Source organism: Orcinus orca, chromosome 9 (assembly GCF_937001465.1).
Source record: "Orcinus orca chromosome 9, mOrcOrc1.1, whole genome shotgun sequence".
In the NCBI taxonomy this organism is placed as follows: Eukaryota; Metazoa; Chordata; class Mammalia; order Artiodactyla; family Delphinidae; genus Orcinus; species Orcinus orca.
In genome coordinates, this window is record NC_064567.1 from 42458146 (window position 1) to 42602324 (window position 144179).

General features: G+C 39.7%; 1 protein-coding gene and 1 pseudogene across 1 annotated transcript; one reads left to right on the plus strand and one right to left on the minus strand.

The window, feature by feature from the left end:
• Window positions 1-18821: 18821 nt before the first annotated feature.
• Window positions 18822-44253, minus strand: LOC117201363 (neuropeptide S receptor-like). Its single transcript, XM_033428345.2, has 3 exons — window positions 44163-44253; window positions 40268-40452; window positions 18822-18962 (listed from the first exon to the last, which is right to left on the minus strand). Exons 1-3 carry the CDS (start codon window positions 44251-44253, stop codon window positions 18822-18824), a joined length of 417 nt encoding a protein of 138 aa, XP_033284236.1.
• A 49868-nt stretch (window positions 44254-94121) lies between these two features.
• On the plus strand, window positions 94122-95200 carry LOC101282815 (purine nucleoside phosphorylase-like; annotated as a pseudogene).
• The last annotated feature ends 48979 nt before the right edge of the window (window positions 95201-144179 follow it).

The window sequence follows — 144179 nt, forward strand, 5'->3', positions numbered from 1 at the left end:
TCCTGTTATTCACACCCTTGTGTGGTCTCGTCTTGAATCCTGGCTGGTGTGTGGCTCGTGCCTGGTCAATGAAATCTGGCAGAAGTGACACGTCATGACTTCTAAGCCTGGTCCATAGGTATCCTTTCAGCTTCTACCCCGTGTTCTTGGAACCCAGCTGCCACCCTCCAAGGAAGCTCTGGAGACACCCATGTGAAGAGGAGCTGAGGAAACTGTCTTACAGTCCTTGCTAAGCTCCCGTGGTCAGTGAGCGTCACCATGCCAGCCACGCCATTCAAGCTATTCCTAGACAAGTCCCAGACATCATGGAGTCCACGTCATGGACCTTGCTGTGTCCTGCTTGATTTCCTGACCCTCAGAAACATGAGGGGCAGTAAACTGATATTTTAAGCCACTATCTTTTGGGATTATTTGTCACATAGCAATCAATGACCAGAACAGGGGACCCTTGTTTATGTGAAAGCTGTCCTCCAGAGGTGTCCAGTGGACTTGGTGCCTGGTGTGTGGTGCACAGTGGGTTTGAGATCCTATTTCCTGAGGCTCTCATATCTGGAGGGTCCTGAAACAAGGCCTAGGACAAATGGTTGGCTTCCCAGCCAGTGAGGAGATTTTCCATTTCTCAGTTACAGATGATGCAGTTTCCCCAATTCCAGGTTTCATTCAGGCAGTCCAGTTCCGTGCTCGAGTCCTGAAGCCTTGACCGTCTCAGAGATGTGACAGCATGGCACCTAAAATATCACATCTTGATTCCCACTATATTCTGCAGAGGTTCAGCTCCCATAGCCTTCCAGCCTAAGGATTTGCTCTTTATTTCTGGCACGTGAAGATTTCACCTTCTGCCTTTATGATAAGTTATTAATTTTTAAAAATATATGTTTTTTTCTTCTGGAAGTTTTAATTTGGGGTGGGGGTGAAGGTGGGCTGCAAAGGAGGAGTTCCAGAGGCTGCTCCATCTGATATTTTAACCTAATTACCTTATCTTCTTTCTAGAATATTTTTGGTTATTTGCCCCCTACATCACAAGACTGTGCTAGCAAAACCATGAATGTGCTAACTCTTTTAAAAGATGCAAATTCTTTCAGAGAAATGAAACTATGTCGTTGGTTTCTAGATGATTAAATTCATAGTTGTAGTCTATTGTTCCAGGATGGCTCTGACAATTGAAATTCTATTAGCTGTGGGGACCAGCAATGGCAGTTACAGATCAGGGAGGCACCGCCTCTGCCCAGTCTGGTCTTCTTTTTAACAAAGAGCTGTGTCCTTAGGATCATGACCGCTCATAACCCATATCTACTCTAGACAACAGCTAGTGGAGCCAGGCTGCTCACATGGGTCTCCTAGATAATGTAGAGGGTTTTTTCCCCATTTATATTTTAATAAAACTAGCAGATGGGAATTCATCTGTAACATTCAGCAAGGGAATTAATATACTGAAATGTGGCCCTTTGACTGTTGTTCAAATGAGTATAAGGCTATCAGGGCAAGTGAATGGAGGAAAAAATAATTATAGAAGGAAGGAAATTGGAAACAGAACTGAGATGATTATGTAAGTCCTTTGAGAAATGAATAAAGGACCCTCTCAGAAGTAATTAAGTCTCTCTTATATCCACATGCTGCATTCTGGCTTATACACTTAAACACGTCTCCGGTTCCACTGCATCTCTGCTCAAAGACATCAGTGATGACCCAGTGCCCGCATTTATTACACTCCAACTCCTAGAGTTGGTCTTGGGTCTCAGGTGCTTCTGCAATCTGGCCTCAGTCTACCCCTAGAATAGTGATTCTTAACCTTGGGTGCATTTTTGAATCACTGGGGACATTTGTAAATTGTGGGTGCCTTCTCACATACACAAAAATAGACCAAATATTATAACTCACATGCATGCTAATTATATCATTGTCTATATACTATCATACCCACCAACAGACTTCAATGATAGAGTTGAATTTTGAAAAGATCATTTTGGCTACAGTGTGAGAAAAGATATTATAAAACAGCAACAGAAGAAAGTACAGCTGGGAATGTAAGTGAAAAAGTAGATTGGAGAAGTGGGAGAGCTTCAGATGGGTATCTGCAGCATTAGACAATTAATTAAATTAATATTACTTAAATATATACAAAATGTTAGAACTCTGGTGGGTTCTGAGCGTAAGGGGAAAGAGAATGTATAAAAACAATACGAAACAAAACATCCACCTTGACATCAGGTGGTTCACAGTACAGTGAGAGAGAGGATATAAACAAGCAGCTGTAACTGAAGTGGCATAAAGAGCTACAAATAAATTATAATGGGGGAATAGAGATCAGATCATGTGGCGATGTTTGTGGAATAATTAATAATAATACTGATGCATGGGTCCCACCCCAGTGGCGCTGATTTAATGGGTCAGGATTACCAGGCATCAGTACTTTTGCAAAGTCTCCATTGACTGGAATGTTCAGTCAGTGCCAAGGAGTGTGTTGTACGGTCTTATCCACGCTTCCGGGCTGCTGTGGGGAAATGGAAGGGACACTCCTCCAAGAAGCCTGGGCTCAAGTCTCAGATTTCCCAACAATGACAGCAGAGGATAGAGCTAACATTTCTTGAGCAGGATCTGTGCTGAGCATTTCATGGACATCTTCTTAGTGTTTCTCAACCCTGGCTGCATATTAAAATAATCTGAGAACTTTGAAAAACTACTAACGTCTTGGTTTGGCTCCAGATCAATTAAATCAAATCTTTGGTATGAGTCTGGACATATTTTTTTTTTTTTGTAACTGCTCTTGCAGTTGATTATCTGCAGGATGTTGAGAACCACCAGCTTTGGAGTCCCCTAGGTGATCATATTTTTATAAACCTACTGACTCCTTTATGGAGTCCCTGTTCCCTAGCCAAGCAAGCCTGTTTGCCATATCCTGAAAACATCACTAAGAAGACCCACAGGCCAAGGAGAGCTTCTCAATTATCCAATGTGAGGTCAGGTAAAAAGGTTTTTCTCTTATTGGCTAAAGGACTTCTTTTCAAGCTTCTGATTAGTCTGTGAGGCTCCAGTATAGGAAGCACAAAGAGCACATTAGTCACTAATCGTGGAATCTAGAAATAGGTAATTTACATTTCCTCCCTCTGTTTTCTCTTCTCTACCTGAAGGGAGGCCATTGTATATTTAGTTTAAGGATCTTGGGGAGAGGGCCAAAATAACTGGGGATAGTCCTTCCCATACAAACTTACTGAACTTTTCAAATTTGGTCAGAAAGTAGCCTTTCTAGGTATTCCAAGTAGGAAAGGTTTTAGATAAAGGGAATGAGACTTAAGAGGGCTTAGGGAAGCTTTGGCTTGAGTTCATAAAATCAGAAAGCACCTGAGTGGCTACAAAGCACCTGCAGATGACCTTAGTTTGCCCATGGCACCAAAGCAGGTGGTTTACAGGGGCTCACCAGGAGCCTGCAAACTTCAAGAATCTTCGGAAGCACCAGGAAATCAGGTAACTTCCAAGAACTTGCTTAGAAGTTGCTGCTGATAATCGCATGTTTGCCATCTGCTCGTGTTCTGGCAGAACTGCCACTGGAGAAAGTGGTTTCTCCTTCTCAACTATCTTCCAGATTTCATGTCTGTACCCCTCAGTGGCAGAATGTGACCTGGAAGTAAATGGGAAAAACAATTCTGGGAAATGCAGCCTCCTCCCCTGTGATGCAAAGCAAAACCTGGAGAGAGGCAGTGATGACATGGAATTAACAACAGACAATCTGACAAAATGAACTCAAGGTAAGTCAAGACAAGCTTATTTGGGGGAAGACTTAGAGGGGGGAAAAAAGAAGATGTGAGAAAAAATGTAAATGGGAAAAAGAAAGAAAGCTCAAGAAAAAATTTCTCTTGAAAGCAGAGTATGTAGCCAGCAGGAAGGTGCCCCCACGAGGCTCACAGAGTGACTTTCCTGTGGTGATTTGAAATCTATGGTTTAGTCCTCAGCACGGCAGATTCAGAAATTAGGTTTTCAATCTGTAGCCACCTCCCCCAAGCCTCACAGTTGCCTGAACAATCTATATGAGAGACTTAAGTAGTCATCAGAAGGTGTTTTCATGATCATATAATCAGAGAAAGAATTGGTGGCTGGTCTTGGAGACCCCTCCAGACTGTCCTAGACCAGTGTGTGTTTAATATCTGCACCCACACGAGACTTCTGTTCCTCAGGGCTTGGCACACTGTCTGTTTTGCTCACCACTCAATCCCTGGCACTTAGCATAAGCCTGGTGCATGGTAGACGCTCCATGAACTTTGATTAATTGAATGGATACATAATCGTCGTGAGGCCTGATGACGTATCCTTGATTCAAAGGACAGAACACTACACTAGTGACCTGACTTAGTACTTCTCTCTCTTGGTCGGTAGTAGATACTTAGTTCCATGGTTTCTCTCCTTTTATTAAAAAATTTCATATTGTCAGTCTTTTTGAATCTATAGATATATATGGATATATATGATATGTGATATATAGACATATAGGTATAATATATATCCATATATATGATATAATGTATCTGCATGTATTATAAACTGTATCTCTGTATATTATATATATTTCTCTATATATTATATATACAGTTATAGATATATATTATATAATGTATATATCTAATGTATATACATGTATTATTACATATTATATTATCATATTACTATTTGGAGGATTGCATATTACTGAATAATCTATAACAAAGTAACTATTTCAGTGGATCTAGAAGACTCTGCCTTTTCCCATCATGGATCGGTTTAATAAATTTAACTGTTAAATGGAAACCTTCTTTCCCTTTCTTTTACGTCCGGGGCTTGGAGCTTTGTGAATGTCCATCAGGATTTCCTACATGCAGATGCCAAGAAGCTCTACTAAAGGCATACCCTGCACTTGTGCTCTTCCAGCACTACCTGGCCAGGGGTCTTCCAGAGGGCTCCATGTTCCCTTCTATAGCCTGTTTTCTCTGTACTGACTCTCTAGGTGGATTAGACCAAGCTCCTCAATGTCCCATTGATTGATTGATTGATTGATTGATGATTGATGGAGGAAGATCAAAACTTCAACGCTGGATTGTTAAGCTAGGGCTGACTAATAATTTGCTGAGCAACAGGTGTGGTAAAGATTGTTCTTCCTCGCTTCCCTGGCTTCGCTTATGCTGTGCCCTTCATATGCAATACTGTGAGCTCCTCCTGCCACCCACTGTTTAACTGAGTTTAATTCTCTCTACTTTTCTGGGAGTGGTTCATGGTGTTTCAAGGAGCCTTCCCAAACAACTCTGTCCTACTTTGTTCTCTTTTATTCTAATCTACTCTGTACAGTTGCCTATACTAGTCATTTTAGTGCTAATTATATTCCATTATACTTTTCCTAAATTCCTTCAACTTTGTGTGTGATAATAAATTCTTGAGATAGAGGAACATGTCACATATTGGGGAGTGTGTGTGTGTGTGTGTGTGTGTGTTTGTGTGTGTGTGTGTGTATTCCCCCATAGTGCTTAGCAGAATGTTAGGACCTGTAAATATTTTATATTCATTTTTCATTTATTCATTTGTTCATTCATTTTCTCAACAAATATTTATTGAATGACTACTATGTGTCCAGGTCCTTTTCTAAGTTGTTATAGAACAAAAATCCCTGCCCTATATTTTAGGGAGTGTAGGCAAACAATAAACAATAAACTCAATGCATAAGTAAATTATAGCATAGTAGAATGTAACAATTGCTATGCAAAAAAAAGGAAAAATAGAACAGTGTGAAGAAAGTCTCAGGAATTCTGGGATCTAGGGCTGGTGGGTTGTATTAATTAGATACCCACAAGCAACTGATATTTGAGCAAAGATTTGAGGAACACGAGAGAGTGAGCCATGCAGACATCTGGGGAAAGAGCTCTCTAAGCTGAAGATACAGCATGTGCAAAGGTTCTGAGGTAAGATTGTACCTGGCATGTTGGGAGAACAGCAAGGGGTCCTTTGGGCTGGAGCAGAGTGAATGAGGGAGATAGCAGTAGAAGAAATCAGAGAGGTAATGGAAAAGCCAGATCATGTAACCTTAAAAGGTCTTTGTAAAGCTTTTTGGATTTTACTCATGGTAAACTGGGGAGTCATAGGAGGGATGTGAGCAGTGGCATCACCTGATCTGATTTTTATTTCAAAAGGACGTTTCAGATTGCCAAGTTGAGAGTATTCCAGGGACCTAAAGAGAAGAAAACCTTCTCTTTAAAGGGTCAGATAGTAAACATTTTAGGCTTTGTGGGCCATATGATCTCTGTCAAATCTGTTCATTTCTGTGCCATTGTAGCACATAAATAGCCATGGACAATATGTAGACAAATGGGCCTATTTGTGTTGTAATAAAACTTTATTTACAAAAACAGGCAGTTGACAGAGTTTGACTTATGGACTATAGTTTGCCACCCTTGGCATAGACTATAAAGAGGCAACTATAGAAACAGGAAGACCTATCAGGAGGCTATTGAAGTAATCCATGCAGGAGATGCTGAAAGCTCAGAACTGAGTGGAAGCAATAGAGATGGCAAGAAGTGGTTGAATTTTTTTTAAGGCAGATGATTTTCTGATGAATTGCATGTGTGGTGTGAGAGAAAGAGAGGAGTCTAGGATGACTTCTTGTTTGTTCTAAGCAACGATAAAGATGTGCTGGCAGCAGTTGAGGTGTGGAAAGCTGTGCATGAAGAAGGGCATTTTTAGACGTGTCAAGTAAGCGGTTGGCAACAAAAGTCAGAGCATCGTGAATTGGATTAGCCTAAAAAGTATGCTACAAGGACACGTTTTAAACTCAAGTGTTGATTGCTCGAATTTTGAGACAGTGACCCGATTGTACAAAAAGCTGGGGAATTCAGAAGCATGCAATGATATTACCATGGAGGAAGAAGTTGGTCATAGATCATGTCCAGCCTTTGTTTGTATAACAGTGATCACACTGTTACTGCCCAAGAAACAGTAAGCCAAAGAAAACTGAGTTAAAAGTCACTGAGAGTTGTAAAACTTCCATTAATTATTAAAATTAGAAACAGGCAACAATTCTTAATGTTAAAATTTTTGGCAGAGTTCATCTAGAATGGAGCCAATAATTGCTGAGCCAAGGACAGAGTTGCACAGGACAGAGTTGTGGTGCCTGTCTGTATACTAAGTTGCTCTACTCGGAGGATCCTCAAGGTGTGACCACAAGGACCCCTTGAACAGGTGCTGGTGGCTCTCAAACCCCTTTAGGGGAAAAGGACCACCTGCAACTCCAGGTTGCTCATTCTTGCGTCCTCACGCTGCAGAGGGGCTATGGGGCAGGGCAGAAGGCACTCGAAAACTTTTGCCAGGCCACTTACCCTCTCTGAGCCTTGTTGTCCTCATCTGGAAAACGGGAATATTTATCTCACAAGGCTGGTATAAAGTTGAAAGTGATGTTATTTGTAAACATCCTGAAGGGTTGTGCTCACCAATCACCCTTCTATCTGAATATCAGGGAGACAAACACAATTGCAGTTCATTTGATCTGTGTAAGTTCCCGAGTTGAATCGAATAAGCTAACTTTATAACTTCATAAATTTTACTTTTCTCAGGCAGAGTTTTAATGTTTTTAATCTTCAAAGATATTTGGAAGGCTCCCAACTCTTGGGTAGAGATATATTCTGTCCTGCTCTAGATTCCAGGCATTAACTGCCCAGCTGCCCCAGTCCTGAAGCCCTGAGAAAAATCTCCCCCCGACCCCTCCCCTGAATAGAAGCTCCTGAGGATTAAGCACTCTGTCTTTCCCCCCCTACCATTTGTAATGAGGTTATCTCTCCAACATCTACTTCTTCTTTTAATAAGAACCCAACTTTTAGTTCAAATATCTCATCCCAGCCAGTGTGCTCTGGGGAAAGCTGAATCCCTAGGAGTGGGGCATTTGACTTCAATGTGAGCTCATCAGTAATTGCATATCTTGTTCACACTGATTAGTTCATATATGAGCATATAGCTCAAGTTAGGTTGGTGAGGGTCATGTACGTGTTTGCTAAGCATTGCCGGGAAGGGTGCTTCCTACATTTCTAAGAAAATTTCTAAAAATCACAGTCTTTCTCTGTGCATGTGGACAAGAGTTCCCCAGGAGTCATTAGTAAGCATCCGTTATGGGTTCACTTGTGTCCCCCTACCCCCCCCCCCCGACAAAATGTATTTGTTGAAGTCCTAATTCCCAGTACTTCAGAACATGAAAGTATTTGGAGATAGGGCCTTTACAAAGGTAATTAAGGTAAAATGAGGTCATATGGGTTGGACTTAATCCACCTGACTAATGTCCTTATAAGAAGAGGAGACTAGGACACAGACATTCACACACTCGAAGAAAGACCATGTGAAGTGTCAAAATTGATAAACAGCAACCTCAATTAAAATAGTCAGGAAGCCAGAAGGGGGAGCTCTCCTGTCCTATGAAGACAGCAGAGCCCAACAGGAAGAAGAAAGACTTTCTCTTCTCTCCTGGCAAGAGCTCAGCCAATGAGAAAACGTCAGCACAACTCAGCCAATGAAAAGCCATTATCGTTTGAACTCTCAAGTCCTCCGGTGGACACTTTGTTTCCTATAGCCCTCCCAGCTTCCCTTTCCCCTCTTTAAAAGAGTTCTCCTCTCCTTCCTGTGAGAGGACTTGCACATGGCTTGCCATACTTGCACACCCTGAATGGCAGTTCTTTACTGATCCTGAATAAACCCTATTTTTTTTCTGGAGAAATAATTGGCAGTCTATTTGTTATAGGTCAACAGAAGACAAAAGAAGAAGATGGCCACCACTTCAAGGAGAGAGGCCTCAGAAGAAACCAAACTTGGCAACATCGTCATCCTGGACCTCTAGCCTCCAGATCTGTGAGAAAAAATTTCTGTTGTTTAAGCCACCCAGTCTGTGGTAATTGTTATGGCAGCCCTAGCAAATGAATACAGCATCCTACAACCAGGATGAGGAACAAGGCTGAGAGTGATGCCTTCTACCACGTCAGAGACAGGGTCCTTGGTGGCATTCCTGAATCGCTAAGCAAATCAAGCCCAGAGCTTATTCTGTCACTGAACTTTGCATGACAAAAGCAAAATTGTCCCCCTTTTTGCTTTATTGTTTCAACTGTAACTAATAACCAAGTATGCCACTGTGTCCTTAGTAACCTAGAACCAAGCCTCATCGTAGTAAATGCTTAATAGTATTTGTTAAATGACTAGAGGAAGGAATGAAAGAATAAGCCACAAAAGGAATTGTAGTGTGTTGATCTGGGAAGCCCAGTGAGGTAGCAAGCAGCAGAGGAGTGAGTCAATCTTATTATTACTATTATTACTACATTCCACTGGACACGTTCTATGTGGACCAGGAGACAGATATTACCATTTTTAGGCAACAGAGCTAATTCATAAAGGTGACCTGTACTCATTATAACAAAAGTTGTTTAATTGGCAGACATCTGAAAATGTAAAAATTCCCCTCAATTTCTACAACTGGAAATTTCTAATTAGAAGCACAGGACTACTAGAGCCAGATCATTTCTGGTCTCTTAATATCATCCAGATAACTCCTTCATTTTAGAGATGAGAAAACGAACACTTAGTGAGGTTAAGTGCCCTTTCCAGGTCACACAGTGTGATAATGGTGGAGCAAACGGAGGGAACAATAAAGAAACCCAATTTCTCTAAAGAAGAAAAAGTTTTCCTGGAATAAGAGTTCATTCCTTTTAGTTAAATTATTCCCATAGTGATAGGACAATACCTTCTTTTCCTGCTCAAGAGAAATTGATTTTCTTTACAAACATAGACCATCTCTTCTCAGAGTGGGAAACAATGATGGTATTGTATAGCCACTGTATGAGTAATCTAAATGAAAAGCATGCACATTTATTCAGATGTTAGCCAATCAAGCAACTTTTAGTGGAATGAGTGAGTCATATGGTAGAGAAATTTTGTAATATTAAGTAGAAAAGAATACACAAATGTCAGAAAAAAAAATCCTTTAAAACCCTTTTAGTTCAGGAAACATACTTAAATCTTAAGCAGTGTGTTTTGTGTTCTTTTTACACTTAAGAAAAACTTTGACATTGTGGCATAAAAGGTGAAAGATGAGATAATAAGACATTAGGTAAGTTGTGAAAAGAGAAATACTGAGAAGTTGACAGAAATAAAAAGGTACTGGATAATATAAGGAATGAATGTTTTGAAACTGCTCAAAGGAAAGGCAACTTTTAAGATACTTTAGAAACATTAAAAGGTAGGGTTAACACTGCTAATCAAAATCAAATCAATAATTAGAAAAAGTTTTAATAGTTAGAAGAATAGGACCAAGATATATAAATGGTGAGAGAGAAGGAGCATAGTTACTGACGTATGAATAGTTAGTGCTCCTGAACATAAGATAAGAATAAATGGAAGATAATCAATATTCAGACATAAATAAAATGAGCTAAGAAATCACTTTAATCTGCAGATCCAAAGAGCTTACTTGGCAAAAAGCAGAACTGATATAGTGGATCAATAAATAGATATAACCAGGTAAAAGTATGAATCCTCAAAAAAAACAAAAATTAGGGGACTTCCCTGGAGGTCCAGTGGTTAAGACTCTGAACTTCCATTGCAGCGGGTGCAGGTTTGTTCCCTGGTAAGGGAACTAAGATCCCATACCCAGCTCAGCGCAGCAAAAAAAGGAAAAGAAAATCTGGAAACAAAAGAAAAAATCTGGTAAGCTATAAAGGAAGAAATCCAGGCTGACTTTAGACTTCTCTGTAACGTGGGGTGCCAGAAGTCCGTGGAGCAACATCTATGGTGATCTGAGTTGTGAATTCAAGATTTCCTCATCTATACTGCCATTGTTTTGGAGGCAAGAAAAAGTCTTTTTCATTGATGCCGGGTGCTTGAGAATCCTATCCAGGCTGAATGAGGAAAAATATTAGCACTCAAAGTACTCCAGAAAATTGGAAGCTCTATCAAAATAAAGGAACCAAGAATGGGGAAGCCAACTATTGGTGAGCATTGAAACATTCAAATATAGAAATACTTGCTGATAATTATTGCAAGCATAGTCACAAAGCAGAAGACAAATGAGATAAATATATTTTTTAAATGAGATTTTATTAAAATGCTTGGTCCCGTGCTTGGAAAACAAATGCAATAAAAATTAAATAGATGCATTTAATATTAATATCACATAAATAAAATTTAAGCAAGCTAATAAATGAAACTAGAAGGATTGTGTGTGTGTGTGTGTGTGCGTGTGTGTGTGTGTTTGTAACATTAAGCACTCAGACCTATATTAAAGATATATTAGTCAGGAGCCTTTAGGAGCCAAATAACAAAATGTTAAAATTTATAAAATAAATATTGATAAAAAATACTGGGAGAAAATTAGACAAAATGTGAAACTTTTTAACAGCACTTTTAGTCACTCATGACATATCAAATAGGCAAGAAGTACATATATGGAAATAGAGAAAATCTGAAGACTGTAATTAATAAGGGCAAATTCAGAAAGATAAGCACAAAGAATACATTGAGAGACTGAATATACATATGGACAATGACCAGACTGTATATAAAAATGGAACTCTGAACTGCAACCTGAAGTAACCAGCTCAGGAAGCCAGCCTACTATCTGTAGCAACCAGTCCAGAAAGCCAAACAATAACTGCTCTAGTGATCTGCCCCAAATAGGAAGCACTTGATTAATAACTGACAGCTTCCCTTATTAATAACCGACTCTGCTTCCAACTTAGGACCAAACAGAGAAAGACAAATATGCAATGCTAACCAATCACATAGGATGCTGTGCTTCTGGTTAGTCTGCCTACTGCTTCCCATGCCAACAGTTTCCAATCAGGGCACACCTGCAGCCTTTCCTTTTTTTGTGTGTGTTACAAAGCTTTCCCACTCCTCTGCCTACCTTTGAGTCCTGCCAACCCAAATGATACTGACTGACTTCCTTGCTATAGTAAGCTCTAAAGTAAACAACCATTGCTTTTTTTCATTTAGGTGATTTTTTTTTTAATTTCCCCAATTTTAATTATTATGTCCTAATTTTTAGTAAACGTTAGATATTTTTCAAAATAAATAATTATGTGTTATACCTCAAAGGTACTTTTAGTAAATTCCAAAGAGCAGGAATCCTTCTAAAAATATTCTCTGACTGCAAGGCAATAAAATTAAATGTGAATTACAAAATGTTAAAGAAAAATAAAGTTGCCTAGAAATTAAAGATAAGAATAACCAAAAACTACTAAATAGTTATTTAGTAGTGAAAGAGGAAATTAAAAATTCAACACTAAAATATTTGGAAAATAAAAACAATAAGAATTATCTCATAAAATTTATGCATTTAGAAAAAAATCCTTAGTCTTAAGCATTTTCATTATGAAAGGGAAGAATTACAAGTAATGTCATCAAGATGGCAACATAGATCATTCCTGACTTCAGTCCCCCTCACAAGAAGACCAACTAGCAAGTGTCCATAGACAAGACATGATTGTGAAAACTCTAGAACACAGGGGTGATGTAAAACAACCCCCTGGACCACAGAGACCAAGAAGGACCACGTTAGAAGGGTAATTTGAAGAACTACACCCTGACAGCATCGTCCTTCCCCCAGGCACGCACAAGGCCACACTGAGAGGGCCCTACTGGGCCTACAATTTCTCCAGTGGGGAAAAATATCCCAAAGTGAGCATCCACTTCCCCCAGTGTTGCAGGATGCTTCCCAGGATGCCCTCTCTGGTCTCAACTCACAAGAATCACTGGGAAAATCTGCAGGGCTTGACCACTGTGGATCAGAAACAAGCAGAGAAGAAAGGTGGAGCTTATAACAACCAGTGCTCAGATCTTGGCAGATGATATTTCTCTTCACACATGTACCAGAGCAAAGATCACAGATGGTGACCCCATTTGGCTAGGGAGCTTAGTTGGTATTTTTGCCTGATTTGGGTTGCAGGATATAAAATCAACATACAAAAGTCAGCTGCATTTTGATGCACTAACAATTATCTGAAAAAGAAATAAAGGAAAAAATCCCATTTTCAATAGCATCCAAAACAATAAAATACTTATTAATAAATTTAATGAAGGAGGTGAAAGATCTGCACACAGAAAATTGTAAGATACTGATTAAAGAAATTGAAGAAGACACAAATAAATGGAAAGATACCCCCTGTTCATGGATTGGAAAATTTAATGTTAAAATGTCCATAATACCCAAAACAATCTATAGATTCAATGCAATCCCTGTCAAGATTTCAATGGCATTTTTCCACAGAAATAGAAAAAAATTCCTAAAATTCATATCAAACCACAAAAGACCTCAAATACCCAAAGAAATTCTGAGAAAGAAGAACAAAACTGGAGGCATTACACATTCTGATTTCAAAATATACTACAAAGCTGTAATAATCAAAACAGTATGGTACTGGCATAAATATAGACACATAGACCATTGAAACAGAATTGAGAGACCAGAAATAAACCCATGAATATAAAGTCAACTAATAGTTGACTGTAGGGAGCCAAGAATACTCAATGGATAAAAGATAATTTCTTCAATAAGTGTGCTGGGAAAACTGGATATTCACATGCAAAAAAATGAAACTGGACCCCGTATCTTACACTGCTCACAAAGATTAATTTGAAGTGGATTAAAGAAAAATGTAAGATCTTGAAGCCATCAAACTCCTAGAAGAATACATAGGGAAAAACTCCTCAATATTGTTCTTGGTGATGATTTTATGGATATGACACCCAAAGCATAGGTAACAAAAGCAAAATAACCAGGCAGGAATATGTCAAACTAAAATGCTTATACATAAAAAAAAGAAATGATCAACAAAATGAAAAGGCAACATATGGAATGGGAGAAAATATTTGCAAACAATATATCTGATAAGGGGTTAATATCCAAAATATATAAGAAACTCATACAACTCAATAGCCAAAATAGAAATAATCCATTTAAATTATGGGCACAGAACATAAATAGACATTTTTCCAAAGAAAATATTCAAATGGCCAACAGGTACAAGAAAAGATACTCAACATCACTAATCACCAGGGAAACACAAATCAAAACCACAAAGAGTTATCACCACAAACGTTAGAATGGCTATTATCAGAAAGACAAGAGGTAAGTATTGGTGAGGATGTGGAGAAAAGGGGACTTCTGTACATTTTTGGTGGGAATGTAAATTGGTGTAGCCACTATGGAAAACAGTATGGAGTTTCCTTAAGAAATTAAAAACTCCCATATGATCCAGCAATTTCACTCCTGTGTATATATATCCAAAGGAAATTAAATCTCTATCTTCAAAGTATCTGTACCTCCATGTTTATGGCAGCATTATATACAATAACCAAAACATGGAAACAACCTGAGTTTTCATCAGTGGATTAATGGATAAAGACTACATGGTATAGGGCTTCTCTGGTGGCGCAGTGGTTAAGAATCTGTCTGCCAGTTCAGGGAACACAGGTTTGAGCCCTGGTCCGGGAAGATCCCACATGCCGCGGAGCAACTAAACCCGAGCGCCACAGCTACTGAAGCCCGCGCGCCTAGAGACCACACTCCGCAACAAGAGAAGCCACCTCCATGAGAATCCTGCGCACTGCAATAAACAGTAGCCCCCGCTCGCCGCAACTGGAGAAAGCCCACACGCAGCAACGAAGACCCAATGCAGGCAAAAATAAATAAATAAAATAAATAAATTTATAAAAAAAAGAATACATGGTACACATACACAATGGAATATTATTCAACCATAAAAAGAAAGAGATCCTCCCATTTGTGACAACATAAATGAATCTTGAAGGCATTATGAAATGTCAAAGACAAATGCTATATGTGGAATCTGAAAAAAAAAAAAAAAAAAAAAAGAACTCATAGAAACAGAGGACAAATTGGTGGTTACCAGAGGTGGGGATTGGGGAAAAAGGGTGAAGATGGTCGAAGGGAACAAATTTCTGGTTATGAGAAGAATAAGTTCTGGGGATGTAATGTACAACATGGTGACCATCATTAACAATACTGTATTGTATATTTGAAAGTTGCTTAGAGAGTAGATTTTAAAAGTTCTTAACATACCTCCCTCCCCCGCCAAACACAGATTGTAACTATGTGAGGTGATGGATGGTAACTGAATTTACTGCAATAGGTACATACAGCATATCATTACTTTGTACATATTAAGCCTTTACATAGTCTATGTCAACTTTATCTCAATAAAGCTGAAAAAATATTTAAAAAACGAATGAGGAGAATTAAAATAAATAAATGAACTGAGTATGCAACTCAAAACCCCAGGGAAAAAGTGAGTGAAATTAGCATTGGAAGTGGTAGTGAACTCCATGGATGGCCTTGAATACCTCAGTCTTCCTGGTCTCACCTCCCTGCCTGAACCTCTCAATTTTCTCTGCTGTCAGATAATTAACAGGAAGGCTTTGAGGGTGGCACATACCTTCGTTTATTAGTAAATTGCTCTCCAGAAAGTGCTTTGAGGCAAAGCTAATTTCCACCAATGTGAGAAGATTTGGTCCTATCAGAAGAAGGACGTTATTTGAATATGTGCCAAAAAATATATATTTTCTGTCTTTCCTTGGTTGAACACTCAATGGGAGTTACTCTCATTAGCTCCCCTTCTTTATGGCATTTGAATAAAAGACAAGTCAGTCTTGAAGATGATAAATGACTAATAAATTTTAATTGGCACTTTAGCTCATAAAATATAAACAGTCATTAAATTCATCCAATAGAGTGTTAAAATGGAAGTGCTAAGAATGGCAGAATATGCCAAAATAGCAGCTTTAAGAACTTCTGGTTTCCTTCCGTTCTCAAGACTAAACCTACAGTCAAAATTCCTAATGGAAGATATAGAGAAGAATTAGGTAAGATTTTTTGAAGGGATAAGAAATATGGAGAAGAGGGAAGTGAATTAAAATATACAGATGCAAAATAAAAACAATTCTTCAAATGTCTTGTAAATGATGTGTTCTTTGTTTTCACAAATACGAGTGCTGCTATAATTACTGTGGGGGAAAGAAAGGCCAGATTAGGTGTGGCTTCTTCTCTGATACACCGGCTAGGGTGGAAGAAAATGCTCCTTTTTAAAATAAGCAAATTAGACTTGAGTAGGTACAGATAGAACATTTATAGGCGAACAAAGAGAATCCGTGTCCTCATAACTATTGCAAGCCAGTAGGGCTTTTGTTTTCAGGGTCCTTTTTAAACAAGACTCAGTGTGGATCTGTGTTGGTAGTTTCTAGAGCATTTGTCCCGTGACATTTTTCATCATCTTTTAATCTTGGGTGACCTAACAGGACATTGGCCAGTTTGAAGTGTCTTCTTTTGATGCAGTAAGTTCCTGTCTATAAATTTTCTTAAATAAATAATAAAGAATGCTCACAAGATTTAATTGTGAGAATATTCATTGCAGAATTGCTAATAATAGCCAAAAACTGGGTGGGGGGGGAGGTTATGTGAATAGTCAACAATAGGAGTTTATCTACTTACTGGGGCAGTCATCCAATGGGTCACTGCAGTGTTTGGACAACATGCGAAGTGCTGGCCTTCCAAGACATGAGTCTAAAGAAGAAAGCATGGCACTCTGGAGGAAGCACCTTCAAAGCAGTCAAATGGGTAGTCAAACAGAGATTCATTGTCTAAACTTCTCAGTTCTCAATGGAAACTGAAATATGGAAGACAAGCTATGCCAGAGACTGCTACTTATCTCTGTTCTCTCATTCTTCCTTAGGAAAAGAAGCTTGATTTTATTCTGGCCAATGGGTTAAAAATGAACAAACAAAAACATTTACCAGCTTTTCTTCAGTTAGAGATAACAAATGAGATGCAAGCAAAAATTAATGGGTGGGAGTCCTAGGAATGCCAGTTAAGAGGACACAGAGCTGGCATGAGCCCCTCTTGTCCTTCCTCCTCTCGTCCTTTTTGTTAGACTAGAATCTGGGGATTATGGCAGGAGTTCTAGCAGCCACCTTGAACCAGGAGCCATCCATACCATGAGGTGACCTTGAGTATGAAAATCCTTTAATAGAGTAAAAATATATATACAGGAGCCTGAGACCCCAGTGATAAGAAAATAAAATATGAGCCCTGGACCGTCTACCTCCAGAATTCTTTACATAGGTGAAAATAAATCCTTGTAAACTTAAGCCACCATTATCTGGATTTTATAGATGTGCAGATGAATCTGACTCCAATTGATTCACCTACTAAATGGAAATCAAAATGTTCCTTAAGGAATCACTCAAGGATACCGGCCTGTAAGTAGGAAGCTGCTCTTAGGAGGTGAGTCATGATGGAAAATATTATTTAATGAAGGGCATTAATATTGCCTTACCCAGTAATAACTGTTAACGCTTATTTTTCTCTATCAGAAGAGCCAAGAATTAATGTCTCTGAATTTAATTTTCCAAATATGTGTGTCACTGATGATGTCAATTGAATCTGATGATTCAAGAATATGTTTATGTGAAAAAATTTGGTTATCCTATAAAACAACATTGGAGAGTCAAAGACACAATTGGTTGTAGCTGAAAGTTTCAAAAATATATAATATTCAATTTTAATATATTTGCTTTGCTATAATGCAATCTCCCTCTGTTGCCAGAAACATTTGACAAAGTCTTTTAAACATAGAAAGTTATGTTTCTGTGGATGATTTTAAAGAATATAAAAGAAAGGGGAGCTGAGTGCCCTGTTAGGGTCAGTATGGCTTAAAAAGAAAAAAAAAAAGACTAGGGAAGGTGAGATGCCTGTAAAAGAGAGCAAAGGTTCAGCAGAGTTAGCAAGTAAGAACCAGAAGTGAAGACTAAAAATATAAAGTCCAGAAAATTTGAATAAATCTTGGGGAGGCCATTAGCATAGGATAGGGGACTCAAATCAAATTTATGTAAATCTGAAAGAATAGGATCCTTCAGCTGATACCAGAGTAACCTTTTTATACATACTAAAGACTCAGATATGTATTCTCAAATCCCTTACTACAGGATCTGAGATCATGGTGAAATGTGTATGAAGGAAATTTTAACACTTTAAATAAGAAGTTCGCCTAATCGCAGACTCTAGGCAAACTTTCTCTCTCCAAGAACTCTCCAGTTGAAATGCTCCTGATCTGACCCCTTGAGTTTTTCCAGAGGGAATTAACAAATTAATTTATCTAGACTATCTAGACTATCTAGAACATTCGTGAGAAATTAAGCCCAGGTTAACATAGCAGACTATGGATTTGACTAGAACATGCAACTCTTCTTTTTGACAATAGATGGTGAAATTTCAGTTCATTTATTATTATTCTTGACAGTACTTTAAATTCTAAGCTGATATCCTTACCACCTCTAAATTCTTACACTCTAGAAGAACACATAGTTTTGTAGAATGTGGGTTACAACACTGTAATTGAAAAAATATGGTGAAAGAAAGTTATTATACCCTCATCCAAGAATTTTGCATTTACTCGATAATCCTAATTACCCTTTATTCTATTTTCTGGGATATATTCTTTAAGCTCATAAGATGGTATGATATGGTAATATCACCTTAGTGAACCATGGAGGCTGCTGTGTATAGGGAAAGTAGAACTCTTTAGAATGCTTTGGTAGCACTGATAATGATATTTTCAAGTTTGTTGTATAAGGAGTTATTTTTATAATGGAATCTTATAAATATTTAAATATGTTAAATTTGCTGGAAGAAAAATTCAAATTTGAGTTTTATATCCCTATAGAAATTTCTCCCAAATTTGCGGTTGCATTTTGGACTGATAATACACCAATTCTATTGGTAAAATAATTGAAAGTGAGGAGCCATTGGAATTCTGCACACACTGCAGTTATGTACCTGTGACGGCCAGCTGAGCCACAAAGAAGGTCATTCTCGACTTCCTCTTCCTTCTCAGTGTAGAGAACAGCATGATGGCATTTCCAACAATGGTAAAAACAAAGAGGACCCACAGAGTTATCAACTGCTCAGTCTGTGAGAAACAAAGCAACACAAAACTGGTGTATCAGTGAGGATCAGGGTACTTTACAGAATGCAAGGCTCAGGCTTTGGTGTTGAAATGTCTTCCTCCTGGTCTCCTATCCCCACCTGTCAAAGCTCTACTCTCAAGAGAACAAAGACACAGTTGTCCTTATTTACACTGGCAGCAGTGTAAATTGATGCAACCTTTAAAAAGATCCATTTGGAAATATATGTCAAGAGACAAAAATGTATACACAGTATTCTTGCCAAACAATTTTAAGCCTATGTGAAAGAATTCTAAGTTTGAAAAAGAACACTACAATCACTACGCATATTTACTGTAAGAAGAAATTGGAAATTGTTGAAAGATAATAGGATAGTTAAGTAAATAAAGCACTTCAATTCAGTGAACTATTATGTAGCTATTAACAATGACAGACATGAAGATTATGTGGCAACATTAAAATGCTTATAATGTAATGGTAAATGGAAAAACATAATAAAATTGTATGTTGGGTGTGATTACAACTCTGCAAAATTATACATGCAGGGAAAAGACTGAAGTATACTAAACTGTTAAGCGTGGTTATTTTAGGGTAGTGTGATTATGGGTTATCTTACTATTTCTCCTTTGACAGAATTATATAATATAGTAATATTAAAGTTCCACTGAATAGTGTATAATTAGTAAAGATGAAAAAAGCCGGAATGCTACTCATTTAAAATGTCAAGTTCTTCATAAAACGTTTTCCACTCTTCCTTCAAATGGAACTTTCCATCTACCTGAAGTCCATAGCCCAGAATAAGCAGAAGCCCGGGGCAACAGGATGGGTTGGACATAAGGACGGGGTGGGCTGAGCTGTGGGTGAGGAACAGGGAGCCAAGGGGATCCAGAGGCAAGTCGGAAATCAGAAGCCAAGAGACTTCAGCCCAAAAGGTCTGGGCAGAGTCCTGGTAAGAATGCACACGTCTAAGACTGGGATGAGAAGTGCTTCTGTTTGGAGAAGATGGTAAGGAGAGCCTGAAGAAACCCCTTGTGATGGTAAAATTGTATGTGTCAACCTGGCCAGGCTAGAGGACCCAACTGTTTGGTCAAACCCTAGTGTAAGGTGGTCGTTGTGAAGGTGTTTTATAGATGTGATCAACATCTACAATCACTCGACTTTAAATAAAGGCAGATTACCCTCCCTAATATGGGTGGACTTCAACCAATGAGTTGAAAGCCTTGAGAGCAAAAGCCGAGGTTTCTCAGAGAAGAAGGAATGCTTCCTCAAGAATTCCTTGTGGGACATAGAAATCAAGCCTAAGTTTCCAGCCTGCTATTTCCTTTAAGGATTTCAGACTTGCCACTCTGAAACACTGCAAATCAAATTATCCCGGTTAGATGTATCAGTGACTTGGAGGTCAAGCCTCAGGAGGGCTGGAGCAGTCAGTGCTGGCTCGCCTGAGCCTTTTCTTAGGAGCTTGCAGTAACTGCTTTGGGCTGGGCATCCCAGGGTGCTCTGTGAACAGGTCAGGGTCTGTTCTCCTTGGGATTAGATGATGTGTACGGAGCAGGTTGAACAAATCCTGTGAAATCAGGTCCACTCCTTCTGCTTTGGAGTTTTCTATTGAAAGACAATCTCAACCTTAAGTCACTGGCTCCAGGAAATTTCCAGATGAGAGACGTTCCCTGCTGTTGCTTTCCAAGAGCCATGTTTATTTATTTGTTAATTCATTCAGTATCAGTGAATTGTCTCTAGTATAAAGTGTTGGCACTACAAAGGAGACTAAAACATGTAGATTGTATAAATTATACCCAGCCAAAATTAAGTCCTGTTTCATCAAGTTATGCAAAGGTCATTAAGTATGAAAACAATTACATAGTTGTAGGATCATTTATTCATAGTACACTTAAACCCATGCTTGCACATACACTTGAACACACATGCATCCCAGGGTAATACGAGGATTTGGAGAATTATGACAATAGGAATTGGGGAAACAAGTGTAGAGGCATTTGAGCATCACAGTCAAGTGAGCCATTTAGTAGAAAAGTGAGTAGGCATTCAAACCAGCCTGATTTGGAATCAGATTCTTTACTACTTGCTAGATGTGTGACACATCAGTAAATGATAACCTCTCTGAGCCTGTTTTCTCATTTATAAAATGAAGACAAAAATAAAATCTGTCTCAGGATACTTGTGATGGATAGATATGATGACAAAAATGGAGATTTCTAGCTCAGTGACTGATGCATAGTACATGCAAAAAAAACTTGGTTTATCTCCTTTCTTAGTTTCATGGACTACACTTAGGTTTGAGCAGTGATTTATAAATAACTCACTACTTTTTAAGAATGATGCTTGAATTTACCCTCTTTGTCCTATTTTCAGTTCCAGTCTGCTGAAATTTCACTTGAGCCTCACAGGCTTTCCACCTGCGCCTCTTCCCCACAGGTACGGACGGTATACCAACACCATTCTCAGAACCAGTGTTTAAGAATATAGTTGGGGATTAAATGCCCCCTAGTGGTCATGTGAGGCAAAAATTCAAGCCAGATGCTCAATAGTGAGTAGAGGGAATAGGTGAATTTGGAATTTTTCAGTGACTAGAGACTGTTTTAAGCTCAGTTAAATAGTTGTGGGATTATGACTAATTGGTTTTTAACCTCAAGTTACTGAGGTCACGCAGTGACCCCAGCTTCCTGCAGAGCAGAAAATTACAACCTTGGTTTGAGAGGGATGAATTGCAGTGTTCTCTTGACGATGCTGATGCTGCCATGGGGCTGATACCTGGGATTTGACTCCGTGCGATATGCTTCCAGAGCCAGAAAGATTTCCATGAGGCCAGGCATTAAGTCTGAGTCACCATTTTGGACTGAAATTTTGTCTTCCCCATAGAAAGTGATTAATAAATATCTGATGGATGAATATATGGTTGATGACAAGGACAAGGGTACTTATAAGTATCGTAAGAGGTTACTTGAAATGAAAATCATCTCAGGAAATACAGGACATTTAGCTGTATGACTTGTTGAAACTAGATATGTCAGATTTGTCTGGAGAGGAAGACATGATTTATTCAAATCCAAGGAATAATAATCCTCTTTTCCTTTGCAGTCCCGGAAACTGAAAACAAACAAAACCAAACAAAGACAAAAAAACTCTAAGGTATCTTTAACAATCACAGAGTGAATAGGAACTAACATTATTTGAGCGAATCACTTTTTAATCTAGCACCTGACTGACTTAGTTTGTAATGTATAATAGGTACTCAGTAAATAGGTACTCATTGGTCGGGCTGCCAATCGTCACAGCCTGACTGATGAGATGACACTGTCCTCATTCTTATAGGTGAGGAAGTAGGGCTCAGAGAAGTTTGATATCTAGGATACCTGGCTTATAAGCGATACAGATGGAGTTTGAACATGGCTTTGCTTGACTGAAAGTCCATGCCCTGCTTCCTGTAGTGGCTTTCTGCTCGAATATTAGGCCAGAGACGGTGAAGCTGCCTCATTTCTTTTCAATTTTCAAGTGGGAAACAGATCTTCATTTTCCTTCTGACCCACACTTGTCTGAAGCTGGGTTTTTGGAGCTGAATCGGTTTCATGACTGTCTTCCCCAGGACTGAGAGTAAGGTCAATGCTCAGTATGTGTTTGGATGGATGGACTCTGGAGTAACGTGTGGCTTCCACACAGCAGAAGTCGTAAATATCGCACAAGATGCAGCTGCATCGTCTGCCCCAGGGATCACAGGGCTTTCTCTACCCTTTACATTTTTATGTTTCATTTTATGGTTCCTGTTATTTCTGTGATGTTGAAGATGAATATCTCAAACACAGGAAGGAGAGAATACATCATACTTCCCAAGAGAGGAAATGAAGTCTCAGAAGGTTATGATTCAGCCAGCAGTCCAAGAAGCTCTGCTGTCCTGTCACTGAGACCAGTGTACCACCTGTCATTCACAGCATCAAGCTCTGAGGTCTGCTCCAAGCCTCAGTAATTTGCTTAGGTGGATTGGAAATATCAAAAGCAGAGCTCTGAAAGCATCTAATTCCATTGAGGCTGAATCACTATGTAACACAGGGAGCACACAACCTGAAGTGAGATAGGCAGGAGCAGACTGCAAAGCTTTGGATTCCCAAAGCTGCCTCATTAGACTTGGGGAATGAGATGCATTGAGGACCTGTAGACCCTTGGGCAGTGACCATTTCTGAACCATCGGAAACCTGTCATTCAGGAGTTTGTCCCAATTTTTCCCTGTGTCTCGCGCTACCTGCTGCTTCAGAAGCATTGCCAGGTGGTCAGCAATCACTAAGGAGGTCAAGCAGGAGGCACGGGGGTAGGACCAGGCTTGCTCATGGGAGCCTCTGCCTCGGCTACCTCCCCACGACCCCCTGCTCCTGCCGATGCCCCTTTGGAAAATCTGCGTTTTCACCACCCTCCCAGTAACCCAGCTTGGAGACATCCTTGCAAATACCATGGAATTATTGTCATCACAACCACCTATCTGCATTCACACTTTCTAGCTGTTTTACCTGGACCTCTGGGAATTCCGTCTTGGATTACTTTCAGGATAGCCTTCATTGCTAATACTCAATTATGAAAAAATATATAACGAGACTTTTTAATTAGTTACTTAAATTAATTTAAGTAATTAGTTTATTATTTATAAATAAACTATATATTTATAGTTTATTATTTAATTAGTTTAATTAAATTACAAAAAAATTAGAGAATTACATAAAGCTGCATGTAAGTGTGGATGTTAATTCCAGTCTTATATTTTTGTAAGGCTCCTAATATCATTTTAACAGGGGTCTTGAACAGAAATGTAGGTTGCACCCTCTGACTAGGGGCTGGTAGGACCAGCTGGCAGGAGGCCTCCTGCATGTAGAAGAGAGAACATGAATGGAATGGGAAGTATTGTCGCAGCCTGGGTCTGTTGAGGTGGACGGCAGGGCTGTGGACCAAGATGGTCCCAAATATCAATAGTTGGGCACTAAGTGTCATCCTGTGATCTCTCATGTAGTGTACCAGAGGGGGAAGGCATTTACCCTGAAGGGAGAGCCTTGGCATATACCTATACGATGGTGTAGAAATGATACTCAGGCCCGAAGTAGGAAGCTGTCCTTGAAGTCATGTTGCTGTGACAATGATTATACTGGTTTACAGTCTGTATAGTCAAGCTCAACAAACATTTATTGAGAATCTAGCAGCTAAGTTCAACATACGTTGGGAACTTTACCGTAGTTCCACAGAAGTTCCATAGTACCATAGAAGGAAGGCTAGGACAGGGAGCTTCTAGTCTGGTGGTAGAGGCATATATGTAAACAAAGATTTTCAGTGTGAACTACTGTAATGGAGATGCTGTAGGATCCCCAATAAGGGGCATGTAGTAGAACTTGAGGAGGGACTGGTCATGGTTGGTCAAAAGGTATATCCTGGAGAAATTAATATGTGAGTTGAGTCTGAGAAATGAGTAGAAGTAGCCAAACAAACAAGTAGGTTGCTTGGCAAGAGTATGCATGAAGGCAGACTGAAAACTTTCAGGTTAGTGATGACAGACAGGGACCATCCATGAATGTTAAGTGTGGTCACAGATCAGAGAGAGGCTTATAATGAGAAACTGGACTTGTGTCCTAAAAACTATTTCAAAAGTGGAGAAAGGTCCACACTGAGTCTTTGTCCTTAGTTAAAAGAACTTGCTACCAAGAGAAAAGATTCCTCCCCGTCTGGAATCTTCCCCAATTGTCTTCATTGCATGTACTACCTTTGCCCTACTTCTCAACACCATCATCATAGGTGACAGAATACAACTTTAGCTCCCGCAAACTGGGGCTGAACAAGAAAGCAATTCGCTGTCTAACATTTATTTCTTAGTTTAGCCTCCAGGACATATTGAATAACTGTATTATTCAATACAGCTCTTTCTACTCTGACCAGAAAGGGTTAGTTACTAGTCTGGAGTATTTGATCATTACTGCCATGGGTCATATTTCAAGTTTAATTAGCAGTGTTAACTTCCCACTGCCTAATTGTTCTCATTCATATCAGGCTTTGGTGCAAATCAGGGACTGCCTTTACATGACAGGCTGATTCAGCTTTCTGGTTACTAGTGAATCCTTGAATTTCACCAGAAACAGAAATGCACGTGTCCCACATTCATTTTAATGTGAGTCCCTTCTTGTGATTCGTTCTTGAATCACAAAATGACCTCCGGATTAATCACAAATAGGGTACACTGGAAGCTTTGAGGCAATTAAATTCTGGGATTCCATCTGAATTCCCATAGTATATCAGACCACAGATGCTAGAAATCATCTTAAAACCCACTGGGCTCCAGTCTAGGTAGAAATTAATATTGTTGAACAAATAAATGAAGTGTCTGCTGTGTACCAAGAACTGAGATTAACATTTAAATTGCTATTTGAACTCTAGATCCTTGAAACATAGAACACTAACATTTGGATAAATTAGGTCCAAATCTCTGCAATGTAGTAGAAACCAAAGTAATTCTATGTAATAAAAATACCAAGAAACTATTCTTCCTCATGATCCACATAATTTAAAAAATAACACTGTGGGAATTTGTTTTCTGTTTTGGAGGTGCTACTCAACAGGGAAAGTGTCCAAGGAAACCTCCCCCTGAGGGCTTATCTCAGCTCAGACCATGATACAATCAATCTGTCATTTCCAGTCCTTCCAGGAGGCTCAAAATCAGGTAGCTAGGAGAAATCTGGGGGAGCGAGCAAATGGAAGGACAGAAGCAAATTTGAGGCCAGGGCATGGAGCTGAACATGTTGGTAGATGAGAACAGGTGGGGGAATGGGGCGTGAGAAGGGCTCTGTATGATTCCAGGGAGATGGTTCTAGTCCTATATTGCTACTCTTGGCGGCTTCATTTTCTGTGCATCTAAATTGGGTGACTGGTCAACAGAGTTTAAAAAGCTAATGATTAGTGTACATCCAATGACCGCTGGTCATCTGCCTTGGTTTCCACTGTCCTCCCATTCTCTTGCCTGTGTTTCTAGTCCCCTACATGCTATCTGATCCCCTACATGCAAGCCTCCCCAGCCCAGGGTTGAACACTAATCCTTCCACCTCTCATTAGTCACTTCATAGGCTCCCTGGGAGCCTATCCAAAGTCGACACATGCAGGCACCTGCCTGACTCCGAGCATCACTCCCACTCCACCCGAGCCTCTTGGATTTCGATGGAGTTGGCCACATCACCTTGGGCCTATGCTTAGGAGCCCTGGTTCCTAGCAGAGGCTAGTGCCCTGGGCCAGGTTGAATCTCTAAGCTTGATGCCTGCCTCTGTCTAATCCACCTACCTACTATTCTCAACTTAACATGGAAGCCCAAGTGCACTTTATGGTTCAGCCCATCCCAATGATAATAGAAAAATGACACAATTGGAAAACGGAGTTTTAAAGGAATAGATAATTCACATGTTGCATGCTTAATCCATGCTTAAACTAAAATTCTTTTTATTTCCTTTGCCTGTTTTTTCTGTTAGAAATATCTTTTTTCTCCTAAGAGCTTTTATATATTAAGGACTTTAGTCATGTTATATTTGTAGTACAACTATTTCATATTATAATATGTAATATTATGTTTATGTACATATAAATATTATATATTTATTTTTATTGAAAATACTTTTCTTTGTTTCCCCTTACATTTTTATTGTTAGGCTTAGAAAGTTATTGCTCATCCCAAAATTACTCTGCTAATTATGCTTTTTGCTGTCTATTTTGTAAAAACTTAGTTACGAAATCCAACAGAAATTGATCTTACAACTTTACATGAGGTAAGAATCATCACTCATCCACTCACTACTCTTATTGCCAAAACATTCATTTCTTCTTACTAATTTTTGTAGTGTCTTTGTAGTAGTAAGTTCATATATGTACTAGGATTTTATTTTCAGGGCAAATTATTTATTATTAATCTTTCAATTACTGTGCTAATTCTAAAATGTTTTGCTTAATGCAGGTTTATATTTATTAATAACTCATAGAGAAAAATCCCTCTTCCTCATTAGCATCTGTTTTCAAATCTCTTAGCTTTTCTTACCTTTTTTAAAAGAGCTTTTAAGTTATTTTGTCAAATTAAAATAGTCACATTGAAGATTTGATTAAATTTTTTAACATTATTAAGAAATTTGCAGAGAATTGACATCTTCACAAAATTTAGTCTTCCTATCCTGAAGCACCACATACCTTTTCATTTATTCAAATATTCTATATACTTCAGTAATGCTCAGCATTGTGAGTTATTGCTATCTTAAATTTGACTAGTGCTTTCTAGTTTATAAAGTACCCTCTTATTTTCATGATCCTCTCAACAAGCCGACCAGGAGTTCTGACTTTTTTCTAGAGACTACGGTTCTTGTCCTGACTACCATTTAATCGCTGTGTGACCTTGGTAAGATCACTTTACCTCTCTGGGCCTCTCAACACGATGTTGCAGAGCCTTTTCTGAGGTACGTTCCAGGGGACATTGTCTTCATGGTGCGTATAATTAGAGGTAATACTGTAATGTTATGTGGTCAAATAAATTTAGGAAATTCAGGTTAAGCAGAATTAAACAGGTTTCTTTACTTTCCTGTGAATCATGTCAAGGTTATGCTTGCTTCTTATTTCTCTCCAACCACCTACTTCTATCTGTAGGAGAACTAGCAATGGAACTAAAAAGAGGAGGAGTCCGGGGACGTTTCTGCTCTGTGTACCTTTAAGAATGGGTAATAGTCTGGATGGGTGGAGAGTGTGGTAAGATGAAGAGTCTGTGAGGCTGGTCTTTGAGGAGAAGGGCATTAGCCCACCCTCACCCCTAACCCCTTCTGGGTTGGGGGGACCCTCCCAAGAGATTAGTGAGTAGAACTTCTCCATGATCATCCTCCTTCTTCTCTCCCCGCAAACTTCACCTTTCACATGAGATGTGGCTCCTTCCATTCTTCACCATCCTGCAGGGACATCATTATTGTTTTGCTTCCACAGCTGAGCTGCCTGGGTCCAGAGAAAGCGTGTGATGCGGTAAGGGTAGCACCATATAGGATTGGTTTCGGGTCCACAGCCCATTTCTCACACTTTTCTTGGTTGTTTTAAACTGTCAGGAAGGGTTGTGATTCCTTGTGCTTCAGGGAGGAGAATAAAAATCCTCTTATTGAGCCATCATGAAAAAATGAGCCATTGTTTTGGGTAGTTTTTTGAACTAGTGTGGGTTTTTTTTTGCGGTACCCGGGCCTCTCACTGTTGTGGCCTTTCCCGTTGCGGAGCACAGGCTCCGGACGTGCAGGCTCAGTGGCCATGGCGCACGGGCCCAGCCGCTCCGCAGCATGTGGGATCTTCCTGGACCGGCGCACGACCCCGTGTCCCCTGCATCGTCAGGCGGACTCTCAACCACTGCGCCACCAGGGAAGCCCCGAGCTAGTGTTTTTAAAAGTACTTTTAGTATTTTTTTTTCATAGCATTACCTAAGTGAATCACATGGTCATTATCTGAAATGTGAAGAATAATTCTGAAAAATTTAGGGCTCTTTTCTTTGGGAAGGGGGAGAAACTTTCTCTTCCTTGGTTACTCGGAAACATACAATCCATTCTGAATCACTGTTTATAAAACTCTGTTCAGTACCTTTGTAATCTAGAAAATAGCAGGATGAGAAACATGAGAAGAGCCAGGCCCTGCACCACCCAAAGGCAGAATATATGAAACGATCATTGCAATCAAGATGTAGAGTAGTTCGATAACCCAAAGACAGTCGCCTGTGCCCTTTTGTAGTCAGCCTCTTCCCAGCAACCACTGATTTGTTTTCTGTTCTTAGAGTTTTGTTTTCTCAGCAACATCATGTAAATGAAATCATTATAGCATTTTGAGTCTGGCTCCTTTCACTTAGCATAATGCATTTGAAATTCATCCACGTTGTTTTGTGTATCTGTAAGTTTATTCTTTTTATTGCCAAGTAATATTCCATTGTATAGATGTACTACAGTTTATCCATTCTCTAACTGCTGGACATTTGAGTTGTTTCCAGTTTCTGGCAATTTCAAATGAAGCCAGTATAAGTATTGACATACAGGCTTTTATGTAGATATAAGTTTTATTTTTCTTGGGCAAATACCCAGCAGTAGGATTTTGGGGTTGTATAATAAATTTATGTTTAACTTCTTAAGAAAATGGCAAAAAGTTTCCAAACTGTCTTTACCATTTTGCTTTGCCATCAGTAATGTATGATGGTTCTAGTTGCTTCACGCCCTGGCCAATTCTTGATATCATCAGTATATTTCTATTTCAGCCATTCTAATAAGTGTGTGGTGGTATTTCATTGAGGTTTTATTTTGCATTTCACCAGTGATCAAGGATGTTAAGCATTTTTTCATGTGCTTAGTCACCATTTGGTGATATATCTGTTTGAAAATTTCCTATTGTTTTAAGTTGGGATTTTTGTTTCTTTTTACTGAGCTTTAAGAATTATTTATATCTTCTGGATAAAAATTATTTATTAGATTTGTGGTTTATAGATATTTCCTCCTAGTATGTGGTTAGCTTTTTTATTCTCTTAATAGCATCTTTTAAATTATAGAAGTTCTTAATTTTAACAGAGTCCAATTTAATAAATTTTTCCTTTATGGATTGTGCCATTAGTGTTGTATGTAAGAAATTTTTGCCTAATCCAAGGTCACAAAGTTTATCTCCTATATTGTCTTTTTATTTTATTTTAGGGTTGTTTTATTTTAGCATTTACACTGAGGCATGTGATCCACTTGGGGTTAATTTTTATGGGGTGTAAGGTTTGGGCAGGGGTTCCCTTCTTACATATGGCTATCCATTTATTCCAGCAACAATTTAGCTTTTCTCCATTGAATTGCGTTTTTATTTTTGTCAAAAATTAAGTGACTGTATATGATTGAGTCTATTTCTGGACTCCCTATTTGTTCCATTTCTGGTTGTCTATCCTTTCCTCAATACCACACTGTAGCTTTATAGTAAGTCATAACAAGCTAGTGTGAGTTCCCCAACTTTATTCTTTTTGAGAATTGTTGTGGCTGTTCAATTTCCTTTGTCTTTCCACATACATTTTAGAATCATCTTATCAATTTGAGCCCCCATGTCATCGTCCTTCCCTGCCTCTGCCAATCTTCTCTAATTCCCCAAACCTGCATATGATTGGACAGGAAGTCCCACGGCTTCTTCCTGTCCGCTCTCAGGCAATCCTCATCTGAGCACTGACACCATTCATTGGGTCATTATAACTGACTCTCTTTCCTCAGTGTCCCCTCCCTACATCCCATCCAGCACTCTGCAGCCTGACTAATCTCTCTCAGTCACAGTTTTCACTGCTAACACTTTTGCTAATAAAACTTCAAAGATTTCTTCTTGCCTATAAGGAAAAAACTCCATATTGTTTAGTCTAATGGTCCACTTGGGTCTTTTTATCTCTCTCTTTTATCTAAATTCAAAGCTTCTGTTTACCTGTCTTCAATGAAGAGCAACTTGATTTCTATGTAGAAATACTCCTTTTTTTTTTTAATTCCCACTTCATTTTTTTTTTTACATCTTTATTGGAGTATAATTGCTTTACAATGGTGTTAGTTTCTGCTTTATAACAAAGTGAATCAGCTATGCATATACATATATCCCCATACCTCCTTCTTCTTGCGTCTCCCTCCCAGCCTCCATATCCCACCCTCTAGGTGGACACAAAGCACTGAGCTGATCTCCCTGTGCCATGCGGCTGCTTCCCACTAGCTATCTATTTTACATTCGGTAGTGTATATATATCCATGCCACTCTCTCACTTTGTCCCAGCTTACCCTTCCCACTCCCTGTGTCCTCAAGTCCATTCTGTACGTCTGCATCTTTATTGCTGTCCTGCCCCTAAGTTCTTCAGAACTATTCTTTTTTTTTTTTTTTTTTTAGATTCCATATATATGTGTTAACATAAAGTATTTGTTTTTCTCTTTCTGACTTACTTCACTCTGTATGACAGACTCTAGGTCCATCCACCTCACTACAAATAACTCAATTTTGTTTCTTTTTATGACTAAGTAATATTCCATTGTATATATGTGCCGCATCTTCTTCATTCATCTGTTGATGGACACTTAGGTTGCTTCCATGTCCTGGCTATTGTAAATAGAGCTGCAATGAACATTGTGGTACATGACTCTTTTTGAATTATGGCTTTCTCAGGGTATATGCCCAGTAGTGGGATTGCTGGGTCATATGGTAGTTCTGCTTTTAGTTTTTTAAGGAACTTCCATACTGTTCTCCATAGTGGCTGTATCAATTTACATTCCACCAACAGTGCAGGAGGGTTCCCTTTTCTCCACACCCTCTCCAGCACTTACTGTTTGTAGATTTTTTGATGATGGCCATTCTGACTGGTGTGAGGTGATACCTCATTGTAATTTTGATTTGCGTTTCTCTAATGATTAATGATGTTGAGCATTCTTTCATATGTTTGTTGGCAATCTGTATATCTTCTTTGGAGAAATGTCTGTTTAGGTCTTTTGCCCATTTTTGGATTGGGTTGTTTGTTTCTTTGATATTGAGCTGCATGAGCTGCTTGTAAATTTTGGAGATTAATCCTTTGTCAGTTGCTTCATTTGCAAATATTTTCTGCCATTCTGAGGGTTGTTTTTCATCTTGTTTATGTTTTGCTTTGCTGTGCAAAAGCTTTTAAGTTTCATTAGGTCCCATTTGTTTATTTTTGTTTTTATTTCTATTTCTCTAGGAAGTGGGTCAAAAAGGATCTTGCTGTGATTTATGTCATAGAGGTTCTGCCTATATTTTCCTCTAAGAGTTTAATAGTGTCTGGCGTTACATTTAGGTTTTTAATCCATTTTGAGTTTACTTTTGTGTATGGTGTTAGGTAGTGTTCTAATTTCATTCTTTTACATGTAGCTGTCCAGTTTTCCCAGCACCACTTATTGAAGAGGCTGTCTTTTCTCCATTGTATATTCTCCTTTATCAAAAATAAGGTGACCATATGTGTGTGGGTTTATCTCTGGGCTTTCTATCCTATTCCATTGATCTGTATTTCTGTTTTTGTGCCAGTACCATACTGTCTTGATTACTGTAGCTTTGTAGTATAGTCTGAAGTCAGGGAGTCTGATTCCTCGAGCAATCTCAAGATTGCTCTGGCTATTTGGGGTCTTTTGTGTTTCCATACAAATTATGAAATTTTTTGTTCTAGTTCTGTGGAAATCCTTCTTTTTAATTTGCGTATGCCTCGTTCTGTCACTTCCCCCTCACCCCTGTCTTTTCTCCCCTTATCTAAGTGACTGCATTCTCTTCCCTTGTATCATAATTATTGGCTGTCTCTTTCCCCCATTACACAGAATTGTCTGAGAATGACATACCTGTTTTGTTCATCTTTGAAACCCCAGTGCCTGAAGTAATAGTCAAGCCCATCTGTGATTCTCAACTGGGTAAGGTAAAGGGGTACATGTCATATGGGGAAGAAAAGAATACAGTTTCGAAGATTGTATTCTGCATGTTTATACTTTGACTTATTTTTAGATATGATATTTAATTTATTTTGAAATTTAAATTGAGAGAGAAATATTTATGTTTATCTATAGTTGTTAAGAATTTAAAAGGCTGAAATCACCTTAGTAATATTTATTGAATGAAAGCATTAGTTTCCCAGCCCCTTAGGACAGTGATAAATCCTCTTTGGCTCCCTAGTCCCTAGTATAGGGTCCTACCCAGCGAAAGCAGTTGTAGTCTCACTGTTCACAGCAGAGACACATTTTCTGCTTGAAGTGTCCAGAGGCAGCAGACAGGAACAATGTGTGACTACCTGATTGAGATTCTAGTAGACAAGGCTGACACATTCACCCCACTGGAGCAGATCCTGTTGTCCACAGGTGGTGCCCTCTGCCCTCTGCACTTTGCAGAAGATCTCTGTGGCTGAGTTTCTATAATCAGGCATCAGAACACATAAGTGGAGAGCAGGGATGTGAATGTGAACACCCTTTTCCAAAACCTGCCCGATGTCTTAGGTCTCAGAAGTGGATGGCTTCCAGGTCTCAGATGTGGAACCAGAGCTGGTGGCAAGGGAAGGGGAACAGACAGATCTTGGATGTTGTTTGCTTCAGGTCTAATGACCTGTCTATGCATCCTCCCCGCCAATAGGGCATGCTGTGCTGTCAGGAATTCCCTAAAATCATGGTACCTTTAAGTTCAAACCCAGTGGCTTGTAGAATAAGGATTAAGACTCCATCCACTCTAATGTGTTCACACGAATTTACTGAGACCTTAGGAATAAACTTGTTATACAGATTGTTTCTTGATATGCCCTTTCATTCAACAAAATATTTTTTGACCATTTGTCTACCATGTGTCAGGCACTACGCTAGGGGTAGTGGGATCTAGAGCTGCCTTAAAATGACTGACATCTTGTGTGTGTGTGTGTGTGTGTGTATGTGTGTATCTGTGTATGTGTGTGTTGGTCTATGTTTATGTGCACACGTATGTCTGTATGTGTGTGTAGGCAGACATGCATGTCAAGAGATGAATCTTGTTGCACAGAGATTTGAAGTGCTTTGGAAGCATAAGAATAGTGATGATGCTGATCTACTAAACAATCTGAATTCTTCACAGATGAGGGGGCAATTGAGCTTAGATGTGATATCAGAAGAAAAAGCTATGAGAAAGGCATTCCTGCCAAAGGTAATATTTCCCTGGAATATGGTATTCAGTGCAGCATGGTACAGGAGGAGAGGAGAGGAGATGGGGGGGGGGGGGCGTCCAGTCAGACTGTGCAGAGCCAGAAGGCCAGGCTGAAGAGTTTGGGTTTTATTGTGCAGAGGGTGAAGGTCAAACCAAGCTTTACAGCAGTGTACTATGTTCCCCTCACTGGGGGCATTCAGTTAAACTACATCTCCTATGCCCATCAGCTAATTAATTCTTGCCAATGGAATCGGAGTCAGTCATGTGTCATTTCAGGCCAGAGCAGATAAGAGAAGCTTAGCCATCTCCCTTGGAAACTGCTTGTGCTAGAAGGCAGAGCTACAAGTTGATCTGCCTGCAACTGGGACGTGAGAGAAAAATAAACTTTTGACGTGTTTAACCGCTGAGATTCAGGGTTAACTCGTCACAACAGCCCTCTGAAGGACACTTAATTCTCAGAACCATTTGTCAGGTAAGTAAACCAAGGCACAGGTAGAAGCAAACTTCCCCATGGTCACAGCTCGATGGTGGTGGCGCTGGGACCTGACTCCAGCAGTCTGACTTTCCAGCCTGTGCCTCTCTACAGTGATGGGGAAGAGTCGAGAGCCTGAGTTTACCTGGGGATGACTAGGCTACTTCTTCTGCCATCAGCTAGACTGAGAGGTCCAGAGAGAAGCTAAGTTCAGTTACAGAAAATAAAGTTACATTTCTTGTCCACTTGAGAACATAGCTCGAAACATTCTTACCCACTCTATCAACTGGAAATGATTTCAAGGATGACGGGGTGACATTTTTTTTGGAAGCATTAATGGATATGCTCCTTTCTACTTCCTTGAGAAAACCTCCCAGAGTCCAGGCAGCCAGAGAGCTCTACCCGATCTGCCCTCAGGGCAGTCTTTACTCCAGCAGTGCAGACAAAGAGACACAAGTCAGCCCGGGGCTTTCAAAAATACCTCATGGAGGATATCATAAGTAGCTTGAAGAGAAGTGTCTTTTTCCTTTGCAAGAGGATGTGTCATTTAAGCATTCAGAGCAGAGAGTCTGGAATAATAAATTTGTCAGAAAACAGTCAAGTCAGTTTCCCCACCAGAGAGAAAGCAGGCAGCAGGAGACAGGAGTGTCAGACGGTACAATAGTGGTACAGAATGTGAGAGGATATTGTATTGGCCCCTTATAAGGCTACCACAAAGAGAGGAAGAGACCAAGGCTGCGAGCACAGGATTAAAGGGTGCTGAGCTACACTTACTTTATAGGAACCAGGGGATGGCAGCCCCTGGGAATTTACCCAGATTTTTATGGCGTGGGAGTTGAATAGATACGATGGCCACGTGGGGAGAGAGAAGACCAGCCCAAATTTGGGAGGGAAGCAGTCAAACTTTTTATTCCCAGGAAGGATCCAGAAATTCAGCCAAAGTTGAGAGAGGGAAAGAGGGAGATGTGGGCACCCGTGTACCTGAAGGAAACGAGACAAAGGTATGCTGCAGCAGAAAGCAGTGCAGTCTGACCCGGGCCAGATGGGGATCCAGACAAGGGTGTGGAACTAGCATGACCACTTATGAAGCCCAGACAGTCCTCTTCATCTTAGCTGACGCCAACTTGCCCAGATTCCTCCCAAGGTCAGCCTCCCTCCCTCACTCTGACCACACACATGTGAACACACACGCTGTAGAAGCATCATTCCTAGAGCTTAGATGCCTTTCCTGAGTCAGAAAGTGGGAAAACCCTTCACAGGCTGGAAAACTCTTGCAATTCTGAGTTTACTCTGAATTAACTAAGATTGTTTCCTGGCATCAGATATATTAGTGACCCAAAGAGAAAGTTAGTTAAGGAAGTTACCCTTTCTCACACACTAGAGTACATAGCTTGGGAACTGCACAATAGCCTTGTGGAGCCAACAGATGACACACGTGCTTTTCTCAAGGACATGGAGTGAAGGTGAACATGGTAGAGCTGGCCCAGGGCAAGGGATTGGAAAGTGGTGTGCAGAAAAAGGCAGTGATAGCAGCTCTTTAATAATTATCTAACTGGGCAAAATTAGTAGTAATTTCCCTATGAACAGCCACATTATTCAACTCTCGAAACTCAAAATGAACATACTGAGTTAAACTGATTAGAAGAGGACAAAAAAATGTAAATGCAAGACCTTTGTTATAACTTGCAGGAGATACATTGGGAGGTCTAGGACTGAGGGCTCCTGGATTCCAGGAAGGGCATCCTTGACATTGTCCTGGGGTCCAAGCAGGAAGTGAGACAGGCAAGTCCTGCAGGGCTGTGATGAGACAAGAGGAAGGTTCAGGGAAGCAGGCAAGTGGGTAGAGAGGAGCTGAAGTGACAGTCACTGAAAGTGAAAATGCTGGTACACAGTAGGTAGAGAGAGTTCTTAGAAATGACTTGTCAGCCTAAATATAATAAAAACAAGCACAGTATACTTAAGCTTCTTAAATTAAGCTTTTCCTAAAGCTTAGTGTGAAATAATTGGGGCATGGGTTGAACTGGAATTTGCTTTTGTTATATTAATGGAGGAAGGGTGTGTTAACAAAATTAACAGTAAGACTGCAAGCAAAGGGTGCAAAACAAAGGCAACAAACTGTCCAATCACCCTCAAGCACTTAGAAGCAACCATTTACATATAAACAATAGTTAGACTAATTGCATATCATTTGTAATGACCCACTGAAGGAGATTCAATAAAAGATCTTCTTCAGGTGATATATTCACAGTCTTGGTTCATATTTCTCCCCTCACCTGAGAGTAATAAAACTGAGTTCATTTGCATTATTTTATAATTTCGGCAATTTACTAATTCAGGCAGGTTTCCCTCCCCGTTACTTTGAATTAATTTTCTCATCGTTAAGAATCAGGGATTCAGGAACCATTGCTAACGAATTCACAGTCAAAATTAAAGGCTATTGGGACTTCCCTGGTGGTCCAGTGGTTGAGACTCCGCACTCCCGATGTAGGGGGCCAGGGTTCGATCCCTGGTCAGGGAACTAGATCCCACATGCCGCAACTAAAAGAGCCCGCGTGCCACAACTAAGACCCAGCGCAGCCTAAATAAATAAATAAATATTTTTTAAAAACAAAACAAAAAAAATTAAAGGCTATTAAGAAGAGAGTTTCATCTTTGTCTTCCACTTGGACAGGCTTATATTCAGGTCCTCCATTCACTTTCTGATGAGCCAGGTCCCATCCTCCTTGAAAGCATCTGGTAGATTCTTGAAGCCCATATAATTGCTTAATGCTGGGGGCTAGGAATGGAGGAGGTGAACTGGATGAAACCTTGAACATATGAGAAACTGGAAACTGTGAAGGAAACTGGGGCCTGAGCTGAGAACCTTGAACCCAGGACCACAGAGCGTTAGTCATGTGAAGCCCAGGATAGAGGAAGGGGGAGGTGAACTCCCCTCTGCCTTCCCTGCTGATATCCAAGGACACACTTAGGTTGACAGAGTAGGTTAGAGCAGTGGGGAGCAGGTGTAAGAATTTGGAGATGGAGATGGGGAAGAAAGAAAAGGCTCTGAGCTTGTGAAGAAAGGGCTAGTAAGATCTAGACAGGGGTGTCTTGCCTCCTGCCAAGAGAGCTTTGGGTTCAGAGAAGTACAGGGCTACGTTGGTGACTAGGTTAGAAGTCCAGGCATGAAGACTCAGTAAGGCAGCTGAGGCTAGGTAAGGCGGCAACGGGGTGGGTATGGGTTCTCCAGGGCTTAAGCAGGTACGAGGTATGATGGCACAGCTACTTCCGTACCCACCCGCTGGCAACTATAACTTACCTTCATCACATTGGTTTAGAAACGGAATAAGGATGAGCTGAATGTACCTGCAGAGAAGGACCTCGGTGAGTACAGCTGATAGAGACCCAGCAGGGCAGGGGCTGATGTGTGGAGCAGCAGTTAACAAGACCCCCACCTCTGTCACTAAGAAAGCAAACTTCCTGTTGCCCAGTCTGACAACATGTAGACAGTGGACAGAAACAGAACACCACATTTCATTTATGCAGTAAGTGTTTATTGAGTAAGCCTAGCATGGTGCTGATTTCTGGAGAAAACAGGAAACAAACATCAGGCATTCCTTTCACTCAAGGAGCTTAATAACTGTTACCCATTTACCTGATGCTTATTGCAAGAGCAGTTAAGGAGTGTTGGATTAAGTGGCAAGGAGAGAGGTACACTCCAGTACACTACTGGAACTCAGAGGAGGGGTGGGTCAGGGGGGTTTCAGGGAGGAAGCAACCCAAGAGGAGCCTTAAAGAGTGGGAAGAATTTAGATAAACACAGGTGAAGATGGAAGGCAATTCCAGATGGGAAGATACAACATGGGCTGAGAATTAAATGAGATACTTCGCAAAAATCGTTTAGAAAAATTCCTGCCACCAGGAAAGCCCACAGCCAATGAAAGGTATGACTATTGCTCTTCCTATTAGTTCTGGTAAGGCTGTTACCATTTCAATTTTGATGACATTTTTACTGCTTTTGGAAAAGGCAGTGGAGATGAAAAGGACAAGTTTGGGAGACAGTAAAGAAGCACATTTCTGACTTTCTTCTTGAGAAGGTTGTGGGATAAAAGGGTGACAGTTTTCATCAGAACAAGAGGAACAAGAGTGCATCAGAGCTGTTTCTGTATCAACAGTGCATCAAAACTGCTTGTGCTCAAAGGGGACCATGGAAAAAGTTACACTAAGACACTTAAGCTAGTTCCCACCAACACCACTACTGACTTCTATGTAACTAAAAATCACTGTTTTAATGAATGATTATACCTCTCAAAAAATGAAACAACATTCTAAGCTCCTGGCCAGACATATTTACTCTCTTTCTGCTCCTCTCCTTGTCTAATGGCCCAATTTCTTGAGAGAAAACTTATTAATAGAAATGAGATGAAAACGATGTGATGCTCCTCAGTGCCTGGAGATGATGTTGCTAGCACAGAGTACAAACACCAGAAGAGACTGAGCAGGGATTTGTTTGTCCACATACTCAGAACATCCCCTTAGGAGCTGTATTCAAAAAATGGCGAATGAGATTTCAGCTGAGAATGATTATTGCCTGAATCTCAGAACAACTGCCTTATTGCTGATTATTATCCCTCTTGCAGTGGCCCGTCTCTCTTCATTCTGTTTGCTGTCATGTTCTATCAATATCAAAGAGGCTGCAGAGGCAGCATCGCTGAGAGGAGTGGTGTGTTTCCTGGGTGCAAAAAGCCTGCTTCTCTAAGAATCTGGACCTGCAGGCTGATTTCATAGAGAGGATTATTCAGTCAACAGTAAATGGCCCCAAACTCCAATTGCAGCTTCTATTTTCTGTCGTGGAGCCGGGCAGCTGGGCTGTGTGTGAGCATTCATGCGTTAGGAGGTGGTGCCTGGGGATAGGTCCCGTGCAGTCAGCTGAAGTGACTTGTTCGGCTCTGCTTTGCTATATTGTCTCTTGGTCTCTCCAGCACCAGTGAGGCCGGCTCCTGGGACAGCTCCCTGCTGAAAGTTTTATTCTGAGTGTTGGCAAAGAAGCAAAGCTCCAACATGGATATTACAGCAATTCTACTTTGTCAGTAAAAAATAATAATTTCAAGAACACCCAGAGGATTAAAAAAAAAAAAAAACTGCTAGAATTTTTCCTGAAGTATTTTCCTTTTTGGTATAAAAGACCAGTTTGAGCCCTGGGAACTAGTGTAACAACTGAAAGCACCATCAGGCAGCCTGTGAAGTAACCTGACGTCCCAGCATTCCCATGCAAGAAGCAGGACACTGTTTTCCAGATGCCCGGTTTGTTCCTGACCACAGTCTTGTTCAGAAGAGGAAACAGTATTAGCTTAATGAGGACATTTTCCTCAATGTGGCCCTTGGATACTTTGAAGGTGAAACTCACTGAACTCCAGTTTCCTCATCTGTTTTAGGAGGGCAACTTGTTGCAAACAGTGACATCACCAGCTACAGTCAAAGACCCTATTTCTCACTGATGTTCAATGCAAAGACTCAACAAAGAAAGTGTGATCCTTCCTTCCTTCCTCAGCGCTGTCTCTCACTGCATCAGGTACTGTCCTGGGCAATGTGGGCTTTCCACTCCTCTGATGTTCCTAGCAAAAAACTCACAACAGTAACCCTTACAAGAAACAGACATTTCAAGCACTACTACAGGATCAATTACAAGTGCTTTCAGGGACTTCCCAGGTGGTCCAGTGGGTAAGACTCCATGCTCCCAATGCAGGGGGCCAGGGTTCATTCCCTGGTCAGGGAAATAGATCCCACATGCATGCCGCAAAAAGGTCCCGCATGCCACAACTGAGGCCCAGCGCAGCCTTAATAATAAATAAATAAATATATATATATATATTTTAAAAAGTGCTTTCACCTAAGGAAAAGGGGAAAATTAAAAAGTCATCCACTCATGAATGTTACTCATGATTCACACATTTGCAGCAGCAGCAGAAAAACAAACAACAGACCCCACCAGTATTCTTAAGAAATTACAATATAGGTCCTTGCACAGTATGAAAAATTCATTGCTTTAGATCATCAGTTTTTTTGTTTTAAACTCTTTTCAGTAAAGAAAATAAACTACACTAATTCACAATGTTGGCTACACTCTTTTAACTCAGTCTAACATTCTACTTTGTCTTATGACTTAAAATCAGTGTTCAGAGTGGAAAGCAGGAGACTCACCTTAAAGGAGTAGTACAAGGAGCCCCGTTCCTCTCCTTCCACCACTGCAGTGAAAGTCACTGTTTCCGTGCAGAGGATGGGAGAATCCAGTGTCTGCCCAGTCCCGTTGGACTTGGGGCTGCCCTCCGTGAGGTGGGGCTGAGCCCAGCTGTCCCTGCGCCTGCTGCCGGGGACAGAGTCCTGCCCTCTCGTGAGAGCGGGGCAGCAGCTGCAGCTCTACACCTCCCCTGCCTCCCTAAGCTTCTGCTGGAGCTCAGCTGAGCAGAGACACGGAGCCCTGTGGAGCCCACCTCACTAGAGAGCCCTGCCTGCTTCCTGAAACCACGTGCTGCTCAACACCCCACATTCCCGCCCAGCACAGGGGGCCTGGTCCCCAGAACAGGCAGGAGCCCCTCACAGTGATCCACATGGTTCCCCGGACAGGCCTCCCTGCTCAGTTGTACTTTTCCTCACTTCCAGGACAGACCGCCACACATCTGCTCCAGCTTCAACAATATAGGAATTTGGACTCAACAGACAGTCGATTCATTCAGGTCATGTTTGCATTTCTGAAATCAAATCATAATGATGCATTTGTTTCAGCTGAGGGTGCCTTCTGACTTAAAATCCTCACCCAGCCATTTACTTAGTAGCCTGTACGTTATTTCAGTAAATGTGGGCAAAGAGCACATTTGTATTTCACACCCGTGGTTCTATTCTAGGTTTTCAGAGGGCAGTGCTCAGAAAAGCCTGGGGTCTGTGTTTGTCAGTCAGCCACGACCCCTCGTGATGCGACTGGGATTGGTGCCTGGTAGATACTCTTATCACCTTGATGTTCTTTTATTTGATCTTCAAAACAACTCTGCGAGGTAAGCAGGGAACATATCTTTATGTTCTCATTTTACACTAGAAGAGACTGCTTCTCACCATGAAATGACTTGCTCAGATCCCACAGCTGGTGATGGAAATGAGATGATAACTCATTTCTTCAGAAATTCCTAGACAGAGGTGCTTTTACTGTAACATACACTGATTTGCATCAAATCTCAAGGGCCTATTGAGGCATGAAGTTAACATGAGTAAGGGGAGCAGGCCAGGTGCAAAGCAAAAGGACTAAGCTGCTTGTATTACAACCATGCATGATACCTGGTAACTTATACTGAAAATGTTCTGTTAGCCATATATGCACAGCCACTGGTTAACGACACCTAGTATAAGAGGTAGTGATGGTCATAAAAGAATATAGCCCCCATGATATTTCCTGGGAAAGTTGTAGCATAATCCATCCCGCCTAGGAAGAGTGCAGTGTGATAGAGATGAGAAGATATTAAGTCTATACTGAAGGGGTAGCAAATAGGAGGGAGCTGTTCAGAAAACAGGATGAGCTGTGAACTCTTAGGGAAAGGGTGAAAACAGGACGACAACCCAATAGCAAAATGAGCAAAGATTATTCTGACTGGCAAACACGAAAAAAGTGCTTAACCATTAAATAAGAAAAACAACTTAAGACAGAATTTTTATTCATTGGCATAGTGAAAACTAGGGTCTGACTACCCCAAGTGTCGAGAAAGATGAGAAGAAATGGGTGTACATTTTTACTTCTGGTGTGAGAGTTAGCTGATATGGTCACCTTGAAGAGCAATTTGTCAGTATCCAGTAAAGCTGAAATTATACGGTCTATAATTTCCATCTCTTTATCTGGGTTCCTTACATGTATTTAATTTAGGGAAATTCACTGCACTACACACATAAAATGCATGCACGTTTTTTGTAGGTCTGTTTTACTTCAATAAAAATTTATAAAATGAAATCTGTGAGAAACTTCTGGGGAAGGACAGAAGTCAGTTAAGTCATAGTGTGGTCAGGATGAAGAGAGAGAAAATGGTAGATGCCATGGACAGGGAATAGGTGGAGAGAGAACCTCGGGTTGTGCTGTTTTCTTTCCACTCATGGTCCAGTTGGATCAGTTTTTGACCTGTGGCTACCCAAGAGAGATGTTTATGTATGTGTACAGGAAACATGCACAAACATGCCTTTGCAGCATTGCTTGGAAACAAACCAGAAGTAACCTAAATATTTATGGTGACAAAATCAATTGAGAAGGTCGGAACCAGAAACTACTCACATACCCATCAACAGTAGACTGGATAAATAAATTTCTATGTAATCATATAATGAAATACTATACATCAATGAGAATGAACAATCTATAGCAAATGTAAAATTTCGCAGGGCTAAAGAACGGTGTAAGGCCTTAAATTGAAAGGCTACAGCAAGTGTGAAACTGGAGCATAAAAGTCTAAACAAATAATAGTAAATTTAAGAATACTGAAGACAAGAAAATTCTAAAAATTTCTAAAGAGGAAAAGCAGAACTCTTACAAAGAAACAAACATCACATAGGTATCTGATTGTTAACAATAATATCAGATGCAAGTACCTAGAATTTTGTATCTAGAAAAGTTATAGTTTATGTGTGAGTATAAATAATGATTTTTTTCTGACATTCGTGGCACCAAAGTGATCTAGTTTGGAGGGTGATATGACTGGCAGATGATCTTGACATGAATACCAGACTATTTTCAAAAAGAAAGAAAAACAAATGTATAATTTGAGACATTTACTGACACCATTCTGCAGAGCAGCATATTTTATACATGATGATATGACTTTTATACATTTAAAAAACCCTCATCGTTTGCTATTTAAGGCAAGTATTGGGTTGACCAAAAAGTTTGTTTGGATTTTCCGAAACACATGGAAAAACTGAACGAACTTTTTGGCCAATCCAATACCTTTTATTGGGTCAATAATTGGGAGCCCTCCTCAGTCCTAATATAAATTTATCACACAAAGAGTCCAAATAATGGACTATCACATTCACCATATTCAGTAGCTGACACCTGGAAACCTGATTCTGGAAGTTCATTTGCAGGGGCTACAAAGCAAAAATGTGGGGATAGCAGATTCCAAGTCTGCATCTGTCTTCAGAAGCTTCTGTGGATATTGTAGTCAGAGCTAAAGAATGGAGCAGGGTCTCAGGTGACTGTGAATTTAGTTGGAATTTTCTTTCAAGGACCAGTGATACTCGCGGTGTGACCTAAGGACTGGGATCATCTACATCGTTACCTGGAAGCTTGCTAGAAATGCAAATTCTGAGGCCCCACCCAATACCCACTGAATCAAAATCTCTAGGGGTGGGGCTAAGGAATTTGTATTTTAAAAAACCCTCCAGGTGATTCTGAAGCCTGCTAGAGTTTGAGAAGCACTCTCCCAGAGAAGCATGCCAAAACTCATGGTGTCATGAGAAGGATGAACTGAATGATGTTGGGTGGAGGAGCATGAATGGAATTGGTGAGGGATTGAAATGCATCCATTGGCGTTTAGGCATAAAATGAATGTGATTACCTTTTTTTTTTTTTTTTTTTTTTGCGGTACGCGGGCCTCTCACTGTTGTGGCCTCTCCCGTTGCGCAGCACAGGCTCCGGACGCGCAGACTCAGCGGCCGTGGCTCACGGGCCCAGCCGCTCCATGGCACGTGGGATATTCCCGGACCGGGGCACGAACCCGCGTCCCCTGCATCGGCAGGTGGACTCTCAACCACTGCGCCACCAGGGAAGCCCATACCTTTTGATATATTTCCAGAATCAATTCTGTTGTTCTCTAACATGATGCATATAAAAATGGTATTCACATGCCTAGAACATTCTCTCCTGTGTTTACTGAGATTTTGATGAATTGCCCCAAATCTGTAGGGAAGTAAACTGTGTCACAATATTATGATAGCTAATAACTGTTACAATTCATTTCCTTCAGGGATAGTGACTTTCTATAGCTTTGGGAATAGGCACCTCGTTTGGGGCAATTCCTCATCCTTAGTTGTAACATCATCCCTTGCTCTTTCACTCAACACTTACCAGTCAGGTCTCCTGGCAGGAAAGAGCTTCCCTGAACCTCCAAGAGCTTGTTGCTTTGTGACCTCTTGGTAGCCTTTACTTTGCCCATCATATTGCTCATCTCAGTTTAATACTTTATTTAAATATCTCTGCTCTCTGATAGATGATAAGCTCCACAGCTGTTGGGTTGACTGCTTTATCTTTAACATCTAGCACGGTGCTTGGCACACGTATGATAGGCATTAAATAGATATCTGTTGAATGAATGAACCCATCAGAGTGCAAGTGTCTGAGTGTGGTGTTGTTACAAGGATAACCTTGAAACTTTTTAAATTTAACAAAAAAACGTAAATCATTGGAAAATGTCAGTACTTTGACTTTATTAATTAGCTATTACCCCAAAACAACAATACCCACAAACCCAGCATGTTGTGATGGTGCAGTAGAGAATCTTTGCCTTGAATATCCAACAGTGCTGGGGGCTGGCTCATGGCAGAGCCTGACAGATACACTCACAGTGACTCTACTCTGTTTTGAGAGGACTGGTCTCTGCCCAGTATATCACTAGAGGCAGTGCACCGTTCCCCACCATGCCACCTCCCTAACACAAGCCTTAGTAAATGGTTTGCTGACAGATTGCAGTGAAGTGAACCTCAAACCTCTACATTCCCTGTAGAAACTTGGAGCCCCCCTCAAAGCCCTGTATTTTATATGCTGACTGCTCACCACGGTGGGGTTCTCAGTCCTGGTTGCACATTGGAATAACCTGGGGTTATTGGGTCGTCATGTTTCCATTGTCATTTGTTTCTAGGTATTTTTTGATTTCCTCTTTGATTTCTTCAGTGATCACTTCGTTATTAAGTAGTGTATTGTTTAGCCTCCATGTGTTTGTATTTTTTTACAGATCTTTTCCTGTAATTGATATCTATCTCATAGCGTTGTGGTCAGAAAAGATACTTGAAACAATTTCAATTTTCTTAAATTTACCAAGGCTTGACTTGTGACCCAAGATATGATCTATCCTGGAGAATGATATTTCATTCTCAAGCACTTGAGAAAAATGTGTATTCTGTTGTTTTTGGATGGAATGTCCTATAAATATCAATTAAGTCCATCTTGTTTAATGTATCATTTAAAGCTTGTGTTTCCTTATTTATTTTCATTTTGGATGATCGGTCCATTGGTGAAAGTGGGGTGTTAGAGTCCCCTACTATGAATGTGTTACTGTCGATTTCCCCTTTTATGGCTGTTAGTATTTGCCTTATGTATTGAGGTGCTCCTATGTTGGGTGCATAAATATTTACAATTGTTATATCTTCTTCTTGGATCGATCCCTTGATCATTATGTAGTGTCCTTCTTTGTCTCTTCTAATAGTCTTTATTTTAAAGTCTATTTTGTCTGATATGAGAACTGCTACTCCAGCTTTCTTTTGGTTTCCATTTGCATGAAATATCTTTTTTCCATCCCCTTACTTTCAGTCTGTACGTGTCTCTAGGTCTGAAGTGGGTCTCTTGTAGACAGCAAATATATGGGTATTGTTTTTGTATCCATGCAGCCAATCTGTGTCTTTTGGTGGGAGCATTTAGTCCATTTACATTTAAGGTAATTATCGATATGTATGTTCCTATTCCCATTTTCTTAATTGTTTTGGGTTCATTATTGTAGGTCTTTTCCTTCTCTTGCGTTTCTTGCCTAGAGAAGTTCCTTTAGCAGTTGTTGTAGAGCTGGTTTGGTGGTGCTGAACTCTCTCAGCTTTTGCTTGTCTGTAAAGGTTTTAATTTCTCCATCAAATCTAAATGAGATCCTTGCTGGGTAGGTAATCTTGGTTGCAGGTTTTTCTCCTTCATCACTTTAAATATGTCCTGGCAGTTCCTTCTGGCTTGCAGAGTTTCTGCTGAAAGATCAGCTGTTAACCTTATGGGGATTCCCTTGGGTGTTATTTGTTGTTTTTCCCTTGCTGCTTTTAATATGTTTTCTTTGTATTTAATTTTTGACAGTTGGATTAATATGTGTCTTGCTGTATTTCTCCTTGGATTTATCCTGTATGGGACTCTGTGCTTCCTGGACTTGATTAACTATTGCCTTTCTCATATTAGGGAAGTTTTCAACTATAATCTCTTCAAATATTTTCTCAGTCCCTTTCTTTTTCTCTTCTTCTTCTGGAACCCCTGTAATTCGAATGTTGGTGTGTTTAATGTTGTCCCAGAGGTCTCTGAGACTGTCCTCAGTTCTTTTCATTCTTTTTTCTTTATTCTGCTCTGCAGTAGTTATTTCCACTATTTTACTTCCAGGTCACTTATCCGTTCTTCTGCCTCAGTTATTCTGCTATTGATCCCATCTACAGTATTTTTAATTTCATTTATTGTATTGTTCATTGTTGTTTGTTTCATCTGTAGTTCTTCTAGGTCCTTGTTAAATGTTTCTTGCATTTTGTCCATTCTATTTCCAAGATTTTGGATCATCTTTACTATCATTATTCTGAATTCTTTTTCAGGTAGACTGCCTATTTCCTCATTTGTTAGGTCTGGTGGGTTTTTATCTTGCTCCTTCATCTGCTGTGTGTTTTTCTGTCTTCTCATTTTGCTTATCTTCCTCTGTTTGGTGTCTCCTTTTTGCAGGCTGCAGGTTCGTAGTTCCCATTGTTTTTGGTGTCTGTCCCCAGTGGCTAAGGTTGGTTCAGTGGGTTGTGTAGGAAGAAAGAAAGGAGGGAGGGAGGGAGGAAGGAGGGAAGGAAGGAAAGAAAGAAAGAAGATAAAGTAAAATAAAATAAGATAAAATATAATAACATTATTAAAATAAAAAAATAATTATTAAGAAAAAAGTAAAATAAAACAAAACAAAAAAAACGGATGGATATAACCCTAGGACAAATAGTGGAAGCCAAGTTATACAGACAAAATCTCACACAGAAGCATATGCATACACACTCACAAAAAGAGGAAAAGGGGAAAAAAAATCATAAATCTTGCTCTTAAAGTCCACCTCCTCAATTTGGGATGATTCGTTTTCTATTCAGGTATTCCACAGATGCAGGGTACATCAAGTTGATTGTGGAGCTTTAATCCGCTGCACCTGAGGCTGCTGGAAGAGATTTCCCTTTCTCTTCTTTGTTCTCACAGCTCCCAGGGGCTCAGCTTTGGATTTGGCCCCGCCTCTGCGTGTAGGTCGCCAGAGGGCTTCTGTTCTTCGCTCAGACAGGAAGGGGTTAAAGGAGCCGCTGATTGGAGGCTCTGGCTCACTCACGCCGTGGGGGAGGGAAGGGCACGGAGGGCGGGGCGAGCCTGCGGCGGCAGAGGCCGGAAGGACGTTGCAGCAGCCTGAGGCGCGCCGTGCGTTCTCCCGGGTGAGTTGTCCCTGGATCCCAGGACCCTGGCAGTGGCGGGCCGCACAGGCTCCCTGGAAGGGGGGTGTGGATAGTAACCTGTGCTCGCACACGGGCTTCTTGGTGGCGGCAGCAGCAGCCATCTCATGCCCGTCTCTGGGGGTCTGTGCTTTTAGCCGCGGCTCGCGCCCGTCTCTGGAGCTCCTTTAAGCGGCGCTCTTAATCCCCTCTCCTCGCGCACCAGGAAACAAAGAGGGAAGAAAAAGTCTCTTGCCTCTTTGGCAGGTCCAGACTTTTCTCCGGACTCCCTCCCGGCCAGCCGTGGTGCACTAACCCCCTGCAGGCTGTGTTCACGCCACCAACCCCAGTCCTCTCCCGGCGCTCCGACCGAAGCCCGAGCCTCAGCTCCCAGCCCCGCCTGCCCCGGAGAGCGAGCAGACAAGCCTCTCAAGCTGGTGAGTGCCGGTCGGCCCTGATTATCTGTGCGGTAATCTCTGCGCTTTGCCTTGTGCACACCTGTTGCTGTGCTCTCCTCCGCGGCTCCGAAGCTTTCCCCCTCCGCCACCCGCAGTCTCCTCCCGCGAAGGGGCTTCTAGTGTGTGGAAAGCTTTCCTCCTTCACAGCTCCCTCCCACTGGTGCAGGTCCCGTCCCTATCCTTTTGTCTCTTTATTCTTTTTTCTTTTGGTCTACCCAGGTACGTGGGGGGTTTCTTGTCTTTTGGGAGGTCTGAGGTCTTCTGCTAGCCTTCAGTAGGTGTCTGTAGGAGTTGTTCCACGTGTAGATGTATTTCTGGTGTATCTGTGTGGAGGAAGGTGATCTCCGCGTTTTACTCTTCCGCCATCTTCCCGGAAGTCTCGGGCCTATTTTTTTAAGTGAGTTGTTTGTTTTCTTATTGTTAAATTACAAGAGTTCTTTGTATGTTTTGGATAACAGTCCTTTATCTGATGTGGTTTTTGCAAATATTTTCTCCCAGTTGTGACTTGTCTTTTCATTCTCTTGATAATGTATTTTGCAGAGCAGAAGTTTTTAACTTTAATGAAGTCCAGATTATTCATAACTTTTTCCTGGATTATGCCTTTGGTATTTTATCTAAAAAGTTATCACCATACCTAACGTCATCTAGATTTTCTCCTATGTTATCTTCTAAGAGTTTTATAATTTTGTATTTTACATTAGGTCTATGATCCATTTTGAGTTAAGTTTTGTGAAGGGTGTAAGGTCTTTGCCTAGACTGATTATTTATTTATTTATTTATTTATTTATTTATTTGGCATGTGAATGTTTAATTGTTCCAGCAGCATTTGTTGAAAAGACTGTCATTGCTCCATTGTACTGCCTTTGCTCCTTTGTCAAAGATCTTTTGACTACATTTATGTGGGTCTATTTCTGGGTTCTCTATTCAGTTGCATTCATCTATTTGTCTATTTTTTTTTTTTTTTTGCCAATACCATACTGTCTTGAATTATTGCAGCTTTATAGTAAGTCTTGAAGTCAGGAAAATCAGCCTTTCAACATTGTCCTTCTCCTTCAATACTGTGTTGGCTATATTGGGTCATTTGCCTCTCCTTATAAACTTTACAACCAGTTTGTTGATATCCACAAAATAACATCTTGGTTTTTTGTTTTGATTGCATTATACCTCTAGGTCATGCTGGGAATAACTTGACAATATTGTTTCTATCCATGAACATGAAATGTATCTCCATTTATTCAGTTCTTTTTTTATTTAATTCAACAGAGTTTGGTACTTTTTTCATTTATACCTTGTATATATTTTGTTAGATTTGTACCTAAGTAATTGGGGTGGGGGGCTAATGTAAATGGTATTATATTTTAAATTTCAAATTCCACTTGTCATTGCTGGTATACAGTAATTGACTTTGAAAGTAATTGACAATTGAAAGTAATTTTGACAATTGAAAGTAATTGACTTTCATATAGTAACCTATTAACCTTTTATCATGCAACCTTGCTATAATTGCTTATTTGTTCCAGGAGGGTTTTTCTTTCTTTTTTTGGGTGGGGGGAGGTCTATTCTTTCAGATTTTCTGTATACATAGGCAATATATCATCTGTGAACAAAGACAATTTTATTTCTTCTTCCCAATCTATATAAATTTTCTTTTCTTGTCTTGTCATATCATATTAGCTAGGACTTCCAGAAATATGTGGCAAAGAATTGTGAGAGAAGACATCCTTGCTTTGTTCCTGATCTCAGTCAGAAAGCTTTGAGTGTCTCACCACTTAGTATGATGTCAGCTACAGATTTTTTGTAGATATTATTTATCAAGTTGAGGAAGTTCCCCTCTATCTTAGGCTGCTGAAGGTCTTTAATCATGAATGGGTGTTGGATTTTATCAAATGTCTTTTCTGCATCTATTGATATGATGATGTGTTTTTTTTGTTTGTTTGTTTTTTTAGCATGTTGATGTAATGGATCACATTAATTGATTTTAGAATGTTGAACAAGACTGGCATAGCTGGGATAAATCCCATTTGGTTGTGGTGTGTTTAATTTTTAAGAAACTACCAAACTGTTTTCCAAGATGGATGTACCATTTTATATTCCCACCAGCAATGTATGAGGATTCTAGTTTCTCCACATTATGACCTCCACTTATTATTATATGTCTTTCTGACTATTGCTATCTAGTTGGTATAAACTGTTATCTTATGTGGTTTGGATTTGCATTTCCCTAATAGCTAATTGTAGTGAGCACCTTTTCACGTTCTTATCAGTCATTTGGATACCTTCTATGGTGCAATGTCTATTGAAATCTTTTGCCCATACAAAAAATTGGGTTATTTGTCTTCTTATTGAGTTGAAAGACTTACTCATGTATTATGGTTTCTATATGTGTTGTTGTTGTTTATTGCTTTATCATCTTAGAAAGGGATGTAGTCTATACAGCCTTTCTATTTCCATATACTAATGTGGTAGATGCTTTCTTCCTGTAAAGAGCAGATTTATATTAACATTGTGTCATTTAGACTGAGGACTGCAAGGAGAGGGCAGGAATCCAGACAATCAGATCTCTGGGACTTCCTGCACATTTTCTCATATTTTAAACTACTTAATCTGATACCAAATTATAAGAGTAACTTAATAGAAAAAGTAACCTTAGAGTTACAGATTTTTCTCTTAAGTAAGGATGAATCAGCCTCATTTGTGAGAATTTGTGTTAGAATTCAACCTTGGATAGAATTTCAACCTTGGATAGAATCACATGGGGAGCCTTATACATAACCGTTTCCTGTGATTTGCCTCCAGATTTTGTCATAATAGCCTGGGGTACAGGTTGGGCAATGGGGAGTTTAAAAAGTTCTGCAGGTGATTCTAATGTGCAGTCAAAGTTGAGAAGTACTGAGTTAAACAAAGTGGTTAGGCCTGAAGGTTTTCTGTCTGTTGACAATAAATGACCCACCCCTACACATTTAGTTGGCAAGTAAATTGGTTAGCCTGTGTGCATGGCCACGTAACTTTCAGATTGGCAATGTATATGTGGGTATGGGGTTTTCACTCAAGTCAGAGGAAGAAGGCACTGCAATTAAGAAACTGTTCAGAAACTGTCTGAGAAAAGCTGAAAAAGGATACTCACTTTGCCTTCAGCTGAACCTCTCCTCAAAATTTTCCTACATGCCGCGGGTAGAGAGGCAGGAAATGTTGCCGTCCTACCTACTTTCTGCACTTTACTTACTTTCCTTAACACTGTATCAATGATTCTCAAACATTAATGTGTTTCAGAATCACTTGGAGAGTTAATGAAGAATAGAGAGACTCAGACACATTAAGTAGGTAAAGGCCTGGGCCTCTATATTTTAACTATTTATCAGATGATTCTGATACATATCAAAATTTGAGAATCACTGCACTAAGATATTTTCTTGAGAACTTTAATTAGTAAGAGCCTTAAACAAAGGAGACTTGTGGGCTGCTTTGATGCATATTCTGCTGTGGTTCAAACTTCGATTATACTTAGTAGAAATTTCTTGAGCTGTTATCGTCCTACTTTACTTGACTTTTGTCTTTAGAATGCATTCTATTGGGTTGGCCAAAAAGTATATCAAACACTAAGCACAATCAAAAGCATAACAATGTGGAACAACACTTTGTAAATACCTAAGACTTTAATCACATAGTTTATTCTTGCCTAAAAGTTCGGAGATGTTCTGATTGTATATTGTTGTGTCACAAACCACTGCAAAACTTAGTGGCACAAATCAACAACCACTTTATTGGGCTTACAGATTCTGGGAATCAGGAATTTGGACAGGTCATAGCAGAAATGGTTTGTCATTACTCTGTGATGTCTGGGGCCTCCCTAGGAGAACTTGAAAACTTTGCGTAATTTAAATGACAGAATGTTGGAATATTTTTGAGAACTTTATACTCATGTTTGGCACTCTAGCTGGGATGTCTCTATGCTGAGCTCAGTTGGGACTGTTGACCAGAGAGTCATGACACAGAGTCATTTCATATGGCTTCCTCAGAGCCTGGCAACCCCAGGATAATTGAACATCTTGCATGGCAGCTCAGGGATCCCAAAGTGAGCATGCTTACAAATAAGTTACAGCTAAATGGCCTTTTATGACCTAACCTTTGAAATTACATACCATCACCGCTATCATATCGCCCTCTACTGCTTAAGGCAGTAACAATCATAATGAACGTAGACCTGCTCTCTTTATGAAATGCTTTACACTTTAAAACCCCACAAGAGGAGAAGCAGTCTGTCAGGGATAACCTGGATTGACTGAACTTCAGTGTAGGATTCTCTTGTTTAACAAGTAACCCATCTTACTGTAAACAACACTAAAGTTTCATGTATGTTACTCGATTCCAACTTATACAGTATTATTAGCATTCTTCAGGTTTTTTTTTATGTTTTGTGGTTTCTTTCTCAAATTCTTTTTTTCTCCAATTTTAGTGAGATGTAATTGACATACAGCCCTATATGGGTTTAAGGTGTACAGCATAATGAATTTTTTTGGCCGCGCAGCACGGCATGTGGAATCGCAGTTCCCCGACTAGGGATCAAACCTGTGCCCCCCACAGTGGATGTGCCAGAGTCTTAACCACTGGACCACCAGGGAAGCCCCTTCCCTTCCTCTTTAGAGAAATGAAACTAGGGACCCCTAGGCTTCGGGGTACCTTGCTCAAAAGTAAATGACACAAGCTGTTCTTCTCATCCACTTTCTCTGTAAGACAAAAATGATTATGTGGAGGTTTCAATGGGATTTCCTTGAGGCTTCCCAAAACTTCTTCCCAGATGCCCCACCCCTTTGCATTTTCACTACCTTTTTCTTTCCTGATAACCGAATAGGGCCCTTTAAAAAATAAAATAATAAATTAGGGGAGAAGGGAAAAGGGGGCTATGTCTTATTTCCTTAAATATATTATAAATTTTGTAGAAGTCAGGAATGTGGCTTCTTCTCTTTGTATCTCCCAAATCACCTAGTTGTCTCCCCGGCCCAGGCCCTGAATTAGAATTAATAGACTGTGTCATGTTGTCATGTTTACCTCCTCTATTCCACCTGCTATTTACATCTGTTCAATGATCAAAGTCTGCCAGTGCTCCCCTGTGATGCTTTTTGGAAACTATCTATTTCTCTCCATCTCTACCATGCTAATTTTACTTCAGGCCACCATCATCTCCCACCTGAATTACTGAAACAGTCTGATACAGCCTCCTTGCTTCTAAGTCTTGGTTTTGAGTTTGATATCTTTCATCTTAGTCCTGTATCACCCTGTTTTATCTCTGCCATGTGTTACAGAGCCTGGACTATCCCCTTTTCTATTCTCTGGCCTGTGGATGAGATTGGCACACGTTTGATACAGGGTGAACATCTGTTGAATGAGTATCAGTGGAGCCATCTCTAGCTATTTAAGTGGATTACAGGTGTGTACCTGAGAGTTTAATGTTTAATGGTCCTTTTATTATCTACAGTGGCTACTGGGTACAGCTAATGCTGACATTAATTAGATTGACTAAAGGATGAAGTCACCACAGTTGTTAAACCTTAGCGTAAACACATTGTGCTTAAACTCAGAACAAGGTAAAATTTAGAGCACGAAATAACAAAAGAAGGGAGAAAAAGAAACTGATATTTGTTACATTTCTTTTATGAGTCAGTGGAATTGAGCGCTTTATACCTATTACTTCTTTTAATCTTCAGAAAAACATGCTGAGATAGATTTTAGCCTTCACACTTCACAAATGAGGAAATTGAGGAAAGAGTAACACACGGAGGAGGTTATGGAACAGGGATTTGACCCAGGTAGTCTGATTCCACATCCACGATCATTCTGATATTCTGCAGTGGCCTAGGTGGTTGCTCTAAACTCTCTTGTGGTATCTGACTTGGGTCTGTAAGTTGAACATTCTCTTTCTGGGTTCTTTAGAATGCTGAATGGCATAAAACATCATTCACAGTGAACTAAGAAGCCTGTGTGTCAACAATGAAATGTCACTCACAACAGGCAGGTCTCCCCAGGAAGCTGGTATCAGAGACAAATCCAGTTGAGTGATGCTTCCTGTGAACAAGGTCCATTCTTGAGCGTGGAAGTGCTCTGTGGTGAGAGGTGGAAAGGCTGATCACGCCATCTTCATCTGGTGGGCTTGTGCCTCCTCTTTGCAGTTGTGAAATAAAATTCATGCTTAAAACTTCTTAGCTTGTAGGATTTCTGCACCTCGGGATCCTCAACTTGGGTCTTTTCCCCTGGGTCAGACGGAAACACAAGTCAATAGTCCTCTGGCTTAGACAAATCAGAGTCAGACATCATGGCAATGGGGCTGCTGCTGGTGAATCTTTGGGAAAATCGCTGTTATCTCAGATAGATGATTCCTAACATATTGTATTCCAGGGATGTCAAATTGTCTGCTAAAAGTTTAAAATTTATAATACCAACTCAGATGGGAAAAATGAAACTTTATTACAGAAATCAACTTAGTTCATGAAATACCATTTCTGTTCTATAGTAGAAAAAAAAGCATCATTTTTCTAGTCTTTTAATTTTCAGGTAACTCATTTAAAACTCGATCTCTGAATTGTTCTCTTTCTACTTTTTCTTCCCAAGTCTCTGATGTCATCACTTTTTGCATCTGCTATGAGCTCATGGATCCCTGACTGCACTCCAGCTCTTTTTTTTTTTTTGCGGTACGCGGGCCTCTCACTGTTGTGGCCTCTCCCATTGCGGAGCACAGGCTCCGGACACGCAGGCTCAGCGGCCATGGCTCACGGGCCCAGCCGCTCCGCGGCATGTGGGATCTTCCCAGACCGGGGCACGAACCCGTGTCCCCTGCATTGGCAGGTGGACTCTCAACCACTGCGCCACCAGGGAAGCCCTGCACTCCAGCTCTTAATTCTCAGTTGTCTTCTGGGCCCCTTCTGGGGAACGGTTGGGAAATTTTTGAATCTCTTCCAAGGTCTGAGATGGGTTGGTCTTGCTATGCTATTACTAATCTATAGCAGTCCACCTATGTTGATGCGAGGCACTTTGCATGACTGTCTTCTCTCTGCATTCCAGGCAAAAAGTGTGGTACAAGCCCTTTCTGTGTTCACATTCCCAAGCCTATTCTATCCAATACCCTGTCAATGGGTCAGACCTGCAGAAAAGGGCATCCAGAAGTCAGACCCCAACATGAACATCTATTTTCTTGTTCTTCATTTCCAATCCTCTATAGGAACTATTCTTATCTTCCCTGTGTACAGTGAGAAAACAGCTGTTAGGTTGAATGCTCCTCCTCCTGCCTTACTGTATAAACTTTAGACTCTGAGTTCACCAGGAATTTTTGGAAGAATCTGGATCTAACAGTGAAAAGTTAAGGCTTCCAAGATTTATGGGCCTTTTGCTTCTACAGCTTTTTAAAAGCGTCACTTAAAGAGTCAGTGACTTCCTCGTTCTGAGCTGTATCTACGTTGACAAATTGGGCAGAGCATGTAGGAAGTTATTGCTGTTGTCCATTTGATGGTGCATCTGCTTTAGGATGCTGTGGACTGCAAGGAGAAGAAGACTCAACTCACAGTAGATTAAACCATGGAGGCATATTGTTTATACCACAGAAGGCTGGAGCTGAGCTGTATCAGGGAAGGTTTGGTGGTCCAACAAGGCCATAGGGGGCCTCTTGACCATTTTTATCATGTTGCCAAAGTCTCTCCTCATGATTACAAGGTGGCTGCCATGCCTAGTCATCATATTTTCACAAGTCGGTGTCCAAAACAAAAAGCAAGGATGATAATGGGAAAAAAAGGATGGGGGTTGGTGGAGGAGGGCATTCTTCTTATCTGTCTCTCTTTTCCTAGAGGAAAACATTTTCATGGTGCTCATGAAGGTACTGGCAGTTATCGCTTTGTATCTTGGTGGCAAGAAGGAGAGCACACAGCAACCCCTAGCTGTAAGCGAGTCTGGAAAATGAGTGTCTGGCTTTTAAAGACTCAGTAGTGGGAGACAGCAAGGAAGAAGAGTGTTAGAGATGACTGAAGAGTAGCTGAGTTGGGAAATGGCTACAAGGAAGCCCCGGGGGAAGAAACCTAACTCTATGTCAACATGTTCTCCTTCTGTACGTCCGTCAGCCCTGGATGCACTCCGCACTCTGCATGCCTGCCGCCTTTCCCACACCCACTGAGGACTCCACTAATGGACCACGGCACTTAGTCCTGCTGCACCCTAGTATATCCTTGCAGTTATTCTCAAGATAGTACCATGAGAAATTAATCAGGTTGGCTTAAAAGGTAAAATCTAGGTTCTGTTTTGGAAACTTTTGAGAAAAATATTATCTCTGGCTTTAGACCATTTTGATTTGATTATCCAATTCACTTCTCAGTAACTAGCTACCTCTGGCAAGTTAAATCTCTCAGCTTTGATTTCTTCCTAAGGGAAATGAAGGCAGTGATGTACATACCAGGCTTTGTAAGGAGTAAATACAAATGTACATATAGAGCACCTGGAACAACATAGGTGCTCAATCAATGTGAGGATTAACAACAAGTGACTGGAGTAGTCAGTGTGCTCCCAGAGTTGAGAGAAAAGGACCCCTTGAAGATAGTGAAAGTGAGGGTAACTCTCAGAAATGCTGCCGATTGTGTAGACTGTGTGCAACTTGGGAATAGGTAGGGACAAGAGAGAGGCAAGGTGACAGACTGGATATAGGAATAACTAGAGAAAAGTTGTGGAGATAAGAACTTGAAAGTAATATTAGAAGAAGAGTGGAGACTTCAGGCTGTGAGTAGGGGGAGATAAAACAAAAACTAAATGCTGGCAGATTTTGGAGTATCCTCAGTGACAGGCTAAAGAATCTGAACTTGATTCTGTAAGAAAAATGAAGGCATTGGAGATTTTTGAGCAAGGAAGTGGTATAATCCCATCCTGATTTACCTGAGGGAAACTTTTCTCTCCTTTATCATAATATTTAAAGACATTTTGATTGATAGTTGATGGTTAAAAAAATAGATGTCAATCTGCTGGTTCTCAGGAGCAACTTTATGCCTTATGTCAAGACATTGGTAATTTTTTTTTTTTAAGTTTAGCTACTTGAGTGATAGAAACTGATTATTACAGAAGTATAAAATAGAGCAGGGCATCCTCTTATGTAGGCTTGGATTATTTTTGCATGTTTTTGGCGTATATTTTTGTATATAATTTGGATATAGTATTGATATTGGAACTGACCTATACTTGGAGGATTCTGGAACAAGATTAACTGGTTCAAATCCCAGCTCCTGCACTCTTTGCTGTGTGATCTTGGGAGTTACTTAACCCATCTGTGACTCAGTTTCTTAATAAGTAAAACTAAGATAATAATAGTAATGCATTTTACATGTCATGCATTTTAGAATAGGCGGTGTGTGGAACATAGTAGGTGCTCGATAAATGTTATTAGTAGTAATTGCTCAACTTAATTTGTAAGTATGTTTTACTCTGTCAATCCGCATTTAGTGAAAGTCTCACTTGCAATGAACCTTGATGTGATCTGGCTGCAAAGGGAGAAACCTGCATTTATGGAACATCTGTGTTGCACCAACTAACATCCTCTCTATAACTACTTATTAAAAACTTAGGCTGCACTGGGAACTGTGCCAGGTGGTTTATATATGTTATTTATTATCTCCATTTTGCTGATGAGGAAACTGAAGCTCAAGGAGCGTTTTAAAGTTTACCTAAATCACATTCACCTAGCTAGCTATGAGAGGAAATTCCAACTGAGGTATGTGCGATATCAAAACTCAAATTATTTTCGTAAGGACATCACAGAAAACATTGTGTGCTGGGGTTAGGCAGTCTGGGTACTATTCTGAGCACCAGTCCTTGATAACTCCACAATGCAGTGAAATTACTTAATCTCTCTTAAACTATTTATAAAAATGGATATAATATTATTGTCCTGCTTGTTCCAGAATTGATATGAGGATTAAATGAGGTAATAAATGTGAAAGTGGTATAGGAGCACTCTAGTGCTAGACAGTTGACTGACGTTTGAGTGAATGAAATAAAGATATCATCATTATCATTATCATCATGGATAAATATAAGGAGTAAAATGAGAACATTTCAAGAGAAAGAGGAAATCAAGTATGAGCCTTGTACAGGGCATGTCCCATTTCAGCTCCACAGTACCCTTTGGCAAGTTAAAAGATGAGGGAATTAATATATAACATAGATCAGGACATAAAGGGAATTGTGTGGAAAGTAAGACAAGCAAGACTTGAAAGAAATAAACGTCATTGACTTAGAAAATAATTTACCCATAATTTGGATGAAATTAATTTCTTTACACAGTTGACATCTGATTATCCACATCAGTTAAACCTTCAGGTGAAAAAAATTAATTGTATTTTGTGAATCAAAAGATGGAATGTATTTTAAGAAGTAACACACACGTGCTTGCTTCAGCAGCACATATACTGGAAGTAACACATGCCGACAATTCATCTGAGTTGCTTGGAATGTTTTGAAAAATTAAAAATTTGTAAACAGAGAACACACTCATGTGTCTGTTGTAGTTAAAGGCCGTATGTTGCCTGGATAAGAATTCATTCTTCTCCTCGTTGCTTTTCGGTTATTTGCTTGTAATGGGACTCTAATCATTAACAATTTGTGACCATTCTCTAGATCTGTATCGCCTCAAGTTGCTCATTACAATGAAAATATCTTTTGGAAGAGAATAAATCAAATAGTACATATATATATTTGTCATCTACTTAAAAACATTTAGGAATTGAAAGGGTACCTTATGCCCTCATAATTGTATTGGAACCATGGCATCCTCTTTATTCTAAGGTTGTACTGTGTGATCTCTGAGATCTTTTCTTCTTTGGAACAGAAAGAGTTGGCAGGGAGAACATTACCTCTTTCACACACATGGAAATAGTGCTGATCGTACATGCACTATGCTAACGTATTAATAGAGGATACATATAGGAAGATATATATTTTTTCCAATTCATAACTCCAGCTTTTTGGGATTCTCTCAACTGAGCCAGATGGCGAATGAGGTCTCTAATCAGGTCTAGAATTTAAAAGAGAAAGAGAATGTAACTACATTTTGGAGATAGATTATCTACTTTGCTTCTAAGAATCTCCTGCCAAGAAAACTTCAGCCAAGAAACAATTTATATCATTTAAGATTTAAAGGAAAGAAACAGTTGTAGTTGTGGTTTTTTTTTTTTTTTTTTTTTTTTTTGTCTACATAAGGCTTTTTGAAGTGGAAACAAACAGTGCCCGATCAAAGTTTTAAATATTTGGCCAGGAATATGACCAGGCCACGGATACTTTAAGTTCTGTTAGAACAGTGATTACAATATAGCATCCTAAAGTGTGTTATTATGACTGTCATCAGCCTCCTGGCTGTAGGGCTAAGGGGTCTTTCACATGGAACTCAATGAATCAACAGAGAACTGTTTATTATAGTGACCCACACGAGACCCAAGTAAACAGTGGCGGCTCCTGGATGGAGCCAGTCCAATATTTCCTTTAACTTCCTTCAACCTGTTTAGATGCAGTAATCTGGCACCTTCCTTCAGGGTCTTTGAGCTGTGTTCCAATCACTTTCCTTTCAGTCCTTTAATTTTTACCTCTGCCAAACAAAGGGAGTGGCAAATAACAATTTTCTTTACACAATTGGAGGCAAAATGTGCTTTTTATTTTCCCTGAGATTTTATGAGCTAGGGGACAGAGAAACGAGATGTCAGCTCAATGTATAATTGTGAGAAGACAAAATAGTCATGTTTTTACAATTTTGTGCTTGTAGCATATTTAGAAGACCTAAAAGTTTACAGAAAGAAGGAATAAGCACAGACTCAAGAAGAATCTGGGGTATCATGAGCATGTGAATTAATATGAGAACCATACAAGACATACTTAAATACAAACAAATATATGCTCATATAGTAACCATGAATTCCATGATTAGAGTCAATGCTCCTCCAAGGGAATTACATACACTATTGTATTTTACCTTAATAACAACTCTATGAGGTGGATATTAGAAGGAAACCGATGACCAGGGAGATTAAACAATTGTTTCCAAGATGCAAGGATACATTTTCAGTAGTAAATGGAGAGACACGTTTCAAACCCAGCTTTGTCTGACATTAAAGTTCCTGTTGTGAATGGTGCCTTATGACAACAGAGCATTTGCAGAAATGTTGCTTTCTCCTCTCTGTTTGCTGCCCTTACCTTTCCTTGCTTTTTGTGATCCACTGGACTGTAAGCTTTGTGAGGCCATGGACTGCGTCTAACATATTTAAATAATGCCTCCCAGCACCAAGAACAGTGCTTACCATAGAGCATGTGCTTGGTTGTATTTGTTGAATGAACGAATGAAAGAACCAGTGAATAGCTGAGCTTCCTTGATGACTTTGAATTGAAAAGCATCTCAGAAGGGTTGAACTCTGAATGTGAAGACAAACTTTTTAACCAATTAATTTCATGTATATTTTCCTTTTCTGTATGTACAAGAGTGATATATGATAAAAATCTGAATAAACTTAAAACAGCTTTTTTTTTTTTTTTTTTTTTTGTGGTACGCGGGCCTCTCACTGTTGTGGCCTCTCCATTACGGAGCACAGGCTCCGGACGCGCAGGCTCAGCGGCCATGGCTCACGGGCCCAGCCGCTTCGCGGCACGTGGGATCTTCCTGGACCGGGGCACGAACCCGTGTCCCCTGCATCGGCAGGCGGATTCTCAACCACTGCGCCACCAGGGAAGCCCAAAACAGCTTTTTTAAACAACTTTCTGATTCATTAGAAAGCTTCATGTGTGGTTTAATTAGCAGTGTTGTTGTTTTTATAATTTCTTAGTGGTACATACAACAATGTTGTCTCTTTTAATTCATTGATTCTTAGAGTCTATGACTTACTATCTACACAGTAGCCAGGAGAATTTTTTTCTTAACTTAAATCAACTATTTTCTCTCTCTCTTGGTCATCCCCCCTAAGTAGTTTCTCATTTCACTTGGAGTGCATTGCAGAGTCCTTTACCATGGCTGATACAGCCTTGTGTGACCTGCTGCCTCTTTGGCCTCATCTTCCTGCCTGACTCCAAGCCAGCACCTTTCCAGCATTGCTGGCCTTTTTGCTTTTCTCTGTCAACATGCTGGACACGCTTTTGCTTCAGCATCTTTACACTTGCTCTTCCTTCGACCTGGTATTGCTTTGTTCACAGATGTTCCTAAGATGCATATCATTCTGATCTCTGTCCAACGGTTATATTTTCAGAGTCCTTCTTGATCACTCTCTAGATCCCTGCTACTATCTTTTCATACTGCTGTATTATTCTCTATAGGACTTATTATCCCCTGACCTTCTGTCACGTATTTGTGCATTACCTGCCTTGCTCCTGCCTTTCCCTCTCAGCGCCCACTGGAATGGCCGTTCCAGCAGAGACTTGATCTGCTTTGCTTTGCAGATCTGTTGTATCTCTAGTGTGTTGAACAATGTCCAACACGGAAAGTCATAAGCAAACACTTGCTGAATTAGTTAGTGAATGGATGAATACATGGATGAATAAGGCTCTCTAAGACCAACACAGGTCTGTGGGAGTACATGATAAAAGGCCAGGATACAATGCGCCACCGTATTGTTGGAGGTGGGGGAGGGCATATCATTTAGAAGGCCTGAGAGTGAATATAGTTTGTACCTGAGGGAGGGCTCTTAGGGTCCAAATTCAGAAATTCAAACTTGTTATTTGGTTCAATGGGCACTAAGAGCAGGAAATGAGATAAAAATACCAGGAGCTGCAGAGAGCCGAATAAATATAATAACAAGGCATGAGGGCCTCTCAGCATCCGGAAGCTCAAAGCCTGTTCCTCTTGAGCACTGACTGAGCGGGGGTGGGCCGGGGAAGACCATTCTGTCTTTTGCCGTTTTACTAATTAAGGTAAACAACTCCTCCCACTTTTTATTCCAAGCCTATTTTACTCAGTTTTGGTCCCCAGTCCTCCTTGTCACTCTCAGAAATAGGCATAGAGTCCTGTTACTTGCAGACACTCTGGACAGGAGCTGTGTGGCATGTACTTTTGCTAATATCTCTCAGCTTCAAAACACTCTTCTGTACTCAGCTTCTAACCAGTTCTCTGCAAACACCACTTGCTTTGTCAGCCTGCTCCCTGCTATGTCTGCTATGTCTGGGGGAGCTAGAGGGAGGGTGGCCTGCGGGAAGAGCGAGAAGGGACAGCTTCATGCGTCTGTTTCCTGTTCATCCCAGCAACACTGTATCAATGGCTGTTCACCCTGGCAGTAGCAGCAGTTACACAGTTTGTTGGTAGAACCAGCCTCATGGTGTCCCCTCAGGGATAGCAGCGCTGGCCGGCCAGGGACCCCTGCTAAGAGCTTTAAGTCCCAGCTCCTCAGGAAGCCTTCTACAAGGCTGTACCAACCAGGCGGTGCCCTCTCCTCAGAGGTCTCCATCCTAGTTCCTCGGGACCCCTCCTCTAAGCATTGACTTTTTTTTTTTTTTTTTTAACATCTTTATTGGGGTATAATTGCTTTACAATGGTGTGTTAGTTTCTGCTTTATAACAAAGTGAATCAGTTATACATATACATATGTTCCCATATCTCTTCCCTCTTGCATCTCCCTCCCTCCCACCCTCCCTATCCCACCCCTCCAGGCTGTCACAAAGCACCAAGCCAATATCCCTGTGCCATGCGGCTGCTTCCAACTAGCTATCTACCTTACTACGTTTGTTAGTGTGTATATGTCCATGACTCTCTCTCGCCCTGTCACAGCTCACCCTTCCCCCTCCCCATAACCTCAAGTCCGTTCTCTAGGAGGTCTGCGTCTTTATTCCTGCCTTACCCCTAGGTTCTTCATGACATTTTTTTTTCTTAAATTCCATATATATGTGTTAGCATACGGTATTTGTCTTTTTCTTTCTGACTTACTTCACTCTGTATGACAGACTCTAGGTCTATCCACCTCATTACAAATAGCTCAATTTCGTTTCTTTTTATGGCTGAGTAATATTCCATTGTATATATGTGCCACATCTTCTTTATCCATTCATCCGATGATGGGCACTTAGGTTGTTTCCATCTCCGGGCTATTGTAAATAGAGCTGCAATGAACATTTTGGTACATGACTCTTTTTGAATTTCGGTTTTCTCAGGGTATATGCCCAGTAGTGGGATTGCTGGGTCATATGGTAGTTCTATTTGTAGCTTTTTAAGGAACCTCCATACTGTTCTCCATAGTGGCTGAACCAATTCACATTCCCACGAGCAGTGCAAGAGTGTTCCCTTTTCTCCATACCCTCTCCAGCATTTATTGTTTCTAGATTTTTTGATGATGGCCATTCTGACTGGTGTGTGAGATGATATCTCATTAAAGATGATACAAATAGATGGAGAGATATACCATGTTCTTGGATTGGAAGAATCAACATTGTGAAAATGACTCTACTACCCAAAGCAATCTATAGATTCAATGCAATCCCTATCAAGCATTGACATTTTAATAATCCCAGTTGCTTCCCTTTGTCCTCCCAACCCTAGGGATAGTTGCTAATTCTTGCCGTTACAACTTGTGTAATACCTCAGTGTCCCTTGTTTGCATTTTCTGTTCTCCAAAACCTAATTAACTGTACTTTGTATTACATTTTTTTGTAAAAATAATTGGTGTGATTGTTACCTTCAGGCTGGATCTTGACTGAGAAAAACCTAGAGGAAGGTTAACTGGTTTTTGGTGAAGAAGTTAAGGGGTTCTCATTTTACTATTTCAGGTTGGCATCAGAATTATCCTCCCAAACAAGAACTACATTCCAGTACTATTCAAATAATATGGATGGTGTTTTGAGAGGGAAAAGAAACAAAATTAAAATCTAAGGGAGAGGGAATACATGTTATAAAATAAATGTTACTAACTATGAGAACCATAAAATGGACCTACCTGAATTATAGAGGTTAACATGATAATAAAAGAAACAAATGTGAAAGGAATTCTTCTTGGAGATGATTCATAATGTATTGTTGAAAGAGATAAAAAGGAATCAGGTGTAATATACTTTATTATTTCAGTTATATGTGGAAGTAGAGAAGGGCAAGCAGAAGTCAAAATACGTTGAACATTTTGTCTGATGGTCAATGTCAAGAGAGGCAGTTGTGTATTTCATATTGGTAGAGGAATTTAAGCTCTTTTCCCCCCTCTAACACAAAGGCTTTAAACGTGATAAAGATAGCTCATCTTTATATTCAATATTCAAGGAGCCAACAAGCTAATTGCTCTTAAACACAGAAACACAATTATCCTTTTATTTTAAGTCATTAGTGTTAAATATTTATTTTAGAATAACTAGACAATACAGATAAGCCAAAAGTACTATCATCCAGACAGTGCTAGCATTAATATCTTGGTGTGTGTTCTCTAGACGTTTTTCTATGTGCTTAAGTATTTATGTATGTATTTATATGCCTATTTGGAAATATATAAATGTTTATAACCCGTTTCTTTCCTTAAAATATATCATGAATATGTTTTCCTCACCAGTAAGTATCACAGAATAGTTATGTTGGCTTATTGCCTGTTTCCTCTCAGATTCATTTCCCATCTTATCCTACACTCCTCTGAATTGCAGGGAATTACATATCCCAGATGCTATCGCCTCACTAATTTGTAGAGAGATTCACCAAAGGGAGTGCTGGTGGAAGATTGGAAAGGAAAAAACCAGGGTATTTCTCTGCTTTTCTCTTTACATTGAGTGTTACTTTTGACAGCCATGAGTTTCTTCCTTGGTTCCAGCAAGAGTAGGACAGCCCTTTCCTTTATGGCCCCAGACTCGCCTGGAACCTTGCTCTGGGACCATACTTCCCATAAGAAGGTCTCGACTTTTGGTTCCAGTGACACCACTTCCTCCCCATCATCAATCCAGGTGTGGAGACGTGAGTGGCTTCCTGCTGTTGTTAAATTCTGCATTGCCTCATCATCCCATTTGCCTTCTCAGTTTTTCTGTCACCTGTGTAACCACTTCCCTGATTGCACTGTGACTGACAGTGACTCTACTGCTGAAACCTTTTCTGCTTTATGCATATGCTATGATATGTTTAATACTGCTTCATTATTGAACAGTAGGGATGCTTCAATTTCATGCCATTATAAACAGTAAACATCTTGGCCCTTTAGTCTAACTACATCTTTATGGCTTTTTTTAAACCAAATTTTGCCCAATTTCCCTCAATGCAGGTTAAAACATTTAATATCTACCAAAAGTGAGTAATAATAATGAGTGGGATGATGACAATAATTATTAACATTTTATGAGTACTTACTACGTGCCAGCCTTTCTTTTAGTATAACCATGTGGTTTACTGTTGGTGCATGCTAGTGTAGCATGCATTTTTTTCTTCCCATTTATTTGAGAAAATAATTTGTTTCTCAAATTAAATTTTAAGGGGCTGTAGGGGGCACCAAAGTTAACGTTTCAAAAACAATTCATTGACATTTTGATTGAAATGATTTTAATTTATAGGTTAATTTGAGAAGAACCGACACTTTTATGACATGATGTATTTGTGTAGGTTGCCATAAAAAATTCCACAGGCTGGGTGGCTTAAACAACAGACATTTATTTTCTCATAGTTCTAGAGGCTGGATGTCCATTATTAAGGTGCAGACAAGTTTGATTTTTGTTGAGGGCTCTCTTCCTGGCTTGTAGGTGGGTGTCTTCTTGCTGTATCCTCATACGGCCTTTTGTCAGTACACGTGGAGAGGGAGGGAGGGAGGGAGGGGGAGAGGGAGAGAGAGAGAGAGAGAGAGAGAGAGAGAGAGAGAGAGAGAAGAGGGAGAGTGAGCTCTTTGATGTTTCTTTTGTAAGAACAGTAATGCTACCCTGTGACCTTATGGCCTTATGACTTCATTTAACTTCAGTTGCTTCCTTATTCCATTTACAGCCACACGGGGGATTAGAAATAATCTATTGGAAGGAGAACATACACAAATACATACATTGTAGTACCACTCATTTTAGAAAAAAGAGAAAAAGGGAGGGAGAGACCTAAATACTTATGGTTTAATGAACCATGGTACATAAAGCATAATGAAACATGAAGCTACTATGAATACATTTTTACAAATATGGAAAGTACTTGACATAATATATAGTTAAACTTGACTATAAAATAGCAAGCATGGTAATATGAATAAACACGAGGGCAGAATGACGGATGGTTTATTATCATTATCTCTTTCAAAGGCCCTTTAATATTACTGTGATATTGTCCCTTCTACTAAAAAATCAATGATCCGGTACTTGATTTAGCTACTTAACTCATTTCCTTCCTTCTGCTTCTTACTCTCCAGAGTGAGTGAGCTTCTCAGACCACCTCGCTCCTTTCTAAACCCTCTCTATTCTGACTTCTATCCCCACCATATAAGGGGTAACACATTTTCAAATGTCTCCAGTCACCATCACCACCTTTGTGCTAAACCTTTTCTCAGATCTTGGTTATCTTGAACTTTATACAAACTTTAATGTCATAGACTTCAATGCTATATCCTATACTCACTATTCCAATTCTTTTGGCTTTTCTTCTGTCCCTTACTTCCTGACGTTAACCTGTGTTAAATCCTAGACTTACACCCCAGAGGGCCTATAATCGCCCTGAAGCCAGGGCCTCCTTATTCTGTTTGCTTTAAACCCTTACTCTGTGTAATGTGATGTTGATGAGAAGTAAATGCATGAGCAGACGTTAACACAAATTATTTAAAAATTAAACTGAATTCCAAACAATGACATGAAAGCACATTCTAATTCTGTCATTACAAGAAACTTTTCTAATAACTTTGCTCCTGACAGCCTTAAATACATTGGTCTCAAATATATCTTTTCTTACTGAACGTGTGCACTTTTGCTTTGCTCCCAGCCATTGTAATAGTTGGGGCCAAGGCTGGCAGCTCCCCAGGCTGCATCCACAGTGCCGCTCGCCCAGGGCTTGAAGAATCTGAAAGTACCGACCCATAACTTCTCCCCACAGAGTGAAGATGACACATTTGCAGGTCCACTCTGGACCTCAGGTCACCTAAGTAGAACCCCATGAAGAGGGTGAACATCCAGAAGATGGATGGATAAAATTACCCATTTAATGATTCTGTAAAACTGACAAATATTGTCTTGGGCTTGGTTGTCCAGCACGTGAGACTCAGTGTAACCAGAACGCTGGGCTTCCAACAATGCTCTAATGAGCCCCTACTCTGTGTTTCTGAATTCCTGATTTCTGTTCTTTTCATCCCTGAGCAGCAGTATGGTTGACCTCAGAAAACACTAGTTTCTTCAACATATAAAGGATATTTTCCAGTTCAGAAGAAATTATTTTTTACATAAGTACAATATTATCTGGTTACATAATGGAACATTTGTGCTTGGCCTGTTCTCTTAAATTTTGCATTCCTCATAACAACTATTTGAGGTCTCTCACTCGCCAACACCTCACCCCCACTCACCTTTCTCAAAGCAGATTCTTCTATTTTCTCAGAGTTGTTTATATAAGTATCTACAAATGTGCACATATTCACCTCTGACAAGAAGCCTTCAGGCAAAGGGCATGCCCTTGACTGGGAGTGAGAGCCTTCTCCTAACACGTCAGAACTCACAGTCGGATGGGGAAGAAAGACAGGACAGGTAAATGAGCAGTGTGGTACAGAACAGAATGTGGCAGGTACTGTTAGGGGGTCTTAAAAAAACAAGAGGAAGAAGTGCTCTTTGTCACTGAAGAAGGTAGCACCCAGAAGAGGGGACTTCTAGGCAACAGGGACGGGGGGAGGGAGACATCAGAAGAAATCCAATTCACACCTACGACCTTGTAGAATTTTGCAGAGGCTTCCTAGGCCAGTCTTCCAGTCCTCCAGCCACCACTACTTCTAACCCAAGAATGCCCCCAAACAGCCCTAACAAATGCTGGTCTGTTTGGACTCCTCCGTGTTGGGGCATTCACTTCCTACTCAGGCAGCCTGTGTATTTTTTTTCTTGCTCTGGTTCCCACAGATGTGCAGCCAGCCTCTCTGCAGTAGCAATCAGTCTTGTCCTCTCACTGTATGACAGCCCTTCAAGTATCTGAGAACACATAGAATGTCTTCCATAAATCTTCTCTTCTCTCTGTTTCTTCAGCTGCTCCCCGTGTGACAATACTTCCATGTCTTCACTGTCTCACCTGTCCTCTGAACTGGCTCCAGTTTGTCTGAGTAACTGTTCATAAGTAGAATCTAGAACTAAACCCCATGCTGCAGCTAAACTCTATGATGGGCTCAGCACACATTGGGGCTATGACCTTCCTTTTTCCAGATACCATGCAAACTTAAGACTTAACATCAACTATATTGGAAGCCACCTAGAACTGTTGCTTTCTACTGAACTTGCAACCAAATAAACACATGCCTGGCTGATAGAGAACGGCTCCCAGCCAATATGATGATCCATACTGGACCCTCGTTCCACCTCTGACATATGAGTGATCTCTGCTTCTCACACTGGTGTAGTCAGGCTCATCTCCCCACTCTTTGGCCAGGGTTATTAGATCAGCATACCTTCGCTATCCATGTCCCAGACCTTAATAAAAATATTGACCAGAACAAAAAACAGCACAGAGCAAACCATTAAAGACCTGTTTTCTTTAAAACTCTGCTTTCAAAGATAAGGACATAACACAAATTGTCAGGCTGAGTACAGAAAACTTATTTTGAGCATGGCCTTTTTATGAATTATGACCCTTATGATAGATAGTGTTCATGCAATCTTTCAAAACAATTTATTTTGATGTATTTTCATTCAGCTACTGTTTCAATTTTTATTGCAAGAGAATAAAGGAGATAGGGATCTGACAATTGGGATTTTTGCTAAATGAATATTTATTAGGATAATCTCTAGCTCTCTTTTATTTGGAGCTTTCTTATTATGGTATTTTTTACAGTAAGCTTACATATAATAGAAACGTAAATTCTTAATGGATTTTTGCATTTTGTTTCATAATGAGACGAGAATGATTTCTAAAAGTTTCCTTGAAAATGTGATTCTTTTCTCTCATAAGGAGGTATGTGAATAGAATTAGTTTACCAAACTAAAATTTTCCATAAACGTAGGCACTGAAATATTTATTTTTCATTGAGGATGAACAGGTGACTTCCTAGCCTATTCCAGTGCCTGAAGGAAAGCGATAGGATGGTCTGTCGCACATTCTTCAAGGGGTCTCAGGCTTTCACCTGCTCAAGAGCCATTTCATAGGAAGTGATGGCAATTTGCTGAGAACCACTCTGCATCCCTCTCTTCAGTAAATCATAGTCTCCTTACACCACATTAACCAGAAGTTGAGACATGAAGGATAAACATGAGGAAGCAGGAAGAACACCTGCCAGTTCTGTGGCTCATGTTCCCCTGCTCTGTTCTCCAGGTTAGATCTGTCCTGTTCATTCCAGATATCTTGAGTCTCCCTAAGGCTTATGTTCCAGGGAGGAGCTTCTCTACTGAAGGGGCTTTTTCCTCTCCTTCTCCCTCTATTGCAGGGAATGCTGGAGGCCTCCTTTTACTTTTCTCTAGAACTTTCCTAGGAAAGAGTCTGCCCAAGTGTTCTTTCCTGGTTAAGTGGTTTCAGGAAAGTGGAAGCCAGTTATTATGTGTACTCAACTTTCCGCGTCACAAAATCCTGCCCCTTTCTCTATCACTAATTTTTGACAATGTCCTCAGTCCTCCAAGTAGGGCTCCCAAAGGCTATAAACTTTGGGAAAGGAGCAAAAGTGACTGATGGAAATCCCACCACGGAAAGCACAGTCATCCACTGGTTTCCAGCAGGAGGATAGCCCAGGTGCCGTTTCTACCTCTGAGGATGGTGCTCACCTACCTGCAGTGGAATCCTGGCTTGGTAGCATCACTCTGAGAGCAAGAAAGCTCAGGAATGACTTGGATCCAGTGCCAAGCATGTGAGCCTCTCACAGATGAAGTGCTAGGCTCTCTACATTGTGCAGTGAACTGTCCTGCCTAGGATTACTAGAGAGTTGAGATCTATAAACGAAGAGAGGCAAGGAGTCCACCATCCTGGTAAGTTTGTCCTTCTGTACCCTCTGAGACGACTGCATAATTTGCCCTCCAAAGTGGTGGCCACTTTGCACAAAGTACCAGTTTTTAAAAATCATTCTCATTATTTTTAATAGGTGCATAGTTCTCCATTGTGTGGATGTACCATAGATTATTCAGACACTTTCTCGTTTATAGGGATTTAGATTATTTACAATATTTTTGCAATCACAAAGCTGCAAAGAATAACTTTGTGCATATGTATTTTCCTACTGCTTGAGGTGTAACTTCATGGAAAACTCTTAGAAGTGAGAAGCCTGAGTCGCAGTATAAATGCATGTGTAATTTTTTTAGAAATTGCCGAATTCCCTTCCTTGAGGGCTGTAACAGTTTACATTTACATCATCAGCGTAGGAGAGTGCTTGTTTCCCCATAGCCTGGCTAATAGAATTTGTTGTAAAGGTTTTTAATGTTTGTCACACTGGTTGGTGAGAAGTGGTATGTAAGTGTTCATTTCTCTTATTATGTATGTGAAAAAAGTTGAATATACTTTCATATGTTTTAAGAGTCATTTTTAGATCTTTTATTTGTGAATTTTCTGTTCAGGTCATTTACCTATTTTTCTACCAGAATTTTAGTCTTTTTCTTTCATTTTTAAAGAGTTCTTTGTATATTAGGGATATTAAATTTTTACTTACAATATATGTTGCAAGTATTTTCTACAAGTTTGCAATTTGTCTTTTGGCTTTGCTATATATACATATATATATGCCATGCAGAAGGTTTTAAAAATTTATTAAAATTTTAAAAGAACTTAGGAATTTTTTTTCTTTTATTTTGAGTCTTAGACTGCCTATACCTACATCTAGGTTATGGAAGATTTTACTCATGAACATTGTTACGGACTGAATGTTTGTTCCCCCCAAAATTCATATGTTGAAGTCTGACCTCTAGTGTGACCTCTAAGGAAGTAATTAAGCTTAGATGAAGTCATAAGGATAGCCCTGATCCCATAGGATTACTATCCTTATAAGAAGATACACCAGAGAGACTGCTCTCTCTGACATGTGAGGACACAGACAGAAGGCAGTCATCTTTAATCTAGAAATAGAGCTTTCATCAGAAACTGAATTAGCTGGGACTTTGATCTTGGACTTTCTAGTCTCCAGAGTGTGAGAAAATAAATTTCTGTTGTTAGAGCCACGCTGTCTATGGTATTTTGTTATGGTAGCCTGAGCAGGTGAATACAAACATGGTATATGTCTCCATTTATTTTAATCTTTCTTAGTTTCACTCCATAATGTTTTGTAACTTTGAATCTAGAGTCGTACATATATTTGTTGGATTTATTATTGACTACTTGGTGTTTTATGATGCTATTCTACATGGACTCTTTTTAAAAACATATTTTCTATTTGTTTGTTGCTGGCATATAGCAATATAATCATTGTTTGCAAATTGACTTTGATTTCAGCAACCTTGATAAATTCATGTTTCAAATCTAAAACTAATATTGCCTATTCCTTTGGATTTTCTGTGTATATAATCTTGTCACTTGTAAATAATGACAGTTTTATATTTTTCCTTATATATATTTATTTCTTATTGTGCTGAGTAGGGACTCCTGTAAAACGCTGAATATAAGAGTGATACACATCTTCACAAAAAATAACTCAAAATGGAACATAGACCTAAATGTAAAATGAAAAACTATAAAAATAGTAGAAGATAACATAGGAGAAAACCTAGATGACTTTGAGTATAGCGTGTCTTAGCTACAACACCAAAGACATAATGCATAAAAGAAATCATTGATAAGCTGGACTTCATTAGAATTAAGAACTTCCATTCTGCAAAAGACAATGTCAAAAGAATTAGAAGACAAGCCACAGACTAGGAGAAAATATTTGCAAAAGACACATCTGATCAAGGACTGTTATACAAAGGACTTTTAAAACTCAATAAGGAAACAACACCCTTAAAAAATGGGCCATGATCTTACCTGACACCTCACCAAAGAAGATACGTAGATGGCAAATAAGCATATGAAAAGGTGCCCCACATCATATGTCCCTAGGGAACTGTAAATTAAAACAACAATGAGATACTACTATACACATATTAGAACAGCCAAAACTGGAATATTGACATCTAATGCTGATAAGGATGTGGAGCAACAGAAACTCTCATAGAAAAAAATATAGAAGATTATCTTGCTGACTTCAGGTCAGATGAATATTCCTAAAGGAGACTCAAAAGTGTATAATCCACAATATAAAATATTAAGATTGGATTACACCAAAAGATTGGAGAACAATCAAATCCGTTATGACTGGATTTCTGTTAAAACCATCATGGACAAAATTAATAGACATACAATGGACTAGACAAAGATATTTGGCAAATCTAAGACTGGGAAGAAATTAAAATCTAGACTAGAGGATTTCTTCTAAAACATTAGGAAGAAGTCAGGACACCAAAAAAGAAGAAGTGGACAAAGAACATGTATACTCAGATCTCAGAAGTGAAAAATCAAGTGGCTATTAAGTATATGAAGTGATAGTCAAACTCATTAGTTAATCGGGTACATGTGAAATAAAACAATTTTGAACTGCTATTTATTCCCATTACATCGACAAAAGTTAATAACAAGTATTGGTGAGAATGAGAGGGGTAACCTCATGGACCACTGGTGAGAATAAAATAGATACAAGCAATATGAAAAGCAATTCAAAAGTACTTTGCAAAAGTAAGTCTCTCTCTCTCTCTCTTTCCCTCCCTTCTATGTCCCAGCTAAATTTGTACGTAGATTCATAAGGAAAAGTGTGTGGGGATGTTCATTGCTGCATTGTTTGTGATTAAAAGGTTCTTTAGGCAATTTAGGTGCCATTCCTAAAAGACTAGATTATTGTAATGCAATGTGTGATTACTGGGGAAGGAAGAAATAGGGGTAGGGAGATGAGGATTGAAGATCAAAAGGAAACTAATAAAAACAAAAACAAGAGGGCTTTGTTCCTTCCCTGTGTGGATGATATCAGTTAATGTTCCATGAATTGGGAAGTGTGATGAATTCAATGATCTGCACCTGCAGATCCAAAACAAAACAAACAATCCACTCCAAAATACATACTAATGTTATACTTTTTAAAAAAAGTTTTCTAAAATTAGATTGTTAGGTCAAAGAGTGTACGCATATTTAATTTTAATATATGTTACCGAACTCGCTTTTTTTGTTGTTCCAAAAGATTTTCTTACATAGTCTCATTCACTTATACTTTAGGTTGAATTTAGAGTGAATCAAGTTCTAGAAGAAACCCATGGGGATTTTTATTACAATCTCATTCTAATTAAGAATCACAGTTTAGAGTTACATTAAATGGATAGCTTTATTTATGGGTAATTGACCTATTTACAATCTGAGGAAATACTTTATAAGCATAAATTCTAAGAAGAAATCATAAATGAAAACACTGAAATGCTATCAGTGTTTTTTTCTTGGGTAATGGGGCTAAGTGTGGTTTTTCCTTCTGTCTTCTTTACTGGGTTTTCCAAATGTTCTTTAATATGCATGTTCTAGTTTTATACTGAAAGCATTTATTTAAAAAGTGATCCATCCACTAATAGGGCCAGGAGGGATGGCTATTTCCAAAACTTTTTTTTTTCTTTTAATGAGAAGGGAGATTCAAGAGCTGCATTTTAAATGTCAGAAGTTATTTATCAAAGTTGGTTGCAAGGACTAGAGAAGTAGAAAAATTGATCCTATAGCTTTAGGTAAGTAAAACTACTTTCCTTATTTATGAAGCAGTGTTCCAAAACAAAGTAGGTCTCATTATATGGCATGGTCCTTGAGGACACTTAAGGTTCTCTTAATGAAGCATGGCAAAAAAATGGACATTTTTTTTTGGCCTAACACATTTAATGCTCAGAAATTCCCAGAAGGCTGGAAGAGTAGATTCTTACTAGGTGACATTAGCACATTTTGGCAGAGGCATGGACCATAGAGATCTGTGTTTTCCAAAAGTGAAGAATAGAAACCTTTGGGGTTTATCCTTTCTTAATAACAGAAAAAGGAGTGTATCAAATGTCCAGTTTGCTAGTTCTATCTGAACAAGTGGGAACATCCACCGAAGTCTGTGACCATACAGAAGCAGGAGATGAGAAACATCTTCACATCTACATCTGTGTGTTTCAACTCCATCCTAATTCTATTGTTTGGGATAATAAAGAAGGAGGTAATAGGGAGTTGGGAAGGGGAAGGGGAGACACTGAAAATGAGAAAGAATACGGACATGTTGTATGAGGAGTGAAGGAACCCTGGGCCTTAGTACTGCTACATGAGGTCTGTGAGGCTGGAAGGAGGTAAGTCAGCTGTGTGAGTGGCTTCTGGAGAGTTCTGCAAGAAACCATTACAGGTGGAATTAAAAGCTCTAGAATAACTCTTTTAGCTGAGATGAACAAAATATGAGATTAGAGAGAATAAATTTTGGATTCCAACAAGCAAGGGTGTTGTTAATCTTAGAACTTTAATTTCTCTCTGGAAAGGGAGAGGTTTTAGTAATCAAATTCAGGGTGTATCTATCTAGTTGGCATTTTATTCATTTGCTTTTATTGCAGAACCTCTGATATGCTGGCTGGACATAATTTGGCATAGGAAATAAAATAGCAAATTTTCAGCTTGGTAACTGGATAGCCTTGTGGTTGTCCTAATTAATTAACTATTCTGGCCAATTTCAAAGCCTTATGGAGGCAAATTATATATTGCCCATCAGCAGTCTCATGAGGATACACAAAGTAGCAGAAGTCCGTGCTTGGGCAGGGACCTAATGAAAGTGGAAACAGGTCTTCCCTAAGCCCTGTGGTGATCTTCTCTGCACAGGGAACAGTCACACCCCTAGCTGATCAAAAGCTTAAGCTCAATGGACAAAGATAAAAATAAGCTAGGCGATGTAAGGGTTTGGGGCTGACACCTTTCTCTCCCTTCATGTGCGGGACATCCATTAGTGTGATACTCCTGGCCTCTGGAATAGCTTATCTGATGGTGAGTTATGTAGGGGAAACAGGACCAGTCTTTCCCTCTCCCCTCCCTTATAAACTCAGTAAGGGAACTCAGTTTTAGGGGGACTCAGTTTCACAGTTACCCAATTTTCTGGGTTATAGCTTGGGCTAGAATAACCTGGTTCTTCAGTTTCCAGAAAAGCTTGTGGGAAAGAAAAGAAGATTATGCTTTTATCACATATTAATTGGCGTTATCTGTAATAATCTTATGCAGTTATTAAGGCATTTCTCTTCTCCCTGGAATGACAAAATGATAAGGAAGAAAGAGAGAGAGAAAGAGAGCTCCCCAGCTTTCCTTCTCTGTGCCTGTATCTCTCCCACTGGGTCCCTGTCCACCCCTCTCTTACTTATTCCTGGATTAAGGTCTTGCCCTTGGATGTTCAGGGCCAGTGGGAAACTGGTGAGGAGAAGGAGCCCTAGATGTAAAGGTGTTTCCACAAGCAAGAGAAAACTTTCTTTTAGGGAGTTCTCAGAAGAGTATATCAGGTCCCAGAACCCATTTTCCTCTCTGCTCCTTACATTGTAAATCTCATCCTTTAGCAGGACTGAGAATCCATAGGATGTTTTAGGAACCCTGTATTCCAGTATTGCATGCGTCAGGGTATGTACTTGTTCAAAAATTTTTTTAAATTTATTTTATTTATTTATTTTTGACTGCGTTGGGTTTTCATTGCTGAGTGCAGGCTTTCTCTAGTTGCCGCGAATGGGGGCTACTCTTCGTTGCGGTGCGCGGGCTTCTCATTGCTGTGGCTTCTCTTGTTGCTGAGCATCAGCTCTAGGTGCACTGGCTTCAGTAGTTGTGGCGTGCCAGCTCAGTAGTTGTGGCTCGCGGGCATTAGAGTTCAGGCTCAGTAGTTGTGACACATGGGCTTAGTTGCTCTGTGGTATGTGGGATCTTCCCGGACCAGGGCCCAAACCTGTGTCCCCTGCATTGACAGGCGGATTCTTAACCACTGAGCCACCAGGGAAGCCCTACCTGTTCAATCTGAGTCATAGTCTTCCATCACTTCCTCCCTGTAAACTCTCTTGGGAGAAAATCTTCCTGCAGAGAGCATAAATTCTGTTACTGTCCTCCATGCTTCTCATTTTAAAGGTATCTACTCCTCCAGACTCCTTACTTCCAGGGAATTTCCTATTTGGAAGCCCACTTGACCACAGATATAAGCTCTGTTATCCAGCCCTGCCTTTAGTAACTGTTTCCAGTAATAAGATATTCTGCTTACTCTTTGACTTATTTTTCATGTTGGGTGGATATCAGTACTTGGATGTTGTTGTGACTACTTACTTGCCCTGTGTAAGGTCATGGATCATGGTACTGTTACACTGAACAGATTTATAATCACCATGCATTTTCATGGCCATTACTTTAGTTGTACTCATCCCTTTCAAACTTTCTGGGGGAAGGGAGAGGCAGGGAAATTAGTCCAACAGTCTCTCAACTGTGGGCACTACTACTACTGCTGGTTTATAAGCTTTTGAATGAGATATGCAGGAGACATAGGCTGATGATCTGAAAAGGATGTGGCCCCCATCCAGTGGAGTCGTGAGCAGAAGCCAGACGGTACTGACTCAGGAGAAAGAGACTGAGGGCATTGCTTACAAACTCTGCATACAGGGCCATCACCTTGGTAGCTTGAAATCAGCATTAATGGGCATATTTACATCAAGGAAAGTGGCCTATGCTACAAATCAGGAATTTTAAATATATATATACACATATATATGTGTGTATATATATATAGAGAGAGAGAGAGAGAGAGAGAGAGAGAGAGATCTGTCTTACCAGCACCCCACTTTCTCCATTTCAAATATCTCCACACTATTTTTCTAATTAAAGGGTTCAAGTAAGTATCCCAAATCAGTACAGAATTTGAGGGCTGGGAGTTGTGACTTTATCTGGTTTTCCTTGAACTCCATAGGAAAGCAGAGAGCTGCAGGAGAAGTCAGAGACAAGACCTTCTGCTTAGGTCTTTGGAGAGTGTCCCATGTGGGACATTCCCTTTTTCAACCAACCGTCTCCACCTCTACAGTCTTCTGTACTTAATCTCTCTTTTCTCTCTCCTTTCTCAGGACATTCCTCTTCTTCAGTAGCCCCATTAACTCTCCCCACATCTAACAAACACTGGCCCTGGTCTACAGCTCTACGCTAATGAAGTTTTTCTCTTCCTGGGCTTCTCTTTGTTCTGAAGAGGGTGGAATGATTCTTTTTTTTTTTTTTGCACGGGGGGGTAACTGGCTTAAGTTACATGTCTGCTTTCTCCATCTGTGGGGCTATAGCTTATTTTCTCCTGAATCACCTAAAGAAAAACACATTAACTACTATGATTATGTATCTTCTTCCAAAGAGAAGCTAGAGTTGGCTCACTTGAGGAACTCAAATTTACATATTAGCAATGACATTGACCCTACCTTGGTCTACTGCTGAAGATGCAGTAGCATCCTTCCTGGACCCATAGATGGAGTCCCCATCATCAAGGAGATGTCCTTTATATGCTTCAGTTCAGTCATTTGTTGTCTTGATGTCTTATTGTGTTTTACTCATGATTTGGGGCTCTCAGACAAACGTGGTAGGGAGAGGCAGTTCTCTTTAATGTTTGCAAAGAAAATAAAGAGACATTGTAGGTTTCAGGGCTCTGACTCAGTTACTTAAGTTTTAAGTCCCCATGAAAGGGATCACCCCAGGATAATAGCCATTGCAACCTTATGTTTACGGCAATAAGTGTAGCTTCTGCTCAAACAGCTTCTATAAAGCTGGAGGAAGGCTATTGTAGAGGAACTCTACTATAGCCCCAAACCTACTCATTCATCATTCTTCTAATGCAGAGAGTGCAATTAAAATACAGCTTTGTCTGCAAGACAGACAGTGTATCGCTCCAAACTTTTAGGAGGCACCCACTTGCTGAAGATTAATACTCTGCATGAAGAGGATTCAATACTTACACAATTCCAGCAGTCAAGAGGAGATTAGGGAAATCATTCTACCTTTTGATTGTTGGTTCCCAGCTACGCCTAATACATTGTTTGAGGCTGTTGATTTACTTTTCAATTTCTACAAAGTCAAGAAATGTTTTAAAAATAATATTTTACTTTCAATGCTGCATAGTGCATAGTGCAATAAGTAAGAACAAGAACTTTGGAATCAGTTACCTGGGTTTGAATTTCAACCTTCTTACTTACTAGCTGTGTGGTGTTGAGAAAATTACTTAACCTCTGTGTGTCTCTGTTTTCTTCTCTGTAAATTGGGAAAATTTTGGCCTCATAAGCTTGAGCATTAACTAAGCTAATATTTACAGAGCTTTTAAAAATAGTCCCTACATATAATAAGGGGTGTATAAGTGTTAATTCAATAAAATAATTTAAACATGAAATATTAATAATAGCAGTAAAATTATAATCTGCAGCTATTACTTTTAGCAACAAAGTGAATACAAATTCTTCATGACATTTAACAGATGAGGAAACTGAGGCTCCTAAAGATTAATGATTTCCTAGAACCAGGAGAGTAGTGTAATCAGACAGGGTCTGGATTCTAACTTGTGGTTCCATGACTCGTCCCTTGCATCATAAACTGAGCTGGAAGAGAAAAGTCAGACCTGCTGGGTGACACTGTCTTTGAGGTACACAGGATGGACACCCCGGGACAGGAACCAGGAAATGAACAAGTGGAAAACTTTAGACTTTCAAACCTATTTATTGATACTTGTCATTTTCCAGATATTCTAAACTTTCTTTCCTATATTTACCCTTCCAACTAAGAGAAAGTATGGTTTTGATGTGAGTGAAAATAACATTGATTCAGCCTCTTGGTTTTTTCCATCTGCCAAGTGATGGAGAGGTGTCTTAGGATTTTGTGTGTGTATTTAAATGCTTTTTAAAAAAGCATGACTCATAGCAAGTATTTTTCAGTTGTCACATTACTTTTCAGAACTACCTACAAACACACACACAAACACATATTTATTTCATACATAAATTAAAAAAATATATATATATAAAACTTTATTTTTTTCCAAATGCCTGCCATTTTCCATGGATTGCTGACACTTCCTGCTTTCCCACTGTGTAAAATTTTGGCAAAGTTATTATTCTCCACACTGAGTTTATTCTGCTTAGCTGAAGCACCCTGCACTAACTTTAACTCGGTATTTTTATGTAGTTTCTTTCAAAGGAAATTGATACTGTGACTCAACAGTGACTAGACATGAGTGCTCTATCAGGCAGTGTGGTAAAGTCCAATTTCTAGACATTTCTGGTTGGTGATATCCCGGATGGCTAATGTTTTTCCATCTGCAGCCCTGCTAACACAGAAAAGTGTAGTGGTTTACAGACTGTGCTGCGGACCCTTGGAGGCAGCAGTGGTGAACAGCCAGTATGCATTTGTGTGGCTGACAGTGGTGACAGGTGCATTCCTTTTGATTGTTCTGTGACTTTGCCTTACCATGTGGTTAAATATTCTCATTATAACCTTCCCCAGAGGTCTTATGGCCATGCCTCAGGGCAGGATCCAGCAGGTGGGGAGGGTCCAGCAGGTGGGTCTCCAGGACCCACTCCTGCTTTGAATTTATCATCTTTTTGTATTGCCTTCCCCATCTTATTTCATCTGGAGAAAGAGTCCAGTGGCTAAAAATATTGTGAACCAGTGGTCTGTGTGTCAGGAGTATAGTGTTGAGTCAGAAGATCAGGATAGATCTTCTGTCAAAACAAGTAGCGACACCTTGAGAAAATTACTTAACTTTCTGAGTGTGGTTTCTCAATTTTAAAAAGGGAGAGGTTTGACTAGGTGATCTTCAATTTTTTTCTCCCACTCTAACTTTGTGTGATTCACTGGGACTAATTACAAAACACTTATGCCAGCCACACAAGCTGTTATTAAAATAAAGATGTAGACAGCAATGTGAGAAGAGGTTAGTGGTTGCAGAAGTCAGGAAGGGAGAGAATGTAAAGGAAGCACAATATATGAAGCACAATACATTAGCACCACGGGCTCATCTTACAGCCCAGGAAACGAGGTAGTGTGCCCACGTGAGCCCAAAGTGGCCAAATCACCCCATGAAATATCACTAGATTGTGTATCAATTTTCCATTTCAACTAGGATTTCAAGCAGATTAAGAGCTTGAGGCTGGAGATTTTAAATAGAAGGCTGGAACTCAATAAAGTAGGACGTTTGGTAGGTTCTTATGTTTGGTCTCTGTGGGAAATCATGATAATTGCTTACATTGATTTGCTGCAGACTTTCCCGTGGGTGAGACTGGGGAATTCCTGGAATTTTTGTCCTTGGATGATTGGGCAGGCCTTGGAGACTCAAGGGCTTCCTTAATTAAGATCAGAGGAAATAAATGGTGAGATCTAAATGTGTTAGAGTAGGATTTTTAAAAATCTGCTGACACCTGAGTTATCATATTTGTTTCATTTGGGGAAAAGCTTACTTTTTCAGGATTTCCACTTTCCTGTCTGCCTCTATATCTTTTCACTCACTGGGGGGGAATGATTGCTGAGTGCCAGAGGCTCTGATGTGAGCTTTTAATCTTTCAAAAGCCTGTTAATATCAAAATCAAGATGGCTCACCACTGTGGAGATAATGCATACATAAATCGTTAAAGGAAAATGACTTAAAATTTCTCTGGTCAAATATGGCAACATCCTGGTCCTTCTGGAAAAACCCCATAGAAATCGTCTTGAGAAGTAAACGTTGGCCAAATGACAGATTCCTGTGAGTGTAAATCAGGAGCTCAGGTTAACCGATTTGTGTAAGAGAAGAGGCAGCTCTTTGGAAATTCCATGATTTAGTCCTTTTCTTTGATATGAGCACTTTGTGGGAGAAAAAAAAAATCATTTCCTATTCATTGCACAGAACTCATTTACTTCACTTCTATGCAGTGATTTTTCATTTTTATGACTGTAAATTACTGAGGTTCTTTTGTGGCCTGAAGGCTGAGGAGGTGGTCCTCAGAGAGCCAGAACCAGACGGGGGTAAACAAATGCCCAGCCCTATTAATTATTAATGGACCCTGCCCTATTACTTTGTCTAAAGTTTCTCAGGTGGGCAGTTGCCTCATAATTTTACTTTAGCAGAATGAGAGTTAAGGAACCTTGGTGCAAGCACACTGTTCCCTTCAATCATTTCATCAGAATAGCTTTCATTTCTCAGGGACTTGTATGGGAAAAAGGAGGAAGATTGAACTTCTTAAATTCCTTGAAGGCCATGCATATTTTATAGACACCAGATTGTGGACGAAGGAAAGCTGTCAGGTGAATAATTTTTAATAAAGCCATTTTGCCCGCTATTTTTTTTTTTTTTTTTTTTGCCCGCTATTTTGTTCAGCCTTTTGTCTTGACCAATTTCCTCTTTGCTTTTGAGAAGAGGTAAGTAAGGGTGGTGGCGTGGAAGGAGCAGTTGGTTAGGTGTCAAAAAATGTAGATTTGAACACCTGTCTGAGTCTCTGAATCAAGTTCTCCAGCATGGGGGAGAGTGATCATATTTTTCCTTACTTCACACAAAGGTAGTTGAAACACAAATGAAATAATGTCAGGATGGGGCTGTTGAAAGTTCATGGTTATTACTTGTTTTTCTCAGGGAGAAGCTCAAAGCTTTTTGCTGCTTCACTCTACCCTTGAGAAAGAGTTGTTGAGGGGAAGAGGTCAAGATTAAAGTCGTTTTATTGCTCAGTGAGAGAGTGTGGCATCTCATCCCCTGATGGACAGGGGAGCTCTTTCTGGAGTTCCACTGGTGGGAAGTGAACTCTAGGAGAGCCAGCTCAGCTGTTTCCACCTCTGCAGATTTTTGGGTACCACTTAGACCACAGGCACTGAGGCTGTTTCATATAGAATTTGAGTGCAGTGCTTTTTTCCCTAACTGCTATGCGCGCGCGCGCACACACACACACACACACACACACACACACACACACACACACACACACACACACACACACACACACACACACACACACACACACACACACACACACACACACACACACTCAGAGAAAGGCTTCCAAGAAGTGTGATGAGTAGAGCATTGACCATGGACCATTTAACCAGAGATGATTTCTTTCTGTAGCTGTCAGTGACCCACCCACAGACCCTCACCCACCCCAGTGTCACTGGAAGAAAGGTCCTGCACTGCCTGGGGATATTTGCTGTCTGTGGGAGAGTGCACTGCACCCACCCATCCCAGCTGCCCAGCAGGTCGGGAGTCCCAGGAACACTCTCCACCTAAGAGTAATGAGAACTGTTGTCATCAATGGTAGAATCTAGGTGGTGGTATATGGGCACACAAGGCACAATCTTTACACTTTTCTGAATGTTTGAAAATTTTCATAATAACATATTGGATGGGTTGGTATTGTGAAAAACAGACATGGGAAAATATTTACCATACGTTGTTCAGTAAAAGTGAAGTGAAGTTTACAAAGCAGGGTACACTATGATCATACTTTTGTAAATATAAAATGCATGTAAATGCATGTAAATATAAAATATTTATACATATTGAGTGTATATACACACGTATAGAGATAGATAGATATGTATATGTCACTTTCAATATCTTTACCTGTATTAAAATATTTCCAGAAGGAAAAACAGCAGAAAGATAGAAATTGTTAGCTGCAAGTAGTAGGCATACAGAGAATTTTTAAATTAATTAATTATTTTTTAAATTAATTTTTTATTGCTTCTCTTGCACTTCCAGGTATTACACAATGTATCCGTTTATATAGTCAGATTAAAAACATATCATTTACAAATTGTGTTTTAAAGAGTGTTTAATGACTGGGGGAAATAAGGATACACCTAGTTATTGTTTTATGATATGATTACAATTGAAAAACTACATATGTGATTATTAAGGGTGTAAGAGCTTTTTATTGCTGTTAGCTAAGGGGAAACAAGTATATTGGAAGTTAAATCACAAGGGTAATGATGCTTATCTCTGAGATGTGCTTTTATGGGGAATTTGTTTTCTTAAATTCTTAAAGCGTTTTGTATATCCAGACTTTCTACAAGAACATTTATTATTTTTACAAATAAAAAAATCCATTTTATTTTAAAGGGAGAAGACCTAAGTTCTTATTCCAGGTCCAACACTTTTTGTATCTATGCTTATCTCATAGCACTGTCATGAGTTTCAAATGTATGAGAAAACACTTTTTTAAAGGTAAAAATGAAGAAATGATAACATATACTAAGGTAGTTTTCTTACAGCTTTTCAAACTCAAGAGATGATTTTAAGCATTAAGACTGTAAAACTCTTAGTACAAATAAAATCTTCAGGCTCTACAGATTCACATTGCTGAGACTCATTTTTCATTGAATGGCCAGAGCATAACAAGCTTCATATGTCATTCTCTAAGTCGAAGGGCGGTAAGACTCCATAGCAGGGGAGAATTTTATTAGTCCTGTGTGTTCCAGGGCTCTCTTTATTCTGCACTCAGAGCCCAGAGCGACATCGCTCACTGGAAACATGTAGAACATGTAGATGGGCTTGACATTGGTACACAGAGGCAACTGTGAGGCACCCTCAGTCCGTTAGAGCAGGGGTGCCCCAAACTCCTCCCCAACCCCCGGCCGCACAGCAGGAGGTGATCAGCGGGCGGACAATCAAGTGAAGCTTCATCTACCGCTCCCCATCGCTCCCCAGCACTCGCATTACCACCTGAGCCATCCCCACCCCGTCCCGGGAAAATTGTCTTCCACAGAACCGGTCCCTGGTGTCAAAAAGGTTGGGGACTGCTGCGTTAGAGTGTGGGAAAGCTTGACTGCCATCAGTTCCTTCCCTTCCTGTACACTCTTGCCAGTTCTTCACCAAGCAGAGAAGGTTATCCCTCCACTCACTTGATCCTGGACTGGCCTGAATGCTTTCACCAATAAACTATGGTAGAAGTGACATTGTGTCAGCTTTGGGGCTGGGCTTTAGGAGGACTGGCAGTGTTTGCTTTCTCATGGCTAAGCCCTGAGCTGCATGTAAGAAACCCAGGCTAGTCTTCTGGAAGAGAAGTCATGTGCAGGAGCACTGAGGTGCCCAACGTGTGACCTTCTTCCACTAGAACATTTGGTCTCTCTTCCTCTGCCACATGTAAGGCATTTACCTCTGTTAGGGAAACATGAGCTCATCCAGCTTTATGAGTGACCAGGTTGGCAGGTTTAATTTCTGTTTTGAGAGTGGCATTGAGAGGAACAGATGGTTCAGGCTGCTCCCTGGGCACCAGCTCTAAGCTGCATTCCCCAATCAGCTTTATTAGTGATAAAGCTCTTGTGTTCTCCATCTGTCTGACTACGTTATCTGATTTCTCCACCTTGAGGTGGGGATTGGGAAGAGGTTTGAGATATTACCATCTGCTCAACCTCGACACTCGAGAATTTTCCTTCATCTGTGTAATTAGAAAAATTGCCAGGATGGACTCTAGCACGGATCCCTTGTCATTGATTTTTGGCTGTATTTGCAGGGAGCTATTTCAATTATGGACAGATGTCTCCAGGTCATCAGAGTATTATGATACAATTAACCCCTGCCATACAAGCATAATCAGCTCCAAAGTTTTAGCTAGTGGGCAAACACACACACACATTTTATTTTTAATATTAATATGAAAACTGCTATGTTTCTATTAATGGAAAAGAAAGTTCAAGCTTTAAGCTATTAAGATCAATAATGAGTGTTGGTAATTACATAGTGTAGATAATTACAATCTCTATCATTATGCAATTAAAATAAAGAAAAACTCGTGAAGTAACAGGGATTTTGGTAATAGTGGTAACATTAGTGTTTGCCATTTTGCCAGTTTATTGTTTTGTTTGTTTTGTTTGTTTGTGGTGCAAATGACAAGTGATGGTTGAAATGTGTCTGGGGCACAATTTTGTTACAAATTAAAATATTATTAACGATAAAACTGTAGCTCTAAAAATTGACAAGTACATGAGCAAAAATTTATGTTATATGCCTCTGAGCTGACTACAACCAGCTTCAACATTGTAGAAGTGAAAAAAAAATCCTCTCTTGTACAGCAAAAGTGAGTGGTTTATAAATGTGTGGGTGTACAGTGTGAAAATATAAAGGTAGCAAATGAATGGTTGTATGTTTTTGATTATAGCTTCTGTTATTCTTTGATCTTTCATTCTGGAACATCGATTACTCATATCAGTCCTCCATATTCATCAACTCTCTTATTGTTTAAATCTCTGTTCATTTTTTGAATATTCTGGGAAGCTATCTCATTTACCTCTCCACCATTACCCGTAATCCCTGCATTTCTGTGCTTATTTCATGAAGATCATAGTTTCTTAAATGCTTTTGAAGGATAATAATAATGATGCCAAAAGTATTTTGAAGACTCATAATGTGCTGTTCCAAATAGTCATTGTTCTGTGTACATAATCCCATTGCAGGTATTAGGAATTGGAGTCTTATGAAGGTCAGGCAAACTGTACAAGATTGTAAAGTTATTAAATAATGAAACTGGAATACAAAACCTTGTTTCTCTGATTTCAAAGCCCATGTCTTCCACCACTAGATTATATGGTCACACAGTTTCTGAAATTTTTCTCTGGGTCCTGCCTAGATCATTTTCATTTGTGTTTCTCCTCTGAATCACCCTTATGTAGGGCCACTTTGCCTTCCCTTCAACGAACAGAAACTCTAATAGGCTTAATAGATGTTTTCTCTTTCCTTTTCTGCTGATAACGTAGATTTCCTTGTTTCCATTATCCATTTACGTTTAATCAGCCAAACAAAAATTACTTCTATTTGTACTTCTTTTTCACTGTTCCTGTTTATAATAAAAGAGGTTCCTCATCCTGCCAACAGTTAATTTCTCGGCCCTGCATCCCATACCCCTTACAGCTCTTTCATCAGGGACTTGCTCCATTGATTATTCTCTCTCCTCTCTGCATGTTCCTTCCCAATGGCATTTGAAAAAAATCCTCTCACATTTACAACAAATTTAAAAAAACACACAAAACTCCTTCAACCCGTGTTTTCCTCTGACTACTTCCCTACTTCTCCTGCCAACCCTCCTGAAAAAGTTTTCTAAGTTTCCTGCCTTCACATCCTCATGCTTTACCGATTTCTCAAGCTCCAATAATGTGGGTTAGTGACCCACACCTTGGCCCCATGGTCCCATGGCGTGGTTCTCACTTGTTGAATCAAATGGGCACCTTTTCATGCTTGGCTCAGTTGCCCTTCAGCATTATCTGTCTCTGTGTACAACCCACTCCTAGAAACTCTCTCTCCCGGGCTCCCTTCCTTGTACAAACCATCCTTGTGTTTTCTTCCTGCTTCTCGAGATGCTTTCTCTGAGTCTCCTTAGCAGGCTCTTGTGTCTCTACCCATCTCTTAAATGTTCACATGACACATTCTTTAGTGCCCTTCCCCCTGCTCCTTTCTAGATGTGTTTTGAAGACATCTGCTACTTTCTGTAAGCACTGACAGGAACCTAGATTCTAGCAACAGTGTTCAACCTAGTTTCTCTGCTTTTGGTCTTGCTCTAAAATACGGATCTAATCTTGCTGCTTCCCTACTTAAAATAGTTTAATGGTTTCTTTGTGAACTTAGGGGAGCTTCAAACTACTTCCCATGCCTTAAACTTTTAAACTGGGCCAAATTCATGTTGATTTACAAATTCATGGGTTAGCATTCCAGCAGCATGTCAAGATCCCGTGTTGATGTATGAAAGAATACCATTTGTCACAAATTTAACCTGTGACCCATGTTCCTATTGTTTGAGTTTGAGTAGGCTGGGTTACCTTAACAAATAGACACCAAATACAAAAAGAAAAGTGTATTTCTTTACATTATGGTCTGAGATGAGTCTTTCTGTATGACAGGCAGCTCTCTCCTGTTTAGGATTCAGGGAACTCCTATGGCCTCTGCATTATATGTGTCCAGCTGACAGAAAGGTAAGGAGAGCATGGGAAGGCCTCAGAAACTGAAGCACATGATTTCCACTTTCCTTCTCTTCACAGTAACTATTCACACAGTTATACCTAGAAGAAAAGGGTTAGCTCCAGTATTGATATAAAAGGAAAAAATTAAAAAGAATGATTGAGAGCTTGGTGTGTGTCAGACAGGCAGGTAGATAGTGATTGTGGTTGGATCTCATGGCTGCTCTTTCGGAGGTCCAGGCAGGACGCTATGGAAATTTGAGGGGTTGTGGCTGCGGTGATGGTGAGGGATGGGATGTGTGAGCTTATTCTTTAGCATTTTCCTGCTCTCAGGAGCGAGACGAGCTGGCCTGTCTTGTCATCCTTATTCAGCATCATATAATATGGTGGCTCCTCCCTCTGCCCCCCACTTTTTATTAGGCAGTTGGAAGAATGAAACTTTTTTATAGAGAAACATGTCATTCTCTACAAGAGTCCACTGAGACTAATTGATTGAGCCTGTAGGAGCCAGTAGTCTCTGCTCTCTGAGGAACTTCTCTGGAACTCTGATTCCAGCCAGAGAGCACTCTCAAACCAGGAAATGAGCCAAAATTCTACTGGGGATTTTCTCTCCTTTGCAGCAAATGCTTCTGCATAAAGAAAAGTCCACAAACTTTTCCTTGGGTATATTTAGCAACAGAGAACCGGTCCTGAAAATGTTTCTCTTGCAATCTTGCATTCTAAGACAATGGAATATTAGCATTTAATAATCACCGCTGGTAACAGGAAAATGCAAACCAGCCTCTTATCACACAATCGAAGATGATCACTAAAATTGTGTCTATCTGGGGCAAACTGTTTTAGCAGACATCCACCCAGGAAACGCAAATCCTTGTGTGATATTGGACATGTTTAATCTGGTTTGCACATGTATAGAGTATTGCTAGTAATAGCTGTCTCATAAGCTTGTCATGAGCATTAAACAAAATACACTGTAGGAAAGCACTTTACCCAGAATAGATGCCCGATAAATGTTCATTCCTCACCTTCCTTCCTCCCTCTTTCCCTCCCTCCCTCCTTTCCTTCTTCTCTCCTTTCCCTTTTCACAATCCCTTCCCATCTCCTCCCTTCCCTTCTGTGGTAGAGCTGAGATTTACAGGAAAGGACCATGGAAATCTAGATACAGAGGAGACTGACTCTGGGTACCACAAGGGAAGGAGAGAAAAGTCAGAGAACAGGGCAAAGGGCAGGCAGCAGGTGAGAGGGATGGGCTTTCAGAGCCAATAAAGGAAAAGGTTTTTCAGTTAGAAAGTGTCATTTGGCACCGGTGATATCTGAGGCTTGAAGAGGTCAAAGAGGTATAGATCACAAGCTTCCTACAATCCGTCCCTATGGCTGAACGCAGGGACTCTCCTGGCTGAGTCGGCCTCACGTATTTCAGTGCCTAATGAGAAACAGCAGGGCAGGGTGTCCCCAAAGCCCACTCCAGCCCCTGTCCCCCAACTTCTTCCATATCCTTTATTTGTAAGCACTTATTTGGGAAGTTCTTTATCCTCCACTCCAAATTTGCCTGCCAATCTTCTGCTTATCTTTTGATACTCTGTTTAAATGGCCCTTAGTCAGTATAATTAATTCTTGCAGGTGTTCCCCAAAGCATCTTGACTGCACTTCAGATGTGCATTTATTAGTTCAGTTCAGGACGAAAAGCACTGTGGGGTCTCCCATGTTCCATGTATTAGGCCAGGGGGTGAGTGTGAGGATATATATGACTGAGACAGGGTCTCACGCCCAAGGCCATCCCAGTAGGGACAGTGGTTCCCAAAACCCAATTCTCACTGGACAGTTCATTTCAGAATGCATGGGGACCATGTGTTCAAAATGTATATTTCTAGGCCCTACTCCCATGTACTCAGGTAAAGATAAGCCTTGAGGCTGTTTAATTTAAGAAGCTCTCCCAGGTAATTCTGATGTGCAATCAGGTCTGGGAACTTCTGGAAAGGTGAAGGAAAAGAAGGCAATTTAGAATGTTCTCTCTGATGGGGTTTGGATTGTTGGTGTTCTATGTCACCAACTATAGCTGGGTCCAAAAACTTCAGAGAACAATTAGGTGAGTTTACAGCTTAATGTATTGTCTTAAAGGTTTAAGGTTCTAACATTTGGTTTGGTTAAGGTTTAGCCTGCAGAGAAGGTAGGTGAGCAAGCCCCTGTCATTGGACACATGTGCAAATAGATAGCCCAGGTGAAAAGAACGTGAAGACCTTAGGCTTCTCTGGTCTTCTGCTCTGGTGCCTGGACTCTAGCTGGCTTAGCAATGTGACAGGGAGGTTGGTACCAAGGACTGAGCTGTGGACAACAGCCTTCCTCCACGTTGTCTGTGGAGTCCTTTCTGACTACACGTACCTCCTTTCTCTTGCTCTTCCCCCAACTTGGAGTCCTGGTTTCATAGCCCAGGCCACACCCTCTGATGTTTCATCCCTTCTTTACCTGGTTTATTGCTGTCATTCCCTCACTCCACTCTTGGCTCCGTGTGCACCTCCATTCTTGGTGAGAAACCCTGCCTTCCAGCCAGGCAGTTAGAGTCCTGCTGGGCAGAGTAAGCCCACTCCCCCTACTATTAGAGGAGGTAACTTCCTACCCATTTGACCACCTTCACCATGTTCCACAGAAGGCAGTTCTGTCCCTGAGTCACATGAGACCTCCCTGCAGAGACAAGAAGATGTGTCTGAGGCCCCTTTCATGTCTCTGCAGAGAGGAGTACTCCTTGATGGGTTGCCAGAGGAGCACAGGGCTCTGGCAAACCAGCCAGCAGGAACAATAAGACTTCACGTAGAATGGTCTATGGCGGCATTAAAAGTGATTATATTGTTCCTTTGGGGAGGTAGATGCCACTTCAGAGAACTGGAATTGAAACCTCTGCCCCAAGACCGTGAAGCCAAAATCTTTCTTCCTGAGGTGAGTCTAAAGTCAAACATGGACAGCATCCTGAAGGGGATGGGAGGATGTATAAAACAAAACAATGCAAAAACAAAACCCATTTTCCTGAGAGATTTAACAGAAATTGTTTAAATCATGGTTAAAAAAGGAGGTGGGGGGAAATACTGTGATCCCAGAGCATTAAAAAGAGAGTCTTTCATATCCAAGCATCTATAAGAGCTAGAGACCACGAAATACACTGGGCAAAAGGGATTGATAAACCAGGGCTAGGTGGTCTTGGGCTGTGCCCTTGGGACAATGCTGGTGCCCCTATGAAGGGTGGGTGGATTAAGCCAAACCTCTCGTTCTAGGGAGCTTTGTTGTCTCTCCTTTTGCATCTTATCACCTGCTGCTTCCAGGTCATTCTGAGAGAGAAAGGATCTGAGAAAGGAAAACAGGTGGAAATGTCAGCAACTCTATTAGCTTCCTAGGGCTTGTAACAAATTACCACAAACTATGTGGCTTAAAACAACGGACATTTATTTTCTTATAGTTTTGAGTGCTAGAAGTTCAAATCAAGGTATGGGCAGGCTCTTGCTTCTTCTGAAGGCTCTACAGGAGAATTCATGCTTTTCTCTTCCAGCTGCTGGTGACTCCAGGCCCTCCTTGGCTTGTAGCAGCCTGACTGACATTTGCTTCCATCATCACATGGCCTTCTCCGTGTGGTCTCCCCTTCTTTTCTGAGGACACTTGTCATTGAATTTAGGGCCCACCCTAATTCAGGATGATCTTATCCTGAGATTCTCAACTTGATTACATCTGCAGAGACCCTTTTTTCCAAACAAGGTGATGTTCACAGGTTCTGGAAGACATTCAACACACGATGGCAAACTTAGAGGAAATATCCTCTAAAATAGCCCTGAAAATAGAAACGGAGACCAGCCTCGTAAGACGGCTCAGGTCACAAGCTGACTCTGAGTTATACTGCTCATCTCGGTTGTCTTCAGCCATTCATCTGGGGGTCACTGGTCCCCTTCTTCACAGCCATCCAGGCACACTGGCTCTGCATCAGGTCCTTGAATTCACCAAACCCCTTCCCATCTTGGAGTCCTCACACTTCCTGCAAGGAAAGCCCTCTACTGCACCTTTTTTGTATGTCTCAGTCCTTCTCACTCTATAATTCTCATCTCTAATGAATACCTCTTCCCAGACAGGCCTTCTCTGACCATCCTGTTATTTATTTTTTTTTTAAATCACAACTGCTGTTTGTTTCTTTTAAAGCACTGACCACAATTTTCAATTACTCACTTGATTATTTTCTCTTTTCCCCACTAAACTGAAGTGACAGGTAGGCAAGAGGCAGGTCTACCCTGTTTACCCTACATACCCAGCACCAGGTACAGTGTCAGAAAAGCTAATAGTTGATAAATAAGGATGGAACACATTGAACAAATAGGCATATGTTTGTGACATATGCATTTCTTTTCTTATTTTTTGGACTTTCTTGCGTGATTATCTCAAATTTATTCTTGTTGTTATCTAAACCCTGTTGGGATAATAACTGATGGAGGGATTTTTGCTTCTGCTCTTCTAAAGAGTTTATTGTATCTCTCTGAATTCTATGGGAATTGAGAGCAAAACAACTAAGCAGTTGTTTCTGTTGCACCAAGCACATTGGGTTAGTGTTTTGTGGTCATGACAATTTCCTCCAAGAAAAGGCATTCAGATCAAGGGGGAGAGAGGCCATAGCTACAAGGGCAATTGCCAAGCTTGAGGTAGTATAGTAGTAAAGATGGATGAGCAGCCTGTCAGCTCCCATGCTTGTGAAGACTGGCTTTTGAATTTTCCCTGCTAAAATGACAGCACCCTATGTAGCCTTAAGCTATAATACATTTCTCACACTTTGGTGAAGATTCCTTTATTAAAGCTTTCTTCTTCCTTGTCTTTATGGAAATGATACATTCTTATTGTAAAAATTCAATCATTATAAAAATGTGTAAGAATGAGAGTTAAAAAAAAGTTACCCAAACTCCACCACTGAGAAATATAATGAACATCAGATAGGCATGATTCCAGGCAGCTCTTTGTGCATATATACATATGGAAGGATGTATGGTTAGATAAATAGTCTGAGAAGTAATTTTCATAACAATGGGATGATACTTTACATAATATAATATCTTTGGCAAGAAGGTATGAAATTTATTTTTATATGAATTAAACAGAAGGAAAAGAAGTTGATTTGAAACTGAAGTATTTGCAGAATTTGTTATTTTTTTAAACAGAAGAACTATTAGATTCTAGAGGATCCTTCTAAAATTAAGGGAAAAATTACTTTAAATACTTCAAGAATTGCCACAGTTGTTTACTGTTCAATCTGCATTTAAAGGAATCCATGCTTCCTACCAGACTGTCTTCGTTTTGAGTTTCTTTATTTGAGCATATAGGGGCTATATTCCTTAAAGTTTAAGATTGATGACCTTTTTTTTTCATACACAATTAACATTTATCGCCTCCTTAAGTTGTTCTAAATCGTACGTCTCAAGAATCCACCTCTTTTCCAGACACCTCCCTGTTGGAATTCTCTCTCCTCATCCTCCAGTCTGTACAGATCAGTCTACATCTCCATAAAACTGTTAATTTGGGAGCTTTCTTCTATTATGCTCCTACTTTGGATGCACTGTTTTTTAAGATATCATGTCTTTCTTAATTACATTCTCATTTTGCTAGAGAATATTTTAATCAACTCTCCAATATATGTTGAGAAGAAAAACACTTCTGAGTCACTTCATATCTCAAAGAGCCTTTATTTGTTTGAATGATAGTTTGGCTGGGCTTAGAATCAATTGTTATGGGTTCTCAGGGGTCATTTCATCTAAAACACAATCTGAAGACTCATTTCCACTGGGAGTATTCCTTTGTCTTATTGTTATCTGGAGATTAACTCACTGGTTTTTCTTCTTTATTTCAACTGAGGTCTAATTTACATACAGTTTAGTGAGTTTTAACAATTGTATACATTCATGCAACACTACCTCAAACAAGATATAGAATATGTATGTCCATCATCCCCCAAATGTCTGGGGTCAACTCCTGCCCCACACTTAACAGAAGTAGCCACTTTTTAATTTCTAGTACCATAAATGAGTTTTGCCTTTTCTAGCACCTCATTTATATGAAACCTAACAGTATATCCTTTTATGTATAGCTTCTTTTGCTCAGCGTGTTGTTGTTGTTGTTGTTGTTGTTGTTTTGTGGTACACGGGCCTCTCACTGTTGCGGCCTCTCCGGTTGCAGAGCACAGGCTCTGGACGTGCAGGCTCAGTGGCCATGGCTCACGGGCCCAGCCGCTCCGCAGCATGTGGGATCTTCCCAGACCGGGACACGAAGCCGTGTCCCCTGCATCGGCAGGACTCTCAACCAGTGCGCCACCAGGGAAGCCCCTGCTCAGTGTGTTTTTGAGATTCATTCATGTTATTGCATATTTCAGTAGTATATTCCTGTTTATTGTTGAGTTATATTTCATTGTATGAATATATCGCAATTTGTTTATTCGATCTCCTGAAAATAGACATTTGGGCTGTTTCTAGTTCTAGAGTATGGTGAATAAAACTGCTATGAATGGAATATTATTCATCCATAAAGGAGAAAATCTAGCCATTTGCAGCAACATGGATGGACTTTGAAGGCATTATGCTAAGTGAAATAAGTCAGACAGAGAAAGACAGATACTGTATCATCTCACATATATGTGGAATCTAAAAAACAAAACAAAACAAATTCATACATATGAAGAACAGACTTGTGGTTGCCAGAATTAGGGGTGAGGTGGTTGGGGAGTGGGAGTGGGTGAGATGGGTGAAGGTGGTCAAAAGGCACAAACTTCCAGTTATGAAATAAATGTCATGGGGATATAATGTAGAGCATTGTAACTGTAGCTAATAATATTGTATAGTATATTTGAAAGTTGCTAAGAGAATAAGTCTTTAAAGTTCTTATCACAAGAGAGTGGTGATGGATACTAACTAGACTTACTGCGGTGATTGTTTTGCTCTGTATACAAATATCAAATCATTATATTGTACACCTGAAACTAATAATGTTAAATGTCAGTTCTATTTCAATTACAAAAAAGAAAAAATGAAGAAGGAAAATTTCAGAATTTTCTCAAATATATCAGCCATGCATATGTTCATATTAATATCAGTTAATTTTTAATATAAAACACCAAAAAAAATCCCTGCTATGACCATTCTTGTAAAAAAAGACTTTCTGTGCACAAATGTTTTTATCTCTTTTAAGCAAATTCCTATGGGTGAATATCCCAGGCATAAAGATGACATGGCAAAAGGAGCTGGTGTGCGTGCATGCGCGCGTCCGCACGCAGGCATTATGGAGCGAGGTTAGAGGGAGTCTGCTCCCCTACCCACATACAGGGAAGAGGTCTTCTCAGCCCACATGCTTGTCACAGATTCCCATCCTAGAGTCTAGATTCACATATGAAGGTTATCAGAACACTGCAAAATGGCTTTCGTCTTACACCAAACATGGACCTCAAGTGGCAGTGATCTGTGGTTCTGGGTTAGGAGGTCTGACTGACAGATTAACTCAGGCCCAGATCTTTGACTACAACCAAATACCAAACTCTCAAAAGTACAGTGCCAGGTCATGCTGGTTGACTGGTGTTTGGGATTTTGAATGGCAGAGCCTGTGTGATGATGCAGGGCAGGTTCCACATGTATGAAGTCTACCTGCTCTGGAAGGTGACATTCCCAGTGAGGGTTTTCCGGCTTCTGGGTGTGGACACCCTAGTGGTCATCAGTGCATCTGGAGAGCTCAACTCCAAGTCTGAGGTTGGAGATATCAGGCTGATCCTTGATCACATCAACCTATCTTGTTTCTGCAGTGAGAACCCTCTCAGAGGGCCCAGTGGTGAGAGGTTTGGAGTTAGTTTCCCTGCCATGTCTGACACTTATGACCAGGATATGAAGCAGAAGGCTCATAGTACCTGGAAACAAATGGGGGAACAGAGAGTTACAGGAAGGCACCTACGTGATGGTAGCGGGCCCCAGTTTTGAGACTGTGGCAGAGTGTCATCTGTTGCAGAAGCTGGGCGTGGATGCTGTTGGCATGAGCACAGTACCAGATGTTATAGTTTCAAGGCACTGTGGACTTTGAGTCTTTGGCCTCTCCCTCATCAATAACAAGGTCATCTTGGATTATGAAAGCTAGGAGGAGGCCAATCATGAGAAAGTACTAGAGGCTGGGAAGCAAGCTCCTCAGAAATTGGAACAGTTTGTCTTCATTCTTCTGGCTAGCATTCCACTGCCTTATGATGCCAGTTAACCAGCCCTGGAGTGGTCTGGCCTCTCCCTTACGGGATCCGAGGAGCTGCTACCTACTTTGGCCTCTTGCTGGAATCACTTGCCTCTGCCCTTAGGTAGTGGCAGAAAGGAGTGTTGCCTTCCCTACTTGTCCCACCAGACCCTCTGGTGCTGAGTCCTCTTCTGCTCAGTTGTCATCTCAAAATGATTTCCACCCCCATTCCTCTTCAAGAACCAGAGCCCAAGCCCTACCATACATCCGAGGATATGCCCAGGGTTTGACTTGGGGCCGTCGAATTCAGCACAGTAGCTACTGCTAGCTTCCTGAGATGATCCTCTCACATTTCTGGGGGCTCAGTTCTGCCTCCTCAAAGCACTGGAGACCACACAAGGAACAGCCTATTCATTTTGGACTTTTATAATATCATATTTTGAGAATAAAGAGAAAGATGAAAATAAAAAGAAGTAAAGTTAACTTCATTAGAAATTTCCAATCACTTCCGAAAAATTACTTCCATTTTACACTTCCACCAGCAATGTGTGAGATTTCTAGTAGCTCCATATTTTTGCTAACATTGGACTGCCCGTGTTTTTACTGTAGTCATTGTACTGGGTATGTAGTCATACGTATTGTGGTTTTAATTGGCATTTCCAGGATGATGGAAAATTTCAGCATCTTTTCATACACTTAGCATTGGCCATTTATATATCTTCTTTTGTGAAATATCTGTTTAAAATTTTGCCCATTTAAAGGATGTTTTTAATTTTTTTTTTTTTAGATATAGAAGATTTTTAAACTAAGTATATTCTGGTTACAATTCCTTTGTCAGATATACACATTTGAAATGTTTTCTACCTGTGTTTCATTGCCTATTCAGTTCTTAACAGTGTTTTTAGCAAATTGATTGCAATATAATTGTGACACAATAAACTACACATGTTTAAAGTGTACACTTTGATAAGTTTTGACATATATATTCACCCATAAAACCATCACTACAGTACAAATAATATACTTATTACTCCAAAAGTTTCTTTGTCTTCCCTTGGAATCCATCCATCCTGGCCATACCGAGACAACCCCATTCTTCAGGAAAACAATGACCTAGTTTCTGTCATTGTAGATTAGTTTGATTTTCCTAGAATATTATATAAGTAGAATCATAAAGTCTGAAAGTTTTTTGTCTGTTTTATTTCACTCAGGTTAATTATTTTAGGATTCATCTACATTGTTGTGTGTATCAGTAGTGCATTCTATTTTATTTCTAAGTAGTATTCCATTATATGGATATACCATATTTTGTGTACTGTTCACTTGTAATGAACACTTGGGTTGTTTTCAGTTTGAGCTATTACAAATGAAACTGCTGTGTACATTCAGAATAGTCGGACTTCCCTGGTGGCGCAGTGGTTGAGAGTCCGCCTGCCGATGCAGGGGACACGGGTTTGTGCCCCGGTCCGGGAAGATCCCACATGCCGCGGAGCGGCTGGGCCCGTGAGCCATGGCCGCTGGGCCTGCGCGTCCGGAGCCTGTGCTCCACAACGGGAGAGGCTGCAACAGTGAGAGGCCTGCGTACCGCAAAAAAAAAAAAATAATAATAATAATAAAAAAATAATAAGAGAAGTTAAAAGTACTATGAAAGCATAATTCATAAAAGGTAGATAAATTAACACAAATAAAGGCACTTTTATTTAAGAAGCAATTTTGATATATTAATGGCTATATCAAATTGCAAATGGGGCTTAATGACATTTTAGATGATGGAATGATCATGTGACTTTGGAGTCTCCCTGTGCTATGCAGCTGCTTCCCACTAGCTAGCTATTTTACATTTGGTACTGTATATATGTCAATGCCACTCTCTCACTTCGTTCCAGCTTACCCTTCCCCCTCCCCGTGTCCTCAAGTCCATTCTCTACGTCTGTGTCTTTATTCCTTTCTTGCCCCTAGGTTTTTCAGAACATTTTTTTTTTCAGATTCCATATTTATGTGTTAGCATACAGTATGTGTTTTATTCTTTCTGACTTACTTCACTCTGTATGACAGACTCTAGGGCCACCCCCCTCACTACAAATAACTCAATTTCGTTTCTTCTTATGGCTGAGTAATATTCCATTGTATATATGTGCCACATCTTCTTTATCCATTCATCTGATGATGGACACTTAGGTTGTTTCCATGTCCTGGCTATTGTAAATAGAGCTGTAATGAACATTGTGGTACATGACTCTTTTAGAATTATGGTTTTCTCAGGGTATATGCCCAGTAGTAGGATTGCTGGGATGGTAGTTCTATTTCTAATTTTTAAGGAACCTCCATACTGTTCTCCATAGTGGCTGTATCAATTTATATTCCCAGCAACAGTGCAAGAGGGTTCCCTTTTCTCCACACTCTCTCCAGCATTTATTGTTTGTAGATTTTTTGATGATGGCCATTCTGACTGGTGTGAGATGATACCTCATTATAGTTTTCATTTGCCTTTCTCTAATGATTAGTGATGTGTTTCCATACAAATTGTGAAATTTTTGTTCTAGTTCTGTGAAAAATGCCATTGGTAGTTTGATAGGGAGTGCATTGAAACTGTGGATTGCTTTGGGTAGTATAGTAATTTTCACAATGTTGATTCTTCCAATCCAAGAACATGGTATATCTCTCCATCTGTTTGTACCATTTTTAATTTCTTCCATCAGTGTCTTATAGTTTTCTGCATACAGGTCTTTTGTCTCCATAGGTAGGTTTATTCCTAGCTACTTTATTCTTTTTGTTGCAGTGGTAAATGGGAGTGTCTCCTTAATTTCTCTTTCAGATTTTTCATCATTAGTGTATAGGAATGCAAGAGATTTCTGTGCATTAATTTTGTATCCTGCTACTTTACCAGATTCATTGATCAGCTCTAGTAGTTTTCTGGTAGCATCTTTAGGATCCTCTATGAATAGTATCATGTCATCTGCAAACAGTGACAGCTTTACTTCTTCTTTTGCAATTTGGATTCCTTTTATTTCTTTTTCTTCTCTGATTGCTGTGGCTAAAACTTCCAAAACTATGTTGAATAATAGTGGTGAGAGTGGGCAGCCTTGTCTTGTTCCTGATCTTAGTGGAAATGGTTTCAGTTTTTCACCATTGAGAATGATGTTGGCAGTGGGTTTGTCATATATGGCCTTTATTATGTTGAGGTAAGTTCCCTCTAAGCCTACTTTCTGGAGAGTTTTTATCACAAATGGGTGTTGAATTTTGTCAAAAGCTTTTTCTGCATCTATTGAGGTTATCATATGGTCTTTCTCCTTCAATTTGTTAATATGCTCTATCACATTGATTGACTTGCATATATTGAAGAATCCTTGCATTCCTGGGATAAACCCCACTTGATCATGGTGTATGATCCTTTTAATGTGCTGTTGGATTCTGTTTGCTAGTATTTTGTTGAGGATTTTTGCATCTATGTTCATCAGTGATATTGGTCTGTAGGTTTCTTTTTTTGTGACATCTTTGTCTGGTTTTGGTATCAGGGTGTTGGTGGCCTCATAAAATGAGTTTGTGAGTGTTCCTCCCTCTGCTATATTTTGGAAGAGTTTGAGAAGGATAGTTGTTAGCTCTTCTCTAAATTTTTGATAGAATTTGCCTGTGAAACCATCTGGTCCTGGGCTTTTGTTTGTTGGAAGATTTTTAATCACAGTTTCAATTTCAGTGCTTGTGATTTGTCTTTTTATATTTTCTATTTCTTCCTGGTTCAGTCTTGGAAGGTTGTGCTTTTCTAAGAATTTGTCTATTTCTTCCAGGTTGTCCATTTTATTGGCATAGAGTTGCTTGTAGTAATCTCTCATGATCCTTTGTATTTCTGCAGTGTCAGTTGTTACTTCTCCATTTTCATTTCTAATTCTATTGATTTGAGTCTTCTCCCTTTTTTTCTTGATGAGTCTGGCTAATGGTTTATCAATTTTGTTTATTTTCTCAAAGAAGCAGCTTTTAGTTTTATTGATCTTTGCTATTGTTTCCTTCATTTCTTTATCACTTACTTCTGATCTGATATTTATGATTTCTTTCCTTCTGTTAATTTCTGGATTTTTTTTGTTCTTCTTTTCTAATTGCTTTAGGTGGAAGGTTAGGTTGTTTAATTGAGATGTTTCTTATTTCTTGAGGTAGGATTGTATTGCTATAAACTTCCCTCTTAAAACTGCTTTTGCTGCATCCCATAGGTTTTGGGCCACTGTGATTTCATTGTCATTTGCTTCTAGGTATTTTTTGACTGCCTCTTTGATTCCTTCAGTGATCTCTTGGTTATTTAGTAGCATATTGTTTAGCCTCCATGTGTTTGTATTTTTTACAGTTTTTTCCTGTAATTGATATATTGTCTCATAGCGTTGTGGTCAAAAAAGACCCCTGATATGATTTCAGTTTTCTTAAAATTACCAAGGCTTGATTTGTGACCCAAGATATGATCTATCCTGGATAATGTTCCATGAGCACTTGAGAAGAAAGTGTATTCTGTTGTTTTTGGATGGAATGTCTTATAAATATCAATTAAGTCCATCTTGTTTAATGTATCATTTAAAGCTTGTGTTTCCTTATTTATTTTCATTTTGGATGATCTGTCCATTGGTGAAAGTGGGGTGTTAAAATCCCCTACTATGATTGTGTTACTGTTGTTTTCCCCTTTTATGGCTTTTATTTGCCTTAGGCATTGGGGTGCTTCTATGTTGGGCACATAAATATTTACAATTGTTATATCTTCTTCTTGGCTTGATCCCTTGATCATTATGTAGTGTCCTTCCTTGTCTCTTGTATCATTCTTTATTTTAAAGTCTATTTAATCTGGTATGAGTATTGCTACTCAAGCTTTCTTTTGATTTCCATTTGTATGGAATATCTTTTTCCATCCCCTCACTTTCAGTCTGTATGTGTCCCTAGGTCTGAAGTGGGTCTCTTGTAGCCAGCATATATACGGGTCTTGTATTTGTATCCATTCAAATCCATTCTTGTATTTTAATCCATTCCTATTACTATTTTCTTAAATGTTTTGGGTTTGTTATTGCATGTCTTTTCCTTCTCTTGTGTTTCCTGCCTAGAGAAATTCCTTTAGCATTTGTTGTAAAGCTAGTTTGCTCGTGCTGAATTCTCTTAGCTTTTACTTGTCTGTTGGTTTTAATTTCCCCATTGAATCTGAATGAGATCCTTGCTGGACAGAGTTATGTTTGTTGTACGTTTTCCCCTTTCATCACTTTAAATATGTCCTGCCACTCCCTACTGGCTTGCAAAGTTTCTGCTGAAAGATCAGCTGTTAACCTTATGGGGATTCCCTTGTATGTTATTTGTTGCTTTTCCCTTGCTGCTTTTAATATTTTTTTCTTTGCATTTAATTTTTGATAGTTTGATTAATATGTGTCTTGTGTGTTTCTCCTTGGATTTATCCTGTATGAGACTCTCTGTGATTCCTGGACTTGATTGACTATGTCCTTTCCCATATTAGGGAAGTTTTCAACTATAATCTCTTCAAATATTTTCTCAGTCCCTTTCTCTTTCTCTTTTTCTTCTAACCCCTATAATTCGAATGTTGGTGCATTTAATGTTGTCCCAGGGGTCTCTGATACTGTCCTCATCTTTTCATTCTGTTTTCTTTATTCTGCTCTGTGGTTGTTATCTCCACTATTTTATCGTCCAGGTCACTTATCCGTTCTTCTGCCTCAGTTATTCTGCTATTGATTCCTTCTAGAGAATTTTTAATTTCATTTATTGGGTTGCTCATCATTGTTAGTTTGCTCTTTAGTTCTTCTGTGTCCTTGTTAAACGTTTCTTGTATTTTCTCCATCCTGTTTCCAAGATTTTAGAACATCTTTACTATCATTATTCTGAATTCTTTTCCAGGTAGACTGCCTATTTCCTCTTCATTAGTTTGGTTTTTACCTTGCTCCCTAATCTGCTGTGTATTTCTCTGTCTTCTCATTTTGCTTAACTTACTGTGTTTGGGGTCTCCTTTTTGCAGACTGCAGGTTCGTAGTTCCCATTGTCTTCCGTGCCTGTCCTCAGTGGTTAAGGTTCGTTCAGTGGATTGTGTAGGCTTCTTGGTGGTGGTGACTGGTAACTGTGTTCTGGTGGATGAGGCTGGATCTTGTCTTTCTAGTGGGCAGGACCACGTCTGGTGGTGTATTTTGGGGTGTCTGTGAACTTATTATGATTTTAGGCAGCCTCTCTGCTAATGTGTGGGGTTGTGTTCCTGTCTTGCTAGTTGTTTGGCATGGAGTGTCCAGCACTGTAGCTTGCTGGTCATTGAGTGGAGCGTTGAGACCGAGATGTCTGGGAGAGCTCTCGCCTATTGATATTATGTGGGGCTAGGAAGTCTCTTTTGGCCCAGAGTCCTGAACTCGGCTCTCCCACCTCAGAGGCTCAGGCCTGACACCCAGCCAGAGTACCAAGACCTGGTCAGCCCCACGGCTCAGAAGAAAAAAGAAAAGAAGGAAAAAAAAAAAGAAAGAAGGAAAAGAATAAATAATTAAAATTAAAAAATTAAAAAATATTATTAAAATAATAATAATAAAAAAGAAGAGAGAAACGAAACCAATAAACAAATCCACCAATGAGAACAAGCACTAAAAACTAAACTAAGATAAACATATAAATCAGAAACTAATCAGTCACATACAACAAACCCCAAGTCTACGGTGGCTCCCAAATTCCACCACCTCAATTTTGGGATGATTCGTTGTCTATTCAGGTATTCCACAGATGCAGGGTACATCAGGTTGATTGTGGAGATTTAATCCACTGCTCCTGAGGCTGTTGGGAAAGATTTTCCTTTCTCTTCTTTGTTCGCACAGCTGCCGGGGTTCAGCTTGGGATTTGGCCCTGCCTGTGCATGGAGGTCTCCCTCTGGTATCTGTTCTTTACCCAGACAGGACGGGGTTAAAGCAGCAGCTGATTAGGGGGCTCTGGCTCACTCAGGCTGGCGGGGAGGGTGGGGTATGGAATGCAGGGCGAGCCTGAGGCAGCAGAGGCTGGTGTGAGGTTGCAACAGCCTGAGGAAAGTTGTCCCCGGGAAGTTGTCCCTGGATCACAGGACCCTGGCAGTGGTGGGCTGCACAGGTTCCTGGGAGGGGAGGTGTGGATCGTGACCTGTTCTTACACACAGGCTTCTTGGTGGCTGCAGCAGCAACTTTAGCGTTTCATGCCCGTCTCTGGTGTCTGTGTTGGTAGCCACAGCTCATGCCTGTCTCTGGAGCTCCTTTAGGTGGTGCTCTGAATCCCTTCTCCTTGCACACCCTGAAACAATGGTCTCTTCACTCTTAGGCAGGTCCAGACTTTTTCCCAGACTCTCTCCCAGCTAGCTGTGGCGCACTAGCCCCCTTCAGGCTGTGTTCACGCAGCCAACCCCAGTTCTTTCCGTGGGATCTGACCTCTGAAGCCCGAGCCTCAGCTCCCAGCCCCCTTCTGCCCCGGTGGGTGAGCAGACAAGCCTTTCAGGCTGGTGAGTACTGGTCGGCACCGATCCTCTGTGCAGGAATCTCTCCACTTTGCCCTCTGAACCCCTGTTGCTGTGCTCTCCTCCGTGGCTCCGAAGCTTCCCCCCGCCACCCCCGGTCTCCGCCAGTGAAGGGGCTTCCTAGTGTTTGGAAACTTCTCCTCCTTCACAGCTCCCTCCCAGAGGTGCAGGTCCCATCACTTTTCTTTTGTCTCTGTTTTTTCTTTTGCCCTACCCAGGTACCTGGGGGAGTTTCTTACCTTTTGGGAAGTCTGAGGTCTTCTGCCAGCGTTCAGTAGGTGTTCTGTAGGAGTTGTTCCACATGTAGATGTATTTTTGATGTATTTTTGATGTATTTGTGGGGAGGAAGGTGATTTCCACGTCTTACTCCTCCGCCACCTTGAAGGTCCTCCTTAAAATCCAGGTTTTAAAAAATATTAAAAATAAATTCTGGAGCAAGATAATTAGTAAATATTTTTAAAGTTTTAAAAAATTCCAGAACCTCAACACAAAAGGTTTCCATAGTAGCAAAAGGTTTAATGAGGAGAAAAACAATCCCTTTTTGTAAGTAACAACGTTTTATACCTGCACATAATTTTTCCCTTCTCATACAAACCACACTTTTATTATTTATGAACACGTTTTTTCCTTCCTTACATTTTTTCTATTTTCTCATTTATTTATTTTCTTTCTTTACGTAAACTGATGAATAGATTAACATCTCAGGAAAATAGAACTAAAGTGCTTGGGCTTTCACTCTGAACCATTCACTGTTCCATCAGATTTGATATATGATGACTTTTTTTGTGGGAAGGTATTGCCATAAATGCACTGGATTTTTAATGAGCCAGCTATAGGACAGGGGTGTGTGCATGTATATATGTGTGTGATAGGTACAAAAAAATCATTGACTCTGCCCTTCTCTTTCAAATTTCCCTACTACTAACCATAAAATTCTTTTGGGATGTATTAAGTAATGACAAAAATCACAATAATTACTCTTTATTGAACTTGTCTGTCAGGATATCATTACCTCTTTTATCATTACAACAATCCTATGAAGGAGAGAAGAAACAAGTTTAAAATGATGTGCTCAAGGTTATATATCTGATGTTATTAAACTGATAAACTAAAATAACTCCTGTTGACCCCATAGCCATGGTGTCTGTACTCTTGAGTTGAGAAGTGCTAGCAAGGTAGCTGCCAGTGACATAAATGCAGAGGCTCTTGGAAATATCTCCTGCTCTTCAAAACACTTCTGATCACTTGCTGATGCTTGATATTTTTAAAAATAGACTTAATTTTTTGGAGCCGTTTTAGAGTCACATTAAAACTGAGTGGAAAATGCAGAGAGTTCCCATACACCTCTTATCCTCACATGCTCAGCCTCTCCCACTATCAGCATTCCCCCACCAGAGTGGTACATTTGTTACAATTGATGAACACACACTGACACGTTATAGTTACCGAAAGTCCATAGTTTAATTCAGATTCACTCTTGGTGTTGTATATTCTATGGGCTTGGACAAAGGTGTAATGGCACACGTATCCACCATTATAGTATCATACAGAGTAGTTTCACTGCCCTAAAAGTCCTCCGTGTTCTGTCTATTCATCCCTCTCTTCCCCCTAACCCCTGACAACCACTGTTGTGTTTTCTTTTTACTGCTGAATAATATTCCCTTGTCCAGGTGTACCATAGCTTAATCATCCGTTAACCTACTAAAGGACATCTTGGTTGCTTCCAAGTTTTTGTAATTATGAAAAAATCTGCTATAAACCCAAATGTGAAGAATTTTGTGTGGACATAAGTTTTCAAATCAGGAAATATCTCCTGCTCTTCAAAATACTTTTGTTATTTTGTTATAAATTCTAAGCATCACTTTGCTGATGCTTAGAATTTTTCTCAGGAGTTCCAAGAGCTTCAGTTTTGCGGTAACCAATGAGACTTAATAGTGCAAAGGTCTCTGGCAGAGATGATGTTCTGGACTCACAATAGTGTATACAAAACTACATCTGAGACTTTCTTCAAAATAAGCACTGGGGACAGCTCTGCATCTAAAACAAGGTTACAAAAGAAGTTTCCAGAAATTGCAAAAATGTGCATCAACTTGAATTGCAAAGTTTTGCTCCTATTTGTTATTTGATTTGTTGCTGTGACCAGTTATGTTTTTATCCCTCTCTTGGTCTCTAGAAGTCTTCCTTAGCAACTAGGCAATTCGGAAACTTAGCTTCTGGCTTCCAAGCTCTCCCTGATCAAGTGATGCATCAGAGTTCTGTCTTGTGTTGTTACAAAGAGAGAGAATGCTCACATCCACGTTCCCCCATCTCAGGAAACACGAGTTCCTCTCTACACTTAAAGGAAGAAATGTCAAGATGACTTTAAACACTTTTATTTTTAAAAGATTAGTGTGATTTATGTATTTAAAAAGACAATACAGGAACATTGATGCAAATCAGTGGTGCCCACCAAATATTACTTGCACACCTGTATTTCCCTGTTGGGTGTCCAGTTTGTTTTCTTTTTTAAACAGGAAAATTTCTTCGTAATGATGAATTTGTTAATACACAGTTCTAGAATAGGGCCTCTCACTGGGCCACAAGGAGGCAGTAAGGGAGCAGGTCTGAGAAGGACCAACACATTCCAGAGCCCACATTGCACTGACACTCATGTTGGGAGTGACCGTCACGTAACTCCTCGAAGTTTGGCCCACCCACCAGTTCAGTCAAGATCAATGTCACTTTCAGTTCTTCAGCTTTGGCCATTGAAGATAAAATCTACCATGAGGACAGGATATCAGGCTTGAACTTTTCTAAGCAAACAGTTTTTGTCACATCACATATGTGTCTCTTTCTAGCATCTTCTTATATGTATTTGCTATTCTGTAATTAGCATTTAATGTTTCTATTTCAATAAGAAATCAAGTCCTCTTAGCCTATTTTCCATATTATGAATGGAAATAGTATCCATTGATGTCAACTAGGCAAGCTGCAAACTGTAGGATGTGTCTATAGTGTATCTTTTCCCTTTTCCTGCTAGTAGTTTTAATTAGGATAATCTGAGAACTTACATTCAGATTACCATTATGAACAATTTATTAATTAATTTATTATTTTTCAAAAATTGTTTTTACACTTTTACGAGGTTGCAAAACCATATTAAAACTGTTAAAAATAAAAAGAACATTTTTACCACTGGATATTAGTTCAGATTATGGTAGTAGAAACAAGGAATGAATGTTAACTTCATTTATTTGGTCAGTGTGTATGTTTTAAAACAACCTGCTAGGTCTTTGATTAAAAAAAAAATTGTTTTTAAAGAGAAAAATAAAATAAGCCATGCTTCCTATGGGGAGAAAACATATTTACAATAATTATTTGGACAGTAAGTCGAGTTTTAAGTAGTTTCATTATTTTATTATATCTATGTGTTTATACCACATCTTCATTTTCCTGAGTTATTATTATTTTTTAAATGGCACAGTTATTTCCTGAGGAACATTTTCTGGAAGGGTATGAGTCCTTGCGCATCTGAGAGTATCTTAATGATTTTACTAATTAAGTAGATAGTGGCGAGTGTAGAATTTTTCCCTTCAAAAGCTATGCAAACTTTCCCTTGAGAATCTCACTGAAATGTTCCACTTTCATTTAGTATTCAGTGCTGTAAACAAGAAATTTGGTTTTATCCTGAGATTTTTTTTTCTTCTATAAGAGACTTCTTTTCTGTTGTAAAGCAAGATTTCTTTTCTTTTTATTATTAAGCTCATCTGATATTTGACAATCTATTTCCTGGTGAAGATTCAAATTTTTCTTCAGCTTAGGACATTTATTCAATTATTTCTTTGATTTTGCTTCTCTTTTTGCTCTTTTTGCTCTTTTGCATATCATGTGTGTTGGATCTTCTGGATCATTTTTCCTAGTCTCTTGCCATTTTCCTTATTATTATATTCTTACTTTTATTTTTTCCTCTGAGTTTGAGACAATGTTTTGTGCTCAGCTTTTATCAGCTTCTCAGTTTCCTTCATCATTCAACTGGCTAGTGACTGCCTCCACAGTGTTTTTTAAAATGTATGAATTGAGCTTATTATCTGAAACAATGCTTTACTGATATTGAATATTTCTTTTCTAACATATTTTTCCTACAGTGTCACCTGGAATCTCATTCATTTTTATCCCAGTTCTTTACCTCTATTCCCCTTCTGTTGAACAGCTAAATCTTTTCATTTGGTGGTTTTTATTTGTTTATTCTTACATACAAGAGCAGAAGAAGATATGGCATAGACATGCTAAAGAATTTTCTCTGTGTTATGTGCAAACTAAAAGTAGCTGATTCAGACCCCTTTCCCCACACCTCTTCTCTATCCTCAGAAAAGCATCCAAGTATAACTTTGGGGTGAGAATCATAGTCTCAATCCTGGTACACTCCTTGAATCATGGTCAATTTCTTTCTCTCTTATAGCCCACTCTTGCTCCCACCCATATCCCTTCTAGCTTAGAATTCTGCTAAGTATTTACGTCCACTTATTTCCCAGGTGTATTTTCCCCTTGTACATGGTAATATGTAAGAGCTTGCCAATACCTTAACCCCATTTGCCTACTCTCTAGAATTTCCAAAATTCTGAAATTCTGAATTCTGAATAGTACCCTTGCCAAGATCCAGGGATCTCTATTATGTTTCTCAGTCACTTGGATGCACGTGAGTTAGAGAGAAGTGCACAATAAGGGTGATCAAATTATCATCCTAGATGGAAATCCCCAGGGATTCTAGTCCTAGAGTGGCCCTATAATAAATTAGATGTCTCACAATTAAGCTTTCTGTAACCAAGTAGCATCATGCATGGGCCATCTTTCTGGGATTCTCTACACTAAACTGAATAATTTATCTGAGGTGGGGCCTGAGGTTCTGATGTTGACATTGCTGCTCATGGACCACACTTTGAGTAGAAGGGATGTAGTCATTAACAGAACAACCTGAAGTTAGCAGAACAGAACAATATAAGCCTAACTGTCTGATTTTCTCAGATTTCTTGGGCTAGGAGCAGAAAAATACCTCCTCTGGTCTCCTCCCAGGTGAAATAGGTGTCAACTAGCTGACTTCTGCCTCATTCAGAGAAGAACTATGGTTAACAGGGAAGAAGGCCTGGTTTGTTATACATGACCCTACCACTTCTTAGCTGTATGATCTTGAGAAAACCAGTACAGCTCCAGGCTTCCCCTTTGATTAAAGGTGGACACTATCTCCTAGGTGTACACCTGTGTTTTTCAACCCTCTCTGCACATAAAGATACCCTGGAGAGCTTTGAAAATATTCCAGTGCCCACCATCAGAAAATCTGACTTAATTCGTCCAGAGCAGTGATTCTCAAACTTGGCTTGACATGGGGAGTTTTTAAAAATCCTAATACCCTGGCAAAACTCAAACTAAATATGTCAGAATCTTTAAATGTTAGAATCAGGCATTACAGCATCTTAAAATTTTTACAGGTGATTCCAATTCACAGGTAAGTTTGAGAATCACTGATCCAGGGTGAAGCCTGGACATTCAAACTTGTTGTTGATTCTAATGTACGAACAAAGATTGAGTGCCACCGATCCAGACACTCACATAGTATTATAAGGATCTGAAGAAATTACATAGCAGTCAAAGTTAACTTCCCAGTAATAAGACAAACTGAGATCCCCTGCTTCCTGTTGTGATGGACTGAGGAGGACATGATATCACTTCTTTGATATTCCTGCCCCAAAGGCATAACCTTAATGTAATCATGAGGAAACACACTAAAATGAAACAAATATTTTAAAAAATGCACAATGTACTGTACTCTCTGAAAATGTCAATCTTATTCATGAAAGACAAAGATGAATAGTTCCATGTTAAAAGAGACTAAGGAGATATGGCCACTAAAAGTAACAGATAATTCTTGGGAAAAAGATGTTATAGAGGATATGATTAGGAAAATTGGCAAAATTTGAATACAGACTGGATTAGATAATAATATTGTGTCTATGCTAAATTTCTTGATATTGAAAACTGTACTGTAGTTATATAAGAGAATGTTCTGTTGTTAGGAAATATACACTGTACAGGTTAGGAGTAAAGGGGCATGATTTTTGCCACTTACTTTCTAATGGTTCAGGGGAAAATTACATATATATATATATGAGATTACATAAGAGATAGGGAATAGTGTAGCATATGTGGCAAATTGTTAACAAGTGGTGAACTGGGGTGAAGGATATATGAGAATTCTTTACATATTCTTGCTTCTTGAAACTAAATCTGGATGAAGTGTGTATGAGAGTACATTGCATTATTTTTGTAGTTTTTTGTAAGTTTGGAATTATTTCAAAAATAAAAATTGAAAGAGTACAAAGTAAAGCAAAAATTAAAAAAAAAAAGGACTTGTATTTAGACTTGGCCTAGGTGAATGGTTATTCACTGTGCAAGTGTAAAGTCCAGCCTAGGGAGGAGAGTGATCCATGACTATGCACAGATGCTGCTGAAGCCCCTTTTGGGCTTATCCATCTGATTTGCCATTGTTGGGTCTATGTGGAGGACTCTGGACATCCTCGCCCATACCCCCTAGGCCTGGGAGTATACCTGCCTAGGACAAAGTGACAAGGACATGGAAGGATACTAAGTGATGCTCTCTCACCCAGCACAGACAGAGGAAGCAGGGCAGGAGGCAGAGTGCCACTTTCCATGGGAGGAAGGATGGCTCTTGCACCTTCCAATTCTGCCACTTTCAGAAGAACACCACTCACAAAGCCTCCCTCATTCTTCCTGGGTTCAGGCATGATGGGTGCCTGGATGGATGCCACATGCAGAATGGTGTGAGTGTCATAGTTGAGATATGTGACATTAAAGCAAAGTGAAGAACAAACAGAAGAACTGAAGGGCTTTGCATGATTTCTTCCACCTTTGCAGCCCCACGAAATGCACCAGTAAACAGTGTTATTAATAAAGCAACTCACACCTGAGCTGATTCCTACAGTCCTTTTATCATTCTACCTTTGGAAGCATTTGTTGTTGCTTCTCAGTTTGAAGATTTCTTGCCTCCTCTTGTTCTCCTTTGTCTTGGTGATTTGGTCACAACGTGGACAGTCACAGCACTAGGCTTGCCAACACTTCTGCAGTTGACTGGTAATTGGGCCCTCTGCTGCGGCCAGTCCCTCCACACGTGGAGATGGGTTCTGGACACCAAAGCTCCTGACACCATCCATGTTCTGGACTTGAAACTTCATCCTGCTCTGAATCTTATTCCCCAGCTTTTTCCCAGCATTCTCATTTTTGACTCCTTGTTTTATCTTTTGCTTTCAGCTCTATATTTACTTCTAGGAAACTGACAGCCATTAGAATTTCCCTAGCCATTTTCAGAGGAGGAAAAGAAGTATAGAGTGATTAGGTAATTTATTAAGGTCACACAACTGGTAAATGAAGGATTCAGAACTGGACCCAACCCTGGCTGACTCCAGGTCTTTGTACTACATTATTCCTCTCAAAGCAGAAATTCCCTCTTCCCCTTGTATTCAGAGGGATAATATTAACGAAATGTGTCTAATGGTGTCTCTTCTAAGTCATGAATTAGGGAACTAGAGCTGGGCTTGTGTTTGGTAGAGCTACTAAGCCTGAATGAAAAGGTGCCAGGGGTAAGGGAAAGTACGGGTATGTTTTCTTCTCTTGACTGCAGCTGACTATTCCTTCAGAGTGTACAGAAATAGAAGGAAGTGATGTGATTCCAATGAACATATTCTATCAACACTATCAACACATTAAGAGATAATTTGTAAAGAAAAAACCCCAAAACATAGTATTAATTAATTTAAGCAAGGTCTACTTTTCCAGAAGATTCTACTCCTCTCACGTCTGGACACTGGGTTCAGTTGAAAGTAACTCACCTGCAAAGAAATATAGAGACAGCTGAATGTTGCCTGCTACTTTCAATCTAACCCTTGCCTCGGCTGCCAGAAAATTCTTTTCTAGCTTATTTTATTTCAGTGTCTGACTTTTGTTTCCAGTTGTGAATGCTGAATGAACCACTTTCAAAATCTGTGCTACCTGAGCTCATCCTTCCTTTCAAAAGGTTGAACCTAGTCTTCTACACGTGGTCACCCTGGTGCCTTCCTGCTGTAAATACTCATGGTCACAGTGAGTCTGAAACTCTCACCCTCCTACTCCTCCTTGGGATGCTTTTGTGATCCTTTTCTCAGCTGAGGATGTCCATTGTCTCAAGAAGTAGTCACTCCCTATGATCCTGTCTCTTGGAGATAAAGATAAAAGCCCAAGGACAGTACTGACTTGCTTGAGGTCAGACAGCTATAGGTGACTGTGCTGGAGCTTAAGCTCAGGTCTCGACTCCCTGATCAAGCCTCTCTGCACTACATTATGCCTTTGAACCAGATGGTTTCAGAGGAGAGGTAGCCTGATGAGGTCCTGTCTCTGGAGTCCAGCAGATGCGGATTAAAGCCCCAGCTCCACCACTTGCTGGTGGTGGGACAGTGAGGAAGTGGATTAAACATTTTCTTTCCTCAGCTCTAAAATGAGAATTATCATCCCTAACATACAAGGTTGTAAAGATGAAAGGAGATAATATGTTAAAGTACCATAAATGCAAAGTTGTGCAGTAAGTGTAAATATCCACCTCCACCCTTTTTCAAAAATGCCTTGGAGTGGTCAACCTGCCCTTCCCTTCAGTTGATTGAAATTCTGCAAAGACAAGTAGGGAGCCAGGGTCTGACACATGCAGGTAGCCCATGAGCCTGAATAGCTGATTCATTTCCTAGAACTTAAAAAAAATCACAACTGTGCAAACGGAGAAAGACATTTTTTAAAGCCATAAAGAAGTTTTAGAAGTTATTGTTTATCTCACTTACTCAAGGTGAGTAATAGAATCCCACATCCTTTCATTGCGTAGAAAAGGAAATAGTCCATGTGAGGTTGAAAGTCTTACTCAACACTCAGTGCTATTTAGCATCAGACTGGGACTAGAACTCAAATTTCTTGATCTCCAGGCTACAACCTTTTAGGCACCACATATGCTGGGGTGAATGGTTAGAGAAAAGTATTTGTATTTTAAGAGAATTATTTTACTTACGAGATAACCAAATGTGAGGTTTTTGACAACCATAATGAGCTTTTGTCTAATGGAATTTTATTATTAAACTCTCAGGGTAGGATTGTACATCTTTGCAAAAGCTTCTATCATCCCTTTATTCATTCATTTCCTGTGAGTCTTCGTGAATTTATTGCTTTACTTATTCAATATAGCACTTTTTTTTTCTACAGACTTTGCAAGCAACAAGCATATTTCACAGCTGATAGAAGCTAAGACTTCTACCAACTCTGCCAGCTTAGTTGCTATGGCGATAAATGGTTTAAGAAAGTCTCATTTATTTGAAAATATATTTAGAAATAATTGAGCCCCTTGAGAGCAAAATGTCCAAAATTCTCTCTATCATAGTACTTGATACTTTTCCTTCAGGGGACCAACAGCTTTTGAAGGCAAATTCTCTTAATTGTGGTGGGTCAGTTGCTTGTATTTGAGTTTCCATGTCTCCTTGATTACATCTTGGGCTAGTAGGACTTGTCCTAGGCTCAGCAAATACCCTCCTTGATTACACACCACCAGGGATTAAAAGAAGCGTTGTTGCCATGGGGGATGTTTTTCCCTGTAGTGATTATAGATTAGAGTTTGATGTTAATTAGACAAAATGTGATTAGAACAGGAATGAATGCTGGAAGCCTGACAAAGCAGACACTGGGGAGAAATGCAGGATATGAACTTGTTACTTGGGCAAATGAGCAGGAAACCCAGGCAATTTGCGTGAACAGAACCCTCTCAACATCCTCCCATTCCACACATTATCCTCACTCTTTCAAGTTTCTTGAACTAGTACCTGCTATAAGGTCCCATTAACTCTTAGGTAAAAAGGAGTATTAGGCCCACTTGACATGATGGATAATAATTTTTTGGGAACGTTCTATGTTCCAGGACTCCACTTACATGCATTATCACTTCTAATCTTACAATAAACCCATGTGTGGAAAATACCATTTTTATGCTTATTTTACAGATGAAGAACCTAAGATTCACACCAGTTTTGGGCTGGGATCCAAGTGTATGCCCTCCGGGTGCCAAGGACTTGCACTGCCATAACATGGCCTTGGGGGGTTTGAGCCAATTCTTCCCAAGCAGACCCTTGAACTCACGGTCTTAGGAACTAGCTTGCCCATCCCTGTAATGAACAGAGGTCATAGAAACCTTGGAACCTTGAGGCTCTTAGTGCTATTCCACACAGGACAATTTGCCACTTAGCTTAGCATGTGGCTCTCCCATCTGACCTAGCAATTACACAAATCCTACTGTCTTTAGCTCCCTTTTTCATATGTTGGGAATAGTAAAGAGTGACTCTCCTCATCAGGCATCAGCAGTGGCAGCATAGTGTGGTGGGTGAAATCATGTGCTCTGGAGTCAGACTGCAAAGGATCAAATCCCAGTTCTACCACTGACTTGTTGTGTAAGACTTTTCTATACTTCCATCTCCCCATTGATAAAATGGGGGTGATAATACTGCCTACTTGTGAGGATCCTCCTGAGGATTAAAAAATATGCTTAAAACTACTAGAATGTAAATCCACAAAGCCAGACCCTTTGATATATTCTCTACCATATCTCCAGATCCAACACACTATTGTCACTCAATAAATATATATTGAATAAATACACTACTTAGTTGATCACAGAAATATATTTTAAGACGGAGGCTCCATCAGCTGGAGTCCTTGAGTTAAGCCACACTGCCTACCTGTTTGGCCATATAACAGGAAGAAGAAATACAAATTTTGTTCTTATAAAGCCAGTGAGAATTGAAGGTTGTTTGTCACTGCAGTACAGGCAAGCCTATGTGGACAAATAGCATCTGGAGATGCTGCCCACTTCAGCCCTGGGCCATTTCAGCGGGCTTCACTACCTTACTCTGTACAGGAGTAAGCTGCACATCCTTTCTTTTTCCCCTCACAGAGACTGATCCTAAATCTTTGCCACAGAGTTCTTCCTCCTCTCGTGTCTAGCCTAACTCTTCCCCAAAGAATCCTTTGGGGATCTAATAACTGGTTGCATGGAAGCCTTATGTTTCCAGGGAAAGTTTTCATTGATCCACCCTTGATGGTCTCTGCATTTACATATGGTTAAGAATTAACAACTTCATTTTTCTTTTCCTGAACATAATTTAGGTCATGGAAAGACAAAAACTGAAAGGTTCACTGGGAATTATAATCCCAATGTTCTTTGAACATTTCCAATTTGTCTTGAAACATGGCCAAACCTGTTATTATTTGGCTTGAAAGAAGTGATAACTCTTGAAAGAAGTGATAACTCTACATGATAACCGAAAGAAATTGTGGTACCTAATTGCCAGTACTAAAAGTTGCCCATGTTTTCAAGAAGATGCCAATTATTTTTCCTGGCCAGAACTCTGTAGAAGAATTTTTCAGACATGGATCAGTTTATGGTAACATCTGGTCTCCTATTTAGTTGAACATGGAGCTTTCTGTAAACATTTCCCTATGGCTTTTTTGTTGCTTGCTTCCTCTGGATCACATCTCCTAAACATTTCCCATGCAAACCATGTTCCTTCGGTCTCTAACGAAGTACAGACATACCTCAGAGATATTGCAAGTTCAGTTCCAGAGCACTGCAGTAAAGTGAATAACACAGTCAAGTGAGTCACACAAATTTTTTAATTTGTCAGTGCACATAAAAGTTATTTTTACACTACACTGTAGTCTGTTAAGAGTCTGTGCAATAGTTTTATGTCTAAAAAAACAATGTATGTTATCTTAATTTTTAAATATTTATTGCTAAAAAATGCTACCCGCTCTCTGGGCCTTCAGTGAGCAGTTATTTTTTTGCTGGTGGAGGGTCTTGCCTTGGTGCTGATGGCTTCTGACTGATCAGAGTGGTGGCCGCTGAAGGTGTGGCAATTTCTTAAAATAAGATAACACGGAAGTCTGCCACGTCGATTGACCCTTCCTTTCACCACCCATTTCTCTGTAGCACGCAATGCTGTGTGAGAATATTTTACCCACAAATGGACTTCTTTCAAAATTGAAGGTAATCCTCTCAAACCCTGCCACTGCTTTAGTAAATAGGATTATGTAATATTCTAGGTCCTTTGTTGTCATTTTAACAATTTTCACAGCGTCTTCACTAGGAGTTCATTCCATCTCAAGAAACCACTTTCTTTGCTCATCCATAAGAAGTAACTCCTCATCTGTTAGTTTTATCATGAGATTGCAGCAATTCAGTTGCATCTTCAGGCTCCACTTCTAATTCTAGTCGTCTTGCTATTTACTTCCTGAACTGAAGTTTTAAACCCCTCAAAGTCACCCATGAGCGTTGGAATCCACTTCTTCCAAACTCCTGTTAATTTTGAGATTTTGACCTCTTCCCATGAATCACGAATGTTCTTAATAACATCTAAAGCGGTGAATCCTTTCCGAAAGGTTTTCAATTGACTTTGTTGAGATCCATCAGAGAAATCACTAGCAATGGCAGCTATAGCCTTACGAAATGTGTTTTTTGAATGATAAGACTTGGAAGTTGAAATTACTCCTTGATAAAATTACGCACTCCATGTGGTTCTAATGGATGAGGTGGTTCTGGTCCATGGACAGTGAGTTGTTGGAAATAGCACCAGACTTGAAAGTAAACTGGTTTCAAATTCTGGTTTTATCGCATAGGAGCTAAGTATCTTTGGGAAAGTTATTCACATATTCTGAATAGCTTCTCGTGAGATAACACTGTTCATTTCATTAAGTTGTGAGAATAAAAATTTTAAAATAAAGCATATGTGATGGCAAATAGCATGATCAGGCACATTGTAGTTGCACAATAATATAAATCTGAATCTTTACTCATTCATTCAACAATTTTATTGAATGCTACTAATTACTGATATTATTATCATCAGTAGTAGTAATAGTACTAGGAGGAGGAGTAGTAATTACTCTGTACTAAATGTTGTTCTAAATGCTATAGGTATATTATCTTCCTTAATCCTCATTCTACCCCAATAAGTTTACATATGATTATTCTAATTTTCTAGATGTAGAAACTAAGGCATGGAGATGTTAGAAATCTTGCTGAATTTCCACGGATAGTAAGTACTGAAACTAAGATTTAGCTCTTAAAGTGTGAGACCCTACTGACTCAGAACTGAGTGTGCTGTGCAGCGATGTGTACCAGCCTAGAAGATGAGAAAGAATAAACAAATAAGTAATAGCAAAGAATAAAAAGCTAAGAAGGAAGTGAACAGGAAATTAGAATAGAGAATAACAAGGTGGGAATGTTACTGATTTAGAGATATAGGTGGACTCATCTCCAAAGTAGCAATATTTACACTGGGACCTGAAGAATGAGAGGAGGGGCCACCTGGCAAAGTGTTGGAAGGAGCATATCAGGCTAAGGGGATAACAGTGTACACTGAGGCCCTCAGGCTGGACAAAACTCGGTATGTCTGGGGATCAGTGTGGCCTCACCTTAGTGCCCAAGGGGTAGAATGGCACAAACTGACATTGGAAAGGTGGGCAGAGGCCAGGATATGTAGAGGCCTTGCAGGCCGAAAAAGGGAACACTAATTTTATTTGAAACACAATGAGGAGTTGAATGGTTTCTAAGCCATTTACATTTTTAAAAGATTACCTTCAGTGCTGTTTGAAGAATGAATTGGGTTAAAATGGGGCAAAAGAAGAAGCAGAGAAGACAATTATGATATTACAGCTGTGGTCAGAGGAAAGGTGATGGTGATTTACTCTAAGCGAGACAAAATTAAAAGTCTAATTTTTTAAAAAAATGTATTTATTTTATTTTATTTTTGGCTGCGTTGGGTCTGCATTGCTGCACACGGGCTTTCATAAGGAGTTGCGGCAAGCAGGGGCTACTCTTCGTTGCAGGGCGCGGGCTTCTAATTGCGGTGGCTTCTCATGTTGCAGAGCATGGACTCTAGGCGTGCGGGCTTCAGTAGTTGTGGCTCACGGGCTCAATAGTTGTGGCTCACGGGCTCTAAAGCACAGGCTCAGTAGTTGTGGCGCACGGGGTTAGTTGCTCCACAACATGAGAGATATTCCCGTACCAGGGATCGAACACCTGTCCCCTGCATTGGCAGGTGGATTCTTAACCACTGTGCTACCAGGGAAGTCCCTAAAAGTCTAATTTTGAACATATTAAATATATGATTATTATATTAAATGAAAGAAGGGATATCAAGTGGACAAGTGGATATCTAAGAATAAAGCTCCAAAAGAGAATAAATATAGAAGTCAAGAACTTCTTTACTTCTGGTATTTAAGCAGGAACTTCTTAATATACTTCCAGTCTTTAAAGGAGCAAGGGAAATAAATGTAACCTCCTAGAGTTTGGGTTAAGAGGGAGACTGAAAAAGATGAAAAGGTACGCTAGAACTGATATCTGAAGAAACTTGAGTTTCTCTAACATTTGAAGCTTAGGCAGAGTTAAAGGATGCAGTAAAAAAAGACAGTAGAATCAGTCATAGAGATCTGAGGAAAATAGGCAATATGCCCAGGAAATCAGGAGAGAAAGTACTGAAGCCATAAGGAGTTGTCATTGGTGTGGAATCTTGCTGGGAGGTGAAGGATGATGGGGACAGGGAAATGTGCTTTTAATTTAGAGAGTCCCGATGACCTTTAATAGCAATTTTAATATAGTCATGAGCAAAATTCAGAATAGAGCTGTTGTAAGAATGAATGGAAGGAGGTAGAAAAATGAGTTCTAAGAATTTTGACTATAATGGGGATCAGAGAAATGGGGCAATAGCTGAAGGGTATTGTGGAACCACGAGATTGTTTCTGTTTTCTTTTCTTTCTTCCTTTCTTCCTTTCTTCCTTCCTTCCTTCCTTCCTTCCTTCCTTCCCTCCCTCCCTCCCTCCCTCTTTCTTTCTTTCTTTCTTTCTTTCTTTCTTTCTTTCTTTCTTTCTTTCTTTCTGTTTTGTTTGTTTGTTTTTGTTTCTAAGATGGTAAATACTGAAGCCTATTTGGATTCTCTAGAGCATGGTCCAGTAGGGAGATTGGTGATATAAGGAAAAAGAGGGGGGAAGTAAAGGAACAAGGGATGTAACAGGGCAGGTGCTCCAGACCTCAAGTGTAAGAGGAGAAAGAGCTCTTCCTCACTAGAAACTATGAAGGCGAAAATACGGAGGGATAGGATGGATCTCTAGACCTGCTCATTTTACAGTGAAGAAATTCCCTTTTAAAGAGTTCGAGTGTTTTCAGTAAAACAAGAGGTAAATTTTGCAACCTGAAAATACAATAGGGAAAGGAAAGCCGGAAGGCTTGAAGATAAAGAGATGTAAAATCAAATGTCACTGATGAGTGAGCGAGAGGCAGATCACCAAGTACTGAGTAGGACACTTAGGGCAGAATGTCCATCTGGAGCTAGTCATCATCAATATGGAGAGACACCAGCCCTCCCAGGTATGTGATTTTTCTCCAGTAATACTGGCCTCTTGGGTACATACCCAACAGTGGCAGTTTTTAATGTTCATCCAGATTTTTAGATTTGTGAGGATAAGTATGATGGGGGAGAGTGAGCAGGGAGCTCTGAGTAGTGTAATCTAAACTAGGTATGGAGGAAAATGAAGACAGAAAAAAAATGTATGGCTGAAGAATGATGTTAAGAAAGGATAAGAGGAATTGCCTTCATACTTTGTAAATCGGTTCTCTTTATAAGTTAAAACATTTCGGCACATAGCCTTCATACATGCATGGATGTTTGCCTAACGCTTACATGTACTCACTGTGTTCCAGTACAGAGCTAGGTGCTTTACAAATATTAACTTGCTCAAGGTTCGTAACCTTCATAATAACTTCATAAAGTAGAAACTACTACTATACAATTTTACTAATGAGAAAACTAGGCATAGAGTAGTTAGGTGACTTTCTCAAGTCCCCACCTTAAGTAAATGGCGCAGGATTTGAATTCATGGAGTTTTGCGGCCGAGTTCATGCTCTTATTTATGTGTGTAAAACTATTCTCATGAGTTATTCTACTAGTACATCATGTATATACACGATAAGGTGTATGCAAAATGATGGGTTAAACGTAACTTGAGGTTCTAATATTTTCTTCCCACAGTCTAATAAATTTTTTATGCAGCTCCTGAGCTACATGCACTTTGGAGCCTAATGTTAAGGTGGTGGTGAACACTGTAATCTGTGCAATTTAAACAACCGAGCCACGAAACTACAAGGTTGTGGTTAAAGGGTTAGTTTAGGCATTTGTGACTTCAGGGGTGGCTTAGTTTATATTGATGACAGGTCCAAGAGGTGTCCTTGAAATTGTGAGGCTAAAATGAAGTGATGGAAAGTTCTTTGTGATAAGGAGGTAAAGGAATTAAGAAGATAAGGGATTAACTGGGTCATCCGCACAGACCCTAATATCTCTGAGAATGAAAGCACGAGTTGAGATGGAAGATGAGACTGCACTCCATCTTTCAACATCTTTGTAGAAGGAGGAAGGATAATTAGGAAATCAACTTATGACAGTGATGAGGACGAGAGGCAGTGGAAGACTTGTCCATAATGGATGCATACCCAATTGTGGAAATACAAATGATGGTTCATCCTGCAGGGAATTTTAGGATGTTAGATGGTGGAGGATTGCAGTGCTGACTATAAAGGAAAGGTGATCTTAGTGAGAAGAAACTTGGGAATACTCAAGATTGTAATAAAACGATGCATGGGCAGGAGGAGACCCCACACTTGTGGGCAGCATCAAGGAAGGATTCACAGAGAAGCCAATGCTTGACTTGATTTTGACTTTTGGAAGAAAGAGAATATGTCAGCCAGATGGACCATGGGGAAAGGAAGCATTGAAAATGGAAGACACAGGGGCTTCCCTGGTGGCTCAGTGGTCAGGAGTCCGCCTGCCAATGCAGGGGATACGGGTTTGAGCCCTGGTCTGGGAAGATCCCACATGCCGCAGAGCAACTAAGCCCATGCACTACAACTACTGAAGCCTGCGCACCTAAAGCCTGTACTCCGCGACAAGAGAAGCCACCGCAACGAGAAGCCCGCGAACTGCAATGAAGAGTAGCCCCTGCTTGCTGCAACTAGAGAAAGCCCACACACAGCAACAAAGACCCAATACAGCCAAAAATAAATAAATAAACAAATAAAATCTTAAAAAAAAAGGAAGACACAGCATATCACAGAATATGATGCTGATTCAGTATTGCTTGAGTATAAATTATTAGGGAGCAGGGGGGTAGGGTGGGGAGTGATGAGACTGAGGAAGTAAGGAGAGGCCAGATCAAGAAGAGAATCGCCTGCCATTTTAAGAAAGCTGAGATTTGTCCTGGATTTGATGGGGACCCATAGAAATATTCCGAGCTTCTGTGGATCACAGTCAGATCTGAACCTGGAGGCAATGTTGAGGTCTGATTAAATGGAGTTAGACTGGAAGAAAGGAGATCAGTTATGAAGCTCTGAAATAGTCCAAGAGAGACATGATGAAGCCCCAAAGTAGGGAAAGAGAAGTGTAGATTAAAAGAATAAAGTGAGGGCTTCCCTGGTGGCGCAGTGGTTGAGAGTCTGCCTGCCGATGCAGGGGATACGGGTTCGTGCCCCGGTTCGGGAAGATCCCACATGCCGCGGAGCGGCTGGGCCCGTGAGCCATGGCCGCTGAGCCTGCGCGTCCGGAGCCTCTGCTCCGCAACGGGAGAGGCCACAACAGTGAGAGGCACGCGTACCGTTTAAAAAAATAAATAAATAAATAAAAAATAAAAGAATAAAGTGAGGAATTATAGGAGTATTCAGGAGGAAAAAAGTGACAGGACTCTGTTTGACGAGTTATGGGGTCATAAAGAGGGAGGAACCCATCATGACTTGCAGGTTCCAGAATGCCTGGGTGATCTGGGCACTGTTCACAAACACAGGGAAGGCAGGAGGAGGAGCAAGGTGAGAGAGTGGTGGCTTCTGCTTGGCTGGTATTGAGTTTGAAGTGTCTGGAGGTTACCTAAGAGGGTTGGGAGTCCAGAGGATAAGAACCTGTCTTTTCCTTGGGCTCTCCCAGAAGAGCAAGGAAGTTTCTATCCCTTCTAGGAACCTCTAGCTAATATCATACATTTTGTTGACCTGAATTGATCCTTCAAGGATAAACCCACTGATCCTTCAAGGATAAACCATGTTGCCTGGATATCGGATACACTGATTATTTTTTTTAAAAGACAATCTGGTCATCCCTGGAGCTGAGGGTGGATAAGTTTTCCCCAGACCGTATAGCTGACCCTGGGGAAATCTCCATCAAATATCCACTACACGGAAGCTCCACCACTGTCAGGCACAGGGCAAATTATAAATAAACTTTTGTCCCAGATCCCAGGGATCACACAGACCATGGTAGCACAGAGAAGGGATGTTTACCTATATATCCAGCAGTATTGAGAAAGGTTTGATAGAGGACTTGACTTTTGAGTTGGGTTCTTCAGGACTACACAGAAGTTTGCCCAACAGTGAAAGTGGATGGACAAAGATAAGGGTATTTTGATAGAGAAATAATGTTCAGAAGCCAGAGGCCCAGACAGCAAGGCCTGATTGGGTTTGTCTGGAGAATTTCCCTTGCTTGTGATTTAGAGACCATGCTCTTTAGGCATCATAGTATCTTGTTTCAATGTAGAGAATTATACATCGACAGCATTGTCTTAATCAATTGCATATAATTTTAATTATAACTTTTAATTTTCATTCCACCTAATTTTGACAGTGGAAAAAGGGAAGCGGTGTGTATATTGCACAGTATTATTGGAAATAACTGCTGCTGTCATAGGTTTTGCCCAACATGACTCATTTTTGGACACAAAGGAGTTTGTATGACAGCTGTTTAGTACTAGCTTTGGGAACTTGAGAAACTTATCTAACTTCTGTGCACCTCAATTTTCTCATCTAGAAAATGAGAGATAATAATACCATGGCTGTAGCCTCATTGTTAGATATAAACACTATAGCACATGTAAAGTAGCCTGTAGATTGTACCCAAATCAGAATTATTATTATTATCATTTTAATTATTATTATTGAGAGTCATGGGGAAATAAACCAAGAGGAGCAGTTTAAGACCTTTTTTGGGAAGAAAAGTTGTAGTGACCAGATTGCAAGTAGATGGAATAGCAGGCGCCAGCCTTCCAAGCTGGCTGAGTGCACTGCCTCTTAGTCTTTTGATTATAAAGGAGATAATCCATCAACTGATTTCATCAGGGCCCAAAGTACGATAGCCATGAAAGACAGAAGTCAGAATATTGCCTTTGTCAGTAGCATGAACTACATTGGTTTGTGGAAATAACAACAAGCGAGTTCCTACTATGTGCAGGACCCTCACTCTAGACATCTTCATATGCTATCTCATTTAAGCCTCCAATCAATAGTGTAAGGATTAATACATCTAAGCGTACTATTGTTTCAAAATAAAAAAGGAAAAAGATAAATAATGTTGATAGATTTAATAATCAGCCCTGGAATTTGCCTTTATTGTTGCCGGTGATAGATATTGTTGTAAAGATTTTTTGGAACATAAACCTAATACAGTTAATTGTTAAGTCAAAGAGATCACAGGACAAAAACAAATTCCTAGGTTTTAAAAATGAGTTCTGTGGCTTAGGAGAATTTTTTACAGTGGAACCATCGTACTCAAACTAAAACTCAAAATGGGCCATATCTCAAATTACTTACATGGAAATGAAGATAATGTGTTCTGGAAAACCATGTTAGATGACTCAAAAACTAGTTCTAATGTGGATATAGCCCTGGTGTTAAAGATGCATGTGAAAAATTTGAACAAAATCAGTCCATGAAGTGCAAGAGTAAAAAAATATATATTTCTAAATTAATCCATGATTTTCTATGGTAACTTAGATATATAAGCATATGTATGCATAAGTGAGTTGACAGACTGAAAATGATGAGGCAATTAACTATTTAATCTATAATCCAAAATTTTAAGTATATAAAAAAGCTAAAAACTGAAAATCTCTTTGAGGGAATTTTTCTGAAAAATTTGGAAGCACCTTATAATTGATACCTTATGTTTGTGAATATATGGTAATTTTAGAATATTGTTTAGAGTATTGTAAGATGAATCTTGTGTTCATTGATTTGAATAAGCACATGGCAATGTAATAATTGTAACCACATCCACAGAACACAAAATAATATAATACTAAGGTATCTTAGTGAAAATATAGGCTCTGCAGTCAGATAGACCTGCATTTTAATCTCAGCTCAGTCTCTGACTAGCTCTTTTATACTGAGAAAATTACCACTCTAATTCTCAGTTTCCTCATCTACAAATTGGACCTAATGATATCACCTGCTTATTATTAATGGTAATACTATTAAATGAGAAAGAATCTGTAAAGCACTAAGTGGAATCTTGGCACATCATAAGCTCTAAGTAAATATTAGTTATTCCTACTATTGTTTTAAAGTTGTGGGGTAACTTATTCTTTTTATGCCCCTTTCTACAGGCTATGGTTTATACCATAATAGAGTAGTCTTTTTTGTAAAGTTAATTTATTTTTATTTATTTTATTTTTGGCTGCTTTGGGTCTTCATTGCGGCACACGGGCTTTCTCTAGCTGCGGGGAGCCAGGGCTACTCTTCGTTGCGGTGCACAGGCTTCTCGTTGCAGTGGCTTCTCTTGTTGCAGAGCATGGGCTCTAGGTGCGCGGGCTTCAGTAGTTGTGGCATGCGGGCTCAGTAGTTGTGGCTCGCGGGCTCTAGAGCGCAGGCTCAGTAGTTGTGGCACGGGCTTAGTTGCCCCACAGCATGTGGGATCTTCCCAGACCAGAGCTCGAACCTGTGTCCCTGCATTGGCAGGCAGATGCTTAACCACTGCGCCACGAGGGAAGCCCTAGAATAGCCTTATGTTTAAACCCAAAAGAGCAGAAAATCAGAGTTTGGGAATCTGATGGAGCTGCCTGTCATCATGCAGCAGACAGCCTTCAAGCTTGAAGCCAAAGAGACTCAGATTCATATCAGAACTGGTCGCTATGTGAATATAAACACAAACGTTATGTTTTTCCCTTTCTTTATTTTTTGACAAAATATATGGTAGTTTAAAGCAAAATTATAGCATTGTGTGGTAGAGTTTATAGCATACTTAGATGTAATCTATATGACAATTGTAACACAAAGAATGTATGCATAAATGGAACTCTACTGTTTAAAAAGAGAGAGAGAGATTCTGATTCAAATCCTAGAGCCACAGCTTCCCAGCTTTGTGACCTTAAAAACATGATTTCACTTTTCTGAGCAGCCATTTTCCTTGTTGATACAGAGGGAATAGCTATACCAACCTACAGGACTCTCAGAAACTCTAAAGCCTAGTGATTCTAGAAGAGAGTAAGTGCTCAATGCATTTGAAGTCCTCTTTCCTCTTCTGCTAAATGTGACCTTGATTGTTAGTAGAAAGCACTTTTAGAATCCAAGACAGTCTAATGTAATTCGCCCTATCCCACCAACCCATTCAAATGAATTATAATCTTTTTTTTTTTTTTTTTTTTTTTTTGCGGTACGCGGGCCTCTCACTGTTGTGGCCTCTCCCGTTGCAGAGCACAGGCTCCGGATGCACAGGCTCAGCGGCCATGGCTCACGGGCCCAGCCGCTCCGTGGCATGTGGGATCTTCCCGGACCGGGGCACGAACCCGTGTCCCCTGCATCGGCAGGAGGACTCTCAACCACTGTGCCACCAGGGAAGCCCTGAATTATAATCTTTTAATATCAGGAACATAAAAAAGGAGTGAGGCCTATTCATGTGTATAATTAAGATACCAGGGTAAAGTGACAGCAACTGTCAATAATCATAGTCGTGATCATCATAATAGCAAACACTAATTGAGCGCTTCCTATGTGCCATTATTACTTTACTTGTTAACCCAATGAATTCCCACACTAACCTTCTAAAGAGAGTTTGAAGTTTGGATGGAGAACATGTAGCCTAGCTTGAGTTCCAGACTTTCTGTGGGAGGCTGGCTGGCCACACAGAAAGGGCTTTTAAAGTGAAATTACCTTCATAAATTAACCAGTGTTGAGGACCTGGCCCTCAGCTATGTAGGCTCATAAGAACACTCTCATATATATCCCCAAGTTAATTGGACTTGGAAATGCTGATTCAGACTTAAAGAAAAAATAAAAGGACTTACAAAAGACTGATGAGTAAATCAGAATCACAGTTTATCCTTTTGCAATAAGAAGTAGCTGTCAAACAAAATAGGTATTTGTGTCTGCTTGACCAGTACATTCCCTCCCTGTAAGCAACTCTGTAGAAAAAAATAAAGCCAAATGATATTTAGGAGGACTCTTGGTGAGTGAGGGGAGCTTGGCACGATTTGACTACTGATTAGCATCAGGCCATGTTAGTCCAACATATCAAATTCCAGATGGGGCCAGTCCTTCCAGATGGGTTTGGGGTCAGTCAGACATTGAGAGGATTTACTCTGCCAAAATTTGCTTCTTTAACTCTCTGTTTGCTTCTCATTATTTAGATACAAAGCCTTAAGTCTACCTCTGTGAACTAGAATGTTTTTTATTATGACTTTTCATATTACTGTTTTAATGCAGGAGTTGGCAAACTATGGCCCACAGGCCAACTTCAGCCAGCCATCTGACTTTGTGCTGCCCAAGAACTAAGAATAGTTGTACTTTTTTTAATGGTTGAAAAATAAATCAAAAGAATAATATTTTATTCCATGTGGAAATTATATGAAATTCGAATTTCAGTGTCCATAAACACAGTTTTATAGGAACACAGCCGTGCTCATTCATTTATGTATTGTCTGTGGCTGCTTCCCTGCTACAAGGGCAGCAGCCTACAAGCTGTGACACTGACTCTGTGGCCTGTAAAGCTTAAAATATTTACTTAGTGGTGTTTATAGGATAAGTTTGCTGACCCTTGCTCTAATCCATTACTTTTATTCACTAACCTCTGGACAAGAGATCATATTTTCTCTTACATTCTCGAGGGGGCTACATAGTGTAGCCCACTTGCACCTGACATATTTCAGGTTACCTCATTTTATTGTCATAAAATCTTGGTTAAATCTGGAGCTAGCATATAAAATCATTTGATCATAATTGATAAGGTGTCATTTACTGAGCAGTTAGGAGCTTTATGTAATGCTCTTATTTAATGCTTGGAATCACTCTGTGTGAAAAATTTTATTATACCTATTTTTAGGGGTGAGAAAATTGTGGCCAGAATGTGACTTTCCTCAAGTCTCCCCATGATTACTGGCAAATCTGGAATTTAAACCAAGGCTGCCTGACTCTAACAGCTGTTTCCCTCTTTCCCAGCACACTGTCATCTTACGTTAATAAACTAAAAAGGAATTAGGAAGGTAACAATCCACTTTCCGGCAAAAATATTAAAAAATAAAACCAGGTTTTATTTTCTAAAAGGGTGCAGTTCATGAGCATCTTCAAAACGATCCCAAGAAGGGTCATGGCTAAGCATTTTCTATGTCAAGAGTGACAGAATCAATGCAGCAGAGACTAGACGGATGATGCAGACAGGTGACATGGATCACACGTAAGGAAAATTGTGTGATCTTCTTTGTTTAATTTTCAGTGTTTAGTTTCCCATTTTTATATAGACAATGATATAGAGGCTATTACTTTAAAAATAAGTAATCATTCAAGCACTAGGCTTGTGGTGAACTGAGTCTTCATGTCCTGTGTAAAGGGGACAATTGTTACTCAGAACCAGCTAGCGGCTACTATGAGGGAATTAAGGACCAGAGTTTCCAGTCTGGTTTTTCAAAGGAAGTCATAGAACTGGATTTTTTGTCTCACCACATCATACGAATCTTAAACACCATACAGGTCAAAAAATACCTGTCTTCAGGTCAAATATGGCCTATGGGCTTCCAGGCTGTAACCTCTGGGTTATAATGGGTAGCCAACATGTCCTCTCCCTCAAACCACATTGCTCTCAGCTAGTGCAGGCCCTGTAACCAGATTCCTGCTCACATCTTCATCTGCAAGGACAGAGGCATATAAGGATGGAGGCAATAAAAGTCACATATGAGGCTTTAATTATCCAAATGGCCCTTTTAGCACTAAATTCCATCATAACTATTGTATCTAACAGGCTTTTGATCTTCCTCAGGGTACTGCCTCCTGATTAAAAGTCTTTTCTGCCTTTTAAAATTCCTCATCCAGTTTTGATGTTCTATGCCAGCTAATTTGGCAGGCTTTCTCGACTTTCTTCTCAAGTCAGTTGGGAATAAAACAAGCCTGAGAAGCAGTGTGCTTGCCTTCATTTGTGTTCTTTCTAGATGTGTGCATTCCCATCGAGGGATTGACTCAACCTGTCTTACAAAACCCACTCGTGTGCCTGCCTTGTTGAAAGCCTCCTAACAAACCCAAGTGTTCATTCCCCCACCTCAGCTACTTAACATTTTTTAACAAAAATAGTGAACCAGTTTGAGCTGGAACAAATAAATCTATTTCTATATCTATTGAATCAGCATTCAAAATATCTTTTTATCTGAACCTGAACCCAGCCAAAATTTCATTCTGTTTGGGACTCTAATTCAAAGAATTTTCGAGAAGGAACCTTAAAAAGAGCAACTCCAGCATGGCCATTTGAAACTCTCCTTGTCTGATGAAGTCTTTTTTCTGATACTCTCATCCACTTCCCACACAACAGCTCAGTTCCCTGTGGGTTATCACTGAGATGTCCTGGAGGGGTCACAACAGATTGGGTATGCCCACCTCATGAGATGGAATGTTCCTTCTTGACTTTCAAAAACACTGTTTACTCAGATTTATATCTTTGATGCCAGGTACAAAGTAGGTATTCCATGAATGTTTATGGAGTAGATTATGGATAATTCCAAGAAGACTTTCTCTTCCACGTGGTTCCGGTGTTTATTGCACGTACACTCCCCATCTATACCCTAAGGTTAAATCACAAAAGATCTGAATGCCTCTAAAAAGATCATATTTGTATAAGTAACTAGGCTTTTCGAGAGAATGAGGCAAATCTCATGAACTAACTAGTCATTTCTTCTTATAACCTGGGTTTCTAAAACATAAAAACATTTTCTAAACATGTGGAGGCCAACCAGAAGGAAAAATTAAGCTCAATTTAAACTCAAAATGTTTCTTAAACTTTTTCTGCCTAAGGAAAAAACACATGAATAATTTTAGGAAAACAGAAAATATTGCCCTTGAATTCTTAGAACTTAGCATTATCACGTAGACCACCAGAGGCCAGTGGCAGTAGCCAGGGCATGGTGAATGTTGCAACATACAAGTGATGGGCTGAGTATAAGAGGGGAAAGAGAGGAAAAAAGTTAAGACCCAAGGTTCTTGTGGGGAGTAGATGTTTCTGGAATTAGACTCATTCACTAGCACTAGTCACCAGGACAAAGTGCTGAGACTACCACATTTTGTAAAACCTGAATGATTTTATTAATCTCATGGTTCCTGCTTTCAAAGTGGGAGTGGGACATACAACTGATCTAATTCAGCCCAAAAGATTTGGATGAACAAATATCTCAAGTCCAGAGCACTTTCCCAGTGCACCTTGCTTACCCTCCACTATTTCACTCACAGCCCCATTTTCACAGGAGCCTAAGTCTGAGGATGAGCAGTGAGAGAGTCATCTGAGGGAGACTTTTCTCCAACCAGTTGTGCAAACTGGGAAGCCTGTCATACTATGACATCTCCTGATCCCAATCACTTATATCCAGCCAAATAGCTCTCAAGTCCATTCACTTCCCCCAATTTCCCTGCCCTCCCTCTGGACCTGTTTTGACTGTGAGTATCTTTCGCCAGGACTGCTGCAGCAGCCCCCAAATTGGTCTCCCACCACTCTGTTTACCCTTCTCTATCATGTTATTTTCTGACTTGAAATTTTCCAGTGACTACCTGTAGTTCAAGATGTAAACTAAACTACATCTCACTCTCACTATTCCCTCTCTGCTCTCTGGTCACAGGCCTTCTCTGGAATAGTTGCCTTCAGGAATATGCCACATACGGCCTTTGTCCATACTTGAAACATCCTTACCCCACTCTTACCTTTGCCTAGTTAATTCCTTCTCACTCTCCAGAATGAAGTTCAAACATTAATTCTTCAAGATTTCTCCAGCCCTTGATCAGGGCCCCAGTTATTACCCTTTGCTTCACCACATCCTTTTCAGCTTTCTGTTCTTCACTGGTAAAATGGAAATAATAATAAAGCTCATCTGTTAAGAGTAAATTAAGACAACACTTGTGAAGCACTTAGCATGTACCTGGCACCAAATGAATGAGCTGTTGTTGTTGTTATGCATTATTATTTTTAGTAGTAGTGGTTGTTGTAGTAGTGGGTGGGTCTGTGTAGGAAATAATGACATGAACTAACTAGACCAGATTGCCTAGGTTTGAATCCTAGCTCTGGATTGGACTAGCTTGTGAATCTGCAAAAGTTGCTTAACTCCTCAGTACCTCCGTTTCCTTATCGGTAGAATGGGAATGTTATGTAGTAACTACATCATAGAATTCTGAGGATTAAATGAGTGAATATAGTGCAAGGCCCAGCATACATGGGATTTGTATTCCTCCCCAGAGAGACTTTACTTCTCAGAATAAGACAGGGCTCCTCCAACACTGGTAACACTTGGGGAACTCAGGGGATTCAATTTTTTCAGATTCCTCAGAGATTAAACACTAAGCATTTGTCAAAATATGATAGAGCTGTGATTGCATGTCACTATTAGCCTCCAGGGTCTTGGAGTAGAGCAAAGATTTATTACCAACATTTTATTGAATTGTGTGTCAGGCCACTTCCAAATTAAAACTAAATTGATCCCACTGCACCACAGCATGTCCCTGGTTAAAAAGCCAAATAAAACCCCCTCCAATAGAAGGTGAAGGCTGCCCCAAAGTATCACTCCAAGATGATTTTCTACGACTCCTGTTTCAGGTTTGCTAATGGGATCCCCAGTGGCTTCTCACTTGTAGGCAGCATGTCAGTTGAGTTCCCATTTCCAGGGTATGGTCCTTAAATTTTAGCCCCAAACGTGGTACTTGCTCACCAAGAGACACAGCTTCCTGTGATGGATTTATTTTGACCAGATTCACGGGAAACCAAAGTATAAATTGGATTATGTCAATGTTTTACATTATAATAGAGACCTTTGTGTGTGTGTTTTTTCAGAGCCTTCTTTTCAGCATTAACAATAACAGCAATGCAAATAGCTGTTATTTATTGAGCACTTACTATGTGTAAAGTGTTTCCCATGTATATTCTAACTTAGCCCTCAATAACCCTGTGAGGTGCCTACTTTACCCTCATAGAAAATGAAGATAAAGCTATGATAACTTATCCCCCCGAGGTCAGAATACTATTCAAGATTCTTTCAGTTGCAAGAGACAGGAGCTCAGTATAGGCATGCTTAGGAAAAGGGGGGTTTGGAGGGTAAGGTGGGGTGGTCTCAACCTGATAAAGATCCTAGAGCTGTTCACAAGGAAATCCTACAGGACCCCGGCCCTCAGGGACGGGAACTAAGGACTGTCCATGCCACCAGGGGGTGCTGTCTCATGCCCTCGTTCCCCATTCATCCCTGCTTATCCCTTTTGGTCTCTCTTTTGCAGACAAGCTCTCACATAATGAGGGGTAAGAAAGCTGCCAGTACCCCCATGTGGAAACTTCCAGGGAAGAGCTCTGATGGGCCTGGTGTGGGCCATGTGCCTATTCCTTGGACTTGTCCAGGAAGACATTATATAGCAGGCAGTAAGGAAGAGGCTGACCAAAGAAAGGGGGCAAGTTTTTATCAGGCAAAAGGGGATGGGAAAATGAGTGTTGGTGACAAAACCAGAAACTTCAGCTTCTACTAAAGTAGTGTGATAGTATCAGCACAAATCCACCTGTTCTTGTTCAAAAGCCTGCTTCTCTGTCCATCATACCTCTCTGTTTCCACATAAAGGTAAATTATTGGGGGACTTCCCTGGTGGTACAGTGGCTAAGGCTCCGTGCTCCCAATGCAGAGGACCTGCGTTCGATCCCTGGTCATGGAACTAGATCCTACATGCCGCAACTAAAGATCCTGCGTGCTGCAACAAAGATCCCGCGTGCCGCAACTAAGACCCGGAACAGCCAAATAAATAAGTAAATATTTTAAAAAAATTATTTGAAAGCTTACTGGACAGGAGAGGTTGGAGTGGTTTCAGGAAGACATTTCACTTAAACTCTGGGAAAGCAAAACATGATTCAGTTGCTTACCTCCTCAACTCTGACCACGTGTTATATTTTGGGTTGTGTATTTATCACTGACTAAAATAATAGCAGCAGTAATAACAGCCACCTCAACAAAATCCAACTAGCTGTGTGATGTCGGACAAGTCAGTTAATCTCTCTGAGCCTGAATTTCACTATCTGTGATATAGTCTTTTGCTAATAAGGTAGTGAAGGAGAATTGAATCTAACAATGTGTCTGACGCACAAGGTGGTGTCAGTGTAGGCATACCTCATTTTGTTGCGTTTTGCTTTATTGCACTTCATAGATACTGTGTTTTTTACAAATTGAAGGTTTGGGCAACCCTGCATTGAGCAGGTCTATCGGTGCCATTTTTCTAGCAACACGGGCTCCCTTCATGTCTGTGTTGCATTTTTGTAATTCTTGCAATATTTTGAACCCTCCACCAGCAAAAGGATTGCAACTCACTGAAGGCTCAGATGATGGTTGGCATTTTTTAACAATAAAGCATTTTTAAATTAAGGTATATGCATTGTTTTTTTAGACATCTGCTATCGCACACTTAATAGATTACAATATAGTGTAAACATAACTTTTATGTGCACTGGGAAACCAAAACATTCGGTGTGGAACCGAACCTTCAATATCTTCGAGGTATGTCTGTAAAGGAAAGGCCTAGCAAGCGATTAGACCAGTCTGGCTCTAGACTGTGTTCATTTAACTGTTTCAAATTACTGTCTTCATTAGCTCACTTTTTTCCTTGGCTTGGGAGCCTTGTGTGGCCTAATAATTTTAAAAAAGCCTTCATATTCATTACAATTGGGACTCACTTGGTAGCTGCTTTCTTAATCAAATAGTTGGTTAAGTTCAGTACATTTTTTAAAATGGTTAACATTTTGTTTTAAGTAAATGCACATCTGTACATCCTCCAGTCAATCTTTTAAGCCAGAACCAAGGCTTTTGGAGTATAGATACACTACTTGGTTTTCACCTCATCTTTCATGTCAGAGTGCATCCATAACGCCTTACCTACCATGTCCAGCTTTAATGTCTTTAAAGTAGAGTGAGAACCTAAGGATACATTGTGTAGCAGTATAATGCAGCATCCTTCCAGATTTTAATTTTTTCTTGGATTTGTTTTTTTTTTTAATAGTTGTTTCCCCCATCCTTACTTTGACAGCATATTTTAAGCTATTCTCTGCTGTCTTTTCAAAGCATTCACCAAGTATTCATAGAAACATGTGTCTTTCTTCAACTCTGCTTCATCAGTTCACATAATATTTAATTATATTTTGGAATAAAAATAGCAACGATAACTGTCATTAACAGGTTTGGAGGTGAACACAACTGACTTTTGGTGGGTCAGTGTGCCAGACAGTTGTCCAACTTCCCTGAGCATTCAGGATGCTTGGGACATTAGTCAATGTCCTACAGAAATCAGTTAAGAGAAAAAGTCAATGGTGTATGTGAGAAAAGCCCCAAACTATTTACCTTTCACAAGTCCTTTATTCTACCCATATACATAATTTCCCCTGCTTTGCATCTTATCTTACTCTGTTGTGCTCTGGGGCAAAGTCTTCCCTCCTTCGGATTCCAGCCAGGTTTCAGTATTCATTCATTTTCATGCATTCAGCTGCCCTGCATGGAAGACTCCCCCTTACGCTGATCTTGTGCTTGAGGCTAGGGGTAACTCGGATGTAAATGACACAGGCCGGGGACCAAGAGTTCAGGATCAGGTGTGTTCCACAGCCCCTCCCTTGTACAGCCCTCCTTAACCGCTGGTCTTACGTTCAGTTCCCCAAAACAGACCTTGAGACAATGATTCTGGTGAAAAGGGTTTATTCAGGAAGAGGTTACATGAAGAAGGCCAAACAGGGCAAGGTAACAAGCAAAGTTTCAGAGAGGTCATTACTGGCTCAATCCCACTGGGAAAGTTCGGAGACAGTGTAAGTAACCCTTAGATTTGTCCTGATCAGGACACAGGAGCTGGAGCATTTATCCACCATCATTGTTAAAGATTATCCCCAGCGGGTGTACGTTCCCAGGCATCTCCCGACTCCTCATTCACAGCGTGAGGGTAGTCCACTTGCCCACGAAGATTTAAATATGATTGTCTCAAACTACCACAATCTTACAGTGGGAAATAAAGTACGCTTCAACTGTCTCAGGGAAGGAGAGAGGGGATGGGTCTGACTTTTCTCTAGTTCCCTCTGACTTTAACCTCCTACTTATACTAAAAATCTTCTAATCTGCCTTTCCTTTCCTGTATAACATTTTTCTATACCCCCTGCCCAAACTCCCCCTCTCCCCCAAACTGGATAGCTTCCTCTTATTTCACTTATCAAAGTCCTTTGACTCATGCTTATATTTGGCAAATTTTACTCAAGGTTTGTGCTGATGGAGATGGGCTACGTCCCCAAATAGCAGAGCAAATTTCTTAAAAGTGTAGGAGAGATGTCCCTGTGCTTAAGAGCTTTAATCATTTTTCTCACTAGGGAATTTTCTCTGATTCTTTCTCCTACCAGTGTTCAGGCCTCCCACAATTACTCTGGGGCATTCTCTCTCCTAGAATCTTCATTCCCCTTTCTTAGGTCACTTGCCTTCAATCTCACATTCTGGGGCCTCATCTTTATTATTTGGTGTTGGTGTTTCCCCCACAAATGCCAGGTCATCCTGATAGGAATTCTGTGACTGGCTCTTAAAGGAACCATTTTTTCCTTTTTTCAAGCACGTGAAACATATTCTTTGTTAGATTGGCAGTTGTTGTTATTAACTAGATTTTTTTTATTTCTTGCCATCAGTTTTTTAAATTAATTAATTTATTTATCTTTAGGGGAATTTTATGTATGTATGTACATATGCATTTATTGTAGTTCTTGCCATCTGTTCCAGTGTTGATTCAACATGGCTTATGTCACAGCTACAGAGTGGATCTTCATCTGTTTTAATTGAGGAGAGATGTTTTTTATCTTTATTCCATTCGGCTTCTATGCAGTCTCACTGGTGATACCATGCACCTCTGTGTTCAGTGAGGAAGTCTTATCCTTTCTGAATTTTCTTTTAGGAAAATGTTCTCCCAGGCTGACTCCTGTAGGAGTTATATTAGGTTCCCGTTCTCCTGAGTTCCTTTCTTTGCTATCTAGCCAAGGTCAAGTCCAATCAGTGCCTTTTCCAGCCTTTTCTGAACAACTTCATCCTTCCTCTTGCTAACTCCCAGTTCTCCCTAACTTACTTTAGTTCTTTTCCCTGATTTCGCTATTTTTTTTCCCACATATCATCCACATTGTCTCATTATTGTCTGTCCCTCTATTGTATGGTTTTTCCTTAGCTTATCCAAACTGATAGCTCTTGTCAGTAAACCAAAGAAATGTAATTATAATATGAAAACAAGGATAGGATTGTGTAATTAATTCACTTAACAAAAAATTATTGTGAAGCGTAGTGTGCAAAGCACACTATTATTATGGTAAGCATTATGTAAAATTTATAACATAAACTCTACCTCCAGTAATTTTTTTTTTTTTTTTTTTTTTTTTTTGCGGTACGCGGTCTCACTGTTGTGGCCTCTCCCGTTGCGGAGCACAGGCTCCAGACGCGCAGGCTCCGGACGCGCAGGCTCAGCGGCCATGGCTCACAGGCCCAGCCGCTCCGTGGCATGTGGGATCTTCCCGGACCAGGGCACGAACCAGCGTCCCCTGCATAGGCAGGCAGACTCTCAACCACTGCGCCACCAGGGAAGCCCTATCTCCAGTAAATTTATAGTTCAGTAGGAGAAAAAACATACATGGAGAGAAAATTATAACCAAGTTAAACGTTGGTAAAGGCGTTAGGTACAGATAACTACTGCAGAAACAAATTAAAAGTTTGCAGATTTTCTAAATTACCTCCCCTCATTGTGGACGTTTACCCAGAACTTAGTTTTTCTAATCTTTAGCAAGGGTCATGTCTTGCTGGGGTGTCTGTGTCTAACAATACTTTCAAGAAAAGGGATACCTCTCATTGACAGTTCTGAAGGCCTTCATTTTTTCTGACTACAAAAGAAATAACATCTTCTTTAGAGATTGCATCGGCATGCAAGATGGGAAAAAAAAAAAAAACATTTGATTTGGCTTTAAAAAATACCTGAGAGCAAATTCTGGGTTTTACTTAATTTTATTTTTGGTCACTGGATAGAATCATGACTAATACAAGCACTTACTAAGTTTCTTACTTTACTCCTCTGAAAGCCATCTGTATGATGAGGATAATAGCAGAGTTGTTGTGATGAAGGAAATCAAGTGAATATATTTCAAAATATATAAAGCACTGGGAATTTGGTGTATTATTATTAATAAAAGTAAATGAAAAATCTGTAAACTGATGAGAAAATAAAATTCCAGCCTTAATCAACAAAGAACTGCAAAAATGTGGGTGGGAGAGTCATCATTCTGCCCCATTTAGAATGGCTTCACTTACATTTCCTGGCATCTATTATCAGGGACAGTTGTGTGTTGCACATATAATATTCTTTTCTTGCCTGACCTACATGCAACATTTACCCTTCTGAGAATACTCAGGATACAGAGTGACATTTTTAAGCTACCCGTGAAGATTCACTTATCTCAGTGGAGTTGTTTTTATGAAAGGCACAGGATACAGTGGTTAGAGCACAAAAGAGGTAGTCAGCAGATAATAATATAAGTAGTGATAATAATAAGGCTTTGCCTACATACAATCTTTTTCTCTTAAAACCCATATTCTGGCTACATAATACTTTCTTTTGTTCCTGAGTAATTAAATAATTCTAATACATAATGTGTTGTATATTAATAAATTGAGAGAGGGTAGGAAATAATTGTAACGAGTATTATCATAGTGGTACTTCGTATACTGTGTATCGATTGTAATTAATTGCTAAGTACTGCTATCCAAAATCTTATCACAATTTATAGCCTAATATAATTTATAGTCATTTGCACCTAGAAATAGTATCAGGTATTTGTCAAGTTTATCTTAATTCGATTACAATCCTTGCCAGAAATTTATTTTTTTCTACTCATAATGTGCTGAAGGAAAAGATAGTTTTATAACTTCTCCCTATGGCCTGTTCAAATACTTAAGAAAGGAAATTTCTCTTTATTCTTAATTTTACTTTTGGTCATTTTCTTTTATATTAGAATCATGACTACCGACAAAGAGTAATAGACCATCATTATCATTAAAATAACATGTAATACATCCACAGATAACTAAATTATTCATCATTTTTATTCTTCATATTCTTCTTGACTCTTCTCCCAAGCTGAAGATAAAACTTATTCTTGCTATGATTTACACTTCTCTACTCTTTCCCCTGACCAGGTATGTATAAGACTTGTGGTCATGCACTGAAAGCGCCTAATTCCATTACTTCCCTAGCCTCAGCCTCACTGCTTTTCAGAACCTACACAGCCTGGCTGAGGCAGATATAATATGGCACTTAGCATCATTTTGGTGTTTGTGTGTGTGTGTGTGTATACAGCTTTTTTCCTCTTCACAAAAATGGACTAATCATGCTACTTCTGGTAGTGGTAGTAAGAGAGGGGGAGGGCAGGGGGAAAAATTCCCCCCCTCCCCCATGAAGAAAAGAATTAACTGGATAAAATGATTAAAAAAAAATTTCAGGGCACAGGAAATTGACCAAATGCCAACAACTACTTGAGAAGGTTTACTCAGGAATAACTGATGCTTCCTTGGTAAATAATGGTGACCTTATAGCCTTCTTACAATACGGCCATTTCTACCCCTCCCACACTTAAGTAGTTAAACCTATCACTGGGGTGTTCTTAGTGGGCTTAGTGTGAAGTAGGTTACAGAGTAAGAATTTATAGGAGGATTTTGGTAATGGGAGCCAAGAGATCGTAGAAGAACAGATAATAAATGTTCCATGCATGCCTGGCTAACTAATAAACTACACATGTGTACGTGATACCCCAGGGAACCAAGCAAGCTTGGAGAGACATGCAAACATGCTTTGCCTTTGAATGTGTTCCTCACATTTAGGATAGCTAAAACTAAAAAAAACTGATGCTATCAAGTGTTGATGAGTTGTGGAGAAACTGAAACTCTCCTGTCTTGTTAGTTGGAATGTGAAACAGTGCAGCCACTTTGGAAAGCATGTTGGCAGTTTCTTAAAAGCTCAAATATAAGTTTACCATATGACCCAACAATTCCACTACCCAAGAGAAATGAACATTTGTGTCTGCTGATCAACTTTATGCAAATATTTCTAGCAGCATTATTCAGAATAACTTCAAACTGTAAGGAACACACATCCATGAACTGCTGAATGGATAAACAAAATGTAAGATATCCATACAATGAACTATTGCTCAGCAACGAAGAAAGAACAAACTACTAAAACACTAACAATACAGATAAGTCTAAGAAACGCCATGTAAGTGAGAGAAGCCAGTCACAGAAGCTTACATTCTGTATGATTCCATTTATATAATATTCTAGAAAAGGTAAAACTGTAAAACTATAGTGACTGGAAACCAAGCAGTTGTTCTCAGAGGTCAGTGCTGGAGGCCTTAACTGACTGCTAAGGGATATCAGGTACTCTTGAGGGGTGTTGGAAATGTTATTATTAAGTTTGAAAATGCTAGTAGCTGCATAACTATATATATTTACTAAAAGTTTTCAACCTGTGCACTCAAAATGGGTGAATTTTACTGTATAAAAATCACACCTCTATAAAGCTATGAAAACATGGATTAAAGATCCTTTTCTTATTTGGTAGTAATCCCCACAAATGAAGGGAATTGTCTAGAAGCCTCTAATTTTTGGAGTCCCTCTTTACAATTTTCATATTATGATTTAGTATTATTCCTATAGTTCTTTTCAGTTTCTCCTATATATCTCAAAATCTCTGTTTCAATCTCTGTGCAAACCGTTAACAATGTGTGGACAGCACTGGATTAATACCTGCATCTCAGATATTTTATTAAAATTATATACTACTGATTTAATTATTAAATAAAAGTGTTGCTGATGTAATCTGCTATGATTTCTTAAGCTTTCTTTTGTGTTTTGCAAGGTTTCTCTACTTTATAAGCTATATATGTAAAGGAAATCCTATATTTCTGCTGAAACACTTTTTTTACCATCATGTTATAACATTTGGCTAGCTTTCTTTAATTCAGTTTTGCCCAGTTCCTAATGGAATACCTATGGGAACTCAGGAAATGATTATAATTTGTAATTACATCTAAAACTAAGGCTGACAGTCAACATATTGCCAGACCATAGGGAGCATTTTCATTAATTAAAAACATATGAAGCAGAAACGAGAATTTGAATATGAAAAAGACATTGGCATATGATTTTCACCTAAGGGAAGGGAAACATTCTTGCTTGAGTATAAAGAATATAAAATTTCTCACTGACATCTTTGCTTGAAGATCAGAAACTCAGACCTTTATCAGCCCCAAACAGCACATCTATTTCTCCGCTATAGTAAGTTATTATTTTGAAGTAGTGAGACATTGTTCCCCACCCCACTCCAAAGTTCCTCTTAGTCAAGTGGCTTCAGAGATTGCAACCCCCAGAAAACAGTGAGTCAGACAATGACAGGTGGACACACTAGATCTAGATAATTCTCTTCTCATCATTTTGAAGACTTGGAGGAAATCATATCACTAGAAATAATTTTATGAATAAATCATGCTTTAAAACAGCGGGGACATGAAGCCTTTATAAGAGAAGAGATAAAATAAGTACAGAAATTCAAAGGGAAATGGATGCTATAAGGAAACTATACAGATGAATTTAACAGCTAAATTAAAAACCTCAGAAGACAGAAATTCAGAATCTTGAATAAGGGATATAAAGTTCAAATTTAAGAAGATGTAATGTAGGGAAAAATGACATAAACAATGAAAGGAGTTAAATATTATGGTAATGGGAAGATAATAAATGGAAATCCAATTTAAGAATTATGAATTTCTTGAAAAATAAATCACAACAATTGGAATAAAAGCAACAATAAAAAGGTACAACTGAAGAACACTTGGCTTACATTGAAAATATAAGTGCGTGTACAGATGTTAAAAAGGAAAGTACTGAATTTCTTACATACCCTAGAAAATTGAACTGTGAAGAAATAAATAGCCTTAATGCATCTTAAAAATATAAATTAAGGAAAAAAATAAGATACAACTATATATCTATTAGAATAAAGTGGGTAAAAACTGACAGCAAGGTTGGTGAGAATACTGAGTAAAAGAACTTTCATTCATTGCTGGTGGAAATGCAAAGTGGTACAGCTACTTTGGAAGACAGTTTGCCAATTTCTTACAAAGTTAAACATAGTCTTAACATATGATACGGCAATTGCACTCCTAAGTACCCAACTGATTCAAAAAGTTATGTCCCCCCAAAACCTGCACATGAATGATTATAGCAGCTTTATTCATAATTGCAAAAAATTGGAGGGAACCCAGATTTCCTTCAGTAGGTAAATGGATAAGCATAGTGTGGTACATCTACATAATAGAATACTTATTTATTAATTGAAAAGAAATGAGTAGTCAAACCACAAAAAGACAGATGGATCTTAAAAATGTATTGCTAAGTAAAAGAAGCCAAACTTATAAGGCTTTTTTAATGTATAATTCCAATTATCTGACATTTTGGAAAGGTAAAACTATAGCAAGAGTAAAAAGATCAGTGGTTGCCAGGGTTATGGGGGAGAGCTGACTAGATGAAGCGAAGGGGATATTTTAGAGTGGGGAAATTCTCTGGTATGATATTGCAAGAGTGATACATGACACTATGCATTTATCAAAGCCTATAGACTTTGCAACACAAAGAATGAACCTTAAAATAATAATTTTAAAAATCAGTTAGAAGTTCAGGGGATCCCAAGATGGAATGTAGAATGTGACAAAATAATGTGACTGTTACAGGTATATAAAGCAAGATGGGAAAAGATTCTGACCTAAGTAATTTTGGAAATGAGTGGCATCTGTAAGATGAAAGCAAAAAAAACTGTATGTAAGCCCTGTACTCTAGTTAGTAAAATTCTTTCTTACAATTTACAGGCTAAGAATTCTGCTACCACTATACATATATACTGGAATTGAAAAATTAAGTAAATTGATGGCAAATAGTAGGAACAAACTTTCTCACTTTTGGAGTGGGAGGTTATACACAAGAAAGAGGAGGAGGCTAGAATAATCCACATGGTAATAGATAAGAGTTAAAGATACTAGTAGGAGCTCATTTTTAGTTTACTTTCAATATAGATGGCTATATAGAAATATTTATAGTTATGTGTACATATATGGTTTAGTATACACACATATATTTCCTTGCTCTATAAACTAAAAGAGCCTAGAAACAAGAACACCCCAGTAGCAATGAGCCCACCTACCACCCAGATCTTGGTTCCTAATACCATTCTCCAATAAAAGAAACCAGAGCTACGTAGAGAAATGGCTGATTCTATAAGAACAGGAAATATACAGGATGAGCATGGAGTATCTTTTAGTGCCAGAAAGTAAGAAAATACGTGTGTGTGTGTGTGTGTGTGTGTGTGTGTGTGTGTGTGTGAGAGAGAGAGAGAGAGAGAGAGAGCGCCTAAATATCCACACTGATGAGGGTGTGTCAAAGGGACACAACATCCAACTGAAAGAACTCCCAGTGGCCAAAGTTGAACAATTTGAACAACAAAATAAAGTAGTAATGGGTTATTATTTAGTGTAAAAGATAGCAATTAATGAGTCCATATAAATAATTGAAAAATGTGAAGAAAGAGACAAATCTCTCGTGCAGAATTCCAAGTAATTTATGTAGATGCTCCTCCCTCAAGGAGGTGGAGCATAATTCCCCACTCTTTAAGTGTGGGCTACACATAGTGAGTGACTTCCTTCCAAAAAAAGAGGCTCTTGCCCTCACTTACTACCCTTGTTCTAGAGAAGTCTTAAGACCAGTGCCCCAGTGGTAGCAGTGACAACAGTTAGGCAATCCAAACTGTGGACTCAGAAAAATCCACTGTGCTACGAGTCAGGAGCCTCTGATTCTAACCTCCACACAACCATTGAGAGAAGTGTCTGAATCTGAAATATCTCATCTCTAAAGATAATACAGTTTACTGTTCTACAGTCAAGAGGTTCAATACCAGATGATTTTTAAGTTTTCTTATAACTCTAGGATTTATGATGGCAGGAAGATGTGGTAATGACCTGGTTCTGTCCCTTTCCCTGGGTTCCCACTCTTACTCCAACTAAAGATTGGCTTGGGTACTTTGACCCAAGGTAGACCTGCCAGAGTCTAAGAAAATTGTCAAGTCGTGACTTCTCGATCCCAAGTAGTAGTCCTGCAGATCCCCTTTTTCCTTTTCTAGTTCTTTTCCTGACATTTTCAGATCCTTGGCCTTGGAATCTGCATTGGATTTCATAAACTGTGATCAAATACCAAGGAAGTAAATAAAACAAAACTGATTCTGTCCCAAGAAAAGCAGAGAAGCTCTCAGATTTAACTCTGGGCGACAACAGGATGTTCATCTTAGCTTACCTGTTTCCAACACCAGCAGGTAGCAAGATTCTTTACACTTCCAAAATAAATGCCAAAGCAACTGCTGAAAGCCAAAGTTAAGAAGGGAAGGCAGATGCACATATATTTGGGTAAAGTGTTTGGTACTGAAAATCAAAAAGAGCTTTACAATTAGCAACCGCTAATGCTGCATAGTTGTTTGAAATGTGCTTTTCTTAGGTTCTGGTGGTGCCATTAATGAGGAGAAGGGATGAGGGGTCACCAGTTAAGTAGGAGAGCTAGACCAAGGGGTGGGCCAGCTGGGCGGCTGCTGAGGTCAGTAGTATATACATGGAGCACTGAAACATCGCTTTTTATATTTACTGCCCTAATCCAGTCCATCGGCAAATCCCTTTTCTCTGTCTCGAAAGCATGCAATACAGTCATTCACTTTCTATGGTCTCAATTCTTACCAGGCTAGTCATTTGTTTCTTTTTAGTATCCATATGGAAGGGCATTTTTGTTTTCTTACTTTGCTATTAAGTTCAAGTTTTGCATAGGAATGCTGTATATATATAAAATGCTGCATATATATATATGTGTGCATATATATACATACACATATATATTTCAGATATTCTTTGGGACTTGTTAAAATTTTCTTTAAGCCTACCAGTTATCTGATCAATTTCATAACTAATTCACATGTAACTGAAAATAAGGTATATTATTCAATATAGAAATTCCATACTAATTATTAAGCTTTTTTAGATCTTTTATATCCTTATGAATTTTTCATCGTTGATTTATCTATTTCTGTGAGAGGACTGTGGAAGTCTTCTATTTTCAGAATGTGTTTGTTCAATTTTTCTTTTCCCTGTAGTTTCTGCTTTATGAAAATTAATGTTGTTACTGAATGCATAGATATTAACAATTATTATATCTTCGTTTACAATTTACAAATTGTAGTTTTTAGTAGTATAATGTGTCTTTGTCTCACTTAATACTCTTTGATCTGAATTCTACTTCGTCTGATAAGATTAAGTCCTCTATTTTCTTTTTCTTTGAATGTCCCTGGTTAATTTTTGAGCACCCTTTTGTTTTTAACCTTTCTGAATAATTTATTTTGGATGCATTTCAGGAATAAAGCATAACACTGGATTTTGCTTTGTCTGAAAATCTCGTTCTTTAGAAGGGGAGATAATACCATGTATATTTATTGATACATTAAAATCCTTCACTGTGTGTCTGCTTTACTTCCTCTTTGGTGAGCAGTCCTTCCATATTCTTAACTGTGTGAATGTAGCCTTTATAATTAAAGGAGAATTTTGCTGATTATAAAATCCTATTTCATATTTCCTTTCCCTGAATACCTTAAAAATGTTGTTCCATTGTTCTCTAACATAAAAAAAGGGACTGTCAGAATATCATCCTAATCAGATTTTCTTTCCCTCATAAGTAATGTGGCTCTTTGCCTGGAATCTCAGATTCCTTTTTAAAAGTCCTTTAGTTTTACTACAATATGTCTCTCTCTTGAATGTTCTGGGTTGTGTTTCCAAGGTACATGATGATGGGCCCTTTGAATATGAAAATTCAAGCCTTCTTTTATTTTAGGAAAGGTTCTTGAATTATGTTTCTTTAGTATTTATTCTGTTCCATAGCTTCTTCAGTGTCTTCAATTATATGAATATTTTATTTCCTTTCCTTGACTTTCATATCTATCACTTTCCCTCAAATGTATTTTATTCCTTTTAAAAAAATTCCCTTCGATTTTTTCACTTTTCTTCTTTACATCCCATATCTCCCTTATTATATTTTCCATGGTGTCTATTCCTTCCTGTGTACCTTCTCATTAGGTTTTCATTTCAGAATTTTTCTTTTAAAGTCCTTTCCTATGTTATGGCAGTTCTCATTTCATATCTTCTTGTTGTCTAACCATATCATTTCTAAATTCATCTACTTCTGATTTGTGCCAATTTTAAATCTCCAATCATTTTTTAAAATTTCTTTCAACTTGGTTTGAAATACGGTTACAGTTTTGTCTGCTTTGCAGGCACATTTTTGGTACATTCTCACTGCCTGTCAGAATGTTATTTAGTATATTTTCATCTATTTTCCTTTTTATAACTCTGTATGGGGTTATGTCATATTCCTTCTTTGTTTCCATGTTTAAATGAGGTAGTTTTTCCTGTGATGGGAAAGGGACGGGTCAGGGTGATTTCCCAGCTTCACGATCCAAGAGCTTCCCTACTGTCCCAAGAAGGACCAGCGCATGGTCTCAGTGTATCAGTGGCTTCCTCTCTCAGAGCTTGCTCTGGTTCAGGGAGGTTTTCTGCCTCCATCCTTGTGTTTACCAGGGACCCAAAGGTCTCACCTTCTGAGACAGTGCTCTCATTTTAGGATACATATCCTACCCAATATTTCCTGGGATCTGTTTCCTCTGGGTTCCTTTTTCCCTTAACCCCACATTTGTTGTATTTTGCTCCATTTTTATCCTTTTTCTATCACTAGTCACTCAAAGTGAGGCTTAGTCCTTTGGAGGGAAAATGTTTGCTGAACAATTCTGAGAGTGGGTTTTGACTGATTTATCTATATCACTGTGCAGCTTGAGCCCTTTCCCCACCTCGGAGCTCATGAAGGCATTCCCAAATATTGCCCATTATTTTACTGAAGATACAGTCTGCGGGAGTTTTTCCTTTGCTATCCTAGGTGCTCCATTTGGGTGCAGATGGTCTGCAATGACATAAAACTACATCTTTATCATAACTCCACTGCTCCAGTGTCATTTCAAGACATAAAGCATGTCCTATCAACTTCCAGCTTAAAACACTCAAAAGTTTCCCACCAGACTCAAAACAGAACCCAAATTCT

What these genes read in the sequence shown, in the direction of transcription:
- LOC117201363 (XM_033428345.2), bottom strand. Translation starts at nt 44,253, where the DNA reads ATGATGGGCAAAGTAAAGGCTACCAAGAGGTCACAAAGCAACAAGCTC. An exon ending in CCTGCCAGGAGACCTGACTG is followed by an intron (nt 40,453 to 44,162) that starts GTAAGTGTTGAG and finishes CTCTCACGAGAG; the next exon opens with GGCAGGACTCTGTCCCCGGC. An exon ending in CCTTGTACTACTCCTTTAAG is followed by an intron (nt 18,963 to 40,267) that starts GTGAGTCTCCTG and finishes TGTTTCTCACAG; the next exon opens with ACTGAGCAGTTGATAACTCT.